The sequence below is a fragment of the Syngnathus leptorhynchus genome, chromosome 17 (genome assembly GCF_054491065.1).
Source record: "Syngnathus leptorhynchus isolate UIUO chromosome 17, UIUO_Slep, whole genome shotgun sequence".
Taxonomy (NCBI): Eukaryota; Metazoa; Chordata; class Actinopteri; order Syngnathiformes; family Syngnathidae; genus Syngnathus; species Syngnathus leptorhynchus.
Window position 1 is genome coordinate 1,103,814 of NC_141211.1, and position 120,754 is coordinate 1,224,567.

Genomic DNA, 120,754 nt, shown 5'->3' on the forward strand with positions numbered 1-120,754 from the left:
ACAGCAGGTGTCAGTAGAGAGCTAATGTCAACGAAGCGTCGATGATTCAGGAGGCTCTACTTTACCCATCGCTAGGTTGCAACGTGTTGCAGGTGAGAATCAAAGTCAGAAAATCAAAACAAAATATCCACCTTAAATATGTGTCTCAAGTGCGTTTAATTGGAAATATGCGTCACCGTTGAGTTGAACCTGTCACTTTTTGCGCTGTGCCGGTGTCAAAGAAATCCAATACAGTTTAGACAGGAAATGTGGAGATTTCATTTTCAAAATAAAAGAACGGCAACCGAACATTATCAATTGGATTTAAATAAACATAGCCAGCACTATCAAATGAAATAATTTTTCCCCGTGAGTGTTTTAATAACTAGTCCCGCCTAAAATAGGTCTATCCAGATCATCTCCTCATTCAGAAGGAATATAAATCAACCGGAATAATTGGATGTATGTATTTTAATGTTGTAATGTATATGAAGACTTGGGTTTAAATGCGTTGCCGAGGTTTGCAAGCAACAAACGTCTTTCATTGTCATTATTTTTAAAGAATGCTTTTAATATTGCACCATCGCAGGGTGCAGCACGATGAATGATCTGATTGGGGAATGTTCCGATCCCAATTTTGCTTCAAGGGCATGGACGGATGGATGCAGTGCTTACGATCAAGGCCGACGTGCAGCCTTTGATGCTTTTTAAGTCTTGTTGGTCCTCTACTCATTGCTCCTTCTTCTTCGTGGCGTGGCGAAGTGGCGAGGCGAAGTGGTGCAGCGCAACGCAACGCGGCGCAGCGCAGCGCAGCGCAAGCACACCGAGCGAGAATAGCGATTTGTGACCACTTCGGCCTATTTCGCTACTGCACCTTCCTTCTTCGTTCGACTGACTCTCCCGAGAGCTGCTGTCAAGCGGGCGGGCGTGCTGCATCGGCATCGATGGGCCCAAATCATTTTTGATATGCGGAGATGACACAATCCAGAAGAAGCCGTGTTTGTTTTGTGCAGCAATGAAGCCAGGGGGTGCATAGTCGCCACAGAGCAGAGACCCTGGGCTCCGGCCAAACATTTCTGCATTTGAGCACATATTCCATGCTACGGATTTGCATTTGCTGCATCGCTGATCGACCGTGTTCTCTGGTCTCCATTTTTTTTCTTCCCCCTGCAAAGTGCATGGTGGATGGAAGATGCAGCTGCTTTGAGGACACCCCCCTCCGGATATCAATTCCTGCCATGACAGGCAGAGGTCTGCTCTCAACCGCGGCTCGGCCGGTTGAAGAAGAGGCAGATTGATTGGGGACGGCGGATGTTATTCTGCCTGTGGAGCCTACAAAAGCGCTCACTCAAAACACGCCGCGATTGTCACTCAGGGAAAGGGGAGGAAAAAACATGTCCTCTCGATCTGCATTACCGTCTGGCAACGACAGGAGTACTGGAGACCATGTAAGTACAGCTGCAGCCTAAAGCTTGTTTTGGGGGGCATCAGGGGGAGAAATGCCTTCTCAAAATCATCTTCATTGGCATTGGTGCTATTTTTATGTTACGGGTTGGATACGTAGCGTGATGTTTGTTCGTGATTGCGTTGGGACTCAAAAAAATAACTGGGTTTATTTTTGTGTAAAAAAAACCAACAAAAAACCAAAACGGGCCAACCCCGAATGCCTCTACATGCATGTATAGCTCGGTGCAGGAAAGCAGCCCTCTGCATGCAATAAGCAATATGCGCAGAAAGCCATAAAAGCAGCTGTCACATCTTATTATAAGGCTGTATGGAGATTGTGATGTCACAATACCCCCTCGCCGCTGCCGCTGCTTCCTCTGTGTGCGTGCATGCATGCATGCATTCATGCATTCTTTCTCCGGCCGGCAATCAGGTGGGTGGGACGGCTGCACAGGCCAAAACAAATGGATAGTGCATACCTGCCTGGCTGGCTGGCTGACGCGAGGGCCGGATTACTGCATGGAATGATGTGCCTGCCTGCCGTCAGTGCAGGCTTGCGCAGGCTGCTTAGCGCCCAACCCTACAGCCACTGGCTGCCAGACACCGACCGCCATGTATGCATCCACTACATTGCAAAGTAGATAAATTTTATGCATGTGGCATATATCTATCTATCTATCTATCTATCTATCTATCTATCTATCTATCTATCTATCTATCTATCTATCTATCTATCTATCTATACATCTAGCACAGATTAATGTTGGTTGTGACCCCCCCCGCGCCCCCACCTCCTTGATTGTTAGCAGTTTGTTTAGCACACACCGGTGGTTAAGCCAGAGAGGCGGTGTGTGTGTGTGTGTGTGTGTGTGTGTGTGTGTGTGTGTGTGTGTGTGTGTGTGTGTGTGTGTGTGTGTGTGTGTGTGTGTGTGTGTGTGTGTGTGTGTGTGTGTGAGAGGGTTTACAAGATGCATGCATGATTGATTATGAATTCACAGCCACCCTATCCGTTAGAATAATCTTGATCTGCTTTCCACAATGAAGTGATTATGGTAGATGAGTGATTTGAACAGCCGAGATGTTGCCACAGTTGAGGAAGGGTTGACGTGTGGATTCACGTGCTCGGGCCTCTTGTTGTGAAGAAGAAGTAGAAAAAAAAAAAAGCCCCCGCTGCTTGTCACTGCCTATGGTTATTCCAAATGGGCTGTGGATGAGTCGTGAGAGGAGGAAAGGCTGAGAGTTTGTGTGCGTGTAGATGGCATGCTGGGTGGATGGAAGTGCGATCGATGCCTTGGGGCCCGGAACTGGCCGGGGACTACTGTGTCAGCATCTGCTCCCTTTTTGAGTCTAACCTCCTTTTATTTGTTTGTCTTTGTGCACGTACGTACGTACGTACTAGCGTAGCTCACCCACTTCTCACTGTGACATGGTGCTTCCTTTGCCTTCTGTTTTTAGCTCTCACTACTAAGTGAATAAATTGAATACTTTATCACTTGCTATTGTAACCGTTGTGCTGGCAAATCAGGTCGTTTCTGTTCACACCCACAGCGGCGCAAGATAGCCTTTTCAAACTGCATCAAGTCCCTGCACAAACTGCTCTGTGTGACGTTGTTGGGCAAGTCATATTTATGTTAAAGCCTCCATTTTTTTTTTTTGCAGCATGTGTTGTTGGGGGCCAGCCGTGCGGACAAGGCGACGAGTCAGTCCAGCCGTTCGCTCGGTGCACGGTGCAGGAACTCTATCGCCTCCTGCTCTGATGAGCAGCCTCACATTGGAAACTATCGTTTACTCAAGACTATCGGCAAGGGAAATTTTGCCAAGGTCAAGCTGGCGCGCCACATCCTGACGGGCAGAGAGGTAAGCTATCAAACAAGGGGATAGGGAAGTGAAGGGAATCTGGCCAAGCGGGATGTTTCATTTCAATTGTCTTGTGTTAAGATCATTACAAATCTTTCTCTCTCCAAATCATTGTTTTCCAGGTCGCAATAAAAATCATAGACAAAACTCAGTTGAATCCAACCAGCCTACAAAAGGTAAGTTACTGCGCTGTCATGCAGAGAAGTGCTTTCAATTGTTTACAACTGTCCTCTGTTAAAAAAAAAACAACAACCCTCAAATAATGGTAAGTAACAGACTGGTCAATTGGACCACTTCACAATGACCTTTGGAAGTTTACGGCCTTTCAGCAACAGACAAATGTTGGGAGTGAAATGACCCTGTCACCTTAATTGATTTAAATCTGAATGCCCAGCTTTGCTATGTGAAGGGAAGGGGAAAAAGCATTTTCAACAATTTTCCCGCACTATCAAATTGGGAATTTATTTCAGCCCACGCGATTATCGGCAAAGACTGCAAATTCCCCTTTCTGTGATCATCTTTTTTCTTCCTTTCTTTTGGTTGTGCAATTGATCACAGCTAACAATTGTCACAGTTTCACAGTGGACGGGCCGTCGACAGCTTTTATGACTACTTGTTTTCCGGACAATCGCATTCGCTTCGAGCCGTATTTCTCAGGAATCGCTCTTGTATTTCTTTTTGTATCCTCTTCATTTATATTTCAGTACACAGAATCATCATCAAAGATGTTTGCTTTCGTTGGCCAATATATTGTCACTCGAGTTTTTCCAAAACGCTGGTCAACTTTTTCCTGCTGATCAGCATGTTGACGTTTGAGCCTAAACGGTGGACACTGTGCATGAAGGTCGAACGAAGCCAGTGCACTTTTTTTTTTGGCAGCAATCAAGGGCAACTGCAGCATAGCACTCAGAAGCGCAGTACAATGGAATGCTGCTTTTCGCTATGCTGCCCTGCCAATAATGGAAATCGCCATAAAATTACTGACCACTTTAAATACACAGAAATAAAAGTGTACATAGAAATAGTTCCTTTCTGTATAGTCTGGACAGACACATATAATCCAAAGATGGCACGTCAAAAGCTCTTGTGCTCTGCCATGTGTGGCCTAATATGACTGAATCAGTCAGTCAGGTAAGCGTAAAAAGCTCATGTTGAAGAGATGAAGCATCCAATCAAGCCATATTTGCCCTTAATGCCGCTTATGTGCACATATGGGCCAAAGTGTCTCAATCACTGAACCGTAAGTCTGTCCTTCCTTCACATACTGCCTGCATGAGTTGCATTGCTCCGGGGTAACAATTGCAGAGAATGTCAATAAATGAACCAAAAATTGAATCTTTTTTGATATTGTTACATGCCCAGAAATAGGCATTTTAAATCACTCCCCCCTCCAAAAAAAACCCCAACAAACAATTCCCATAATACAATCGAATAAATGAAAATAATTCTTTCTCTCAGTCTTTTTATTTTTGCCCAACAAAAGCAACGACCTTGGGTTGTTACGAAAGCTTTTGTAAATAAACGCAATTTCCGATCCGCTGCCCTTTTGATGGCAGACATCCATTAATCCTAGTCATTTGTTGTTGTTTTTTTTAGCTCAGATGCTTACATCATAGGGAAATAATTAAATGCTTGACCCGAGTCTTCCTACTTTGGTATCTAACCAGCTGTTGCGAGAGAGACCTCGGTGCCTGCCACATTTAGGTCATGACAGAGGATTTGTAATTTTTACAATTTGCCATTGATGATGGTGGCGGCGGCATTTCCTCACATGCCCAATGGCAACAGGGAATTCAATCTGTGATCAAATGTACAGGGGTGGACAAGAGAGGCCCAGATGGCAAAATCAGGCTCCAACATCACCAGAGAGATTTCAACTGCCCTTTCATTTGTCATAATTGTTGACAATCACACGTGGCTACCACGTATATGCCAAGATTCACATAAGCGCAGCTGGAGAAGCTGAGAAAGATGGTAGTCTTAATACCTGGGTTGCTATGGCAACAGTGACGTTGGCCTTTGCAAAGAGAGAAGATGGCGAGACATGGAGGAGGAGGAGGGAATAGAGGGAGAAACAAGATGCCATGAGGGCAAATGACAGAAAAATCCAGCACTCATTTAGAAGGAATTTTTCGATTGAGGCCTTTCTTTTCTCCATTTCTTATTGAAATATTTTCTTTGATTCTATTTTTTCTTTCTTTCTATTGAATGATTTTTGGGGAAAAAAAATTTGGGGTGCACATTGGCAACTAAACACAAGCACCTTAAAGTTTGTGTCAGACCTGATGAGTTCATCTCGTATTGAACTATTGACATCAAACCTAAATGTTTTTTTGTCATGAAACAAATGACTACAATGGCTTGTATTATATCGATGTGTCTTTCCAGCTCTTTCGAGAGGTACGAATAATGAAAGGCTTGAATCACCCCAACATAGGTAAGTCATCAAGACTCCAGTTTGTATCCACAAGGTGACCCGTATGTCCGCATTCTGATTTCTGTCTCTGTTTTGGGCCACAGTGCAGCTGTTCGAGGTGATTGAGACAGATAAGACCCTTTACCTGATCATGGAGTATGCCAGTGGAGGTGGGTAAAATGTGTCACCAAGAAATTGGAATTAGCCTTTAGCCACATTTCCAGCGTTTTGGTCATAGTGAGAAAACAAGAAGGGGATGTTTTGTTCCCCCGCCAACTCCACTGCACTACTGAGAAGAACAAAAGCACTCAAATAGGAAATGCTAATGTGAGCCAGTGGCACATTCCATTTCGCCACCGACCAATCCTGGCTGCTATCTGACAAAAACAAAAAAAATATATACTCTTTTCTTTTCTTTTTACTATTCCCAATCACAGGTGAAGTGTTTGACTACCTCGTGTCTCATGGAAGAATGAAGGAGGTTGAAGCCAGGGCCAAATTTCGACAGGTATAAAAAAACAACAACAACATTCTTTGATGCAACAAACTTGATATGTTTTCATCGAATTAAAATGGAATGAATAATCATTGTAAAACCACTTTATGTTTGCAGATTGTTTCCGCTGTCCACTATTGCCACACGAAGAATATTGTCCACCGAGATTTGAAGGTAAGAAAGCTGAGAAGATGTTTTTGGTCTTTTTGGATTAAGGCTAGTTCAAGACCTAATCTCAGACTAGTCTTAATCTTTGTGTGTGAAAATGGCCCCATAGCGTCTTAATCACACAGTATGGAGAATTTCAAAGTGGGCGAATGCTGGCATGTGTTGGAATAGATTACGGAGCACACGCACGAGTCACGTGAAGCTATCTGCGTTGTTGGACAACATGGAGTCGCTCCTCCCCCTTTCCCATCTGTTACATACATCCTTCTTTTTTTCCCTTCCATTCTAGGTGGCGTTTTGTCTTCCAAGCTAATCTCATTTGACTTTCTCCTTCATCCTATGATTTCCTTCATCATGTCATTCTCTCCACTCCTCTTCCATGCTTAGCTTCTCTTCCTCTGCATCTATGTACACAGGCGGAGAATCTCCTGCTGGATGCGGACGCCAATATCAAGATTGCAGATTTTGGATTCAGCAATGAGTTCACACTCGGCAACAAGCTGGACACCTTCTGTGGCTCGCCACCCTATGCTGCCCCTGAACTTTTCCAGGGAAAGAAATATGATGGACCAGAAGTGGATGTCTGGAGTCTCGGAGTCATCCTGTACACGCTTGTCAGCGGCTCGCTGCCTTTTGATGGGCAGAACTTGAAGGCAAGTGGGTGGGAAGTGGCACCAAAACTTGCATGATGGCATCTAGGTTCTTCCAAAAATTCTAAATTTTAGACTTGAGGCACTATCATATATAATAATATGAATCATAGTATTAATAAGAATATTAACGATTATTATAAAAGCATAGATTTTGATCTAATCTTCAACAGCAAAGTAGGTTAGACGCCTATTTGTGTGATGTCCCGCCGTTGATGCCCCCACTTTAGCAGGTCATATTTATCGTGGGACTGAATGATTTAGTGTTGTCGTAGCAACATCTACGATCCATAAAACATGTCCATCGCTATATTGTCAGAAGGCCAGAAATTTACCAAACAGTCACCTTGGTGGTCCTGACCCTTCAGTAAGAATGAAATCAAATCACATTCTGATTTTCTATCTAAATATTTCATTTTGTGACTAAACTGAAGACATTTCAGCTTGCTGTGAGCATAGCGCGCTAGAAGACATTTTACTGGATAGTAAATCAACACGCTGTCCCCTTTGAATGATGTTCGGTCTGGGGGGAAAAAAAGTGCCAAAAGCTCCCTCCAATGTTTTCCCATGAGTTCTGGTTGCACTAGCAACCAGACACCATGTCTGTTGACTCCTTTGCACGTCAGATTGACCATAAAAGAGGTGACCAGCATTGCAACTGGAGTGAACAATTTCTCTTTTCTTTCACTGCCATTCTTTCTCTGATCAAATCCAAATCAAATAAAAGCTTCCTTGTTTGTAGTCTTGTTGGCCATCTTAGTATGACAGCAACACATCTTAAATAATCCCTAAAGCTGCTTGCAACTGGCTCTCATCTCACCAGGCAATGAATCACTTTGCAGCGTGAGGAAGCGGATGGATGGAAGCACTCCCCCCTCCCCCAAAAAAAAATTCTTTTCAACTTCCAAACTACTGTATCTTTTTCATGCAACTAATCTATTTGTCTTCTTAAGGATGAAAGAAGGCTATAGAATTGCAATGACATACTGGGCCGTAGCATCTGTATGGTGTAACCCAACAGGAGCTGAGGGAGCGTGTGCTGAGGGGAAAGTACCGCGTGCCGTTTTACATGTCCACAGACTGTGAAGGGATCCTTCGGCGATTCTTGGTGCTCAATCCCGCCAAACGCTGCACCCTTGATGTGAGTAGTTTGCCTCAATTCAAACACAACAGACTCGTATATCTATCTTTATCTATTTTTTTTCTTCTCGTGTCTCCCCAGCAAGTGATGAAGGACAAGTGGATCAATTCAGGGTATGAGGGCGAGGACTTAAAGCCCCACATAGAACCAGTTGAAGACTACAGCGATCCCGCCCGCATCGGTGCGCTTTCATATGATATGGCTTGTACGCTGACTGAAGACGGTCAACGTGATGATTGACATGGGCGTTTACCGTTTGTGTGCTTCAGAGGTGATGGTCGGCATGGGCTTCACTCCCGATGAAATCAAGGACTCTCTGCTCAATCAGAAATACAATGAGGTCACCGCTACCTACTTACTGCTGGGCCGCAAAGGCGATGTGAGTTATATACAGACACGCGCATCTATTTTTATTGATCATATATGTATGATATGGTTTGATTGTTGCCTGTTGCCCTTGATACCTGCCAAGCGGGGTTGTCATGATTCCTAGTTATTCATCTCGTACTGGTTCTTAATGCCGCCTCTCAATAAGTCCTCTTGTTAAATGCCGGCCACTTTCAACACAAAGGATTTGTGTCGAGAAATCTCTCGACATTGGCCATGACCTATTGACTTCTTTGTATTTGGAAATGTGAAATTGCCGCATTTTAGGAGGGCAGCGAGGCCCGCACAGCCAGTAGCCTGTCGTTGGCCAGGGTGCGACCCAGCCCCATCACCAATGGAACCAACAAACACTCTTCAACAGCTACCGGCTCCTCTTCCTCTTCCACCTCGTCCTCCTCACACAGTAAGACACAGCGCAGTGCCTCCACTTACCACAGGCAGCGACGACACAGCGACTTCTGTGAGTATCTACTTTTGCTCGGGACTTCAGGTGGGCCGACCGACCCAAAGCCTTCCTGTGCCAAGCTCCGTTTGGAAGCCGCTCTTCCCGCAGAATACTCCTTATATGAATCCCTTGTCTGTCTTTGCACTGCTGTCCTCCACAACAAAGGCGGACCGTCCATGCCCGTCATGCACCCCAAACGGAGCCCGACCAGCACGGGCGAGAGGGAGCTGCGGGAGGGACGGATGCCTTCGCGTAAGGCCAGTTGCAGCGTGATGGGGAGCCATAGCCTCCCTCCTTCTAGTCCCATGGTTAGCAGCGCTAATAACCCCAACAAGTCGGAGATACCGGACCGCCGTAAAGACATGACCGCCACCACGGTGAGTGTTTGGTTTGATTCCCTTTTCCGTGTGACCAAAAAAAAAAAGTGCTCCTCACCTTCCTTTTCCCAATGAAGAACAACATCCCTGGAAGCGCAATGACACGCCGCAATACATACGTGTGCACGGATCGCTCGGGTGCTGACAGGCACTCTCTCCTGCAGAATGGCAAAGACAACAGGTACTCACTCATTTAGTTGTCGGCTGCTGATTTTTTTGATTCACGATAACTCCCATTTTCATAGAGGTGCATACGGAAATGCTGGCATATGCTGATACCTTCTCTCACGCGCTTCTACGCAGATTCACCGTGATTCACGAAAGCAATAATAATCATTGTAAATGTATAAGAAAAGTAGAATGAAAATAAGAAAAAGGAAAAAAAGTTCAGTCTGGCCTAAGCATTTCAAGTGCTCAACACGTCCATCAAAAGGCATGGCAGACCACGCAAAGACAACTTAAGTGCTTGCGGAATGATGAATTGTTTCCTTGGTGGGAAAAAAACTTCAGCCAGTGACTTGTGGATTTGATGTTCCTTCCACTCTTCAAACTGGAATGCACTGGATCATTTGTTGTTGTTGTTGTGGTCCTTGAACGCAGCTCTTTGGGCCAGCGCATGCCCACGGCCTCTCCTTCCACACTCAGCATATCCGGAGCCGGAGCGGCGTCTTCCTCTTCTTCAGACCGATGCCGCTTGACTCGAGGCTCCACAATCCGCAGCACCTTTCACGGGGGACAGCTGCGAGACCGCGGGCCTCCCATTTATTCGGCCCCGCCCACTTCGCCCACGCTGTCCCACCATGATGCCAGCCCTTTGCCCCATGCTCGCACCAGGGCCACCTCCAACCTCTTCACCAAACTGACCTCCAAAATCACTCGCAGGTAACTAACTAACCATCTCAAAGAAAATAGCCATTTCTTCCATTCAATCATATGAGCTCTGTGGCCCCAGATGATCCCAGTGTCGCCCTCTTCCTCTCGTCGTCATAATCACACATGACGAATGTCATCAAAGCGCAGCTTTATCCTTACCACTCAATTCCTGTGCCACACTCTCCTCTACCACTTGCGATTCAATGATCTTCCCAGTAATAATCCCCCCCTCTCCTTCCGCCGCCCTTTTTTCTCCATTGTTTCTTCTTCTGCTTTCCTACTGTCATGGCATCAGGGTCAACCTTGACCCGTCCAAGCGCCAGGGCTCAAACAAATCAGTGTCGGGTTGCACTCTTCCACAAGGATCAAAAACCGTTAGTAAGTTCCCGTTGTGTCTTGCTTATTTCTTGTGTGCCTGCGCCGCTCCATCGTCTGCAACGGAGCGTTCGTCCTCAGTCCGTGACTCTGCATGTTCTTTATTTCATGCTTTTTATAAAGTCGGTTTTAAGCATGACTTAGCATTTAGCAAGGAAGTCTTGATTTCCTTTGATTTTGTTGTTTGAATCGTTGTTGCGACATCCACGTATACTCTGGTTGCATTGAACACACGGACCCAAAAAAGTCAATGACTACACTGCTAGCCAAACTGTGAATTTACAAGTTTAAACCCTGCAATAAATATGAACTAGAAAACAGCAAGAAATAGCGTCATCTGCTGGGCTACGGCCGTGAATGCATTGCACGTGTTTTTTGGGGGACGGCTGAAGTCGGTTCATCGACGGTAACGGCAGGCTTTCCTTCCAGCTGCCGCACTTTGAACGACCCGTCGCTTACGTTACGTGCTCAGTGTTGCCAGAGAGTTTTCCTGATCAATTTGTGCTGGTTCATGCCTTGATTCCACGTGTTCCTGGAATGTGCATGAAGAGCAATGGACGCATGCTTTAAATTGACGTGAGAAAGGTTGGCGCATGGCCCGCTGGCGCTTGATCTGAAGGTGCTGGTCTCATCTCTGTTCTGGAACGAGCTCTTACGGCGTATATCTGTCTCGCAGGGTCACAAATGAATCTGAGGGAATCAGGAGATTTGCGCTCACAAGGTGAGTGTTCTACCTTTGATTCCCTGTCGTGGAGTTTGAGCGCGCTAAAAGCGGACGTCTCCTTTTGCAGTTGCCATCTACCTGGGTATCAAAAAGCGTCCGAGCCCAGGACCGTCGGACGTGGCCGGGATCTAAGAGCGGGTGGGCGGCGGGACCCTGCGGAGGTTGTGCTGGCTCTGCGTGAGGCAGCACTGGGCTGCGGCTGCCAGGTGCACCATGCCGGCCCCTTTCTGCTCTCCTGCACCCACGGCGTGGCAGGGGGCCGTGTGGCTTTTGAGGCCGAGGTGTGCCATCTTTCCGCCGGCGCCTCCGGGACTTCAAACGGGGTGCGCTACACACGACTCTGGGGGGCACCGCTTGCTTTTCGGGACGTCGCCACCCAAATATCCAAGGATCTGGAACTCTGAACGGAGTGTGTCAGTGTGTGTGCGAGTGTTTGAAAGAGTGCGGCAAATGGGAAGCCAGTTGGGGCAAAATGAGAGGGGTCTCTTCCCGCCACGTAAACACGCACGCACACTTGACCCTTACAAAGACACACGCGCAGCAAGGCGAGCGCCCCCTCTCTCAAGCCACTCTCCCCCCCCATCCAATCACCCTGCAAAAGCTCAGCTCTCCTCGCTGAGAAATTTCACCCACTGGACCTAGATTTGACTGAATCTAGTTCAATATTTTTTTCTACTACTCTAGCCATAATTCTAATATTATTTTAGGATAGTTGTTTTGAATTCAATCGTGCAGAAATACATTGTCTTTCACTGACTGACAAGCTCATCCACTTTTTAATATTGATATGGGTTCATCTTTCCGTATTCCATCACTTCTGGAGATGGGCCAGGCAAGCTAGTCGAGTTGTGTTGCTTTGATGAGTCCACGTTGCTGCGCTGGATTAAGGTCAATGATGAGAGCAGGGTTTGACAGTCACAAGCTGGCCTGACTGACACCAATGAGTGGGCCACACTAGCCGACCGACGGGTGTTTTGGGCTGAACTAGCCGACCGACGGACGGGTGTTTTCAGGTGGCAGATGAGCAGAAAAGTGCTTTGGCAACATTGAGGGTGCAGACAATGAATGGAGGTTTTTACTGAAAAGGTTTTCACATCCTTATGCCCAATCATTTTCATATCCTGGCCAAAGTTGGGACTCAATTTCCTTTTTTTTTTTTTTCTTAAGGTGGAAATGGTACTCGAGGGGATAAACGACTGTACAAAGTTGTTTTAAGGGATATTTAATTACATTTTCTATTAAGCTTGTCTTGAAAAAAAAAAAGATATTTAATATAATTACATTTCAATAGATTGGTACATTTAAGTCTTAATTACAAGCCAAAAGGAAAGGAGACCAAATTCAAATGAATACAGATGATTAAATATTAAGTAAGTCATAACTTTAAATCTATTATTATTGATTTAATTTTTTTTTCAGAAACAACAGTAATAGCCACAATTGTTCTGGACAAAAGTGAAGCATGTAAATCTATCTTGTAAACCTATTTACAATGACATTATTTCATGTTATTTGTTTTTTTTTTAAATAGATTTTTCTCAGTGTTACATTTAAAACATGCAAACAGCAATGCACCTATTTAACGCATTTAATTTGGCCAGGGTATGAATAATCAAATGGCAGGTTTTCTTTGTAACGATCCCTTCACTTCTTGTGACACATGGTACTTGCCAGAATGTGTAGCCCTTATTCACTTCAGTATGATTTCATGGGGCAGCTGAGGATGCGTCCATTATGAGTGATCATGAGGGTAGTAACCTGTTGTGCTATCACAACAACTCTGCAAAGTGGATGAGCCAAGTAGCAAAAGCCATCACATGAAAACACTCTCCACCACCACCACCACCTTCTTCTTCTTCACTACATATATCAACTTGTCTGTCCATTCTCGACGACTGCGGGCTGTTACGTACAAAAGGGGGGGTATCCGAGAAAGGCCATTTTGTTTTCCCGTCTTCTCGTTAGTCCAGTTGCCTTTAAAGTGAACTACCCCAGCGCCTTCACACACACTATATAGTATTTCATGTAGAAAAGACAGAAAGAGCCACGACTGCTTTCTATTCTCCCTGTTTTTAGTGAATACCGTACTGTGATATTGACGTAGGCTGCAGAGATCATGTTGTTTGGCTGCTGATTTACTGTTAATACTATTTCTCAAATGTGGCTTTTCTCATGGTGACCCCAAACTAACATCCATCCATGCATCCATCCATCCATCCATCCATCCATCCCTCATGTCCATCTGATTTTCATACCTACTATGAAACAGGGATGCCAACCTCAACAACGTTCAGTCATCTGCTTTTCCCTCAACTGTCTTTGTGCTGGGAGTCATTATACAATCACGTAACAGACCAATGTATGACAGCTTTTCATCGCTGATTGGTGTGTGTGTGGGTGTGTGTGTGTGTGTGTGTGTGTGCGCTCTTTCAGTCGGCGTGGAGGGAGAGTGGACCTCCTCTTTAAGGCGAAAAGCAATGTGGACACTGTCCCTGTCCTCTGCCTGGGCGTTAACTCGTTGTGGTATATCTTTGCATTAGGTAATATAGACCTCAATGCACTTTGCTTTGACTTGAATCAGCTCCTTCCAGTGGAGTACCCACAATTAGCCACTGGAGGGCGCCAATGTCTTAAATGTGAAACACTTCAATTTGTGGATATTTGCACAGGTACTTCATTTATTTTTTAGAATATCATTAAAACAGGATTTATATCAGTCAGTTGATGACTGTATATACAATTTATGAAAATAGTATATATCTTAGAGCTCAAGGTTTATTTCTAGCTAGAGCAAGAGAACGTCAATCTAATTTCAAGCTGTTTCTGTCAGTGACAATGGGGAAGAAAAAAAAACAACCCACTTGCAATCCCGGATGACTTCAGTGTTTGGATTCAAAGGGAGACATGGAGTGGTAGCTTTGCCAAAATGCAGACTGAACCCAAATCTATACAGTATCAAGAAAGGTGTGCTGGACGTGGCTGCAAGCTTTCTTTCTTTCTTTCCCCCTCTGGCGCGTGGACAGACAGCTTTTGGGTAAAACAGTGGCTTCGTATTGTTAACTACAATCAGGGCAGCCAAAAAAGAAAAAGAAGCTAGGTCTGTTTGTAGAAATGTACCCACGGGGCCTACTAAAAGAGAGTTCATTTGAAATCCCTATTTGGATTGGGAAGCGTAAAACATCCTTGATGTTATTTCTCCAAGCCCTGTGTTGCATTTAAGCCATAGAAAGACGACTGTGTTGTGTATCAGGTGAAGCATTGCAGTGGAACCAACTCCAAAAAATATATATATAAAAAGGCAAACAACTCAACATTAGTGGAAGATGGATCAACAATTAAGGTGCAATCTATCCAGCTTTTTTTTAAAAACCTTTCCAGTAAAGGTAGGGTATTTTGAATCAAGAACGGCTCAGTATTTAACATGCAGATTTTGGAAGGGAAAAACGATGTATGCAAAAGAGCTTCGATGATGAAAAATGTGGTTGCCTTTTCACTGCTTTGCTCTTTGAACTCCTCCCCCCAACAATAACAAAAAGCAACTGTAAACTGAGCTTGAGTGGTTGGTTGTGATATCTACAGGAGAACATGGAGCTGAAGGTTAATAAAATTCACTGATGTTGGCATTCCTTCTTTGACTTTGTCTTAGTTTGATGTCCAAAATGTCAGCAGTCTGAATAGTTAGGTCCAGAAGAACTTTTTTTTTTTTTTTCTTAAGGTTTTTTTTTTTTTTTTTTTTATCTGCAGATTGGATCCATCTGCTACCCAACTGGAACTAATACTCAAATAAATAACAACCTGAAATGGTTTAAAAACATCAAAATTATTTGTGACATAAAGAACACATTTTCCATGTATTTGTTAATGGGGGAATTTTTTTTTATTGAGCAGTGAACGGTTTCAATAATTCTCATTTGTTTATACCAAAAAGTAGGTATTGCCACGATTGCCAGGGGGAGCCTAGCTCAGCATGGATTGATTCTAGGATCTTACCAACCAACACAAGACAACGTGAAAAAAGATGGAAGGAGGTAAAGGTGAGCAGAGTCAAGAGTCTCTCCATGAGCTGCTGTGAAATGGTCATGAGAAAAAAAAAACAGGGTTGTTCCTCTTTACTTCTGGGCAGGGATCATGCTGTCAATGGCCTCTCCCTTCTCCAGCTTTTTCTCCATCTCCACCATCAGCTTGACACCATCAACCACCATCTGGACCTGATCCACTTCAGAAGATCCCAGACGGTCGGCGTTGGAGATGTCGAAGACACCACCGACGGACGCGGTGTCGACACCGCCTTTAGAGGAGAGGATCAGGGCAGATGTTTTGAAGAGCGAATAGGGGATTCGACCGCTCTGAGAAGATCCATCCGCGTTCATACCTGTGCCGCGCTTCTGCAGACGCAGCCTGGTGAGGATCTCGTCAAACTTGGCGTGTGTGCTCAGCTTAGGCAGCTTGACGTGGACGCCTCCACGCAGACCGGTTCCCAGGTTAGAGGGGCAGGTCAGGATGTAGCCCAAATGCTTGTTCCACATGAAACAATGGTTGTGCTTCTTGAAGATCTCCTCAATCTGTTAAAAAAAAAGAAATGAAAATGTTGCTTTTGATTTTTCTAGGCAGTCTTTTCCATTGTACCTTCTGAAGGCCAACACAGAAACGCTTGAAGACCTCCCTCATGTTGCCGCCCTTCTGCATAGAGATGACGCGAAGGTGATCCTCCTCATTCACCCACACCAAGAAAGTCTTGTTGTCATTGTGCCTTGAGACAGAAGTAAAGGGGAAAAAAAGACACATTACATCTATATAATCTCAATTAGATGACATACTATATTATTATGAGTCTTTTGAAATCGTGCCGCCGCCGCCGCTGCTGCTGCTGCTCCAAAAAAAAAAAAACGTTTCCTCGAAAAGGGGCATATTTGATATGGTTGCCACTCACCAGATGCCCCTGGCGTCGGGCCAGTCACGGGCCATACCAGCGCAAGTCAGAAGGGGGGAGACGGGCTTGTCAAACAGGAAGTGATCAGCAATCAGCTGCTCCTGGTCAGCATCAGTCATGGTATTCAGGGGGTAGTATTTGCCCTTGAACTCACCATCCAGGCTGGTCAGAGCTGGTCAGGAAATGACATTTATTTAGAATATAGGGATGGATGGCCATTTCGAAGCTAGATCAGCCTTTTTGTTTCCTGTCCAAATGTTGGAACGCCGCGGGTCGTACCCTCAACGGAAAGCTTCTCGATAATTCTGCGCTCGCCACGGCTGTTGTGGGGCGGCAGGGTGAATCCCTTGATGCTGCGGCCGGTACGGACGCGGCTGGACAGAACGTAGTTGGGGTCCAGGTCATCGCCACCCTATTGACAACGACAAAGTTTGGGGAACATTAGAGTCAAGTTTGAGTTGAGGTTATTGACACGAAATGACCTTCAGGTTCTCGAAGTTCAGGTCGGTCTTGTGGAGGTCGTTGGGGCCGTATCCACTATGACGGTCGGAGATGATGGGGTCCAGCAAATCTTTGAAAATCTCATAGGACTCCTCATCGCCGGCGACACAGCCGACAGTCATGATGAAGGGGTGACCTAAGGAACACATTGGTTGATTTGAAGATCAAATCTTTTCCATTTTGGTTTGTCTGCGTCATACCGGGGTTGTCAACACCAGTCTGGATGACATCATCCAGGGTGTAGCCACTAGGTGTCTGCTTGTCCCTCAGCTTGGCATACATATCCTTGGTGAGAACCTTGGCCATGTGGTTGTTGTGCTTGGACAAGTCAGGATACTCTTCTTCAACTTTGTAGTTGAGCTTGAAGTTGTTGTGGGTGTTTCCGAAAGGCATGGTTGCTTTTCTGACACTGGCAACAGAAGCAAACCCAAGATACGTCAGAAAGCTGATCTGATTGTCATCTGAAAAATGACATGATATGGAATCGCTCAAAAGAGACAGCTGCACTCGTTTTATGTGCCTCGGAGGAATCTCGCTTCCATGTCTTACACAGTTTCCAGTGTATCATATGTCCACTTAAAATAGAGTCTGTTGGGAGGGACGGGGAGCTATTTTTAGCTTGGTCACGTCCGCCGATAAGTGAGTTGCCCTTTAGAAAATTCACAACCTTGTTCTCATTATATTACTTCGCACAAAATCTTGACATGACAAAAACGTTTGTATCATGCTTTGGATCAAATTATATCCAAGTTAAGATTGCGATATATGACTGAAAATCTGCAGCCGTGCCTTTCTCAAGTCATTCACTGCCAACCCAGTTGGTATCTTTGACGTCTATAACCGTCAATGGCGCTGAACGAGTTCAGTTTTTGTCTATACTGACATATTTGATCCAAACGAATGCATGCAGTGACATTTGGTATTGAATCAACGACAACCAATTCATTCAATTGGATAATTACAAACGACTTTCCATGAGAATCAAGAAATGTATGTCAAACGGTCTTGATCGCAGTATTAAAAAAAAGAAAATGAACCAGTCCCAGAACCCTAAAACCATTGCATGTGTCCTTCACTCAAAAATCAAGCAATCCATGCAGCATCATAGCAAATATCTTATTGGCATCTGACATCCTCAGAATCCTCAAATCCTCCTTGCTGAATCTACCCAGTAAAATATCATATTTACCTGCACACTAGACAAGAATAGAGGTAACAGTCCTTGGGATCAGATCCTGTTCACTGCGGCCAAATTAGGGGTCACCCGGATTTGCGGGGCTTTGCTCTCTCTTTATATACAAGCCTTGCGCTTGCCATTTTAGTGCCTGCGCCGCTGTGATTGGCTGAGGCCTGTGCGCGAATACTGTGATACAAACTTTATGACGGGGCCACACCACAGGCAGCCAAGAAGGACGCCCACAGCTGTAGCCAAACACCCGCAACCGCCCATACTTAGCACCAATGGATGGCAGTGAAGGATTGATAGGAAAAAAGCTGAGCAAGGTTTTTGCAAAGCGGACAAGAGAAGGCGTCTGGGTGTCAGGTGTGAAAGTTGGGAACGCTCGGTGGCTGGACTTTTTCCATTCATCCACGTTAGCTGATGTAAATACGACTGGAGGAAATATTTAGTCATCAGATCAGTGGGATCTTTGTCTGCATGATGTCATAGAATACATTGTGAATGAGATTCCGTGTTAAAATGCTAATTTAGCAGCCCAAAAATTCACAATACTTTTTCATGGCACTGTATAGATAAGGTTAGGTGCCAAATCGACATTCCGTACAATTCCGGTCATCACGTAAAAATGAATACAAGCCATTAAAATCAGACTCCAACTATATTACTGTATTATAAAATAGCGCCAATCATATAAGATGCATTTTTCGTCTTCAGTTACAGGGTGCAAATAAGAGTGAGTGGTGCTGCCAATGACACCATATACCAGCGGCTGACATTTGACTCACTCACTAGCCCTCAGGTATGTACTGTGCATTCCGCAAATACCTGACCACATGCAATGTACCATCAAGACACCAAAATACCAATGGATCAATAGTATTGCAATCAAAGTACTTCATAGGAAGTGATCATGTGATTTGCCCCATTGCAGATTCGGCCTATTTCGAAGCATATCGAGCTTGTCGCTTGGAAAGGAATGCACGCCAACTGCACTGACCTAGGTCAGAATAGCTCAGTGTCAAGCTGCAGCTGCGGCCGTTGCATACCGACAGCAAATTTTTCGATATTGTTCAGGACTCAACTCTCTCAAGTGATATTTGACTGCACGGGAAAGTAACACTAGAGGCTTGGCAAGCGCAAACAATGACGTGCAAAGCCTCTATAAATAATCGGACTTGAATAGAACACGCTTCATTCCGCTGCATCAAATCAAACACCTGTTTGTTGGCTACTACTACACAAATGCAAAATCAATATGAAGAATGATCCATGGCTCCAATTTTACTCCACTTACTAAAAAAAAAGTGAGCACAAAGTCAAATTTGAAATGGAAACACTTTCTTTTTTCCATGGCGCTATCGTGGCAAAATCTGTCCGCTTGGTCTGTTTGAAACTAAAACCGGCAGGAGTCACATGTCCCGTCCATCTTGTGGACAAGGAATGCTATAATTATACCAGGCTAGTTTGCTTGGTTTCATCTACACCCTGATAGGCATGAACTCATCCCTGATTTAGTTTCATCCCATCAGTCCACTAGCCATCTTAACCTTCTCTTGACCTGACAAAATGTATTATTTGACATGGTCAGCTGAATCTTCAAATGCATACAAATGAATACTTGGCAGGTTTTACAAATCACAATTCCGAGCGGCAGGCTGCCGGCCGGTATCTTCTTTGGCACCAGAAAGCTGGTGAATATTTTCAAGTGTGAGGCCAGGAGAGACTGGGCCTTTGGCACAGGATGCTCAAAAGCTATTAGCACCAAGGGATGTTTGGAGAGCCCCAAACATATCTATCTAGGTTTTTTCCATTCTGCCTGCCAGTGGCCCAATATCTCTTTTTCCTAGTTGTGTTTAACTATTGTATACTTCAAGGTCATATTACAATGAATGGAATATAAATGTATTGTGCGGAGAAAGTGAGAAGACACTTTCTCGTGCACATGCGTAATAGAAATGCTCACGTAACGCCATAAAGGCTTGAAAGTTAGATCATGTTGCGACAATTCAACTGCCTCAATCGGAATGCAATACAATGTAATACTGAAGCTTCATATTTATTTATTATTCATAACATATTTAGTAGAAATATTTTTTATAGTTGAGAAATATTTGTTCAGGTGGTAAGGTAAGTGGTAAGTCACGAAGCGCTTAGATTGGGGTTATAGGAGTTATTTTATTAGTCTCGAGTTCCTTTAAAGCCATTCATGTATGTCTCCTGTTGTTCAACTGCTTGAAGTGGATTGCCTCCTAAATCATCAGGCAGCTGACAGTAGGCAATGTTATATAACACCCATTAAGCAAAGAGACGAGAACTTGGGAACACAGCTACTTGATGAGCGGACACAACATTTCTCCTAACGAGCTGTTTAACCTTTAATGTCTCCTCTGCGGATTCATCAAGTCATCCAGTCAACGTTCCTAGGAGAATTCCCTCACGTGATGAAAAAAAAATCCTCTGAAAGGTCACACCACATCTGAGGACTTGTTTTGTTGTGGTTGCATCACAAGCTGATGATGATGGCAACCAATATTTCAGTCTCTTCTGAATCCTGCAACACAACTCAACAAATGGCTGCTACTTTCATTGTGACTGACATGTGATCAGAAGCAGGGCGCTGTCCAAGATACTGGGACGAGCGGCCACCTCGTGGACAATGCAAAAAGTCATAGTGGAGCAAGAACTTGGTCGACACTATTCTGCAAATGTCATTCTTGCCACGCAAAATACACGGGCCGCAAATCAATCAATACGTCCGCTCCCAAAACGTTGTGAAATCTGTCTGCTTCATCGCCGCAACAAATAATTGAACATTTGACAGTATAAACATGTTAATCTTGGACCAAAAATAAGGCCAAAATACGTCAATCATAAACATTTCATGTAAGCTCTACAAGGAAATAAGATTTTTGTTTCAAACATATTTTGACTTTAAATGTATATTTGTGAACAGTTAAGAAATAGTCACAAAATATGACAGTGGTATTCTGTGCTATTGTGTGTGTGTGTGTGTGTGTGTGTGTGTGTGTGTGTGTGTGTGTGTGTGTGTGTGTGTGTGTGCGCATGTGCGCAGGATGATCCAATTTGGGGTATAAAAGGTAGCTGAAGGAAGGGCTGCCATGGGGGCTCAGGTGGATGCACCTGACACAGGTGAGTCTTGATTAGTTGACATGAGCGAAGCCGCGTTGGGGAACGCCAGCGCCGTCATCCAGTACCGCGACTCGCTGGGCAAAGCGGTGGCCAAGAACCTGCTGGTGCTTGCCATTGGACTGTCCATCAACTACATCAACGTGGGCCTCATCTACACCTTCTGCAAGCACCAGGTAAGACGCCATCTTGGACTTTCGGGGATGTTTAATATTCACCTGAATTTTTCCATCAATGTTCAGATCTTCTACTCGGACCCTCGCTATATCCTCTTCTTCCATCTGGCTGTGAATGACATGATCCAGATGACCATGGGCATCATCCTCTTCATGATCAGTTACATCCTTTACAGGATCAGCGTGTCGGCGTGCACCGTTTTACTCCTGCCGGCCGCCGTCACCAATGAGAACACGCCCCTCAACCTGGCGTGCATGGCGGCCGAGTGTTATATCGCCGTGTGTCTTCCGCTTCGGCACGCTCGCATCTGTACGGTGGGGAGAACTCTGGCCCTCATCGCCTTGATCTGGACCTGCAGCCTCATCTCCATCCTGCCGGACCTTTTCGTAACGCTGGCCACCGAGCCTCCGGGGTACTTCTCGTCTCGGGTCTTCTGCACACGAGAAAACGTCTTCCCCAATCCGTTGCTGGCTGAGAAGCAAACATTTGCGTACCTTACATACCTGTTGCTTGTATGGCCGGTCATTTTCTTCACATACGTGAAGATTTTCTTAGCGGCCCAATCGGCCAGCAAGGATGCCAAGAAGGCTCAGAAGACCATCGTGCTGCACGGTATTCAGGTTCTGCTGTGCATGACCACATATGTGATTCCGTCGCTTCGCCAAGCTTTGTTCCGCTGGTTCCCCAAGAACTACTCCGACTCTTTGTTCGGCGTCTTCATCATCTTTCAGGTCCTGCCTCGCGCCATCAGCCCCATCATATACGGGGTGAGGGACAAGTGCTTCAGGAAATACCTCCGAAACTATCTGCTCTGCAACTGCGGCCCTGATATAAAAAGCAACAACACCAACGCCACGACGTCGCAACAAATGAACTAACTACAACTGTGTGTGCTCTGCAAATTGTCCTTTCTGCATCAAGTAAAAAGTCTGAACAAAGTCAGTGGGTTGAAATTCTCCTTCAATAAAACAGCCACGCTCTGCTTAAGTCTTCCTTCTATTTCTGAAATGAAAGCCTAACGTTTGATGCACCCCTAAAATGATCCTTTTATGACATCACAGATTTTGTGATGGCCCTGCCATCGGCATCAAGTCAATCAAATGTATACAGGAAAACACGTTCAAAAATGGTCCGGGATTTTGTTGGACTGCCTCAAACATAATACGATACATTGCCACTGGAATTGCCACTCCGTTCCATTTCACTAGCAAAGTTGAAAGCAATGTAAACGACACGTATTTGCCCGGCAAAATGGTTGATAAAACACCATTTCTTTGACAACTTGCAGAAAAGACACAAAGGTGGATTGCCATAAAAAAAAAAGGAAAAAAAAACTTACTGTGCCTTTAAGAGTGTGGACAGCAGCTTGCATGGCCTTGTTTACGTTGCAACACACTGGGTGTGGTGTGCACGCACTCATACTGCAATAAATGTCCTAAAGAACTTCCTGCTTGAAACACAACACACATTGTTGCCTGAACCATGAGTGGCGCTGAGTGGAAAAAGAAATGTGAGGACGAGTGGAATCTGCAGGACCTGCCGGCACCACAAAGCCTGGACTGGAAGTCTGTGCACGAAGCCAAACCATTTGGGAGGAATCTGCTCAAGAATCCGTCTCCTTATGGTAACAATAACGCAAGCTTGTTTCCATGACTTTTGGGATGATTTGTTTGCAGGTACAACTTGACTGAGATAGTCATTGTCATTTGTCTTTATGTACAAACACTTTATTGAAATGTGATTTAGAATGTGGTTTAGCACTAAAATAATCCAAAATGTTTCTAGGGTATTTTCAAACCCAACAATGAGCACAGGGGAGAGGGTTTGCTTTTGGTTAGCATAATCAGCACTGATGATGTAACGCTTAATACAACATGCAAACAAATATGCACTCTAAACTCCCTTTACATGGGATTTTGGGTGTGACTGCAACCTGGCTTGCTAAATCAACAGGTGTGTGTGTGTGTGTGTGTGTGTGTGTGTGTGTGTGTGTGTGTGTGTGTGTGTGTGTGTGTGTGTGTGTGTGTGTGTGTGTGTGTGTGTGTGTGTTGTTTGGCCCTTTGTCCTCCCTCAATGCACAGGGTTGAGTAAAGATATGGCTCCACCTGAACCCGACCTGCCAGAATTTCCCATGCGCGGCCCTCCCATTTTTCAACCGGAAGGTAATGAGACGGATTGGCGGATGTCTGTCAAGTGTGTGATTTCATTAGAACATTTCAATTTGAAGGTGACTTCACTGGCTGGACCACAAACATAGAGGTTCTCCCTGAAGATACCAGTGGCATTCCAGCAGGGGTTGTGATCTGCGCTTTACCAAACTTCAGGTAATGGGAAGGGAAAAATGGAATCCATTTATATTTACATTTCGCATCCTTGTATGCCAAATATTCTCTTTCTTTCTCAGTTGGTTTACACTGGAGCAGACTCTGGACCTAAAGGCAGAAGGTCTATGGGATGAGCTGCTGGATGACTTTCAACCAGAAATAGTCATTCAAGACTGGTCTGACTTACTCATCATGGAAAATATATGGCTTCTTATCAGTGTGGTTGCTAGGCGCATTCAAATAAACGTTTCTGCAGATTGTACATGCATGTCACGTTTCTGTTTGGTGTACATCATTGTTTTGCAGCCCAAAATGAAATGAATCTATTATTATGATTGAACTAGGTATGAGGAGAGCCAACTGCATGAGTCAATCTACCAACTCCACGTGAAGTTATTGGGTGCGGACAAAAGCACGGTGATCTCCGAGCACTCTGTCAACCCCACTGAGGACTTGAGCAGCTACTCCCTCACGTGGAAGGAGGTAGGTTCCTTTTGCCTCCCTCCTCCCTCCACCCAATGTGCTGTTTTGGTTTGACGTCCATTGCATGCCTCCCTGTTGACCTGTAGGTGTCCCACGTGTTCTCTGGCTATGGCCCGGGAGTGAGGTACATTCACTTCTTGCACAGAGTGAAGAACCAATTTTTGAATGGCTTCTTCGCCACAAGGTTTACTGGCAGCTCAGTTATTGTCAAACCACTCAAAAGCAGCTCATAGACATGTTTTTCGAACAGGATGCTGGGATTTCCTCAGATGATAGATTATAGCAATACATTGGCTGCCTTGGGATGCTTCACAGAAGTGAAACGAGTTTATACAAATGGAATAAAATGTACAGACTTTTCTTCCAAAACTGAAACGATTGCGTTCATTCCTTTTTTGATTGTCCGTGTTTTCCATTGACAGCATACATTTGATTTCTATTCTATTCTATTCTATTCTATTCTATTCTATTCTATTCTATTCTATTGGGTGGTTGCCCCTTGGTGGGCCGCCATAATAGGCATGCAATTACGCACACCAAATTTGATGAAACAAAAATACACCCATTATAATGTATGCAATTTCTAAAACGTTTGCATTCAATGATTAAGCACTACGTATTATGTAAGTAGGTAATACACTTGGGACAAATCCTGGAGATTCAATGTAGCTCACCTTCAAACCAAAGCATATTTTCGGCGTTTCCACGGGCCATAACCCGCCAAAAATACAATCAGAAAGATTTATAAAAATAAAAAAGATTGAAAAGAAAGAATGTGAACCTACTTACAATGAATTTCATATGTACACGGTGATCTTGATCATTTTCGCATCAATTCAATGATTAATTGGAGTCGGGACAACTGGGAGGAGGAGACAGTGTGCGCGTCACGTGACCAAGCATCGCCAATGCAGCGTCCACCGGCAAAGTTTATTCGATCCGGGATAGTCGTCATCTTGCATACTTGCAACAATGTCACTTATCAACGGAGCTGGACCATCAAACCAGAAGGTAAGACACTTAATACATGATGTTTCTCTTACGCGTGTCCTGGAGAAGTGCGAATGAATTGGAGTCACAGCTGACTTGGGGCAACAGGTATGGTCGGTCGGTAGATAGGTAGGTAGGTAGGGTTGCACTGGTTCCCAGTCATCTATCTGCAGGGCACACAAACAAGTAAGTTCACACTCACATCGCAAGATATTCAAAACAAAATGACTATTTTCATTTGACACATCAACAAACTAAATAAAATGTCATTTACATTTGGCCATAAATTAAAATCCACATTTCTGATTGGAGATGCGGAGGCAAATTTTCTACTTGTTTGGGGACTAAAAATAGTATTTAAATAAAAAAAAAATTTTTTTAATTGCGCAAAACCTTTGTAACTCGAGGTTTCACTTGTATTTAGGCTATAGACTTAAAGTCCCATAAATTGAACCTTGCACAATAAAAAGCAGATTAAAAACGTATCTATCAGTAATTGAGTGATAATATTTACTTTGCAAATCAATTCACAGTGTGCACTCCTGAATTTCCTTTTCGTGGCCCTCAGTTAGGGGCTACTCCGCTCTGTTTTCTGTGGGGGAGAGAACACCGAAACATTAGGAGAACATGCAGCCTCCACACAAGGAGGCAGTAGCTGAGATTTGAAACCCAAACCTTACAATGACCAGGCACATCCCCTAACCAACAATCCCTCATACACAGAGATTTTGTTTTCCTTACCGTCTTCAGCTACATGAGAACAACAATCAAAACCTCCCGTTTATATATATGTCATGCTGTCTTCTTGCAGGTTTAGCCGATGTTGTGGCTGGTGCAGGAGAACATCATCCATCCATCCCGGTATAACTGCAGCCCATGTTTGAGACCGTAAGTAGCACAGGTTTGCAAATCAATTTTATTCTATTTCTATTTATCTTTTACACAACATCACGACTTGATTGATTATAATCTAAAAAAAATATGTACTGTGGCTCTGAGGATAAAAGCTAAAAGTTGACTGCTAAAGCTTGCTGCTACTTGCCTGAAATGCAAGCTCGCCCCCCCCCCCCCCCCCACTGTCGCAACCCAAGTAAACCAATGCTCCAGCATTGTGCACAGGCAATGATACGCGTGCCATTTCAGGTGGCACGGGACAAAGGGCTATACTATACCTCACGTTTCTCTCACATTTCCCCCTGGATCAATCAGTAAAACGGTGTTGTTATCTCCCCCACCGAAAACTTTTCATTCCCCATGATTTAGTCAAGATGTTTGAAAGGCCCAAATAGTATTTAAGATTGATGAGTTGTCTCTTTTTGACAGAATGAACTGTCAGTAGCCGTAAAAAATTGACTAGTTCATTACATGGTAAGGTCTGCTGATTGCCTTTTTGTTAATATTTTGTTATTCTTAACTAGGCTGAGAGCGGCAATGCCGGAAACGGCCATGAATAGTAAAGGGCACTAGTGCACAACGTGACTTTTGTGTTTCTCTAGGTAGGAAATAAGTTACCTTAGGATGGGTAATCATTATTTCCACCTGTGAATCTCAACCTCAACCACACCGGTCAAATTTTGGGTTTCCCACGCCATCATTAAAAAAAACAGCAACCGATTAAATGACATTGCAGCAAAAGTCAAATGCCCGTGCTGAATATTTCTTTTCCAAGCGCACTGCGTTGCACCTAAAGTGGAGAGAAGTGGTAACTTCTAAGGTTGCCAATGGCCAGACTGAGTATCTCATGTAATAGAAACCTTAGAAGCTGCTGTCTCCTGGCTGTCAGTAGCTTGTCAAAAAAGCCCTATGTGTCCACCTCATGTCCGGCAAGCTTCATTAAGCCTCTCTTATTCCATCTCCCTCCTTTCTGTCCTTTGGAGTTAGCGGCCAGGAAGACATTTTGGACTCTCCAATGTTTTGACTAGAGTGTTTGTTTGTCAAACCATTTCTGCTTTTCCACAGTGCATTATTAATGGTAAGCCAAAAATCTCCTCTGCATATTCTATATAACAGCAACGAGAAGCCATTTTATATATTGTGTACAAAATCTGATCTCTGAGTGTTTGCATTCTGAAGGAAGTTAACATTTAAAAGTTCATATTATGACATCAAAACAATATGATGAATATACTTTGTACTGTTTGTGCTATGCTTTAATTAAGCTAAGCCTGAGTTGCTGCTCTTTAGCTTGCCAAATTGAGGCACTGAGGAACGTGCAATAATGAATCGACGTATTTTCTCTCCATTACTAATGAAAGATCACTTCAGTTCACTGATGGGATGTGCATAAGGAAGTAGAGCTCAGCTAAAAGTAGTGTATATCATGTGCAGCGGAGGGAGGCATTGTCCCTGCCATGCTGTAAACTAAACCTTGTGATTAAACGGGCTTGTATTCCTCTCCCGATTGATAGCCGTTTTGACGTAGTGGACATACCACGTAACCGTGGCTTACGTTGCTTTTTCCTTCTTAAAAAACATGGACATGCACATACTTCCTGTTGCGGACCACCTTGACACGTATCCATTGACTAACATAACAAAACACCTATGTGGGAAACTGCAAGCTTGCTAAACATTGGCAGTGATTATGCGTCATGGAAAGTTCTGACATATAATGGATACAACCTGATCATTCTTTAACAAACCTTGGTTAACCATGTGCTTTATGCTAGCATGCTAACATTATTAAGGTCATCAACGGAGTCATTTCTGAGTAACTGTTGACCTCTTTGTCACATTTGTGTATAAGAGCTTAAGGTGGTTCTTAGTCTGAGGTGGTGGTAACCATAGCACTGCTTGGAAAGTGAAATGTGATGCAGCAGCTCTGTTAGCTGTGTTCCTGAATCACAACTGTATAATGATCAGGCAGAGCTCAGGCTGCATCAAAGATGCAGCAGCCAAGTATCCCTTTCAAGTCACAACGCACAATACGCAGTGCAATAGCTTCACCCGCGTGGGAGGTAGCAGGAACAGCCCAGCCCGTCACTCTCACCTACTGACAATCCACTGGCTGCTATACACCTATTCTTGTAGATCTTCAATCCATATCATGTTTTCCTTATTTGGAAATAGGTGCATGCATTGCTTTTGCCATAATGAGTTGAAAGCTCTTGTTTGGTCAGCAGCTTTCAAAGCTATAATGGCCATCAATAAATTAGGCTACCTACCACACACAAGGCCCCAAACACTCTGGTTGTTTATCGGGTGTGAAGGAGACTGGTGTCAGTTGTAAACATGTGCACAGCAACTGCTCGGAACATTTTGCATCATTGTACACAAAATATTGAACGAATTTCTTTCAAAATCAATGTTACTTGTTACGAAGTTCTGAACATTTTTGAAAAAAAACAAAACAAGTACAACATTGCATGTTCTTAATTGGGATGAATGAGCATTGGCAAAGAAAGACAATCGCAAGAGCTGCACGGCTTAACATTCTGGCTTTAGTTTCTCACAAGATGACTCAGACAGATCAGTTTACTTTTAGCTCATCTCCAAACCTTTGTGTTTGTGGCTATTGCATTGCAAACATTGCATATTATTAGTACAGATTCCGCTTGAATAAAATCTGGCAGCATTTCCTTCAATTCTTTTAAAGTTTTGCTTCCGATCTATTTTGAAACCCAAAAAAGATTCTGGGATTAAATTGTATTTCTTTCTGGTTTTTCAGACTTGTGACCCAGCTGAGCTATGGAAGGAATCCCTATCCACATTTCAACAGTCCCTGTTCTTCTCCTCGGGCTTGTTCTACTGTCCGACCCTTGCACCTCCTTCAGGCCGCAGGTTATGGAACGAGCATCTGGGCCTCAACAGTCACCTAATATCACAGGATCCGGCAAGCGGATTTGTGCGGGCCATGTGGTGTGTAAACCTGGGATTCTGTTGCCGGTGTGGTTGCCACTCAACCCTCCTCAAGGGGAGAGGGCAGGAAGAGCTATCATCTACTTCCTCTGTCTCATGTACATTTTCCTTGGAGTGTCCATCATTGCAGAACGCTTTATGGCATCAATTGAAGTCATTACCTCTCAGGTATGGCTCACATTCACAAAAAAATAATAATCGGATTTTATTGGTGGTCTTGAAATCAAACGTAATGTGTATTCATAAAAGTGATTTCACAGTTTCAAAGAGTCAACGTTGGGATTACAGACGCTTTGATGATTTTGACATCAATCTCTATTGCAGGTGAAAGAGATAACCATTACCAAACCCAATGGAGAGAAAACAGTAACTAGCGTGCGAATCTGGAACGAGACCGTCTCCAACCTCACACTCATGGCTCTTGGCTCTTCCGCTCCTGAAATTTTGCTTTCTGTCATTGAGGTATACAACCCAAAAGAAAAGCACCCTCATTTTCTCACAACTTAAAAAGGATAATGTAGACTCGCCTTGGCTTTGACGTCTATAACCGTCAATGGCACTGAATGAGTTCATGTACTTTTTCTTTTCTTTTTTTTACTCGACAGGTATGCGGGCATAACTTTGATGCAGGGGAGCTGGGCCCAGGCACCATCGTGGGAAGCGCCGCCTTCAATATGTTTGTGATTATCGGCATATGTGTGTGGGTGATCCCCGACGGGGAGTCTCGCAAGATCAAACACCTACGAGTGTTTTTTATTACATCCTTCTGGAGTATCTTTGCCTACATTTGGCTCTATCTCATCCTGGCTGTCATATCGCCTGGGATCGTAGAGGTGCGTTTGGACACATTTGATGGCCAATGCAAATGATTGAAAGCTGCCATTGTGTATTGCAAGGTATGGGAAGCCGCTGTGACCCTGCTTTACTTCCCGGTGTGTGTCTTACTGGCTTGGATCGCTGACCGGCGCTTGCTCTTCTACAAATATCTTCACAAACGTTACCGTGCTGACAAAAGACATGGGATCGTGGTGGAAATGGAAGGTGGCCCTGAGGTGATCATCGATGGAAAAAACTCCGATGCCAGAAACCCCTCGAGTGTGACGGTGTCGGTACAAACGCCGAGTGAGATGGACCAGAGCCAAGATGAGGTAGGGAAAACCTTTTTTTTCCCACATGGCAAGGTATGCGGTTAAAAACGGAATTCTTTTCTTTCATCGATAGGTGGTTCGTAAACTCAAAGACCTGCGGGAGAAACACCCTGAGAAAAACCTAGACCAGCTCATCGAAATGGCCAACTACTCCACGTTGGTCGGTCAGAAGAAGAGTCGAGCTTTTTACCGTGTCCAGGCGACTCGCTTGTTGATAGGTGCTGGAAACCTACTGAGGAGACATGCTTCTCAACACTCACGCCGTAGCGGACAAAGAGACGACAAACTTGCATGCTCTCACATTTGTTTTGAAAGTGCCCAGTATCAGTGTATTGAGAACTGTGGTACTCTGAGCCTTTGGGTGATCCTTGATGGCGCCACGTCCCACAATACTTTTTATGTGGACTACTGTACAGAAGATGGTTCTGCCAATGCTGGAACTGATTATGAATTTAATGACGGAACCTTGATATTTAAGCCAGGAGAGACACGGAAAGAAATTAAGGTGAGCAAAGAAAAAAAAATGGCGTGAAATATTATTCATGGGAATAATAATAATAATGTTTTGAACTTGTGATATACTGATTCCTTTGATTTAGCTGTGATAGGAATTTAATGGCAATTGTACCTTAATCATAAACAAAACATTTTTTTCCTAGGTAAAGATTTTGGACGATGACGTCTTTGAAGAGGACGAACATTTCTTTGTCCGTCTTCAAAATTTGAGGTTAGAGGAGGGTGGTGATGAAGGGACAGGAAGTTCGCCCAAGGGCAGACTAGTGGAGCCGCTGGTTGCCACTGTCACTATCTTGGATGATGACCATGCTGGCATCTTCACCTTTGGTCAGGGGGTTTTGCGGGTGAGTGAGAGCACAGGCACACTGACGGTGACAGTGGTGAGGAACTCAGGCTCCAGGGGTACCGTTTCTGTACCATATCACACAGAGGACGGCAGTGCCAAAGCTGGAGTGGACTACGAGCAGGCCAAGGGTGAGCTGGAATTTACCAATGAACAGACCAGGTGAGGAAAGAAAGCAGAGCTTTACGAAAGAAAAAAAAAATGCTGTTCTAAACATCATGTGATCAAATATTTGATATGTGCATGTTGCTAAAACAAAAATGCTAAAATGTTACTTTTAGTTGTTGAGATAATGATTATTCCACATTTCATTTGGCTTCCCATTCCTAATTTGTCGTACTAATTATGTTTTGTGTATATCTTTTATGCTTCCAGCAACACCTTGAAAATTCACATTCTAAATGTGGAAGAGTATGAAAAACGGGAACATTTCTTTATCGTGCTCCAAGAGCCTAAATGGCTAAAGCGAGGACTCTCTGGTAAGTAACTGATATGTGCTGTTTGTTTATTGGTGGAGCCACTTTACATTTGATACTTTTAGGCTGATGGAATATGATTGCTTGATTGATGTCAAATGATTTGTTGTCATACCAACATGGAAACATTCCTGATTTATTTTTTACAGCCTTACTGCTTAATCAGGGTAAGACACTTTTGTTTGTTGGTTGCTTTGAAGGGTGCAGTGTGAAGCATTCTAACTATCTTAGTTTTTGAGCTGCATGTGGGTATTTTGTAAATTACAGCAACCAGTAAAAGATTTGTGCGCGGCAAATATTGATGGCGGCACAGCGTATCCTAATCAAGGTCAATTTCTACTTGATCCTTGACAGGCCACCCCACACCTGAGGAGGAAGAGGCTAGGAGGATCTCTGAGATGGGTAAACCCATTCTTGGAGAGCACAGCAGGATGGAGATCATCATAGAAGAATCCTGTGACTTTAAGGTGTGTAGCTGGTTGACTACCTTACAACTAATCCACGGTGTATTGTATTTCTGACGACCACACCCAAAATGGACCTTTTGATTTATTGTGGGACACAATTTAATATTGAGCTTTTATTGATTTGAATGAATGATGGAGGTGACTTTCTTCCTCATCTCATTGACTCAACCATGTAGCTTGACTAACAATATGGCCCTTTTTCATCAGACTTCCAATGGCATGCTTGACCAGGTACGCTTTCAGCGGTGTGCTGTTGTTGTCGAGCATTTCTCATTTCAGTTTCTCAGAAAAAGCAGCATATTCTTGACATGATTGCATGACATAAATATCAATGGTATTGTGGCGATTTACAACAAAGGTTTGTAGGATTGGCGTGAGCCGGTTTTGGCACGCGGATCTTATGTTTGACACCCCGGAAATATTTGACATTGTCTCTGTGTGCTAAGCCTGTTCTGTTTGGCTTTATCTTTCAAAACTGCACCGAGCTGGAAAATATGATTTCGAGACACATGTGGTAGAGCTAATGCCGAACACTCTTTCGGGTAGTGTTGAAACTTCCTACATTATGCATGATGTTTGGATGGTTGTTACAGGCAGCTTTGTAATATAATCTCTGTGTAAAAGAGGAAGGTGTTTTATACTTGAGAATAATATTCATCTTCATTTGTGTAGCAGTAAATGATTGTTATTGATCGATTTTCTTTCTAAATGGTTTCATTTTGAGGAAGAAAATGCTTGTACTGAACAATCCTATTTCATGTGACAGAATACTGTGGATAAACTCCTGAAAGATACAAACCTCGCAGCTGTGATTGGATCGCGTTCATGGAGGGAGCAGTTCATTGAAGCTGTCACCGTCAGTGCAGGTCAGTGGCTAGCATTAAAAAGTCATCCGATGAGTCTGGTGTCCGTCCGTCTGTCCTAATCTGCTTTTGGAATGGACGCTTTTTGTCGTTGTTGTTTTTCCAACAGGTGATAGAGATGACGAGGGCGAAGATGAACCCATGCCCAACTGCTTTGACTATTTCATGCACCTATTGTGCATTTTTTGGAAGGTCCTCTTTGCTTTTGTCCCGCCGACTCAGTACTGGAACGGGTGGGCATGTTTTATAGTGTCAATATCTGTGGTGGGGATCCTAACAGCCATTATTGGAGACCTTGCCTCCCATTTTGGCTGCACAGTTGGCCTGAGAGACACGGTCACTGCAGTGGTATTTGTAGCCCTGGGCACTTCACTTCCTGGTAAATACAGCATAGAGCGCTTCTCATCGATTTCATTTATTGCAGCCATTTTTAATAGTGAACTTTGAATCCCCAGATACCTTTGCCAGCAAAGTGGCGGCAACCCAGGACCAATATGCAGACGCGTCGGTGGGAAATGTGACCGGAAGCAATGCAGTCAATGTCTTTTTAGGAATTGGTGTAGCTTGGTCTGTGGCTGCCATTTATTGGGAAGTCAAAGGTAAAGTTTTCCGCGTGGATGTCGGCTCACTGGCCTTCTCTGTCACACTTTTTACCATTTTTGCCTTCTTCGCAATGGGAGTGTTGATGATCCGCCGGAGGCCCTCTATTGGGGGTGAGCTGGGAGGCCCACGGATCCCCAAAATCCTGACATCACTCTTTCTCTTTGGACTCTGGTTCCTTTACATTTTCTTCTCTAGTTTGGAGGCCTACTGCCATATAAAAGGCTTCTGAGAAAGCGTCGATGGGAACGCTCATTGCACAAAGATGTACTACAGTATTCTTTTGGAAAGAACTGATTAAGAACTGATTTTTAGAAGACCTATCACCACCTCTGGCATGTTATTCAATAAATACGTATACTTGGGTATGCAAACCTGCGGATCTATTGCAGGAAGAATCAATTGTATTAGTACTGAGTATATTGTGTTAATTTCATGTTTCATGTATTTTGTCAAAATGGATTTTATGCTAGCTTGATGCTTTATGACTCATAAACTGCATTAGAAATTATTTTTTCCCCCCTTTATGCTTATCGGGTCTCTTGAATGAAATGGCTCACATTTTAAAATAGCTTCAAAATAACCACCCCTCTGCTTTTCAATTTGCTTGATTTCTGTATTTTGTTGTTGTCATTTACTACTGTATATGGATTTACCCTGTTTATGTGATACCAAATTATTATTTTTTGTAATCAACCGCAGTTTAGAATTGCTACTAAATTGTAATAATTTGCTACTAAAATGGGCTATAAATGTGTTTCTCGAAGCAATGTGGGCCATTTTCTGCGACTGCAAATGACTCCTATTGGATTACTAATAAATGTAGACATTTTTACTTCTTTTGAGCCACATTATGGCAAGGATAGCTTAGAATATAATGAATCTGTTGTGATTTGTAAACTGTAATTTCATGTTCCGTATTTGTAAATCATTGCATGTTCTATAACAACGAAACATCATACCGATTAAAAATGTCAGAAATAAACACAGGCACATATGCGCGCGCACACTCACAGGCGTCTAAGAGCAAGTCCCTCTCCCATCCGCAGGAGGGCAGTACTGCCATCTCCATTGAATGGGAGCGAGCCGTTTCCTGTTTCTTGTTTAAACGTTGGCCATCGAAAAAAACGTAAAACAAGCCTTTAATATGATCTCTTCGATCGTTTATTTGCAGGGATCTCCAAATTCCTGTTTTTGAAAGTGACATCAAACGTTATGTGATTTCTTGCTAATGTGCATATGGTCAGTTGGTTCAATGCCATTGTTACAAAAAGAGCACATCTTGTATTCAATATTAAAGCGTGATCTCAGTGATTCTTTGCAAAGAATTAAAAAAAAAGTGTTTCCTTCATTTTCAAATCCATAGTTCTTAAATCATTTACCGTAGTCTCATCAAATTCCTGCGAAAGTTCGCATGTTTGAAACGTGAAGTTGCGCTGTCCCATTGATTTGAATGCAACATTAATCTGGCACAAGGGGCAGGACAACATGGCTGCTGCTGCGGGTCGCTTCTACGGAGAAGGAGGCAGAGCAACAAAACGACAGAAAACTGAGGACGGAGGGATGACAACGGTAGACGTTTCTTCTTCTTGCACTATTTCATTGTCAACGCACTTGTTTATTTCACGACTTGTGGCTTTCGACACATGTATATCGTTACAAAACCTTCATGCGCTTCAGTAGCCAAGAAGCTAGCGGTTAAGCAAACACAAATGTGATCACACGATTGTTAGCCTTTTCCAACTAGTCTCTTTCCTGAGAGTTGTAGATCATTTAGTAGACGGGCCGTCAAAGTTAAAACATTGTTGCATCCCTAAAATTCCAAATCGAATTGTCCCCCCCCCCCCCCCCCTCTCCTCCTGTTAGCGTCGAAGTCAACTGTTAATAATTGCTAATGGTTTGTGCTAACCTCAATGCACTTTGCATTCCAAGACCCAATTTGAGCGCGTGTCATTCATTTTTGGTAGAGATGGGTTTATTTCCCACCTTGCTTTGCTCGTTGTTTATGAGCATCATTTCTCTCAGGAGAGCTACGATGATCCCCATAAACCTTTACCCTCCCCGGTGGTGCACATCAGGGGCTTGGTTGATGGTATTGTGGAGACTGATTTGGTGGAAGCCTTGCAAGAGTTTGGGACGGTCAGGTATTCATTCACTGGCACATTTTGGCCTTTAAGGTTGTTTCATTCATTATTTTCTTACCAAGATGGATTTTTACCTCCTCATCATAGTTCGGTGGTAATGATGCCCAAGAAGCGCCAGGCCTTGGTGGAGTATGAGGACATGAATGGATCCTCATCTGCTGTTACATATGCGGCAGAGAACCAGGTTTACATTGGAGGCCACCCTGCCTTCATCAACTATTCCACGAGCCAAAAGATCTCCCGGCCAGGAGACTCGGACGACACGCGGAGTGTGAACAACGTGTTGCTACTCACCATCATCAACCCTATCTACCCAATCACCACGGTAATCTGAATTTGAAATTTGGAGAGAAAGTATCTTTGTAATTGTATTTGATTGACTTCTACAGGATGTGTTGTACACCATATGTAACAACTGCGGGCCTGTCCAGCGGATCGTCATCTTCAGAAAGAATGGTGTTCAGGCTATGGTTGAATATCCTTTTTTGTTTTTATGGACAATATGTATTCAGCTGTTAAAAAAAAAAAAAAAAAAAAAAAATCATGATAAATGTCAAAGCTCAGTAATGACTATGAAAAGGTCACCTTAACTCAACAGTTGCCACGTTTGACTCTGTCCAAAGTGCCCAGAGGGCCAAAGCCTCGCTCAATGGAGCAGACATTTATTCTGGCTGCTGCACGCTGAAGATTGAATATGCCAAGGTATGAGGTATAAGACGGATCACGTCGTCATTTGTGCAAATATTTACTCTTGGGCTTTCTTTTGTAACTCATTCCACAGCCAGCACGTCTAAATGTCTTCAAGAATGACCAAGACACATGGGACTACACAAATCCTAACTTGAGTGGCCAAGGTAGGTTTGTAAGCATCCCTTCCCCCTTTCTACTTCCTCTTTATCTTTCATGTCACTAGACGTTAGCTTTCTTTACTATGGGAATATTGCCTTTGATCGCAATTGATTTCCTCCACTCGCTCGCCAAGCTTATTATTTTTCCAAGGCATTATTCCCCTGGTACAATCACAGTTGAATGCATTTTCTTGCTACACAGCAGCAGCAGCAGCAGGCACACGGTTAAGGGCATGAGGGGTAACCTGATTGGCAGCCAATTGTTTTATCCGATGCATGACGAAAGACCGGTGCACTCTAGTCCACAGCATCGTGCACAAGTGTCCCATTCACCTCTTAGCTCCCACAGTCCCTCGAGAGCATGAATGACACAGCTAGCTGCACAGCGGAACATTTCCGGTCCACTAGATAATGTAAGAATCAAACATATTGGAGATTTTAGTCAATGAAACAAAATGGACTCTGATCTTTAATCCTAGTTAGCCAACCAATGTCAAAGTATTGTGTTCACATGACCACATTGGCATGATACGCATTTTGAATGTGGTTGATTTTTAATTTGACTAAGTCATAAAGCGGCCACTACGGCCAGTGGTCTTGATTGAAGCAGTCATAAACATTCAAATCAATACTGTTGCGTTGCTCTCGTAAAGAGTGATTGATAGAGCAAGTGTACTCTTAGCGTTCCGTACAGATTGATCCCTTTTTGAATTATTCAGTACTTAAGTGAGATTTGGAAAACATCTTGTGTGAAATAAAATTACAGCAGGCTGAAGTTAAGTTTTTGTTCAAAGTGCACTCATGTACACTATAGTAAATCTGAAAATGAAGCACATGACTACTTTTTTTTTTTTCCTTAGAATTCTTTTCCTGGGATGTTTGGTATCACTTTAACATATGAGACACACTGTTCAAATATGTGTTTCAACAGGAATTGAAGGCATTTTCTTTGCAATAACATAATCTATGTGCCCACACTAGTCTAAACACCGTGTTCTGGCAGATTTTTTTAATTTATTTTTTTATCAGAATATATTATTGCAAAGAAAATATTGATCTCGAGATCCCCTTTAAGGTAGCACTTCCAAGTGTTGTTTCAATTTACTCCCTACATTTCTAAAACTGGCTACAATCAAGCAAGTTTGGCTGGGGTGGGGGGGAATCAATCAAATGAACTTGACTATTGTAACATTTGTGCTGCCTTTGGAGGTATTCCTCATGTCCTGGCCATGCAAAGCCATATAGACTGACCTCATTTCCCAAGCAGACACATGCTGCCAAAGCCACAACAACCTCGACAGCGACAATACATCGCCACCCGAAGCCATAAGTCATTGGGATACATTGGACACAGTGGGACAACAAACACTGGAACACAACCTCAAGGCAGTACTTCATCACTTCTATCTCCACTACAAGGGAATGATTCATTTTATTTCGGGGGTGATGGACAATCAGAAATACTCAAACACCACCTATAGCCAACACAGCGCCATCTTGTCGATAAGAGTCTACCACCACCACCGCCATCTGGTTTTCCAGTACAGCACATCTTCAGAACCTTGAGGAGCAACCACTTTTGACACAGTACATTGATTGGTTGTTGCCGGACGCACTTCCTAGCCCCGGCCAGGAGGGGCCCTTGGGCTAGTCCTTCTGTAACACTACGACAGGGATCCACAAAGGAGTTTTCAAACACATCAAGGGAACAGATGACACAAAAGAGGCCCCGGTCCGGCCCGGCCGGCGTCTTGTCGAAACAATAACGCAGCACGCCTCCCCACCCTCCTGTGCGAGCGAACACACGACAGACACTACGACCCACGACTGCATACAATGCGGAACGGCCATCACAGCACATCATCATGCAGATATACGAGCAACAAGCACTAGACGTCTCTTCCCTTTTTCTACGAGTGACCGACCGCCATTAAACCAAATCAAAGTCAGTGGCCATTTTTACACCAGAAGAAATATCCAATGAAGACACAAGCATGAAACATTCAGCAAGCATAAGAACACAGATGTAAACAGATTACAAATCCTCTTCCAAAGCGCAGCATTTTTGGACTGGTATTCTGTTTTTCACCCTTTACTTTCCCACCTGTTTCCCTTCTGTGCTGTTCTGTTTCATTTTCCCCCTTTTTTTTTTTTTTTTTTTTTTTCTTCCTTTTTTTTTTTTTTCTCTCTCTCCCCTCCTGCAATGGCCCACAGTGATGCCTTTAACACCTCCCGTGTGATGCAGGTTTGGCTCAGTGTGTCTGTGGACAGACAGCCCACTCTCAAATGATGCACTAATCCTGCTTTGTGGTCACCACGGTAAGATGGAGATGCTTGTCATAGCAACTTTAAAAAAAAAAAAAACAAGCATGGATGTGTGGATGTACTTATCTTTGGTGGTGGGGATGCAAAGAAGGAAGACGTGAAGAAGAAAAAAAAAGGAAATTGGAAAGGAGTTGAGCTTGGAGGGTAAGCGTCCTTTGCTGAAGACTACCCCCTACCTACCCACTGTGTCCAATACTTCATGTATGGTGCTGTAAGTACTGCTCAGTGACAAGTTGATGTAATTGTTAAAAGCTGACTTCTACTGTGGACCAATGTTCAAATTTGCGCTTGTTTAGTCAAGTTGCTGTACCCAGAAAAAAAGCTGGTAGCAGCTCAGATATATTTTAATGAATGTATGATGCAGCTCGAGGGGATTGGATAATGTGGTCAAATAACACTGGTCAACAATTTTTATTGAGTCATTTTTTAGAAACGGAGATGCGAGTAAATGTTTCTAGATTTTTTTTCTCAAGCACATCAGGTTTTCATAATAATAATATGTGGTATATTTAGTACTGTGATATTTAAACATTGTTGGGTGGCATTTTTCCCTCCTAGCTAATCTATACAACACATGGTAAAATCTGTATGACGCGCGAGCTTTTAGAAGTCAAAAATGAAAATATCTCACAGACCTGATGTGCCACAGTAAATGTAAAGACGTTTTTTGGAATCACAATCACGTTTAGAGACATTAAAATTAGCTGTTGACGAGTGTAATTGTGACAGAAGTTTTTTTTTTTTTTTTTTAATGAGCTCAAGAAAATCCTTTTCATGTCAGAGAGCAAATGAATGACTGTGCTATATTGTGGTTCATAACATGGTGATCACAGTTCTTGTCATTACGACTGCTGCATACCAAAATGTTGTTTTGTGGTCACATGGACTGTTTTGTTATGCAAACTGTTGCACACTTTGTAATGATCCATGTGTATCAAATGTGGGTTTCCCGCCCCCCCCGGTTGTTATTTTTTATTTGACATGTATATGTGTACCTGCACAGATGCTGACGGTGAAGGCAATTGGAACAATTCACAAGGTGTGTTTGTGTTTGTACTAGGGTAGCAGTAACAAAACAAATCTCCATTATGTCATAGTTGGCTTCCGAAATCATACCGTCGCTCAACAATTAAGATGCAAGCTCCTTCTATTGCATGCCTGTCGCCTTGTCCCATAACACACAGTCACCAATGTCATTTTTCCAGCACCGTATGTTGTCGACAAGCTCTTTGAATTGCTCTTTTTGACTGTACCCTACATAGACCCAAATGCAAATCCAAACAAACGCCAAAGGCAGCCTGCTCTTCTTGGGGACCACCCACCTGATTATGGTATCAATCATTTCATTGCAATTTAAGGAATGGTGCACGGGGTCATTTGTTTGTTCTTCTCTTCTTACCATTAAGGTGGCCCTCAGGGAAGCTATCACGGTTACAGCGACGACAGCTACGGGCCTCCCTCCCACCGCATGGGACCCGGTATGGGCGGACGTGGCCGTGGTAACCAGCGCTATGGCGCCGGATACGGGCCACCGCCCCCCGAGTACGGCCCTCACGCAGACTCGCCCGTACTTATGGTATACGGTCTTGAGCCGTCAAAGATTAATGCTGATAAGGTCTTTAACATCTTCTGCCTCTATGGGAATGTGGAGAGGGTGAGGAATGCTCCAAAATTGCCTTTAAGAAAACTTGGCAAGTTGTCACCTGCATATCCCTTTTTCTTGCAGGTTAAGTTCATGAAGAGCAAACCTGGAGCTGCAATGGTGGAGATGGGTGACTGCTATTCTGTGGACAGGGCTATCTCCCATCTTAACAACAACTTCCTTTTTGGACAAAAACTCAATGTCTGGTAAGGCTGATAGAAAAACAAGTGAGGCATTATTATGATCCAGGTACTAATCGATGGCTTTTGCTCGGTAGTGTGTCCAAGCAGCAGGCCATCGTGCCGGGACAGAGCTACCAGTTGGAAGACAACAGCAGTAGCTTCAAAGACTTCCATGGTTCTCGCAACAACCGCTTCACCTCACCAGAGCAGGCAGCCAAGAACCGAATCCAACACCCCACCAATGTCCTCCATTTTTTTAACGCACAGCCTGACATCTCTGAAGAGATCTTCAACCAGGTCAGAAAAGCCACAAGGCTAAAAAATGTCTAGCCTTATTAAATGGCAGGTTTTTGTGATGAGGAAAACCCCCGAAAAAACCTTGAAATCATTTCAAAACTGTCATTTTCACTGAGCTATGTCTTTCTCTTCAAGATCTGCGATGAATTAGGAGTTAAGAGCCCTTCAAGTGTGAAACTTTTCAGTGGGAAGAGTGAGTAAAGTATCAAATGTTTTTGTGTTCAGGAATGGAATTTTGCAGCGCTAGCTCACCCATAATGAGATTAAAATACTTTTCATGACTCACCATATTTGAGTTCAGAACCAATGTTTAGTGTTCACAAGAGGTTGCGCTATTGAACGCAAAACCAAAATGCTGTTTGTTTGAAAAATAACGGTGCTGGCGATGCAAGGATTCCACTCGACTGCAACATTGTCTCATATCCACCCAAAGGTTTGACTGAAAAGATGCCCAACACAAAGCATAAACAGTGTTCCTTTATGCTAATGGGTCAGAAATGATCAACCGACAAATCATTTGTCTTGTGTGTCATGACAGGTGAGCGAAGTTCATCAGGTTTGCTTGAGTGGGAATCCGTTAATGATGCCATGGAAGCCCTGGCAATGATGAACCATCACCAGATGAAAAACCCCAGTAAGTCCATCATTGATTATCTTGAGCTTGTCAAAGAATGTGTCCAATGCTTTTCCCCTTTTCTTTTTCTAGGTGGGCCTTACCCTTACACTTTGAAGTTATGTTTCTCAACCACCCACCATGCCAGCAGCTAAATACAAGCGCTTCCAACAATGTCACATTTTATTTCTTTTCATCAACTCTAATGTAGTTCTGTTCTTATGTCCTATTAAAATATTCACTCATTAATGACATAAATAGGAATGTTGTGTTTTATGATATTTTTGTGATGACAGGATTAAGCCCCCAATCTGAACTATTTAGATGTCAACCCAGCCTTTTGTTTTGAAATGGAAGGGATGGCGGCTCGGTGGTGCACTGGGTAGCACGTCCGCCTCACAGTTAGGAGGGTACGGGTTCGATTCCACCTCCGGCCCTCCCTGTGTGGAGTTTGCATGTTCTCCCCGAGCCCGCGTGGGTTTTCTCCGGGCACTACGGTTTCCTCCCACATCCCAAAAACATGCTTGATAGGCCGATTGAGCACTCCAAATTGTCCCTAGGTATGAGTGCGAGTGCGAATGGTTGTTCGTCTCTGTGTGCCCTGCGATTGGTTGGCAACCAGTTCAGGGTGTCCCCCGCCTACTGCCCGATGACGGCTGGGATAGGCTCCAGCACGCCCGCGACCCCCGTGGGGACTAAGCGGTTCAGAAAATGGATGGATGGGATTTTACTGTGCAAGGTCAACAACCATATCATGTATTTATTGGCAAGTTGCAGCTTTGTGATTAAAAAAATAATAATAATCTAGACATGACTGTTGTTTGGTTGGGATCCTCTTGTGCAAATGATGATCACTTCACATTTAGTTAATAGGTACTGTGAACATTTTAAGAATAAATAAAGTATCTGGAAACAGTGAGCTGTGAGTGCAGACAAGTCTGACCAATTTTGACGATACAGTACATGTACTCAATATCTGAAATGGGATTTTATTTCTTCAATATTTGAATTGTTCTTGAATTTTTTTTGATAGAAAAATTGAGTGCATGACGATATTAAAATTTGAATTGTACTGTGAGGAAACTGCTTGTGATTGAATTTCTGCCCCTTCTCTCCTTTTATGTGAAATGGCCACACATTTCGAGTCATTCGAATTTGGGTGTACGTCAATTTGGAGGAGCTGAAAAGCCTACAAGTCCCATGATGCCCCGGGCCGCAAAGTACGTAGGTGTTTCCGGTGTCCTGTGAGATTTTACTTCCCTCTGCGCGGATCGACGCGAGCAAATCAAGAAAGAAGACGTTGCAAACGACTAAATGTGCTCGAATACGCTCGTCTATTTCGCTACTTTTCGCTGGATCATTTAAAAGTGTGCGCTATGTGGTGAGCTGTGGTTGAAGAAGGGAGAATCGTCGGAAACGTTGATCGCAAGGTTTAGGCCTAGCAAAGAAAGTTTGGTCGAGGGCCTGTAAACAACATGTCCTCCACATCGCAGCCCTCCTCGAGACGGCAATGGTGCTACCTCTGCGATCTCCCCAAGATGCCCTGGGCCATGCTGTGGGAGTTTAGCGAAGCCGTATGCCGGGGATGCGTCAACTACGACGGCGCGGATCGAATCGAACTCCTCATTGAAACTGCCAGACAGCTGAAGAGCACGCATGGAGTTTTGGAGGGCAGGTCTCCTGGCCCACAGCAGGGCAAGCCCAGCTCGACCGGATCCATGGAAGCCGGGCGTCCGCATGGAGAGCGTCTCGACAGGGGTAGGGGTGAGTACGGTGCATCTTCTCGCCTCCCTAATGGTCTGCACAGAGCGGAGGATGTGGCGTTATCAGAAAGCAGCCGACAGAGCCCGAACACTCGCAGGGCGATGGCCAGCGCTGTTCCGAGTCTCCACGGGACGATATCCCATGCGTTGATTGCTCAGGGCTTAGTCGCATCCCCACATGGGCTCCTAGCGCCAATCTCAGGCTCCAGAACGGGGGCCGCTCCTATTGCGGTCTCAGCTGGCCCCATCATGAGCGATGCTGCAAGGAGACAGGCTGTGGCTCTGGGCGTGGGAGCCAGCACGTCTGGTTTGGTCAGCATCGACCCAGCGGCGTGGAGGAACAGCGAAGTCATGGCTGAACTCAACGAGGTAGCGCGCAGCAAGGTGGAAGGCTGGCCCAACAAACCAAAGGTGGTTCGGGATGTTCTCCTGGCTTTAAGCACCTGTGTGCCCTTTACTGTGCGCTTCAGGAAAGACCACAATCTGATGGGACGGGTTCTGGCTTTTGACGCCAGCGCCAATCCAGAGTTCGAGCTCAAGGTTTTTGCCGAGTACCCCGTTGGCTCTGGGCTGATCTTTTCCGGAGTTCCGGACCTTGTCAGGCAGATGTTCCGCGACTCTGCCAAGGATGCCGGTAAAGCGGTCAACTCTGGCTTGCGCTACGTGGAATACGAAAAGCGACAAGGCAGCGGAGACTGGAGGGGACTGTCGGAGCTTTTAAACGACGGAGTCCGCATGTTTAAGGAGCCGCCCATCCCCGAGGTTCTTCCGCAGCCCGACGCCGGCCTGCCCATGGCGGTGGCCGCGCGCTCTGTCCCGGCCAAGGGCGCGACTCGCCGCCGCAAGGCCTCTCCGGGCTCTGAGAACGGCGAGAGCGAAGGGAGACCCGATCACCCGTCCAGAGAGGTGTGGTCCAGAGGCGCTTACCCGGGCATGGAGCCTCTTTCGGGAATGGCCGCCCCTCCGGACGGCCCCCCTCGTTTACACAGCCAGCCTTCGCCCATGTCTGCGCTCATGGGTGTCGCCGACAGCCTGAGTTCCGGCCAGGTGGCCAGAGACAGCCCCGGCATGTCCTCGGCCCACTCCTCCGGGGCCGGACGCACTGCCACCAGCAGCCCCTCTGGCGCCTCCACCTCAGTTTCTCAGGCTTCTGTGGGCCTGAGCAGCAGCACTGGCGGCGGCGAGTCAACCACCGGTGGAAGCCAGGGCGCCCTGCTCTGCTGCACCCTCTGCCGAGAGCGCCTGGAGGACACCCATTTTGTCCAGTGTCCCTCGGTACCGCACCACAAGTTTTGCTTTCCGTGCACCAGAGGCTTCATCCGCAGCCAGGGCCAAGGAGGAGAGGTGTACTGCCCGAGCGGAGAGCGCTGTCCCCTGGCCGGGTCCACCGTGCCCTGGGCCTTCATGCAGGGCGAGATCTCCACTATTCTGGCTGGGGACGGAGACGTGACAGTAAAGAAGGAGAATGACCCGTGACGTCGCCTCGCCGTCCTCTGAGCGATGGTACGACCACGTTTTTTTTTTTTCTATCTGTCCTTCCATGCTTTGTGTCTGTCATCACATGAACGTTCCTCCTGTCCTACTTTGTTTGTGTAGTGGCTGTTGACCATGATTCCAAAGCACTTCCCTACCACATCCAGCAGAGCAGAGCAGTGCAGAGCAGAGTCTGCCCTCCTCTCTGCAGTTCAACATGTGCCTCTCAGGACCCAAGAGCTCCCGCGTGCGTCTTTGAGGATGAGACTGTTGGTTTAAAGGACACAAGACTTCATCAAGCCATTTTCAAAGTCTACAATAGAAAGCACACCCCTTTTTTTATCCAATCAAATAAGACCCTCCCTGTTTGTGTATAATATTGGCAAATAAAGATGGATCACATTGATACTGTTCCTTTGACCGATATAAGCTCCACACACACACACACACACACACACACACACACAAAAAAGATGTTCTCAAAAGATTTTTTTTTTTCAAGCCAACGATTGGATTAATGTAATCTCATTCTGTTTCATGTATTTCCTTTCAATATGGCTGTAATTTCTATTTTTGATACAATTCAAATTTCATTCGTTTATGCTTTGTCTATAGTAAGAAGACCAAAGATGGCATCATACTCAAGTGTCATTTTTTATTCTAGTGGTTGTATGTTGTATGTACTTAGAACCATGCCGCCACTCACCTTTTTTATTTTAGTGGTTGTATGTTGTATGTACTTAGAACCATGCCACCACTCGCTCATTTCTCTCACAGAGTCAAGCTTTATTTACGTTCTCCAAAATTGACAATTCGCACCACCATTTTCAACGGTTAACAACATACTTGTGATCTCAGTGGATGAATTGGACAGGAAATTGCAAATTACAGTAGTTGAATTGCTGCCTGGGTGTCGTTTACTGTTTATTTCTGTTTCAAAAGTGCAACATGCTCAGATAAACGTTTTTCTTTTTTTTTTTTTTTTTTTACAAACTTTATTCAATAAATACCAAACAAAACCCACAACATTGTACACTCATTTACTGAAATTATATTACGGTGTGAACAGTATTTGTCTCGTGATTTTTTTTTTACTACTCCATGAAACCATATACGTACCTTTGATATAAGACACACTAGAGTTCTATAGTGCTTAGTGCTCTGGACTGTCATCCCTTTTACCTGAGTTCAAATCCCAGTGGGTGCCCAAATGTTTTATCATGGAAAAATTTTCAACACAGTTGCTCGTCTGCTGCCCCATAAAACTATACACCTTCCTAAAGTTTAGGGTGGGGGCCAGGGTTAGCGCTAGTATTGGGGCTAGGTTCACACCTAGTTTTGGGGCTAGGTTCACACCTAGATTTGGGGCTAGGTGTGAACCCGTCCTCACCTCTTTCTGATTGGCTGTTTAATCTGTGACGTCACTCGGACATGCCATTAGGTACACCTCCATTTTTAGGTGTTCCAAATAACAGGCCAATTCATTAGGGAAAAATCATGGTCAAAACTTAAATGAAGGTGAAAAGTGCCACACCCGCCCTCACCCCCACTTTCTGATTGGCTGTTTGATCTGTGACGTCACTCGGACACTCCATTAGGTACGCCGCCATTTTCAGGTGTACCTAATCACAGGCCACTTTATTAGGGAAAAATCATGGTCAGAACTTAAATGGTGAAAAGTGCCACACCCGCCCTCACCCCCACTTTCTGATTGGCTGTTTGATCTGTGACGTCACTCGGACACTCCATTAGGTACGCCGCCATTTTCAGGTGTACCTAAGCACAGGCCATTTTATTAGGGAAAAATCATGGTCAAAACTTAAATGAAGGTGAAAAGTGCCACACCCGCCCTCACCCCCACTTTCTGATTGGCTGTTGGATGTGTGACGTCACTCGGACACCCCATTAGGTACGCGGCCATTTTTAGGTATACCTAATCAAAGGCCACTTTATTAGGGAAAAATCATGGTCAAAACTTAAATGAAGGTGAAAAGTGCCACACCCGCCCTCACCCCCACTTTCTGATTGGCTGGTTGATCTGTGACGTCACTCGGACACCCCATTAGGTACGCGGCCATTTTTAGGTATACCTAATCAAAGGCCACTTTATTAGGGAAAAATCATGGTCAAAACTTAAATGAAGGTGAAAAGTGCCACACCCGCCCTCACCCCCACTTTCTGATTGGCTGGTTGATCTGTGACGTCACTCGGACACTCCATTAGGTACGCCGCCATTTTCAGGTGTACCTAATCACAGGCCACTTTATTAGGGAAAAATCATGGTCAAAACTTAAATGGTGAAAAGTGCCACACCCGCCCTCACCCCCACTTTCTGATTGGCTTTGATCTGTGACGTCACTCGGACACGCCATTAGGTACACCACAATTTTCAGGTGTACCTAATCAAAGGCCACTTTATTAGGGAAAAATCATGGTCAAAACTTAAATGAAGGTGAAAAGTGCCACACCCGCCCTCACCCCCACTTTCTGATTGGCTGTTTGATCTGTGACGTCACTCGGACACGCCATTAGGTACACCACAATTTTCAGGTGTACCTAAGCACAGGCCATTTTATTAGGGAAAAATCATGGTCAAAACTTAAATGAAGGTGAAAAGTACCACACCCGCCCTCACCCCCACTTTCTGATTGGCTGTTTGATCTGTGACGTCACTCGGACACTCCATTAGGTACGCCGCCATTTTCAGGTGTACCTAAGCACAGGCCATTTTATTAGGGAAAAATCATGGTCAAAACTTAAATGAAGGTGAAAAGTGCCACACCCGCCCTCACCCCCACTTTCTGATTGGCTGTTTGATCTGTGACGTCACTTAGTCACTCCATTAGGTAGGCCGCCATTTTTAGGTGTACCTCATCACAGGCCACTTTATTAGGGAAAAATCATGGTCAAAACTTAAATGAAGGTGAAAAGTGCCACACCCGCCCTCACCCCCACTTTCTGATTGGCTATTTGATCTGTGACGTCAGTCGGACACGCCATTAGGTACACCACAATTTTCAGGAAAAAGCTTAAGTGAAAGTGAACCACCAACTCATATAACAATGTAAAACACATTGTCATAAAGACCAAATGTCTGGTTTGTTTTAATTGGCAAATATAAAAACAAACAATGAAACAACAGACAAGTTTTTAACATAAATGTTTATTTAGAAATACTAATAATAATATCAAAAGTAAATTTCATACCAGCAATCTAATGTGAAATTGCACTAGATATATTGGATAACAATATTTAGGCGTACATATGCATGCACATCCGCCTTGCATTTTAAAAAGTTCTCTTAGGATTCCAACTCGGGCCCTCTTTGTGTGAAGTTGGCATGTTCTCCCGATGCATGGGTTTTCTCCGGGCACATGCATGGTAGGCTGATGGAGCACTCCAAATTGCCCATAAGTGCAAATGCAAATGGTTGTTTAATCTCTGCGTGCTCTGCGATTGGCTGTCAACGGGTTGACGGTGTCTCTCGCCTAGTGCTGGATGACTGCTGGGATAGGCTCCAGTATGCCCAAGCCCATTATAACCAATAACACATTCACTCAAAACAAACACTGTACTGAATTGATTTATTTATCGCAAGACTGTATTATTTAAGTATAAATGTGTAAACACCAAGCAGATCAAATCTGAAATGACACTGTTACAAATTTGGCTCTTGATACACAGGATATTGTACTCATAGTTTTCTTTTGTGTGTGCTCAGTGATGATGAAACAGTGGTGGCCGCTGGATCCGACGCTCAGATGGGACATCTGCCGTTTCCCAGCGCTTCCTTAGCTCCCTTCAGGGTCTCGCGCTTCACACATTTCCAGTAGCCAGAGAAGCCATTCTGTGGATGCACCTGTATATGTTTATCACATAAAACAAAGCAAGAACTCTTGGAAAATGCCACGTCGACTAGCAAAGAGGATAAGGGTATTAGTCTTCGGACTCTGATATTCCATGTATCATTTATTTCGCGTGGTAGTGATTTTTAGTAAGGCACAGTGATGGCAACCTACCTTGAGCCCACGCAGCACTCTGTCCTTCATCACTCCAATGAATTCTTTGTGGCTCAAGCAGTTGTCGCCGTCCATGTCAAAGAGCTTAAACACGGTGTCCAACACGTTCTCAGACAGGTCGTGGCCTGTGGCTATCCTCACAGCCCGCTTGAACTGGGCTGTTTTCAGAAGATGGAAAAAAAAAAAAAAAAAAAAACAATCAACAATGGCCATCATCTCCCCTTGCTGTGTATTCTAGCTGGACAAGTGATCTTTACCCATTCCCACAGGACGGTTGGCTTCACTGATCATCTTCATGGAAAAAGCAAAATCCTCCAGGTTGTTTGTGAATAGGCAGAAGGCTTTGAACTCCTCAAATGTGATGCTCTGCAGAGGGCAATGTTGCAATTGGCCGCCAATGAGAGACACATTTGGCTGCGAGCGTACCTGGCCAGCAGGGATCCTCTTCCTCATGTTTTCCCAGTAGAGCTCATTGTCTTCCTCGTTGGTATAATGGAGCAGCCACTCTGCAAAGTCCTCGCGCCGCATGGTATCCATTCCTTTGGAGAACTGCAGGAACTCCATCTCCTGAACCTCAGCCTGTAGGTCCTCCATGAACCTAAGAGATGGACAAAGCGTTCCCGATGGCTAACAGAACTCTGACAGTGTATCAAGGGAAGTGATTGGGTGTCCCATTACTTTTGAAATTGTTGATACTGCAACTTGTTTTGCCCGTTCTTTCCAAAAAAGTACGCCTGCAGCGTCGTGTTCACTTGGTCGCTGTCCTCAATTGCTATCTGCAAGAGTCCAGCATTTTAGTAGGTACATCAACAATTTTGAGGGGGGGGGGGGGGAAATAATAATAACATCACCTCTGTGTCATCCTTTGAAATGCTCTTTTTACTTTTTCCAATGATTTTCTTAAGCTGAAAAACAAAACAAAATGATGACTCCCTTTCACAAACGAAATTAAAATCATACAAGCTGCCGAAGAGGAAAAAATAGAAAACATGCACCAATCCTGGAAAGCAGTCTGCAAAAAATAAAGGCTTACAGAGGAAGTCAGGTGAAGAATTCACATGCTTGGTCAGGCAGGACACGGAAATATTGAAAGGATTGCACTAAAGAGAACTGCTGAGTCATGCTACAGAGATGCAAATGGGCCTGGAACACTTGCGGTCCCCTCACCTTCCAACTGCGGCAGCGTTACAAATGCAAACAGTGTGACATTTAAGCCCACAAAAAAATTCACTTGTGAGGAAGACAGTAGTAAAATAAACATTGTAGTACAACTGCCATTTTGTTTTACCTTCATAAACTCCTTTTTGTCCACATGCTCGTTGCCATCCACGTCGAGCATTTTGAACGCGATGTGAAATCCCGTGCGTGGCTCTGCAAACACAAAGCAGCATATTGATGTCTAATCAAAGTCATCGTGTATCATTGAAAATATCTTCAGGAAATGTTGACATTGTGATTAGCATAAAATGACAGTTCAGGCAGTGTTTTAGTCATTGACTTACTTGTCAGAATAGTCAGCAAGAACAGGTATTCTGTGTAGGATATCAAACCTGCAGAATGACAACATATCACAACCATAAATACAATCAAATAGTATATCTACAAATATGAATGACAGCTTCCAGCAGCAACAATTCGGGCCATTCATCTTACCGTTGTCTCCCCAAAGTCTGAACAAAGTATTGCCAGGCCAAGCTTTGGAAGCAGCGACTGTCATCCGTTCCACTTCCTACAAAGATGTCAGACACTTTTCATCCCTGAACTTATTTAGCTACCCAATGGGGGGGAAACTACACTTACCTTTTTGGTTAGGACTCTCTTCTGGAGCTTTCCTACAGCACGGGAAACATTTAAAAAAAAAAAAAGAAAGAAAGAAAATAAGTTGTTGAGCTGGACAAATGAAATTAGACGATGGTTATTGTTTTGTAAACTGTAACATAAACAAACAAAAAGCTTACGATCAACATTCTCCAGCATCACGGAGTAGAGGAAGTCTCTTGGTGTCATGTAGGGTTCTTCCTGATAGACAATTGAGGCAAACTGGATGAAACGCCTCTTTCTGGCTGACATTTGGGGGGCTGCGGTCTCCTGAAATCAGATCTTCAAGTGTTATTGGAACTAACTTGTATGTTCTGTGTCTAACAAGCTTTGACGCGCACACCAAACACGATCGATCCTGTTACCACAACAAGGGAGGGTCGTTACTCTGGAACGCAAAAGGTTTAACAATGGCGTTACGCCTTTTAATGCGGACTTTGACGCTGTCACAACCGATGCACAATACAAGTATGTCATTTAAAATAGGTCATGCACAACAACTTGCCTGTGTGTCCATGACACTCACCTTTTGCTCTTCGGCGTGAACGACGACGAGAGGAATCCTTTTGTTGACGTTATATTGGTAACCTATGAATCCACTTGCGACAATTGTGCCACAGACGACAGCTCGGCGCCATGTTAAAGCTCTCAAAGAACGCGACGACCCCCTGACAGCGTTCCTCAACAAGAAAGTAACTTTTCCAACGAAAGCCATTTTGTCAAAGGGTTGGGCGAGCTTCCGTAGTTGGTCTTTTACCAGGCCCCGCCCACAAGTACTTCCAGACTGGGTCACGTGACTGACTAACAGCAGTCAACATAGTCAAATAAAGTATGGAAATGTTATTTAAAAAAAATAAAATAAAAAAAACATACACACACTAAATTATACATACAGCAAGACCAATGAATGTCACTGTAAGAAGCTGGAATAAAGAAAGAGATCTGTTTAAATATGGTCAATGTTAAGAAATAAGGAAGTCATGAATATTAAAAAAGGATTCTTTTTAAATGGCAATGCATTTTTCATTTTTACATAGCTTGGAAATGTAGTATGTGCAGGCCGGAGGGGGCTCAGCCCAAAGGAAATTAACAAATGAAAAGATTTAAGAACACTTGGTCACCATTAGATTCAGATTCATCAGATACATAAATGAAATCTCCTTCAAGAGGGTTTACACTGTACATGAAAGTATTTGTAACACCATCATCACTATCTGTAAAAACCTTCAGAGGGGAAAGAAGACAATAGCAAAGTGAAGGGATGGACTGATTTTATACATCACCATATTTCATATTTCCACAGACAGATATAATTTAGATGGAATTCAATTCAAGAAACAAATCATAATGTTAATGTACATTCTTGAAGCATACATCAAGTTGTGCAGGACTTGTGCCATAATGTATACATGTCTGATCATTTCTTTTTTTTAAGTAGCCCACCACCCTGCCTGTCCCCCCTTGCTGGCACTACAGTGCCAACAAAAGTTCCACAAGCCTTTTTTTTTTTTATTCTTTAAACTCTCATACGCTTCACCCATTCACTATTTTTTTAAAGTATATATTGGAGGAAATTCTACCTTTTAATGACTGTTTAAAAAAAGATGCAAGTGCAGCATCGATAAGTTCGTGCTCTACTCTTTTATTGTACATAGAGAGACAAATAGGGGCACAAACTTTGAAATAAAAACCCCTTTAAATTGATTTCGGATTGAGGTCTGCAGTGGAATTTGAATTATTGGAGTGTTTTACCGGTGGACTTCAAATTGATCATTTACAAATGGATGCGAAATTAGTTCAACTCGCAAGAAGAGAAATGTGTTGTGTCTGAAAAATTCCACGACTCCAATTTTGTTTTCAAACTGCTCAGCTAACTGATCATATCTTACAAATAATAAAAATAATAAATAAAAATAATAAAGAGTCAAGGGTGAGCAGAAATATCTTCACCAGAAAATATTTTAGTTCTACAGTGACGTTTTGAGTAGGAAATATTTGAATGTGTCATGTGAGTAGAACTGCAGATCATACAGTACACAATGTGTTCACATATTCAATGTCATGTTAGCATCAGCAAGTTCGGAGGTTTATTCATGTCTTAGCAGCAGGTTTGAATGGAAAGTAACAAAGACATACACACTTTAAGACAATCAATGAAGGAAACAAAGTTTGCTTTTTTTTTTTTTTTCAGTCACAGTTTGTGCTGTCTCTTCAGGTGTGTTGCTCAAAACATGATGGAAAGGAGGGGGGGGGGGGGGGGGGAGAAGTCCCCAGCGTGCTTCATAAAAGTGATGGAGAGCAAACATGGATTGGAGCAACTACATCCACATTGTAATATTGTCGCTCCCACATGAATGATAAAACGGTGTATTGCAATGACAATTCAATAATCACCAGTCTTCTTTAGTGCTCTTTCATCAAATCGTATGACATGGCACTTATGTTAAATGAGTGACAGGAAAATAACATTCACATCGTAAAATACGCAAAATCATCTTTTCTCATTTGAATAAGCCTTCAAGGCTGCAGAAGGACACTGCACACTTTGTCACTAGTGTTCCTCATGTGGGTGCTTGTCCCAATACTACGCAATTGGAAAAGGAAGACTCTTTTCATATATATATATATATATATATATATATATATATATATATATATATATATATATATATATTATTTATATATATTTATATATTTATATATTATTTTTTTTCCAAGGGGCAATAATGATAAAATGTAATGCTTCATCTCAACATTTCCACAGCTTTAGTGAATGCACCTTGTGTCAAAATGCCAATCCTATTCTTCCCGCACATGTGAAAGAATGAAGACATGGGCAACAAACAGTATCTGACAGAACCCTGTGCTTGCCATCAAGAATTTCTTGATTTACACGTGTTGCTAATACATACATTAAACACACCTCTCACAAACACACGGACAACTCAATCGACTAGATGGTCCTATTTGGGCTGTGGGCCAATATAGCAAACATAAGAATATAAAAATACAAGCATATTTGGAGTATTTCCTGTTGCTTTTCCCTGGTAAACGTGGCTCATACGACTAGATATCGGTGTACTTACGTGTATATACGCTATGTAATTCATTAGAGACTTCTAATTTGCATACTTTCCTTTAAATGTAATGTTTTTATTTGAGTGGATTAATATAAATGTTTTGCTTTTACCCATTTCACTTTAGTGTACTGTTTTATTAGCGCACAGGGTTTATTGGTATACACACAAAGATATATATACAATTCATGACTTCAAATAGATTTGCAATTGAGCTCGCTGTTGACAAGCTGCTCTTCAAAATAAAACGGTACAGCTTCTCCCTCACTTTCGGCTTTTTACAATTCTTCAGACTCAATGGTACATTCTGTGTGTGTGTGTGCAGGGGGGGGGGGGGGATACTGTAAATGATAAGAAAGAATAGAGAGTTTCTCATCATTCAAGGAGGAGTCATTTGGAAGTGTGGATGGAAGACAAACCTACTTTGTGATTGCAAAAATGTTTCCTCACATGAAATTATTGCAATTTTTCTCCAAATGAACATAAAAAAGTCAAACAAGTGCACTAAGAGACTATTAGATTTCATGCAGTGTTCAGATTTTGTGTACAAAGGCATTATGTCAAATAGTGTCACCGTGAGCATTTCATAGACGGCTCCCTTTCTTTTTTTGTTCTTGGATGGAAAAAATGATTCGTATTTAACGACATCCCCAAAAAAAGATAGGTGGCTAACACCAGCATTCCGTTATAATAACATGATCTATGATTACCACGTGGTGGGTGGGGTAACACGTCTTCAAGATATCGTACTGTATGTTTTGAAGGATCTAAGGTGCAAGACTGGGGGGGGGGGGGGGGGGGGGGACGGACCATGAGAAATCATATCAAATCATCACATTTGCAACTAACTTCATTTGCTTTGATCTCTCACTACAAGAGCAAAGAACTTAAAAAAGTATATTGCTTCAAAGGTTCTGAATCATTGTGAACAATTCTTTTTCAGGTGGGTCTTGACTGACAGACAGACAGACAGACAGACAGACAGACAGACCGACCGACAGAATCAGTCACTGAAACATGAATCCAATAGATGAAACAATGGCAACCCCCCACCACTAGGTGGCGCAGAGCAGACACTGATGCACTGCTTTGGGAGATGGATGAGTTAGGATGATAACCTTGTCCACGGGAGGGCGGTGCGGTAACCTCATTGTGTTCCAACTCTGCAAACATGCTTCCTTCCCATTCATACAAGCAACCAGCAATGAATTGTATTGTCAGCAAGACTCTTTCTTCATTTGCTCTTTCCAGATGTGCTGGAGCCCCCCGCCCCACCCTCCAGCTTGTCAGCGATTTCAGACGTGTCTAACTTGTCGGAGCCGTCCCCTTTCTCTGACCTCTCCTTTTCGGATCGCTCCTCGCCCACGAGCTCCGATCTCTCGGACCTGGCGTCGGCGTCGCCTTCGGACCTCTCCTTCCTCTCCGAACGGTCATGGTCCATGCCCGACGTGCCGGGTTTGTCCCACTTGGCCATGGCCTCGTGCTCAGCTATACAGGTGGTGATGTTGGAAGTCCAAGCCTTCAGATCCTCCTGCGGGGAAAGCGGGCAAGCAAACAAGCCACATGAGTGCTTTACTTTCTCTCATATGACCTTTTTGGGGGCTTACTCATTCAATCAAATGAACAAAATATGCATTGAGCTGGAGATTTGCAGATTATAAAGCTTATTAGAAGTATTCATGTAAATATGATTATAAATATGGTTAGAAATATTAACAGGTTATATGATTCATCAATATTTCAACTCAAAAATCCATCACACCATTATTTTAGATTTAGTTGACCTCGAAAGTGGCACGTTAAAATCTCGAAAAAAAAAAAATCAAAATTTTGCCTCCCCATATAAGTCGCTTTTGACACGGGTTGAGAACTGCTCTTACCTCATCTTTTGCATGGAATACTAATAAATTATTTCCATCGTTGACTCTGAGAGAAAAGTTAAAAGAGAGGCAGTCAGTTTCTAATGCTTTGTAAAGAGTTCAAGTTAAAGGAGCAATAAATCATCTTTTTGGAGCTTTTAGTCATGTTAAAATGAAAATTCCTCACCAAAACATTCCTTGCTCTCTAAGCAGCAGCCCCGCCCGACTTTGTGATGTCACAAAGTGAGGAGCCACTCCGGTACTGACTAAACTCCTCCCCACTTACTTTCTCAAGGTAGCTGTCCATCATTATTATGCCTATGGTTGATGGTGGAAAGCTTCAAATAGATGATAGAGCTCCTTTAACAGATCTCAAGACACAATCATCATCTTACTGAAGAATGAAGACATTCTTCTTTTTCTTGTATCCCAAAGAAGGATCAAAAGAGCAGTTGGAAAGGTCAACCGACGACTCTCCGTTATATGTTGTGTTGTGATTCCTGGCGTCCTTGTAGAAGGTCAACTTGCCCTCTTTCAGCACGCAATAGACATTCACCCAGGATTTGCTGAGAAAGAAAGAAAAAAGCAAACGCTAAAATGCTTTTACATTCATTTGACCATGAAGATGACTTTCCTACCTGGTGGGGCTTCTCTGCTGAGCTTCAAGATCAGAGCTGGTGGCCTTTTTGCGATAGAGGAATCCTTCATTGTGTGCTGTGTGTGACGGCGGCTGGGGCGTCGTCGGGGCGCCGGTGGCCGGGGCCGATCGAGAGCGTCGACTTTCTTCGGGTTCTTTCGGGCGGGGCCTCCTCCTGGGTTTGGGTCGGTCTCGAGCGCGAGGGCGACCGTCAAAGCGTGTGACCGGAGCGGAGAGGCTGCTCGGAGGACGATAAGGTTCTCCTCTGGCCTGATGAAGCACATTGAAGAAAATGACACATATGGAACTTGCACCGAGCATTCCGCTTCATTGCAACTTACGTGGACTGCTTCTCGCTCCTGGACTTGTTCTACAATTTCTGCCATTGTAGATCTCTTTTCCCTGTAGTGATAGAGGACGACATGTGTCAGCCATGAAGAGGGGATTTTTTTTATTTTAATATTGTTGGAACCAAAACAAATGTCTTGTTTTTTTTCCACAAAAAGCAAACAAGCTATTTTTTTTACATCTACAGATTAAAATTCAAAAAATGTAAAAAATATTATAAATAAATCAAATGAAATAAATCAATCAATCAAATGTAAAGGGAGTTGGAGTACTGTGCTAAAATCGTGACTTCTGCTGCTATAATGACTGTCACGCTGACAGTTGAACTGAGCTGGAATGTTAACCAGACACCCAAGTGAGGTCACACAGTGCCCAGGGCATTTTCAAAATTAGATTTATGTACAGTAAGTCTTTTTTTTTTTTTTTTTTTTTAAGTCATGCCTTACATTTGGCACGGTGCAAATCTGCCCAGGGGTGGGTTGGATTAAGCTTTGGTGTTTTTCCAGACATCTATCTCCAACGACTGCGTGTAGTTTGCCATAGCTTGACAAATCCGTCAGGTTTGACCAGTGGAGCGACTTACCCCGAGCGTTTGTCAGAGCCATCTTTAACAGAACCCTCCAGGTCACTGGAGTCTTGTCGCTGCAGCCTCTGCTTGCCGCTCCCCTCCTGCTCGCTAGACGACTGCCTCTCCAAGCGTCTCCGATAGCGTTCCTGGCGCACGATCATGGGAAGCTCATTCAGCCGGGCTTGGATCTCCTGCTCGCTGGACGTTTGTCTCCCCAGTTTGTATTCCCTCTCTCGTCTCAGGTGGTCCATCTGAGGGTCTGAGCGGCTGCCCCGGGGATCCCTCTGGAGACGGCCGTGGAGGAGGTCCAGTCCCGATTCCGGGCCCACGGTGTCCGCCATGGGGATATCGCCGTACTGTTCCCGCTGGACTCGACTGGCCTCTAGGAGGGGGTTGACGGCCTTGTGGATGTGATTGATCCCGGGTTGCATGAAGTCAGCTTTCAAGTGTTGCCAGGCGTAAGCCATCTTGGGGTCCATGATGCCACCGCTAGGCGCCAGGTATCCCGAACTTCCCAGACTTCCGCTGCTGTAATGATTTTGTGCCAGATAGCCCGAGCTACCCATTCCTCCTCCACTGGTGTGATAATTCTGAGCGATAAATCCTGAACTCCCTAAATGTGGCTGCGGGGCCAAATATCCTGAACTCCCTAAACTGGGATGTTGTCCCAAGTATCCTGAAGTCCCCATATTTTGAGGTTGCGTCAAGTAACCGGAGCTTCCCATATTTTGTTGCGTCAAGTAACCGGAACTTCCCATATTGGGCTGCTGGAGGAAGCCAGGACTTCCCATGGCTCCACTGCTTTGCTCTTGAGCCAGGTTCCCCGAACTTCCCAAGCGGCCACCGCCCGGATGGCTTTGCACGGCATAGCCGCCGGAGCCGCCCACGCAAGCTGCAGACAGTCCGAAGTAGCCAGAGTTCTCGGCGCTATCGCTTGTTTGGTTGTTTATCACAGGGTGAGTGGAAGTGTCTTGTCCTCCACACTTGGAAGTCAGCACTGAAAAAGCAGAGTCACTCCCACCTCCGATGGCTTGATGGTTCATCCCCAGATATATTTTTCCACTACCTTGCGGCTCCAAACTGTGATAGCCCGATCCGTTTATGACCGGCTTGTAGCTGACGAGCGACGAGGACAACCTCGGGGTCGGGGCGGCCGCTTCGGCGCTGGTCTGTAAGGGTGTGACTTCTATTTGGGCGTGGACCGTCTGCCTCATGAACGACGGAGTCGAACCGAACGAGGAACCGCCGCCGGGAGTCAGGCAAGATAGCGGGAACATCCTTCGACTGGACAGCGGCGTCTTTTTGTCTTCCTCTTTTTTCTTCTCAGCCTGAAAAATGACGTGGTCATTTGTTTTTTTTCTGGTGGAATCAAACTAATTGAACAACTTACTGCGGAAAGCTGGCGGAGAGAGCTGAAACGTTCTTTCCAGGTCACAGCAGCTTTGCGGAAGGCTTCGTGACGAAGGATGAGCTGCTCCACCTCGTCGCTTTGGGCCGGGGTCTGTCCCCCTTCTGGCTGCTTGGAGGTGATTGGAGGCTCCTTTGCCTTCAGCCAGGCTTCTGCCCTTACCGTCTCCTGGGCAAACTGGAATCTCTCATGTTCTGAAGAAGATGAGACAGCACAATTGCCATCACGGTTCATTGATCTAACATACGTAGTGTTGTATGGAGACGTAAGCTACTGACTGCGTTGCAAGCGTTCCTGGTGTTTGTCCCACTTTTCAACAAGATCCTTCTGCTTGGCCAGAAGGGCATCCAACTTCTCTTTAATCTGCAAAACGTATGATTAGATCACTTTAGTGCTTGCTTGCTCGTGTGCTTATGTTTTGTTCCATGGCCTGACCTCCTCCGACGCAGGGTTGCCAGCAGCTATGAGGATCTTGCCGAGATCCGCGCACTGCTGGATGGTTTTGCTGCGGCCGTCCATTTTCACTTTCTGCTCGTGGTGTTGTTTCATCATGACCTCCAATGCGGTCAAATCCCTGAAAGGGAGAACATGATGTAGAATGACACGTGTGACCTACGAACAGCGGATGAGATCTTACCTAGGCTCGTCCCATCCAATTTGGCCCATGATGCCTTCCATCCACATGAGATTTTCGCGCACCACTGAGAAGAACTGCACCTTGTCTGTCACGGAGGTGACTTGGACACGACTGGCCTCGCACGAGCTTAACAGTTCCTTCCAAGCTTCCATCACTTTGTGCTCTTTGACCATAATGGCTTCGGCCTTTTCGCCAGCGTAAATAGTACGCAGCTGTGCGGCGTTCTCCTGTAGTTGTCGTACCTGAACCGAGATTAAAAAAAAGCTAAGTCCACTAAAAGCAGAATCATAAATTATATGAATGATGGTTTTGTAGAAGAGGTGGTAGCACTTGCCTGTGTAACTAAGAGTTGAAGGGCATGCTCAAAAGAGTGCATAAGTCTCTGCAGGGTGGCTGGATTGGTAATGTTGGCTTGGCATGCCCTCACCTCTGGCAGCTGCTTCATCTTCCCTGCAATCTGTGCCAAAACCTACAACGCCAGACAGAAGCGCTTTCAAAATATCAGCCAGACAAAAAACAACAACAACCACCACCACACACCTCTTTGCAGTCAGTGAAGAACTTATGGAGCTGGTGGGATGCCGCCAGCATCTGTCTACGGGTCTCCATCAACTCCAGGAGGTCGGCCCAGGATTCGTTCAGTCCATCCTTCCATTCGGCGATGGTCGCCGCATCCGAATGACCGCAGTCGATCATTTCGTTCACCATTTTGTTAACCTGCTCCATCCGATGCTGACCGAGGCTGTTTGTTTCCGAGGCAAATTTGGTAAACTTTTCTTCAAGTGCCTGGGGGGAAATAAATAGATAGGTAGGTCAATCAATAAATCAATGAATATAAATCAAGAAATGCTTGGAAGCGTATTGACTATTCCCCGTCTCTCACCGTAACATGCTCCAGGTCTTGGCCAAGATCGGTGGAACTTGCTACAGCCTCACGCTCGGTGATCCATTTCTCTAATTCCTCCACGTCCTTGTTGAGCTGATAAAGCCAGTACTGCTGCTCCAGCTTGACCTTTCGGTGCTCCACCATGTCTTTCAAAGACACATACAGTCTGTCTATGTGGGACTGCTGCTTGGTGATTTGCTCACTGAGGAAAGACGACAAATTCAGTCCGTCCGTCCGATGGGTGAAGAGAAAGTCAAAGGATGAGTCATGTCACACCTCTCTGGGTGTCCGAGCTCCAGCAGCTGCTGGCATTGCTGGGAGAGCATGCCCACAGTCTCTGCGTACGTTTCCACCGTCTGCTCTAGAGCCAGGTGAGTCTTCAACAATTGCAGGGTACTGGCCTCATCCTAAAAAAGCAGCAGAAAAGCGTCTGAAGTCTACTCAAGCGGCGGCTTTACAAATCATTTGACAGACTCCCGGCATTGTCCGTACTGTGCCTTTTTGGTCATTGGCCTGCTGGAGTTTTTGACCTGACAACCAGGACTCCACTTTGGCTGCCTCACTGTAGTATTGTTGAGCCTGTAGCGCAGCATCCAGAATGACACATCTCCTTTCCAGCTCCAACTGCAACACCTCCCAAAGCTGCCGCACGTGGCCGGCCCCTTCGCGCACAAACTCCACTTCGGGAGTGCGGAGCGATGCGATGATTCCCGCTCGGTCCAGAACCTCCTCGACGCGAGCTCGCCGCCCTGTCAGCTCCCTCTGGAGAGTCTGGAGAAGAAAAAAAAAAAACATCTCAGGTAAACCTCAAGAGCGGTTTGTATCAAAATGTGTCTTTGTGATCCTCACCTGGTTCTTTTTGACATGCTGCTGCACACTCTGAAGATTATTTCCATATTCCTTACATGATGCCAGTGGAAGCCGCTCTTGAATCCAAAGCTATCAAATCATAAAAAGGGAGATAAGCAATATTTCCAAATGAGAAGATTCGAAGCCGAGCGACCGAGCGACCGACTGACCATCTCGTCTTCCAGGTCTTGAGCCACTTGGTGCATCTCTTTGGAAGCCAGCAGGATGCGGCGTCTCTCCTTCAGGGGCTCAATGAGGCGAACAATGCGGGTCTCCACCATGCCTGACTGCTCAGCGCCCTCCTTGTCACCCGCCATCAGACCTCGCTGGGGAAGGCAAACGCCCTGCAAGCTACCCAGTTCCTCAACATCTTTGTAAATGTCACCAAACTGAGACTCCATAGCCTATACCAAAAGGAAGCCGTACAAAGGTTAGGGCTTGTATTCAAATATCGTATTGGAGTCTCAGGGGAGCATGGTCACTCTGCCCCAAGTGGTCGGAATTGCCATTTCACAACTATGCTAAATAATATAGCAATGGCAGCCATGAAACACAATTTAAAAACCAAAAAGTGACTTTTGTTACGATGCCACAATATGAATTTGATGTTTTGTTCTCGGGAGTTCCTTATTGTTGTACTCGCCTGGAATTTCTGGAGCTGCTCATTGAATGTGGGCAGATGATGCGCCTGCTCCAGTTGGGGGGGCTGGCGCTCCAAGTGGGAGAGCTGGTTGTCCAGGTCCGAGTAGCTTTTCACCGCTGGCTCCGGTTTGTTGTTTTCAAAGAGCTGGCGAGCCTTGGCTTTAGTTGTGCTCTCCAAGTCAGACCAGCACTCCCTGATCTCTTCCAGCTTCTGCTGCACGACTGTGCGCAACTCGGGCTTCTCCTGGATCAGCCCCTGGCCCTCCTAAGGAAAACAGCAATCATTGTTCAAAAAGTGGATTCAAATCATGGAGTGAATATGCATTATGTGGATGATTGTCATTTCTTGGCTGAGTGAGTCGGAGTTTCACTCCATTAATGTCAGCCGTGGCTTCAAGGGATGCTTCTTATAGGATGAGCCACTGCCACACTCACTACAACATATGGAGAAGATGAACACTGGAAAAATCAGTCAAAACATAGCACGAGAGCTGGTGAACCATTGTCACATGCAATTCTTTGGCCTGGCCTGGGAGAAAGAATTAAAAAAAAAAAGACGCAGTAGCTACATCCATTTGCTTCTGCGGCCAAAAATACTAAGATGGAATAACACAGCGACCCCCTGCTCGCAGAGATGCAGGGAATGGAGCAAACTTTGGCCTCGGGCTGACCTACAAATCGTGCATGGTAAGTCTAATACACCTCCTACATGACCAATTTGGAATCAAAAGATGCATCATGATCAATGTGGCTGGTGTTTTCTTGCTAGCACAAGCTTATCAAGTTATTGACCGGAAACTAAAGAGTGAGAGATGAACATTTTGCACTTTAGGAAACTTTGCAATGGGAATGGAGACTAAACTGCATGGGTTTATTTGCAAATAGTGCTTTATGATTTTGCAGGTTCAAATTGATACATCAACTCTTTTTAGGCAGCATTATTTTCCTCAATATCAAAATAAGAGTTGAGATCATTCTGAGATTGCCAGCTCCCTCTAAAAGCGCCATCAATAAAACAAGCTTGATTACATTACAGTACAAAAATACTTTCTATTCGTACAGTATACATTCTGAAGAACATATACAACAATTTGCAACAACACTGAGAAAAATGTTTGCGTTATTCAGGAGCCTTCCAAACTCAAACCATTTTTTTTTATTTTTTTAAATGAAATTTAAAATTCCTTTGACATATACTACATGCAGCTCATCTGATACATTACCAAACAGTAGTAGGGCTTGTCTTCAAGGACCATGGATATAATTAGTTACATCACTATCTCATGAATATTTCATCATGGAGACAACAGTAAATTCTTGTATAAAGATCATTACAGTCAATGGAAGCAAGTTAACCATTTAACTAAACACAACGTCGGCACGTTGTGGGTGAAACAAAAATGCATTTGTATTTCACAATATCATCTGAGATTGGATCTGATTTTGGCATTATTTTATGATTCTAATACAGACAAAGAACTCAAGTGTATTATGAAGCCTTTTCATTCTAAAGTGTCAAAGAAGCTAAAACCTCTGAAGTGCAAAAGAGAACATCATCCACCGGGAATGCAATTCCTGAATGAAAGTAGCAAAATATTTTGCAACACGTCCAGTGCTAACTTGGCTAATTTACATGTCAATAGCCCACTTTAGCAGAGGACACGTAGCTTGGTAGCAAAGTAGGTAGCGGCGTTTTGGTCTTAAACAAATCCCGCCTTTCTATATGAGCGAGGAAAAAAAATGAAGATTATCTCTATTGATCAGTGCTGCCGTGAACGTCGTGTCCCCAAAATCAACTGTGAGCTGAAGGGGCTGATGCAATTTTTTTGGAACAATGCTGCACGAGAGGCCAAAGCTATCGTGTCACCTGTGAATGTGAAAAGCAAACATTCCTAACCTTGAGAATGTTATTCAGGATGCCCGCCCGCCCGCCGCCTTTGCCCACTAATAAGGCGATGATCAATGAGTCTCCCAATTTGGGCTAGCTTCAAATTAGACGTGCATTCTTATTCTGGTGGCAGGCAGGCAGGCAGGCAGGCAGGCAGGCACGCATGCAGGCATGACACTTCCACCTCACCATGTGACCTCTCTCTCCATCCCGCATCATGCCTCGCTCGCATGTACTCACCTGCTCTATCTTGGCCAGCCATTCCTTGTTCCGGGCCAGTTCTGCCATGAAGGCCTGGTGCTTGAGCCACTTCCTGTGTAGCTTTTGAGCCTCATCTCGCGCCGTGTCTCGGGCCATAAGCATCTTCTCTTCACCCTCTGTCCCAGTCGCTCAGCTAGGGGAGACAAAAATAGCCACCATCAGGAGGCCAACGCTCGAGCCGGCCCTTTCCCTCAGGACGTCCTGCTTGCTTCTTCTACGCACGAGCCACCCTGCTCTCCACCGGTTCTGCAGGGGCCTGGATACCTGTGCTCTTACCACCCACCCCCACCAGACACTCTTTTTCTGGAGGGGGAAGAAAAAAAAAAAAAAAAAATCAAGATAAGCACCTCAGCAGTGGTAGCAATGGAAGCACTCCAGCCCTTGGTTTGGATGGCCCAGGGTCCTCATGCCCTACTACTTCATCCGTCTTGCGGTCCTGATGCTGCAGTGCCTGCTAGCCAGCCAGGAAAGGCAAAAACAACCAGCAAAAAACAAGGAAATGAGCCAATAGCAACGCCGCTGAGGAGTGTCACACACATCCACGGTGTCTCGCCGGCGGCCGCTCGTCTTCTAGCCTCAAAATGTCAATTAAAATCCAAGGAATGAGTGAAGATGTAGCCACGGAGAAATCTCCCCAGCCGGCGCAAACCTGATCATCCGGCACTTGCTAGTCCTGCTCAATCTATAGTCCTGTCTAGTGAAGCAGTAGACGGGAGGAGGATGAGGAGGAGGAAGAGTTGGAGTGGGAGGAGCAGGGAGAAGAGGATGCAGAGGCAGTGCAGAGGAGAGGAGGCAGGAGAACAGAAGCTATCTGCTCTTGAAATGCATCACTGCTAGCGCGCCAATGATGCATGCTGACAACATTCTGGCTTCACTTTGCCGTCCTCCCGCTACGCCGGCAGCTCCGGCGCCGTTGGCGCATGCTGCTGCAGTCCTACCTCTCGGCAAACCATGCTCTGTGTGGGTGCATACGTGTGTGTGTGTGTGCATGTGTGTGTGCAATCACAATCAGCACTGCAGTGCCAGAGCAGCAAGAGAGAGAGAAGGAGGGAGGGAGGGAGGGCGATAGGGAGAGGCAGGCAGGAAGAGGGAATATAAAAGGGGGAAAATGAGGGAAGAGGTAAAAGATGTTGGGAGGTAGTGATGTGCTGATGAAAGACAGAATGGAGGAAAGAGCCTACGTCACCCTTCAGTGTCACCAGAGACATTTCTCTGCACTAGAAAATGACTGCACTCGGGAGGAGGGGTCATTGGAAAGCAGTCAATGAGAGGGAGCTTGCGTGCACACATGGCCAGCTGACTGATTTGGATCACTGCTCACTCTGCTTGCTGCTGCTGCTTGAAGACAGTCTGCCTCTTACAAATCCAAAACAAAACAAAAAGCAGTGTGTGCTGTCATTTCAGGCCAGGGCGTGAAAACGCCTCACTTTCACAATAAATACATTGATTTTAATTCATCCAGGTCATTTTTTTTAATAAATGTATATTTTTTTCTCACGTTGCACTGTTTATTCATTCACTATTTAATTAATTTGATCAAATGAAGAGAGAATTATTTTAGAACTATGTCCATGTGTTTATGGGTCATAAATCGGTGAGTTGCACCACAAACTTTCTTTATTGTGGAAGTGACAGAGCCGGCCAGGAGCAGATGTGGGTGATGACCTGATGAGGAACAAAAGTCAGACAATGAGCGCTCACAGCTTTGGGGCCTGGCTGTGAGGGGCATTGACAGGGCGCTGACCGTGGTGCTGAAGTTGGAGGAGGACCACTGACCAGTGGACTGAAGGAGCAGAAACGTACACCCCAGCGTAACGTCACGTAAGTCTGACGTAGAACTTGAGGTATTTTGCAGATGGTAAATAGCAAAGACGTTTTGTAGCCCACTTCCACCATCTAGTGGGGAAAGGTGCAGATTACACCAAGTGGTGCTGAACTGGCATCAAATAGCCTACTTTTTTCCAAAATCAACATTTTTTCTTCTTATTTTAAAGTTTTTGCTCAAAGTATGTCAATCATTAAAAAAACTATGCATTTGCACAGTCAGGGGGCGCCATTTGAAATATTGTGGGAACTAGCCTACAGACAGTTAACTAACCTTGACCGCATGTTCCGACACTGCCAATGGGCCCTTTAATGATAACCCAGTGTAATGACTGACTTCTCGACGGAAAGAATGTCCAACGGACATACGTCTCTACCTTTGACAACAAAGCTTCCAAAGTGCAAAAGGAGTAGAAAGAACCCATGGCGTGTGCGCCACCAAATCAAATAATCACTGCCCTTGCATTTGCACTTTTCCTCCAGTAAATAAAGCCGGAATGATTCATAAGGTGATTCAGGAAGCATGGCTACATTCCTTTGCAGAGGAAACAGTTAAACGTGTCATGACATCAGATCTGCATGAGATAAATCAACAAGAGAGCTTTACAATAATGTTTGACTTACAGCTAGATTAGAGAGTGCACGGCTGTCACTGACCCAAATATTAGCTTTTTTTTGGAACACCTTACAATTATGAGCTTATTGACAAAAACGTCAAATTAGTCTCATCAGTCATTTGTTTAAACAGAGACCATAAAGATCCTCAAAACACGGAGACAAAAGATGAAAAATGTACATTATTATACATATCATTATTCTTCTAGCGTATAGCTAATGACTGCAAAATAAGCATTCAAATCAAAAGTGCGCAATTGCAAAAGTTACACAAATACCACCAGATGACAGTATTGCTTTGCAAAGACATATGTTGACAGACATTTTATAGAGGTGAGAAAATTCCTCGCAATGGGCAAAAACACGCATTAACATACCAGCGCAAAGCCAAGGTTAGGCGAACCCAGACCTTAGTCGCTTATTAGCCCTAACTACCCCCTTTGGTAATAGACATCCACGTTTGGCACACAGCCCTCTAATAACAAACCAGTCATTATTGGGGCTTGAGCGGGAGATTTACAAATTCAGTGGCAATGGGCAGGTAGCACTTCCTTGAAAATGGTTATCCCATCACTGCTGTGCTGAGTTGTGTGATCAAATCTCGTGATTTATTCCTGGCGGCTGATAATTACTGCTGTCTTGTCACCTGTCAGAAAGGAACCGGAGTCCGACTCGCTCGGCGCGCTCTTTACGACGCCGCGCTCAATCTCAAATATTTGTAAAAGCCATAAATCCATAGCATGTGATAAAAGCTGAACATTTCAAAAGGTTTTGGAGATTTAAGCTATGGCAAAAATCAGCAGGGTCATTTGTAGGTAAGTATGTAGGTGGATGTTGTTGTTTTTTTTTTTTACACACACTCTCCACCTTCACAAAGGCATTATCAGAAGACAAGAACTGTGCTTAAATAATTGGTAGTCAATTAAAAAAATCCAAAATATTGAAGAGTAACAGGTTCTGGAAGCCTCAGCCATCAGCAATTACAGGTTCCAATGTGGCCTCGTTTTCTTTGAAGTGGAGGCTCGGCTCGCCTCATTGTCCTGAGGTGCTGGCCAAGCCTGATTTATGAGGATGGTTTCCAGGTAAGATAGTCCAAATTACATGCCCTTTTAAACCTGAGGGAACTCATTGCTCTCGAGACGTCTAATTGCAAGACAAATCCAACCTGTGTTAGATAAGAAGCTTCCCACAGAGAAAAGGGGAAAGAAATGTGTTTCAAAGATAGGCTGGCACTTATGTCGGACAATGGCTTTCTTGCTTTTGATACAAAGTTGCAAAAGGTTTCAAGCCGATAAAGACGACTCAGCAAAAAGGTTCCTGGATTCATTTCCAATTGTATGTTTTGTTTATGCTGAGACGCAAGTGTTGAAACTTGTAAGGGATGTTGAGGGAGAGTCAGAGGAGGAGGTGGCGACAATGCCATTTGGCTGGAGGCTACTCATAAACCCGGAGAGGGAGAGAGTGCACCATTCCTCACAGGTGACTGTACCATGTGACTTCAGGAGCATTAAAAAGCCAGCCAGCCCGTTCCGTGGAAGAACCAGAGGAGTCACAGGGCTGTCTGCACAGCAGCAGCAGCAGCAGCAGCAGCAAACACAGACAGCCCAGAGATTTCTTTTCCATATCTCCAACGGGTGTCCACAATGAGCTGCAGCAGCATCGCAGAGTCAGAGTTTTCCGAGGAGGACCGAGCGAGTCCCAAGACGCCGTTTGCAGACAGCGAGAGCTCGAGCAGCAGCAGCCCGAGTGACCCAGAGGAAGGCCCGAGCAAAAAGCGCTCGAGGCCGGTCCGCTCCAAAGCTCGACGGGTGGCGGCCAACGTCCGTGAGAGAAAACGCATCATGGACTACAACCAGGCCTTCAATGCTCTTCGTGTGGCTTTGAATCACGACCTGAGCGGCAAACGACTCTCAAAGATCGCCACGCTGCAAAGGGCCATCAACCGCATCTCTGCTCTCTCCGTATTCCTGAGCACAAACCCTCCGAGCAAGCCTTATGCCCATCGGGAGTGCCAGCGGTCACCGGCGGTGGCCATGACGGCATCTCAACTCGATGGCATCCCTCATCTGGAGCGTCAGAGCTACGTTCCGTGGCACGCGTCCATCTCCCAGCAGATGCAGCCCCGAGAGGGCCTTTACGTGGATAACGTTGCGTCCTCGTGTCCCCCTTCACCCCACTACCCTTGTTATCCGCCGGAGGGTCAGCTCTACGGCGGCCATTGTGGCGGCCATCCTCTGCCCGGAATGTGGGGCTCCTGCACCCAAGCGTGCATTGACACTTTTGTGGAGCCGTCTCCAGCGTTGGGACGTCCCTGGCAGATGAACTATTTGCAGGAGTTTGAGCACAAGCTCTCTGCGGGATCAGACACATTGCTGTGAACATTGTTGGACAGATGAATGATTTTAGGGGGAGAGGTTCATTATTTGCTTTTGTTGGTTTGATTCTGCTGATTTAATCAACTCCCTATTCAAATTCAGTCCATGCAAATATAATTAACGGCGTATTTTACAGACGATAACGCGCCCTTAAAATCCTTTTCTTAAAAATCAACAGTGCGCATAAATTCATAAGCAGGTGCACGGATGTCAAATTGAACTTTGAAAAATATGGAGAATACATTCACATATGCAGATTGAAAAGAATGTTTCACTCTCCATTTATTTCTCATTGAGTGTTGAAGATCCGCACAAGTGTATGTTATAAAATATTTATTGACTCTTTTGGCCTAAAAGCTGTGACTGTCTATATATTGTTTTTATATTTTTAAAGTCATTTTAAAAAGTTCCAAATTAAATGCTCATACTATATGACTCCTGTGTTCATTTATATGATTGGGCTATCTTTTCTTTATGCACAACTCAAATAGAACTTTCCATGTGTGCAAGGAATGGGTGTGTATTTGTGTGTGTGCGTGTGTGTGTGTTTGATTATAGCCTAAGGTCAGCAGCCTTGACTATTCCGTGTCTACGATGACAGAGGTCCTTCACTCATTTGAAAAATGTCCTTGCAAGTCCATTCTTGTCATTTTTCTTGGCAAAAGTCAACAAAAGAAGAGCAGCACAGGTCATGTTTTTAGACTCAGGAAATTCCGGTTCCACTTACAAATTGAAGAAATGAAAAGAGCATCATCCCCCTCCCAGTTGGACTTTGTTTTGTCAGTCCAAAAAGTATTTTCCCTGCCAAGTAACATGCCATGACGATATAAGGAGGAAGTTCAGCGACAGATTTATGTGGGTTCAGGAAGGAAGAGCGAGCCCCATCATCAGTGTGGTGAAATCCCCTGTACTGGCCCCAAGGTAGGAATAAAGTTTTGCTTCAAGTTCTCCCAACAACTGAAAGAAGAACAGCGACAAGCTTGAAGGTGGAAGGAGATAAACGATGAGGAGCAGAAACATCAAAAAGGAAAGTGACTTGAGTTTTTGACTGTTGTTCTACAGACGTGAATCAATGGGAAAAGTTGACTCACCAGTGCGAGAGCATGTGGGGCAGCTTTCAATGACAGCATGTCTTGTTCTACTCCCTTTTTGGCACATCACACTGGCTGCACTGCCTCTTTCTGATCTTGTCTGGGTCTGGAGATCTTTCATCAAAGATGAACACAAAAGGATTAGCATATTAGTGCGTTCTGTTTGACGCACCAGCATAACTTTATTGGAATTGTTTTTTGACTACAATTCGGCGTTTGTTTTCACCAAGTTGCTCTACATTTGCAGTTGGCACCAAATGATCTCCACCGACAGCAGGCGTTTGCTTTATTGTCACTTAAGTGGAATCTTTTGTAGTTGAGCCTTGCCAGCGTAATGCAAACAGTAACAGGGGGAGCAAACTGAGGAGCAACTTTTTCATTTTCACAGGTTACTCCTGGGGAATTGTACGGAATAACTATATATATATATATATATATATATATATATATATATATATATATATATATATATATATATTTTCTTTCATGTGGACTTGTGAGTCAACCTAGAAGTTACCTCAGCTCTCCAACAAATGAATGGTGTGCCAATGATGCATCTTTTTCTCAGACAGACAGATCCGCCTCCTCAACACCTCTGGCTGTCAAAGTGATGGATAAGAAAACAAGCAAAGATGCGAGAAATGATGCAAAGACACAAGCGTGTGTTTGTGTGATCATGGGATGAGTCAGCCCCAAGATGCATGTTGAGATTGTATGCACTCGCTCACACACACACACACAAACACCATCACCACTATCTGCCTCTTATGAAGATAAAGAGAGAAATAAAAAGAGTTAGTGTTTTTATTTTTGTCCCGAGCAGTCTCAGTAATGTGAGATTTTGTATCAGTTAGATATTCCGTTTCTTTTATTGTTGCACACTTATCATGGAAAATCCTCACCCTGTAAATGTTCAAATGTTATCGCTGCCATTTTCCAACTAATGAAACAAGTAGTAGCTTGCTTTTTTTTTTTTTTTTATTGGGCTGACTGACTTCACAGAGCAGCAGGCAGGCAGTATCATGAGCAAACACTAGATGGAAACACTGGACCACAACAAGAAAGAGATTTTTTCAGCTTTATATAATGCCAAGAAAAAAAAACTGCCTTGTACTGGCACCAATACAGTATATACAACCATTTTTTCATTCTGCCACTATTTTACCATTACTCGGCTTTAAAACCTTAAGCGGGACACTGAGGCTCCATCAAGTCACTTACTTAAGAGAGGGTGCCTAAATAATGACAATCAATTGTTCCCATATAGCAGGCCCCATCTCAGGAATATAAAAGGACACCTTGGCTACTTGCACTGCGCTGTCTTTAATTATTCTGGGCAAAAAGCAAAAGTCTTTGTGGTTTAAGTCCAAGCAATCATTTGCATTTTTTTTCTTTCTTTTTGCTCACAAATTACACAAGTAATGAATAAACGTCCTCCAAATCATTGGAATATTGAACCGACGCTGCTGTTTTCAATCACAACCTCAATTTTTTATGGATGCTTTTATCTGACAGGCTTACTTGGTTTCACTCTACAGTAGTTTCCTTTTCATTGAGATGTTCTTTTTGCTTGTAATGCCACTGAAATTTGGTAATTGAGACAGATAGGGTAATTATTGAAATGGGAACGACGTGATAAATGTGACCCAGCAGTCTAAAAAAGATGGATCAGTACAATGACCGTGTTTTTACTTTTTGTGTGTGAGATGGTAACATCAAAGAGCAAACATCATTGACAAGCCATGCTCCAAATGGATGAAAACATCATTAGAATGTCATTATGACATGGCAGGTGAGGCACTGACATTAGTCAGATTTCTAATTAATGAGCAAAACAGGCTCACTTATTTGCCATTAAATAAGCAGACTGGCATTCAAAAGAGCTAAACTACTTTTTTTTTTTTTCTTCCCCATGCCTGAAGCACATCTTTAATCACTGGCATTGGCCTTCCAAAATTGATTAGATCCCTTGTCGATTGGTAGCCAGTTTGGGGAATTTCCAGAGCTTAGATTTCATTTAGAGCAAAAAGTTTAGTTCACGATTGATGATGCATTTAAATGCATTTTGAAGTGCATACATTAAGAAAAAAAAACAAACCTAAAAAGGTAAGAACAGTTTTAATTCAAAGAAAACTTTCTTGAACCATTTTAAAGAGGCATTTAATGAATATCTTTGATGTCTATAGCTGTCAATGGGAGTGAATGAGTTAGGCTTTTGTTTAGGATGATCCAACACCTCTTGAGCAAAAAAATCTGCTTCTATGATGCAACAATAGAGGCCGGCTCATGACGGCAACACGCGCACATTCCTTAAAAGATGAATAGAATATCCCGAAGCTACTCCATTATTTCCACTTAACATGCAGTCCAAAAAAGGAGAGTTCACACGTGCTTACGGCCCGGACCAGCACACAAGTCTTTCACTTAATGGGGCACTCCAGGGGAGGATCACAAGCCACTAAGGTCCTTATTGTAGAATAACTGACCCTTTTTTTTGCCAGAAATTTAAAGCCGATGGGCCATTGGGCTACCTTTGCGTCTTCAGAATAGCAATGAGGCTCAAATACAAAGGTAACTCTTTATGAGGCAAGAGATCATGTTTGTGCTCGAGTTATCCAAGAAAAAAAAAAAAAAAAAAAAAAAGCTTTGCCATGTGTGGAGCAACAAAGCGGGAGCTCATTGTTTAATGGGCTGAAAGTGACGCCTCCCTCTGTCGTTGTGTGGGAGAACAAAGACAATACAGTAGCTTTTTTAAAAAAATTTTTTTTTTTTTGGCCGTCTTCTCGGACATCCCAGATGGTAGAATGAGCGTTTGATTTGAAAGTGAAAATGTGCAGCCCTGACCACGCTTCATCTGCTTGCTACAGATTGGGGAAAGGAACGCCAGTTCCTCGCAAGAAAATGAAAGGAAGTGTCGGTTATCAAATCACGCTGCATCCCAAAAACTTCATTTGCACAAAGACATCACTCACCAATTGAACGCATTCACTGCCATTGACGGCTATGGACGACAAATACCCATTTGACATCAATACCAATGATTTCAAATCTCACAAATCCATGTGGGCAACAACATCCAAATAGGCTGCTCCTTTGCTAATATTTGAGTGAGGCTCCGAGTGTCAATGTTGTGTTTTGCCCTTGGTGAACAGTCAAATGCAAATGAAGTGCAAATGTTGTAATACAGTGAAATCAGTCACACGGGAAAGCGCAGCAGATAAGAAGTCTTTTCATTCTGACGACTGAGTGTGAAGATGACCTTTGAGAGAAGCACGAGGACCGAGGGATGGTGGGGTGGCTGCATCATTAGAACCTTGACTGACAAGTCCTGTTCTGTTTTGCATGGGCACACTGTGAACAAAAGCAAAAAAGTGTCAGTGAAGCGATCTGGAGGAGGGATTTTCTGCTAATGGTGCCTGCAGCAAAATTAATCTCCTTTGAAATTTGAATTCCTCAATTTGTGTACTGGCTCATCAGAGTCACGCTAAGGCTTTGATGTAATCATTGCAAAAGCGTTTTGTAGCCCCCAGTTTGCTCATCATGCTCGGAAAACACCAAGGAGTAAGCAAACGCCTTTTTTTTTCTTCTTCTTCTTCTTCACCGGTGCCTGGCTGACTAATTGAAATGTCTATGCTATGCTGTAGCCCAAGAACATGGCTGATTTAGCGACAGTCATAAAATTCAACCCCACTCATAAAAATAGACTGAGGGGGAAAAAATAAGCCCTTTGTTGCTGTTTGTCTCTCCACTAAGTAATTATTTTTCCTGTCTTCCCTTAGCGTTTCTTCTTCTTTAAAGTGAAGAAGCACGCAAATACAGATGGCCACAGGGAAAATTCATTTCTTTTCCCAACAGGTCATCAAACTGACTCAAGTAACCAAAGTAAGAATGCAAGATTATTCTTCTGGTCCTGCAGCTACTTTCAAAGGTGAGGTCAACAAAAAGAGATTCAATAATCACTTCCTTTTGTATTCCACATTGTGTGTATATATATATATATATATATATATATATATATATATATATATATATATATATATATATATATATATATATATATATATATATATATATATATTCCACATTGTATGAAAAGAGCAGTCAAGCACGGCACCTGAATGCCAACAGCAAATCCTCGGTCGGAACCAGTCAGAGCCGTTGGTGTTTGCTCTTCCTTGTTGGCGAAAAGGTTGTGTGCTTTCAAAAACCCCCAAAAAACAATTTGCAATGGATGCACACCAGTGAAGAACTCAAATTGTTTTGAAGAAATGAAATATGGGAAAACAGTACCAACACACATTTCGTTTGGATCTTAGACGTCTATTTGCACTGAATGGGTTAAGAAGCTGAAAGAGAAAATTCTCGGCAAGACGGGAACGGAGAGTTCAGGAGGCAAAAAAGGAGAGTTGCTGTGAGGTAGGTAATCCCCAGTAGAAGTAGCAGCGTGGTTAGAAGACATAGGAGGGTCAACAACAACCTCACAAGGAGTCAAAGAAGTGAGCTCATCTTTGAAGCTGTCAGGTGTGGAAGCAGGAAGCGGAAAGTAGGCCAGGCTCAACATCCAAAAACACAAACAGGAAGGAAAAATAGCATTTCATGTGTTGATGGTGACTCCATGCGATCAAAACGGTTCTTCGACATGCGCCAGGTTTTAATGACTTGCTTTGGGGTGATTATTACAATGAGCGCAGCCTTTCACTAATGGCGTGCTTGACAGAAGCTATTAAAAATTACAATTTGCAATGTTCTATAAATGAGGCACCTCACTGGTGTTTACACAATCTTTTGTTGGTTTCTCAAGCACGGAAACAAATTTGGGATGATTCCATCCATTATATGGCTGAATGCAAATTGGAATGACCATGCATGAAATAATAGGTGTGAAAAGGAAACACGCTTGAAAGCTCAGGTCTTGCACTGTTAGCAATCGATGGATTAAAAGAGCAGGAAATGAGCTAATGGATGTTGGGATAAGATGCTAAAAGGGAACCTGCCCAGGATAACATTGCACAAGATAAGAAAGAGCTGCATGAATAGAGAGAGGGCATTGTACTGACAAGACTTTTTTTTTTTTTTTTTTTTTCAAACTCATTGACTGCCAGCCAACCAGTTTAGATCTTAGACGTCTATAGGCGTCACAGGTAGTGAATAGGGGCTGAAAGAGAAAAAGATGCTCAAATGCACTTAGCAGGCAAGTGATACAAATATCAAAGAAGAGAAGATATGGTCGGTCCAGTCACCTTGGGCAATGGTAGAAATCCCGGAAGGGGGCCAACAAGATGCTGAATAGCAGTTTTGAAGATAGACGGATATGTTTAGCACTTCAGGCTCTCTCTCCCCTTTCACTTGCAGGCTGTGCAATTATTCAAGAGGTTTTTTTTTCTTTTTGCTTCAGACCTGTATCCTTACATCTTTGTGAAATAAAAGCAACCCAAGAGTTTTATGTCGTTGGTTATCAACCTTGTGAATCTTGTGACAAAGGGATGCTCTCTGCTGAAAAATGGTGATTTCTATATGGCAGCAGTTGCCATGCAGCCTTGCACCTGCTCATCAGAAAGTCATCTCGCAAGCTTTGACTCCAAGAAAGTATGTCGGCACTGAGTAATGGGCAACCGCTTTAGCAACCTAATTCATCCTTAGCAACTGCAATCTTCACAGACTCTTGTCTCATCACCATGAGACACTGAATGGCCGACCAAAATACCACTTGAAACTGATGAGAAAATAAAGTGGAGAGAGGAGACAAGAACGTATGCAAATGGCATGAAAGAAAATGTCAGTGATTTTCTCTGTCCATCAGCAGGCTAATGTGTGTGGTTGCACTTGGATTATCAAGAACATAACCTAAAAAGAAAAAGCACAAAACGTCCTATAAAATCATGACACAGAAGCATCAAAAGGCTTGAAGTCAGTGAACAAAGGAAGCGCGTCAGCATAGAGGGCATCAAAGGAGAAAGTCAAACTTGAGCTGTCTTTCCTTTCTGTTTTTTTTTTTTTTTTTTTCCTCAACACTTATTCAAAAAGAAGGACAAGCGTGAAGCATGAACAAGGGCAATTCGCAGGCGAGAGTGGAGCAGTGTGGCGTTTCAGTGCCGTGCTGGCCGGCCGGAGTTGATGCAATGTTGCCCATGTTGAGCTATGTGGATGACAAGAGTTGCCTCTCTTAAGCTCGTACCGTTTTAGATTTAGAACTCACAATTTCCAGCTCGATTTCATTATATGATAAATATATAATCGATTTAGTATTACTACTGTGCACATCTCGGACACATTGCAGTGAAATCCAAAGTCAATCTTTAAAATGTGACAATGTATGGAAAGTGTGAAAAAGCTTCCTGACTACTTTCAAGGTGCCCTTAAAGTCCATATGTGTGGATGGATGCATGTAACATTAATACAACAGCGTGTGAAGAGAATGTCCTTGGGGGGGGCGGGTGGAACAAGAAAACCAACAACAAATACATCATTCACTTTTTAACATCCATCAATAAGACAGCCAGAAGACTTCACACTGACTTGAGGGTAAAATTCCCCTTCGAGCATCCCCCCCCTCCCACTTTCTTCAGATGTGTTCTGTTCCCGCCCGCCTGGAACAAATTAACACTTGAAAACTAAATCCATGCACGGCTAGTTAGAGACACCACGCCAGGCCAGGCTAGGCCAGGCTATATTGCTTTTTAAAGGCTTAGTTTGAAGGTCAATCAGCCGTGATCACACGCTTTGCTCGTCACTCTTTGATTTGATCTGCTGGCGCATAAGAGGCGCTGTCCGTAGTGCTGAAATAGAAAGACGCCAACTGGGTCACACACGGTTGACCCGAGCGTCAGCTGTGTGTGACTCATATTGAGTGCGCTCTTTGTGCGTCACCCAAACTACCATTCAGGATTTATTATTAATTTTTTTTTTAGAGGCAGCAATTCAGCAATTGATGTTTGTCTTCATTTACTTCCACCAAGTCAATTGTCTTTCCAATATTTAAGTAGGCTTGAGGTATTTATTCCCCCCCCTCTTGCACAGTGAAGATGCCGCGATGGGCGTACATCATCAATGCAAATCAAACTGGCTCCCTCCAGACACGCACGGACGGACGGACAGACGGACGAGCGGTACAGTGCATTCTATCACCATGTAAACGTCTCAGAGCGCGTGAGAGCAAGCGGGTGAGAGAGACAGAGAGAGAGAGAGAAAGCCAGGAAGAGCAAGAGAGCGCGAGAGACAGAAAGCGAGCAAGAGAGGGAGATTATATAAAAGCAGCTTTGGGAACGCTGGCGAGCTGAGATGACCGGAGGGAGGCAGGATGGCCATAACCCTTGAAAGAAAGTGATCGCTGCTCTTGGTGGACACACGCTAGCGAAGGTAAGCTTCAAACATTCTCTCATGTAAATACGTAGTGGGCAAGTGGGAGATTGCAGACCTTGTCTTATTTAATATGTGACGTGTTCGGGCTCCCGTCATTCCTACGGCTTGAACAAAGCAGGGAAGGATGAAGATGATACGTGATGGAATGCATTCAAATGTGGAATTGAAGCTGCTAACTTGTTCAGCAAACTGTTGCTCGTGTTCTCTGGAGCACCGCACCGCACCCCTAGACGTTTTTTTTGCTGGGTGCAGTGTGAGGCAGGAAGAGAACTCAGAGCTCTTTTGAAAGTGACCATCATTTATCAAAAGCACGGACAGTGCATCTCTACTGCAAATTATGTTTGGAGATATTACGCAAATTATTGTTTGAATATACGGCGTCATTTTCCCGAGTCTTAGATGGTGTTGGTAAAATACATTGCTGCAAATAAATGGAACATCTGCACTGAAAGATAATCCAGATTAAAAATGCTGTGAAAGCTTGATGAAACAGCAGCGTCCAATAGAATTCCCTCTCACAAATAAACAAATCAATACAAAAATAACTTTCCAGACTGGGTTATGAATTGGAGACAAACATCAGAAGTGCAAAAACTCACCAGACTCCAAGGGAGATGCTGCCTGATGCTGCAAGACACAAACGAAAGAAACTTAAGACTGTGTGACAAATATTTGTCTGCATTTTGACACCATGCGCATGTGTCCAAGGGGCGCCCCGGACGGAGATATTAAATCCCTCTCCGCTGTGACGCAACCAGCACTGTTGGACTGTGTGCCAACGACGGACCGAGACTAAATGTCTGCGACGTTGCCAAAAGCTGCGGCTCCTGCCAAGATTATGAAGTAGGTTACTAGATGTGTCATTGTGGCAGCACCTAATCCATGAAATGGCCCTCCTTTTTTGATGAGAGACTGTAAGCGGAGCGGGCATGGCGGCGGTGCTGCTCTCCAGACTGCACTGCCCCTTGAAGCAGGCTCAGATGTTACTGCTGTGCCTGGGAGTCGCCTATCTCATGGCAGGCAGCCTTCTGCTCATGCACCGCTCCAACGTTGGAGTGGGCCAGCCAAGGAGCCTCCTGGCGCTTCCTCCCTTGCTGTCGCTGGTGGCACCACCGACCAGCCTCCAGACGGCAGGCTCGGGCCTGAGGATACGCTCCAGATGGGCTACGGTACACTTTGCATCTGGCGCCGCTATCAAGGTGGGACGCCGCTGGCCTTCTCCGAGCCCGGGAGTCCAACACCTGCATCGCCACTGGTTTCACGCTATATTACCGGAGAGCTCGGAGAATGCGGCACCTGTCCGAAAGAAGCCCGGCCATAAAGGTACCCGCATCCATCCGGCCATCCAGCCATCATGTCCATCCACCTATCTGTCCATCTGTCCATCTGTCCATCTGTCCATCCGTCCATCCGTCCATCCATCCATCCATCCATCACCAGAAAGCGCACCTTTGTTGTATTGTCCAACCTTCCACTGGTTTACCGTCGAAAATGCGCCCTGGAAGAGAAGACGCATGGCATTTAAATATCATCAGACTGCTGAATAATGTATGAAGGTGAAAACCTACACATTTATTGTATATACTTGTGTCTGACTGTGAAGATAGCCCGAGGCTGCGGTAAGACAAGGAGCACACGTCATACCTTCACAGCAGATTTCATTGTTCATTCATGAGCAGATAATCATGACCTGAGAACATTTAGAAACACTTTACAGATGCAGAGGCTTTCCATCTTTTAGAATGGAATCCTCGCTGGATTTAAAACATATATACATTTGTAATTAGCCCTCACAAGAACTGCTATGGTCCATGCATTATGTATATCTCTTATGGAATTTTATACACACATATGTTTTTCCATTTCTAGATTTCTTTCCTTGCCCATCAGTGCTTTGACGACAAATACAGTGGAAATGACCGCCAATGAAAACGTTCCTCTCCTGGCTCATTCTTAAAAAGCATCACACATGAGCTCCTAAAGCATTTTTATTTTCAAGAGAATACACAATGATCTAGTCACTAAGGAGTAATACAGATGAAAAATGTTGAGCGCTGGGAAGAGATCAGTTTTAATAAGTGCCATCTGGCAGAGGTTCTTATCAAACAAGTATAAGTCCAACACAGATCCATTGTAGTTTGGAGGGGAACTTGCCAGAGGGAGAACAAAGCAAGCCACTCTTAGAAGGTACCCATCTTTTACTACAACTTTAAACAATATGTCTTCATTTATCATTGGCAGGTGCCAGTTAGGAAAAAAAATAATCATCAATGGTCTTAAGAAACAAGGAAAAATCTAATAAAAATAATACAAATGAAGAGTAAAAATGATCATTAAAAGTCAAAGAAGAATAAAAGAGGAATGCGTCATTGGTTGCCTTGAAAAGCACTATAGAGTGCATCTTTAGTATAAAGAGGAATATTAAGTGGATACGTAGTTGGCCCGACTCTCATGCTGGGATCACAAAGTTTGTCAAGTCTCTGCTGGTTACCTGGCAACCTCACTGCAACAAGAAGAATGCTGCAAGGCTAAAACTTTCAGTCATCCCCACATGAACCCCCATGAGACATTTGATTTTAAATATTTCACAAACTAGAGATGAAAAGATCATTCATGCATTTCAATAACAATCCTGGAGGAGTGATTCCATGCCATTCGAATGTGTCATTCTTCAACTAACAATCTGCCACAACTGGTTTTATGAGAAGACACTCATGCATAAAAATAAGTGCATTGGCATTTCATGCACACAATGGCAGGCTCAGAGTAAATCATTTGTCACATATGTGAGTCATCCAGCTTCACGCTGGATGGAATTAGAGTGCATATGTAGAGGTATTATTTTCCATTTGTTGATACATGTTGTTTGTCTGGCCAAATGCCAAAATTCATTTTACCAGAGCAATGTTTCACTATTCACGGCATCAATTTTGAAGAAGGGCCTAGATTATGCGTTTCAAGTAATTGCGTTATTCCTCTCCTTTTTTTTTTTCTTTTTTTTTTGACACTAGTAGCCACCAAAGGTATCGATCCAATTTTTTTTCCTTGCAAATTAGATAAGCGGTCAACAGCAGCAGAGACGGACGCCCGGGAATGCCACGTGTGTCCTTTTCCTTGTCATATCCAGCTCTGCCATCTGTATTAGAATTTAAGAAGGCAGCACAGTGTCAGAGCCAAGCACAGTGATTTTCATTCAGTCCGAGAGTTTGGGCCGCTTCCCTCCATTAAGCCCAGCTGCAAGTGCCTTTGGCTGCTTCTTCATTTTGATTAAAGCGCCTGCTGTGTGTGTTAGTGAGCTAGCACTCTAACCTAGGCTGATGCATCAACATGCAAGATGCTTCCTCCACCAGTATCTTTTTTTAATGCTCCAATGCAGCATCTGCTGGTGTTCCCGATTTTTGGTTTAGTTTCCTTGACCTTGCTGCCAAAGCTTAGCATACTATTGGTAGGCAGCTCTGAAGACTTGTCCCAGACGCTGCCACCCTTGCTTCACCATAAAGTCAACTCCAGATATTTGATGCTTTTACTGCACGATAAAATGAAACTGAATTCAAACAGTATCAACTGGATGGTGCCCAAGGTTAGCTCGTTTTGTCATTTCTCTTCCATCAAACTGACTTGGCAGAAAAGAATAGATATGCGGTACAGGTTGGAAGCAAAAAAAGAAATCCTTGACATTGAAGGTATATTGCAATACACTGATGCAATGCCAATAGCAGTCAGTTGAGTTGTTTCATGCACATGTATGAATGGGGATAGTTTGACGAACTCGTAAAAAAAATTATGCCTGGAATTCTCAATGGAGGAAAAACAAATTTGCAGATAAAGTACTGTGTCGAAGGGTGAAGAAAGAGTGGAGGACAAAGAGGAAATTACAAGAGGCCTAACTGGCTGAGAAGTGGCTTGCTTGGCAAGCTCATGGCTCATGTTGGCCGGCAGCACCAAGCAAGCTGCCGCCACCGCCGTCGTTTGCTTCCCACTGGGAAAGCACAAGCAGGAGGACACAGCATTCTCCAAAAATATTTTATTTCTACAACTAAACAAAGTTAAAGGAGTGCAGGACAAAAAGACGAGAATCAATGACATTTGCAATTTTGTGGAGACATTTGACGTGAATGCTGAAATATATGCTACACAACAAATTGAGGAATCATTAATCAGAGAAATTAATTAATGATTAATCAGAAATCAGAGACTAGTAAAAAAAAATGTGGCGGGCCGTATGTGGCCCCCGGGCCTTGGGTTTGACACCTGTGTTGTAGATAAACAACCAAATAAGTGCAGGTTGTTTTGGAATGGATTTGTTATTTCAGTCCAATGTGCCAAACAGTATTTCTTGGTGGAAAGTGGGCTTTTGACTGGCTGCTGATGGGGTCAAGAGCCTTAGGAGGCTACAAAGGATTGAATTCATATAGTGGTGCAAAGATTTCCATCAGTGCTCAGCTTCTTGTCCATACACCTTTCTGCCACCTGCCTACAGCCCACATTTATCTTCGGCAACACCTTTTCCATTCACTCGCGTTTTATGTCGGTAGTAAGGGGAGAAGAAAAAAAATATGGAAGTTCAAACCGTCGTAACCTTGAAATCTTAAAAGCAAAAACATCTTAGAAAACAGTCTCTCGGGAGAAATTCTGAAATCAATTTAAAAGTCAACACGGAATACATTCCAGGCACCCATAGAGCGAAAACAGCAGATACTACCTACTACATAATATATCATGGAAAATGATGATTGAGGGGATATAGAATGAAGAAAATGTCTGATCCATACAGGGACCTACATTGGTTGCTTCTCGCACAACATCAGCGAGCGTGCCCTTGGAGGAATTCTGCTTTATGACCTGCGGAAAATGACCAGCTCTCTGTGTCATGACACCTGCTCAGAAAGGTAATGCATTTTTTTTTTTCTTTCTTTCACCAATGAGTGGACAACAGAAGCCTTGCTGTTTGAGTAAATGCTTTGGCTCTCAGGCTCCTTGGTGAAAGCCTCCTGTGTGTTGAGCTAGCTAGCAGAGAGCCAGCTGGCTACATGACAGGAAAAGATGAGGCTGGCTGAAAGAAGCAAATAGAAGTTGCAAAGGTAAGAACAGGGGAGGTGCCTGTTTTACACCTTCAAGTGATGACATCGGTGAGTCGTGGCAACAGCGGCTCCACTTGATCAAAAAAGAAAACAATCGTGGAGCAAAATCAGAAAAGGAATCATTCTTTTTAAGGCCTGCAGATTTGCTGCTGACAACTCAAACAACCAATAGAAACCTTAGCCCCTCTTTCACCCCTAATCCACACCGACTGAAATCCTTGCTCGTTAACCCAGTCTGCCAATTACCGCGAGTGGCAAAAAATGAAAAAGTCAAGGCAATTTACGAGAAAGCGTCAAAAGCTAGTATGCAAAGGTCACTTTTGATGAGGTCCTCTGTCTTTGCCCAAGAACAGAGGATAAAGATGGAAAGTGGGGAGAAGAAGTCACAGCGGCCCACACATCACGGGTGACTGACTGACTGCAGCTCAATAAAAAAAAAAAAGAAAAAGAAAAATTGCTACATGTGGTAGAACCTTGACATTGTGTACTATAGATTAGATGTGAAGAGTTTTGACAAAGGATGCATTGAAATGATCACAAAAGTGAGCCTGAGTGTGTGTGTGTGTGTGTGTGTGTGTGTGTGTGTGTGTGTGTGTGTGTGTGTGTGTGTGTGTGTGCGCCGTTAGTGGGTACCAGTTTGCAGGATTGGAGTACGGCGCCGAATGTCATTGTGGCAACAAAATCAATAGCCCGCAGGTTGCCGAGGAGGATTGTAATCTGGCGTGTCGGGGTGAAAGGAGCTCTCCTTGTGGCGGAGTGGGGCGTCTCTCAATTTACAAAGTGCAGGAGCAGATGCCTGGTCACAGAAAATGTGAGTCAAGTCAACATACCAGATGAAGTGGGGGAAGAAAAAAAGATTTACATTTGCCCAAATTTGCCTGTCATGGATGTCCATTTGATATGCATTGATTGGTCAAGATGCATTCTCTGAGGGCCTGCTCAAAGTACGTCAGTGTCAAATTGCTGACAAAGCAGCTCAGCCTCAGCCTCTCAATCCATCTATTTCCTCAGGCCATCTTTAAATGGTTGAAAAATATGTTCTATCCCTTTTTATCCAACCACCGTGCCCGGATTTATACAAACATGCCTTGGGTGTTTTGGTGAGCTTTGGAAATAATTCACATTGATTCCCACCTGGCTGTATTCAGCACTCCGCCATAATGCTCTTAAATACAGTGATTAACACAGTTTTATTTTCAAAAGCAAATGGATTTCTGATAGAAGATTGAAACTTTTTTCTTGTTGCAAAAAGTGCTTGGTTATAATTTGGTCTTTTCATTTACTGAGTCAAGTGGAAGGACTTTGCACTCTATAATGAGCTAAAATTGGAAATCTCAGTCATAAATAATACTTTTTTTTTTTTGCTTGCTTGATTTTGCTCCAGTCAAGAACGCTCACCACCGAGGCTGCTTCAAATTGGTGAACGCCACTATCAACAACTTCCCTATCCACTCATTTCAAACCAATCTAACCACTCAGTCCTGCATCGAGACTTGCACCGACAAGGTTTGAATCCATTTTTTTCCACATTTCAAACATAACGATTGTAGAAAGCCTGGTATTGCCTATGGCGGACTTCCATCCTCGCAATTGAGTTGAAATGAAAATCTAATGTCCAATATTTGCCCCCCAAAGCTGCCTACATGATTAAAATAAACAAGTGGCACTCAGATGAAGATTTGTGCATCCGCTTTGTAGGAGCTCCCGCTTGCCGTGTTCAAGCATCCCCATTGTTTCTGTACTTGGACGTCGTCTCTCTTCAACTTGGAGCAGCAATTTGCTCAAAATCGATGCATGGAGAACTCTAGCCTGAGCGGCATTAGTAACTCCTCGGCAACAACGCTCACGATGCAGGACTACTATCAGGTCTATCATACACCTGTCCTTGGTGAGATATTTCGTAGGATTTAATTCTTGTCGTAAATGCACCTATCACTATTTATTTATTTAAAAAAAAAACGATTTGATTCATTAGTATTTAATTCTTGCACTTATCAGTTTCTGCTTGCTTATTATTTTGGGGCTACCTCAAATTAATTGGCCCTGCACTCTTTCCAAAATGCAGACTCCAGGTGCAAGGAAAGGATGTTTCTACCAAAGAAATCCAGCTCACTTGTGGCTCTCTCCAGTTTCCCTGGTGCCGGCAACACTTGGGTCCGACATCTGATTGAGCTGATGACGGGCTACTACACGGGCAGCTTCTATTTTGATGGCACCTTGTATAGCAGAGGTGGGAATGGCATCATTTCCAATGTCTAAACAGATGATCATTTGGGTTTGCTTCTGCTTCTGCCAGGTTTCAAAGGAGAGAAAGACTTCTGGCGGAGCGGTCGCAGCATTTGCGTAAAGACTCACGAGAGTGGAAAGAAAGAGATTGAAATGTTCGACTTGGCCATCCTGCTGATTCGAAATCCTTATCGGTCCCTGATGGCTGAATTCAACCGCAAATGTGCTGGACATTTAGGACATGCGTCAGATGAGCAATGGAAAAGCAAAGGTAACCGACGCTTCATATTGTGATTTCATTTTTTTTTTTTTTTTTTTTTTTTTTTTTTTTTTTAAATCGCAAAAAAATCATTTTGAAATAATAGTCCGGGAGTTGTATGAATCAGGTTCAATTTGTAATGATTCTAATCACGGACAATGCGAGTTAAACACAGACAGAGGGTGATCAAAAACAGCTGGACAAGTTGGCAAGTCAGCAAATTATAGCAGTTGTCTGCTCTAAGGGACAATGTGAAAATCCGTTTTAGTTTGACAGAGCCAACGTTGCACAGTTGCGATCCTGAATGAGTGTCCGGCCGTTCTCCTGAATTTTCCCAGCTTCGGTTGCTAGGCACCAGCTGAGAGCATCTGAGTTCCACACTATTTGTCCTGGTGGGACAGTCAATGAGCTACTCTGTTTAGGAAATGAGGAGCCGAGTTTCGTTCTGTTGAAGTTCCCAACACTAAAATGGTGGAAAAGTCCCTTTCCAAAGCAATGAACTGTATTTTCCTGGTTCCGACTATTTCGCAACACGTCTGGTCTAAAGTGTGCAGATAAAGAAAATGGTGGCAAGGTAAAAGCAATAACTAGCTCAAAGTGACTTATCTAGTTACGAGGCCTACCTCGGCCATATTTACAATTTGAGTCGCACGGCAGCTACGGCTGGCTGCTTGTTTTCCATCTCGGATACTACACAGGAAGTAGGCAAATTCCCAGGACGACTAAAATACCCCCCCACCCACCCCCTATCGATCGCTCTCACACAGTACTGTGAGCTTTGAAAATAAGCTCCTATTTTATCCTCTACGTGCCGAGACAAGGACACAAAAAAAAAAGGAATCATTGTCACTGAAAGAGATATTCATTTGAGCTGCCAGACACTGCAATATCACACACAAAGATGTTAGCGTCTCCAACCACATGTCAGTACGGAAATGATTATGGCGTCGAGCCCTCCAAGTGCAATTAAGCGCATCCATGAATTCATGAAATTGGTGTCCTGCATTCACAACATAAACAGTTTTGTTCTTTAAAAAAAAAAAAAAAAAAGTAATTAGCACTCGTGGGAAATTTATATTAACTGAAAGATTCATTTATAGTGAACAGATAAATATTATAAAGGGCAGTGTGCTGATCAAGAGTTTAAATCTTAATTTTGCTTCTAAAAGAAACGCATGAATTCATCATTTCTAAAACATATAGTATTTTGTCTTCATAAAGAATAAAGTCCCATGGGATTTATGCTTGCAGTTTAGCTCTTTAGGCAATGTAGAACTTTTCAGGACAAAACTTTGCTTGCCTTAGATGTGGAGCCTGTGGAAAATCAAATAAATAAAAGGAATTTGCATCAGAATGATGGGAAATATTATTACATCTACCAAACTCAACTGAACAGAGAGAATCTGCGTCTCAATCAAGTTCACCCAAATCACATAACACTAACTACACCACAATTTAGTCTAGTCTACTTTCGTTCAGCATTGGAACGGACATCATGTAAATCGGACTCGTGAAATCTGCTCAGATTAATCATAATTCTGACTCATGCAGGCAGCACATTCGGTGTACAAATAGACCAGTCTGCTATTTGTCTTTCATTCATTTAGTTTAGCCATTTCGAACACGTTTCCTTGCTCATTATGCAAATGTTCCCAAATAATCCTAAACAATTTTGAAAACATACATTTATGTATTACCATAACAAAGACAAATCACTTCACTTTCATTTGAAATCATTCCACTGTGTTTAATAGAAATGAAGCCATTTTACAAAGCAGCACAAGCTAATCAAGAAAAGAAAGAATAAAGAAATGCATTCTGTGCTAATCCTCCAATAAAAGCGCCCTGGTTCAACATTCCAACATACTGTCGGTGCTTCCAAATGACAAGAGCACAAAAGCTTTCGTAGCACACATGCATATGAAAAGCTTCCCACAATAAAATAACATCAAAGCGGCTATGAAAATCAAGCATCTGTCCAAGCGATCCCGTTCCGCTCTTTCTTGCAGAATGGCCAGAATTCGTCTCCAGTTACGCCCCCTGGTGGGCATCGCACGCATTGAGTTGGCTGAAGTTTGGTCGTCACCTCCACGTGGTCCATTACGAGGAGTTACAGAGGGATCTTCTCCCGCAGCTCCGGCTCATCATGACTTTCCTGAACGTCACCGCGACCGACGAGCGGCTTATCTGTGCTCAGAGTAACCAAGATGGCTACTTTAAGCGGGCCCGGCAGTTAACCTTTGACCCGTTTACACCTGACATGAGGCAAATGATCGACACCTTCATCCGTACTGTCGACGAGGTGCTACAGAGCAGGAACTTCAGCGGACTTCCCAGAGAATACTTACCCAGATGATGGCATGGAAAATAGAGAGCAAAACACACACACACACACACACACACACACACACACACACACACACACACACACACACACACACACACACACACACACACACACACACACACACACACACACACACACACACACACACACACACACACACACACACACACACACACACACACACACACACACACACACAATGGCCAATGTAAGTGGACCAAGTGGTTCTTTATCAGGCCAGATGTCCTTTGAGTGGAACCAAACGAGAGATTAGAGGAGAAAACAAATCATTGCGGCATCCTACGGTGAACGGCCAAGCCTCTAAGCTGGAACAGCAAATATGAGAAATGCTGAGAGGATTTCACAAGATGTGTGTGGCACCAGAAGCAAAGCGTCAAAAGAACGAGTGTGCAAATTGAAGATGGAAAGAGTTCCCTCATCTTCTCTGTCATATTTTCTTTCGACAGATCTACATATCTATATCCCTCTCAAATGTGTTACCTGCTGCTGTCAAATGCAGGTTTTAATTCAAAACATTTTCATTGCATTGTAAAAGTCCAGTTGGTGAAATTGAATGACTGAAGGTATTGATTATCTTCATTTCAGAAGCCCACATCAAAACAGACTGCGACTGATAAAAATAGCAAAAATATGTGAATATATTTTCTGTTTTTTTTTTTTAAAGAAAAAGCTCCAAGAGTGGCTTAGAACGATTACAGTCTGTATTTTTCTTTAATCCAAGCAAAAACATTGACAAGCTAATACACAAATCCTTTGGAGTGTGAGGAATACACACTCCATAAGCTCTTCAGCACCATGCCCACCTTTTGTCAAAAAAAATAAATAAAAATCAAATAAACAAGTGTCTTTAGAAATGGAGCGGTTATCTCTATGGATAGTGGCAGACAGAACCAAGTTGCATCTTTAAGCTTGGAGGCTTATTTGAATTCTGTTTTCTTCACAATAAGCTTTGTTGGCAAAGCCCGACCTAAAGCCTCCAAATCATCTGTCACCAAAACGTCAATGGATTGATATCTTCTGACATTTTTGTGCCGCCGCTTTGCTCTCCTCAAGTTAAGAATGCAAAGCATGTGCCATTTTCGTCAAGGTGAAAGCCACACCGGTGAAAGACAAGAGAAGAAGGAAGATAAGAGTGCTGCGTGATCATCAACTTAAGTGATCTTCCCCGAGCGAGCGAGCAGCAGATGTACGTATGTTGCCATCGCTTCACTGTCACCGGTGTAGGACAAAGACATTGGAACATTCATGATAAATCACTTCGACTTCAATCAGTATTGGTGAAAGAATTACAACTTTGCTTGTCCAGTTGACTACATTAAATCATGCAGAATGATTTAACACCGGGGGAATCGATGGGACTTTAATCATTTGTGTAATTTGGTTGCTTTCCTTCAGCACAAATAGGTAAACAAGGACCAAAAGTCAACACCGTCACATTGTGGTTCACTTTGATTGGCCGCAATAAACACAATTGAGCAAAGTCAGGGCATAGTCAGAATTTTTTCAATGGTGAAGATCATACACAGAAAGACAAAAAAAAAAAAAAAAAGATATCTTTCAAATCATCAAATGGAGTGGAATCAAATAATGCGCAAATGGAGCCATGCAGGCAGTCACATCTCAGGGGGAAAAGAAGTTAACTGAAAGAAGAGCCACAACATTCCTTCCAATCTCGGAAAAACGACACATCGTTGACGCCTGCGATGTGTGTCCAATTTTAGCCGAGAAAACTCCACTTCTACTTGAGGATGCTTGTTGCAGGATCTCTCTCTCTCTCTCTCTCACTCTCTTTCTCTCGTGCGCGCGCACTGTTCCCTTTTTTATAAACTCTGCCTGGTGAGCCTATTTATTTATTTAGAATTGCCTTGACCATGCTCTGTTGAAAAAAATAAATCACAAGTGGTTCACTAGTTATTCAGCACTTCAGGGTATACTTTTTTCTGACTGAAGTACGTCATTAAAGGACACCTTTTTACATTTACTTAAAGGCATATTATTCTGAAGTTAGTCCAATGTGTTTTTAATGAAGAATGACAGATTTATGTATTCAGCATACATAAGACTGGATGCATCCAAAACTCCATTTATTTGTGTTTATATCTAATTACAAATTCTTGTCAATTATTCTGTTGACAAACCACTTACAGGAAATGACACTGAAATATTTATGGAACGTGATTTCATCCTTTTTATGTAAATAACTCGAAGTAATTATCCAGCCTGCAATCATGATAATTACTTCATTATAATTATTTTCAAGTTTTGAGTGATTCACTGTCATTGACAGATTTATGTTGATTTTACAAAATCAAAACAAAGAAATATGTGGCCCATCATTAAAAAGATTATATTGATGAAAATAATTCAAAATGAACTACGCTGATTCATTTTTTTGAGTGACAGCGCCACTTTGTGGTGATTCCAGGTATATTTCTACATTCTATTACAATAAAACAGAATTTATATCAACCTATTCAACAGATGAGACCTTTTATTGTCATGCTCATGAATACGTTTTTTTTCTTTTTTGCTTTTATTGGAGTGTGCCGAAAACAAAACACAACATTACTGACATCATTGATATAAGAGTTGGCGGGGTACTCACCGAAACAGAGAGCATCCTTTTTTATTGACATTTGCAAAAACATTGCCGAGGTTACGTTGTATTTCTGGAAAGAAAAAGAATTTTTTTTTTCCAAATGTCAAATGCCTCTCTACAGACTGGTAAAAAATAATCATGGCCTTTGCACTTGGGTTAAAACTACACAAAAAGTTGAGTGGTAAAACCTCTGCTTGAGTAAATGAAATGAATTTGCCCTTTCCAGTTGAATTTCATTCCCCAAACAAATTGTACCAGACGAGCTAAAAGGTGACACGACAATGGAAAATGTCACATGTAAACAAGCGTCTCATTTCCCTCCTCCAGACAGGTGTCATCACAATGGACCAAATTCACATGAATCATTTCAAACAAACACATCAGGAACGCTGGAGCGTAGGTGCACTTCTGTCACCTGCTGCTAAATCTCCCTGGGTAACGGTCATGTCAGTCTAATGCCTACTGACAGACAGCATGGCGGCCAGTCAAGTTGGCAAATCCTGTTTTCTTAAGACATAAGAATTTCTCAAAGTGGGAGTCAGAAATTGTATTTTATTGTTGTTACTTTTGGTTAAAGCCCTAAAGGTTGCTGCAGTTACTTTTTTTTTTTCAAATTGTACTGCTGTCAAGGATGATGTATTATTATTACTATTATTTTTTGGCAAAGCCAACTTTTCCAATGTACCACTAGATGACACCAGAGCTCCTTTTGGTGAAGAAACAGGCCGCAGATGTCCCAATCCGATCACGAGCAGTTTTGGGAACGACCATACACTGCACCTGCCCTCTTGGTTTCATAACACTATGCTGAGATGATTAGACATGAACATTATTTTGAATGAAACACTGTCATAACCTGCAGGTCTCAAATCAGTCTTGGGGAAGTCAAGTCATGGAAAAGTCAAGTCCAATGTCTCAAGTGAAATCCCCTTTTTTCATGCAGTATCTGGTCTTGTATGCATATACGTATAACACCTCTCAAAAATAATGTAGGCTACTCTAATTAGACACCACTTCAATAATGAAAGTTTGCATCAATTTATTTATTTAAAAAAATCGATTTTAAATTGTCTGCTGCCAGTTTCTTTTTTTTACTGACATTCATACATTTTCAAAACTTTGAGCAAAATTTAAAGCATGTGAATTTTGAAGAATATATGGCTTTGCAATATTGATGAACACATCTTGTAAACAAGCCCTACAGTCAGCTTGAGCAGTAAGCTACTTCTAGCAATGTATTTAACACATTTTTGAGAATAAAATCGCACCTTCAATGCAATGCATCCACAAGAAGTGAAAACATACAGCGCACAGCTGGAAAATCGCCAGAAAGCGAGGGCATCATAGACACACAATAATATCAAAGTCAAAGACGGTTTATAATTTGGATGTCATCTCAAGCTTACCGCTTTCCTGTGTCCGACGTTTCCATAGATTGAAGGAAGTAAACCCTCCATGAAACCAAGTCTCTCGGCAAATCCTTCGCTCCGGGTAATAAAGATGGCGGATTGGAGAAACCGTTTGGCTGCACCCATTTTACCTTGATTGCTAGTGCCGCCCCAAAGACAAAAATGCAAAACGGATAAAACTGAATGGAGTCAAAATATACCCCAAACAGATGATAAAAGTATCTAGCAAACACCTGGAGGGATAGATTAAAATTTTCTACAATCCTAGAGACTCCATGTGCACAATAAAATGTATTTAAAAGCTAAAACAAAAATCGTTTTCATATGTCTAAGGTATAAATAACCTGTGTGGAGTGAAATAAATATCTTTCAGACAGTGTGAGCAATTAGTATTAGGTTTAAAATATAATGTATTAATACTACTAAAATAGTACTAAAATATTGAGTCAAATATATATGATGAATTAGAGGAATTATGGTAGTGTACTAAACAGTGTCCAGTCTATACTAAACAAACATACCAGCGTGGACATTTTACACAATTCATTTTCTGAACATGAAATGGATGTCTTCATTTACACAGCCCAAACCGATTCACACAACTAAATTAATTGTGTCATACAAAATTCACATCATTTCTCAATTTAGCATGGATAAGCAAAACATTCCTTTGACATGTGTGTGTGTGTGTGTGTGTGTGTGTGTGTGTGTGTGTGTGTGTGTGTGTGTGTGTGTGTGTGTGTGTGTGTGTGTGTGTGTGTGTGTGTGTGTGTGTGTGTGTGTGTGGTAGTGATGATTTGATGCACGATGCGAGTTATCTGAAGCTTAACGCTCGGCCACAAAAAGTACACTTGGAATGTTCTCACAAAAGCCATACAATGTTGAACAATAGCTTTAACAACAATTAGTCACAGCTAGGCAGAAAGTATGTAATCCAATTATAGTGGCTGTCACAACCTCCCAAACTCCCCCCCCCCCCTCCCCCATGTAGATATTTAATCTGATTTAAGGAATGATTTTGGTGATGTCACCACATTTGTGTAATTTGTTGTGCTTAAGGTGTAACTATTGCAATTGGATGCTTGCTCTATGCAGCATTGGTGGCCAGACTGGCTGTGATCCCGCATCATGGGGTTAATGGCTCTGCGTACTGGTTGAGGCGAGGGAGGGAGCGAGCGAGCGAGGGAGGAAGGGAGGAGCGCCGCAGGTTTTTCCAAAGCTTTTTCTGCGCTGGAACATTTGAATGCAGTGCAGTGTCTGTTGTTGGAAATGGGGAGGTGCCTGCCACTTTTCCCAGCAGCCCTTGGGCCGCTGACAGGGAGATGGATGATATCTGCAGCCTGGCCGCATTCCCTCCCTCCCTCCCTCATTGCACACACACACACACACACACACACACACACACACACACACACACACACACACACGCACACACACACACACACACACACACACACAGAGAAAATATGAGTTCTTGCCTTATACAGCTCCTGCTGCCTGTGGCAACAAAGCCAATATCTTACATATCACGGGGGAATGAAAGCCTCGCTGGTGGAAACAATAAGATTGTTTTGTGAGGAAATTGGCGGATTCCTCCTTTGTTTGTTTGTTTGTTTGTTTGTTTGTTTGTTTTAAAATGCCACATTACACGTGTACACACAGAAAGAGAGAAAAGCTTATATTTTGCCATCTGTTTATTTAGAGTACAAATCACATACTTGCAAGACAAAATACACATTTTGGAAAACCTACCTGACTCAGCACATAGTGAGAAAATACCGATATTCTTACGCAAATGTTCTTCCTATAATAATTTATTTGTCAAGTTGAGATTTTAAAAAGAACATTTGTGGCCGAAAAATGTCAAAGAAAATATTGTGTACGCACAGGTCACAATTAACCAGTCCAATCAAATCAAATCCATTTTGATTTATATGGAGCTTTCACAGTATAAAATCTGACAATGACAGTAGCAATTTAACAAGATTTGCTTTTCCTGTAGCTCCTTTGCTCCTTTTCAGGGACTTTTAGTGTGCATTTGTTAATTAAGGTTGAAAAAACCCTAACTGACTGTCATTAAATTTGTAAGGCGAGATGCTTTTTACTGCTAAGATCAGACGGATTCAGCCGTCCGCCACAAAATGGTGGCCAGTTAATGTACTCAGGCCAGGAAAGTGTAAGCATGCTCTTCCTTTTCTCGCGCCCACTCTCTGTGTCTTTGTCCTTACCTGCTACCCTGCTTTCCATTGCACTATTGATGTTTCTGCAGTTACCCCTCTATCCATCCATCCCTCCATCCAGCGGTTTTATCACCTTAGCAACAGTCGCTGCATACTGATGTGGAGCTTGGGGGGTTTGAGGCGCGGGTGGCGCTGGAAGGACTGTCTCCTCCACTTCACTTCAAACCTGCCCACTTTCACTTGCATCTTCCTCCTCCTCCTCATTCTGAAAGAAGGCAAAGATGTGACTTAGAAGAGGGGAGAAATGGCGCTGGAGGAGGAAGGCCACTGTCATCTATCACTGTTTTAAGTGACTGCTGTGGGACAGAGTTGGGCCAGAAGGTCGTTTGGTCTCTTCATGTACACAGTGGGCACCTGAGCTGCTTCCAAATGACTCGGGCCTAATTATCTCATGCAGACGTACAGCAGTCTGACTTTTATTCACTTATCGAAATCCGAGTACATGGACAAGCGGGTCAGAGAGCCACCCAGAGTTGCATCTTACCTGTGACCCACAAAGAAGGACAAGCCTTGTGTTCTATAGATGAAAAACATCACAATTTAGCAAATGTGTAAAAAAAAAAAAAAAAAAAAAAATCACATATAGAAGTTGCATTTCAGGAAATTCCGCAAAAATATAATGTAATATTGGGTACTGGGCATTGTGGTCACTATATACATGTTTGCCATCTAGTGGTGAATGGTGGTATTACAACTTATAATTAAAGACATTCGCAGTGTGACACCCACAGATTTGCATTGACAGATTTTTTTTTTCCTTTTTTAAAAGATTTTGTTTAGTTTTTTTAATGCTGGGCACGGAAAGAATTTTATGGCCATGACCTCCCAAACACATGAAAGGATCTTTCATGCACACTAGTCAATTGTATCATGTACGTGAGAATCTGTATGAAATAAACAAGGTCTATCTGCTGGCAAACGGGTTCCATTTTTTTCCCCATAGCAACAATGCCCGGCCGTTGTAGGTCACATTCGAGTCTCAGTCACAGGATAGCCAACCTAGAAGACAGAGGACAATTATCCCAGCCCGTTACGGTTCAATAAGTCCATCAAGCCGCAAGCCCGATACCGAGTTTCCCTGGCAACGCCTCTCAGGTAAATCACAGATGGGCTTGATGAGAGAAGAAGGGGAGGGAGAGAGGGAGGGGGGGGGGAATTGCACACCCAAGAAATCCACCTTGAGAGCATCCGTGCTGAGACGGGTGGCTCAGAAGGCACAGGGTCGTCTCTATTTAGGCTTAGTTGTCAATCACATCTTACTCGACTTCATCTCTCAACTGTCTTTTCACTTTAAACAGTGTTTACTGTAATCTAAGAAGAATCTAATGAAATTAATGGCCCGGAGGAAAAGGGAGGAACTTTGTCTTGGATGCATTTAGCCAATACAATTACATGGGGCTACCATTTATAATCTTGATTGAATTGCAAACAAAATTGGCTTAAGAGGCGGAGCTGGACGTAAAATGTTGTCGCACAGGTGCATCAGTGTGTGTGTGTGTGTGTGTGTGTGTGTGTGTGTTCAGGTGACTGTCTGGCCTCCTGCCGCAGTGTCTGGAAATTCAGACACTCCCGCCCCAAAAGCGCCCCCTCTTCTTTGTCGACTCAGCACTGCTATGAAGCATACCTGACGCCCCCCTCTTCTTCTTCCTCCTCCTCCTCCTCCTCATTCCACCCTGCTGCGATAAGAGATCCACTAAACACAAGCGGTTTCACCAAACAACAAAACCTGGAAAGAAAAAAAAAAAAAATAATCGATAAAAAAAAAAAGCAAAAGAAAAATCATCCTTCTCATTCCCAGACAGTTATCTCATGACATGTGTCAGCCCTCAATCGTATAAAACATGAATGTGTCCTTCTTAATTTGATCAGGGAGGTATTGTGTGACACCACCACCACCACCTCGGAACAATGCAGCCTAATCTCCACCCGTCAGCTCTACTGTTTGCTTTAGCAAGGGCTGGAATGAGTCCTCTTCCTTTGTCATATTTCTCTTACACCTTTTGCAGTTTTGTGTTTTTCATGAAAATGTAGTATTATTATTATTATTAAATAGCAAATTAAAAAAATGAATAATACAGCAAATTATCTTCGTACATAACCTTTAATGAATTGTAACATGAGCCGAGTTCCGTTTTTGACACACGAGGCCATCTTTTGTGACGATTGATAGTGAGTCAGTGAGCTGGTTTTTAAAAATTGAAAACGAATGTATGAGTGCAAAATGCAAACAAAACACCCAATGGCGATTAGAGGAAGTACGAAAAAGCAAACGCCGCACTTGCAAATGAGTTAACCTTTTGAGCTTTTTTTTGTTGTTGCTGTTCCTTCTTCTTCTTTCCACCCGGAGTCCGTTGCTTTCATGGCAAAGAAGAAAGCGTTTGACTTTCAACTAAGTTGTAATCCCCAGCGCATTGCATTTACAAACTAGCTGGGGGCTGATTTTTACAACGTGCTATTTCTTTATGGGATACTTGGCAGATTTCACCAAGCTTGGGCAAGTCGCCGCTGATGATTTCATCAGAGGCTGGCTCGGTGGCGCGTGGTGTCAGACAAACCCTAATAAAAGTGTCTGGCTCTTTTGTGGCCAGGCACCAGCTCCGACTCTCGCACTGTGCCTGCCTGGCTGTTTGGTATTCATGGGGCATGGTGTCCCTTCAGCTGTTGCTGGGGGGGGGTCTGTCTGATCATTTGGCATCGCCCGTGAAACCAAATGGGACGACGAGAAAAAGAAAAAAATATAATTAGGGAGTGCAAGATTGGAGACAAAGAGAAAGGGATTAAAGACAGAATTGAAAAAGTGTTTGGAGCTGCATTTTTAATGTGCATTAAAAAAAAGTCAGCCCGAGGAGTCGTCAAATGGGGTCAAGCTATAAATGATGAATGACTTCACACCTTTGAACAGCTGTGATGTTTTTTTGCCCCATTACGGCTCATTTAGAATAATGACGGGATGTCCATAAGAGGCCAATTCAATGTATTCATCTGTTAATATCCAAGCTCATTTTTGAGACAGGCTTTCCACGTTACTGCTCCAGTTTTAATGTGAATTTAGAGAAAGTTGCTTTTGACAAAATTCAGACTTTAAGCTTTCCTACGTATTAAATTGCCACTCACTATGAACATTTGACATGTGTTTTTTAATTGTACAAAAATAACCTTCCAACTTACATAGAGGTGCAAAATCTATGGCAGCAACTGGTTTTATGAGAAATATAAAAAAGGCTTCCTCTAAAAAAAACCACCAAAAAAAACCCAGTGCAACCGAAAGAAACTTCTTCTAATGCTTGAGAAAAACACACAGATTTATTATGATGACAAAAAAGAGCAGCAGATGTGCCAGAACGAAGACACGAGAGAAGCACAGCTATTGGCTAAGTCTCGGCATTTCTACGCTGTGCTGTCAGCGTGAGTCTGGGGTGTGGCGCTGTTCTTCCGTTCCTAATCTTCAATATATTTGACTTGAAAAAATAGGACTAATAAGGTGGATAGTCATTGGCTGACGACCAGTAAAGGGTGTGCCCCGCCTCTCGCTCAAAACTAAAAGACTTCAGCATGCCCTGGTGAGGATAAAGTGCTACAGAAAATGTGTTTTTTTTCCCCAAGTGTAAAACAATCCAGCAGACATGCACATTCCAGAGATCACGCTTTCCTTTTCTCGTACAAGATCATATTTCAATGTCGATTGTGCCCTCCGCCCGCGTCCCAAGAGCCTAACCCGTGATTTTTTATCAGGAGAGCTCACAAGTTAGGGTCTCAGGGAGCAGGTGAAGTACGACAGAGGAGCTGCAGTCACCCCCCCCCCCCAGCTTCTATTCATACGCTTTCCAAATACTGAGAGTGAAAATTAGCCTGATCTTGCCCAATGCAAATTTATTTTCCTTCCGGAGAGTAAAAAAAAAAAAAACTCAGCATAACTTGTGTGATTCTTCATAATGACAGACATGCAATTGCTTCCGCATGCAAAATATACCAAAAGACAAATCAGCATCAACAACAAAGAAAGACATAGACGGTGACAAAAAGGATTCTTCTAACTTCACCGAGCAGAGGTTGAGACAAACACACAAGCCTGGCTGTGTGCAGCTAGCCTTTGTGTTTGAAAAAGGGAAAGCCCTGCAGCCCTGCAGCCCTGCAGCCAGCCAAGCAGCCTTTTTGTCCTCCCCGGCCGATCATCAGTCTGCATTTCTCTCCGCTAGGACGGCATGACCTGGACCCGCTCACCTTGACTAATGACATTTCAAAATAATAATCAGAGATGCTCGGCTCTGTTCTGTTGTGAAGCAACAAAATGATAAAACGTGGAGTTTCAGAGCCTCCCACTGTGTCGCCATCGTGAGAAAGCATGGCACACAATCCATTGGCACCGCTCAGCGTCTAAACGGCAAGCAGAAAAATAAACATACACTACCAACCTATAAATAGATGCGAGAAAATGACAGTCAATATTAACCGATAAATAATAGAGACATAATATCATGTACATTTGACCCTCCCCGTTCCTACCCCATCCAGCTCCTCCCCCTCAGAGAAAAAAAAAAATCAAATAGATGTCTGGCTGTCTCCTCTCTGGGGAAGGCCAAGCAAAGTGCAAGCTTCCGGAAATGAAGGCTCTGCTCTCAACAACACGTTCCCTGGCACGCTCGCTCTTCTGCCTGCCTGCCTGCCTGCCTGCCTGCCTGCCTGCCTGCCAGCCAGCCAGCCAGCCAGCGACTTTGCCTTTTTTTCCATCCTCCTTTGTGCTGGAGATGAGGAAGGGATGCGGCGGCACAAGGAGTTAGACGAGGGCAGGGGGGGGGGGCTGAGGTGTCTGGGGCAAGTGGCCACCAGATGCAGGTCAGTGAGGTGGGAACCCCCCCCCCCCCCCTCCCTGCAGCATCACTCCGTCGCAGTTGTTGCATTATGAGCTCCATCTCAGCGCCGCCTTCACCAACAGCACCACTACCAACCGAGCAAGCAAGCAGCCAGCCAGCCAGTCAGCCAGCGGGCAGCGGGCAGAGGGCAGCGCTCCGCCTCTCTGCTCCAGACACTGGGGCGGGCAGCAGACATGTCATGACACTCATATGCACCCCACTTTCACATTTCCGTCTCTTCCGACCAGCATCCGACAAGACCAGCTCCCGTCGCAGAATTCAAAATAAAAAAAGCCCAAAACATTTTTCTCCAGCTGCTCCTGCCTGCCTTCCGCCGCATCCCGCTACCTTGCAATCCCCCCTCCTCCTCCTCCCCCATTTGACCTCCGCTCCCCAAAGCCTAACTCTCCATCATCCATCCCTCCATCCCTCCATCCATCCATCCACTGCCTTCTTGCCCCCCCTCCCATGATGACTCCAGGTCTGTACCTGTCTGCTTGTCTCTGCTGTCTGCAGCTGCTTGCCCAAAGTGAGCTACTGCAGCAGGAGTCTGCAGCGACAGCCCTTGCTCTTTCTCTCGCTCCCTCTCTCTCTCTTACACACAAACACACACACACACACACACACACACACACCCAGCCTTTGCTGGTGAACACGTTCCACCCTATGCTGATCAATTTCTTCTCTTTTCCAGCCGTGCTCAGACAAACACATACTGCAGCAAAACTGTCTGCTCGCAGAATGGCGGTGGCGGTCGGTGGAGGGGGGTCACACTTAGGGAATTGCACGGTCCGCTACCACCGAGCCTTATCTATCACGCAGATATTGCATATATAATTGAGCGCAAACTGTCATCTGAGAAGAAGACACAAGTCGCAGACACAACAAAAACACCCAAAGCAAAATGGAGTGCTGCAATCTCCATCAACAAATATCAATGAATGGATATTATGTTAAAAACGCTCCCATTTAAAACGACATCTGCCCTGGACAGCTTGTCCGAGTCTGTGACTTTAATTGCTTTCAATACCCTTGATAGATTTGGGCTATGACCCTGTGTGACACGGAGGGGGGCAGGGAACGCGATCTGCTGCAAATGTTATCGTTGATTGATTAGGCCTTTAAATAAGAATGGGAAAACAACAGCGCCTCCATGCTACTTTATACTCAAATTAGAAAATGGCCGACAAAATGGAGCCACGCTTGTGTGCAGAAAACAGAGAAAAACCTCGGGCCAAGTGCGGAAGAGGCGGACAAGGAAATCCTGCAGCCAATGTCAAAACCGTGGCCAGGTTGAAGTCTATAGGAGGGGGGGGGGGGGGGGGGTTCCCAGATTGCCTCGCCGATAGCGGCAATGGCGCAGAAAGGGAGGCGGGGGGGCGATGCGACTTGCTCTGCACTAAAGCCGGCGGGGGCCAGCAGGCGACCGTATAGGTGATCAATCAGCTCCATTACAGCAGTGACACTGCAGAGTCTGGAGCTTGGCTATGTCCCGCCCATCACACACACACACACACACACACACACACACACACACACACACACACACACACACACACACACACACACACACACACACACACACACACAAACATTAGCTGCTTCTTTTTCTCGTCTAGACTGGAAATAGAAAGTGGTGAAAATGGCTTGCAAGAGACAATAGCGTGTAGTGACAGATAAGCCATCCAGTTGCCGTTTCACACAGCAGACATTTTTAGATCCCTTTCAAAGGCGTCCAAAAATAGGACAGCTTGTTTTGTCATTCTTGCACCTACTATGAACCCATATTACACAAGCGTACTTGCACTGTTGGGTTTTATTTTTTCGCTTAACAATTAGTGCTTGGCGATTGCTCCGAGTATCTAGATGATTCTTTTTTTTAGACATCATGTCAGCACATTTAGAGGGGGGAAGGGACTAGGAGACAAAGTGTTGCGCAACGCCTTCGCAGCCAGCCGGCTCGGTTCACCAGCGGGACATTAATGACCATCATGTCTTGTCACACTAGCTGTCGGGCCAGTCAGCAAATCCTGCCCTTGTCCCTGCCCTTCTCCAATCAATGCCATTGATTTGTCCCAGGGGTCAAGGGGCAAGAGCGTATCAATAGGAGAAGAGTGGCTGATGCAGCATTCACAGAGGGGCCGACTCCAGACAGATCGATGAGCCATCGTCTGCCGTTGGCGTGTTATGTTTATTCATTTGCCATTTATGCCAGCGCGTCCAGAGAATTTGGGAAGAGGAGCTCGGACAATGCTACAGCTGACATCTTTCATTTATTATTGTATCGTGATTTTAATCAGGGAGTTTAGAGAAGAAGTCTAGCCGGTGATCCCGCTTTCCTCGTGTCATGCAATTTGTTACTAAGGTCTCTGCTCGTGTGTGACGTCAACAACTTTGAACCAATGGCTGTGAAAAGTGCGCTTAAAGACACAAGCCAAAAAAACAGCTGTCCGACTCAAAGGCTGCGGGCTAAATCTGGCACGTCACGTTATTTTATACGACTTGTAATATTTGAAAGTACACAAGTCGTTCCCCCTTGAAATTGTAATTATTTTGTTGATCATGCGGGAAAGTAACTTTCCACAGGGGACACATGAGTTTGCGGAATGGAGCAACAGCAAAGCATTTTCAGATTGGGAAAGTATGTTGTGTGGCTTTGTTCACCATCTGAACAACAGGCAGACCATTTTTCTGCATGGATGGTTTTTATAGTTAAGGAAAACAAATGAAATCACTAAAATTGAAAAAGTCAAATAGAAATAAAAGGGCTTTTAAAAAGATGAAAATAAATATTACAATTAGTGGCGTCTTTTTCGTTTGACAAACAATGCTAAAACAAACAAAAGAATCCACTAAAATGAAGCATTTAACAAAAAAAAACAACAACGTATTTTTTAAAGTTAATTTCACGAAAAGTCAAAGGAAAACTTTCACCATTATATCTGGCCACTTGAGGGCAACCACAACTAGCGTCGGCCATGAGTTTGACACAAACATTTTCTGGAGTTTTTTTTTTTTTGTGTCACCTTCTAAATGCATCCCGGCGTAGTCATTTCACGCTTTATTAAATGGATGTTTTAAATAACGCAAGAACCTTGAGGCTCTGGGTAGACGGACCTCTCCAAGGAGCTATTATGGCAGCCAATGGGAAGAAAAATGGCCATCTTGAAACATCTCTATCTAATCCCATCATTTACTTGTTCAACCATGCCAGAAATGAAGGCCCAGCTGGAAGCAGTGACTTATAGATGTGCTGCGAGGGCATTTGGACAAGAGAATGCTGAGACAGCATGATTCCAAGCACAGATAATTTGCTCCTCACATCTGGAGGGAAAACATGGCAGAAAGTTTCAAGTAAGTTTTGGATTCAGTTCATTTTGTCTGCTGGGTACAATGAAATAAGTCCATTATATATACTATATAATACTGTATGTGCGCTCCAATTAGCGTTCCTTGCTAAGAAAAACAGGAGCAACTACAGACAGAGGCTGTACGGACCATTAAAGCGGGCCTCGGGTTCCTCTTTGTGCTTTAAGCAGCAGGTGTCAGAAAAGTTAGAGCGGGCATAATTATCTCGCAGCAGCCAAGCGTTCGTAGCAACGTCTCTTTTTGATCCTTCAGTGTCGGTTCTTCCTATCTATCGTAAAGCAAAATTCACCAAGCGTTGGATTGTTCACACACTAATAAGGAGAGTCATCTGGATTTTAGAGCAGGTTTGTTCTATCCTTCTGATAGTCATCTCAAAATAGCTTCATAGCAGACAAAGGTTTTGTAAATGAGCTCATAAATATGATCTTAAGTGATGTGGCGATTTCAGTGAACTTTTAAAATAGGTATAGTTTTTTTATTTTAATTTTATATATATTTTTTGTGTTATTTTAAAATATAAATATATTTTACATGTTATTTTTTATAATATATATTTTTATATTTATAGTATAGTTTTACATTTGATCTTTTTTTTATTTTAAGCTTATATAAATGGTAATAAACTGCATATTTTGTTGAATGATATTTCAATAGTGCGTCAAAAGGCCTCCAATAGATTCTCCAGCCACATGAAGTGGAGCAAATAAACGTCTCTGGTCACTTTCTTAGTTTTTGTTTGTTTTTTCCAAGGCAATGTGTGATCATATAGGGAAAAGGTTGGAATCAAGTAGATAAAGGGCGAGCTCAGGTTGCCAGGGAACTACCAGGATCATATTCCCTCATATTCATATAATCCCTTTTGGCCTTTCAGTGCTGCAACTGGATCACCAGCAGGCATGTTAGTGTAACTTCATATATACTAATCACTGCTGCTTCCAAGGTAAGAGACCCGGGTCACACTTTCCTCTTGCTATCTCTTGCAAGTGTAGTAAATCATCTATTTGACATGATACAATAACCTACAACATTGTGAGTACCAAGTACAAAAATGATATAACCAGGTACCCTCGCTGTAGCGAAAGGAATACTTATTCACCATCAACAATAATAAACAAAATATACTAAAAAAAAAAGCATCAAGCTGTATGCATACGTGGGGTCGGTATGGTGTGAATACTCGGACTAACTACAATGCACTTAGTCGTCTAAAAATACTGGCCATCGACCACGGCTAAAGGTCAACTCTATCATTAAAGGAAAGCACTGAGATTTGTATAGTGCAGCGTTGGATACAGACTACTGCAGTATTATGTACATTGTGAAGTCATACGTGTACTCCAAGGAAAGCTAGAAGGTTGTACAGTTAACTCCCAGGGTATAATTCTAAACCATACAACCTACTACCTCAACCCGGATGCACACATTTTCTTCAATTTCGCCATCATGCTATAAATATGTGAAAGTTCATTTTATGTGCTGCAGGATTACAAATGGTTTAAAGACGACGTTCACACCACAATGACAGAGACCCACAGAGGCGAGCTTGTGCTGTCAGATTTGCCACAAGATCGGATCTACGGGTTTGCGCCACATGGTTATAAATATCAAAAAGACTTTTGTAGTGAGAATGGACTAACAACCCATTTAAAGTGAGGTCAACATGATCCCTGTTGGAATAATGAACGAGACAATAGCGGAAACCAACCTACCCTTCACGGATGTGTTCCTCAATCGGCCAGGGTTGTTTTGGAGTTCAAGTCCCTAAAAAGGAGGGGATAAAAACAAAATATTGTTACTACTCTAAATTAATGTGTATTTGCCACTTTTTGTTTAGTCATTATCATCAACATCAAAAAAAAAAAATCCAACTTGGGTACAAGTAAAAATGATAAAAACCAATTTCTGGGGCTAACTGACTTGGTTCGAATATGGTGCCAGCCAATGTGTTTCCCACAAATCCATTGTTCTAATATAGTGGTCTTCCAGGCCACAAAAGTGCTAGAATTGTCTCCAGTGTGAATGCGAGCGTGGTGAGAGGTTTATTCAACTTAGCCAAAACCGCAGCGAGCTGAAATGCCAGTGTAATCAAGCATGCCACGCTCAGCTACCATTAACTGTGCCAGTGCCAGAGAGCCACCCGCAATGGAATATTCCTACGGTCGCAGTGCGACAACACGACCAGAGAGCAGACAATGAAATTGCCACTGATTTATTATCGCAATTTTTCCCAATACAAAATAGCAGCAAGAATTTCTTTCGATTGCTCCGAGCCTTAAAGTGAGCTTCCGTGCGGGGAAAATACATGCTCAGCTCAGCGGGGTCGCGTCCGCCATTTTCTGAGGAACAACCCAGAACAGAGAAAAGAAAAGCTGCATAGAAACTTTTTATTTCCTAGCATCCCCCCCATGCACGCCTGCCTGCCTTTCGTGCTGCTGGCACAATTGTAACATCTTGGCTAGAGAGAGATGTCATCATTTCCTACCAGAGAGCCATGCGCCCGCCCTGAAGACATCCTTTGTCTGAATCCAAATATTAGCCCCTCTCCCCCTCCCAAAAAGTGCCACTTTCTTTTTCAGGAGTCATGACAACCCCAACATGGCACGCTGCCCATTACCCCCAGGAGCTATTCTATAAGCCGGCTGCTTACTTAACATTTCAGGTCAAATGCCATGTTTGTTTCACAACACAAAAAAGAAATCAAATTGCACCTCATTAGAAATATTTGGTAAACATACGTGAACTGTTTTGTATCAAATGCATTCATGTTTAGATGTATTTTACAACGTGAAGATTGTACATTTTATGGCAATCAGATCAAAATAGTACCAGTCACCTACTGAATGCTTCATTCAAAACCAGAAATGTGAAGAATGTACACAATTTAGTGGCATGAAAGAAACTGATAATATAAGTAGAAATGGAGAAAATATTTTAGCATCAGACCACTGGCGGAGCTAAGATTTTTTTCTGGGGGGGCCTTGGGCAGGGCAAGTATCTCTCTGATAAAAAGTCACTTATCTGGCCTGGCACCTGGAGGGTCCAAACATATTTTATGGTCGACCAGTGTTGTATATTTTGTGTCATGCTACTGTATCATGTTGGAACTAAGGGTGAGACGAGATCTCGTAGTACGAGGGATTAGCACGACATGAGATTTCCTGTCCTTGCACAGCATGAGATCAATTTTCTTTTGGCTCCCTTTTCTGGCTTGCAGACTTGCCCAGGGTGTAATATAGCACTTCTCATCCATTTGGAACTTTCTAGTCGCTGTTGTGACCAACAACGCTCGCAACATGGCTGCGGCAATGCAAGAAGTTGCTTTTGAGCCACACACAATATACGGCGCTGGTCAAGCTGCTCTTAAAGTTGTGTCGGGCGCGTTGTATTTTTTTTCATCGAAGCGCAACAGCAACAAAACCTTTAATGTCCATACACACAAATGCACACAAACAAATTGGACACAAAAAGAAAAAAGTTTCAAAAGGTTTTTTTGTTCTTGTTTTCTTGAACTGTTGAACTAAAATCTATGCTATGAGGCTAACCATGATCATGCCTGCAGTTCAGTGCAAACCCTGGCCAAAACAATTCAACTCAAGGACTCAACATAACCAATGGGGAAGGAATGACAGTCTGTTCCTGTTCCCTCTCAATTTAACACCACATTTTTGAGCATCTGTCATTTTTTGCTCACACTTTTTTGACAGACTAAATGATCCAGCAGAACTGAGTAGCAAGAATAAACAGTTGACACAAATCTATTATTATTATTATCCTCATTATTATTATATCAACAGAAAATGCCAATGTTATTATAAATCTTATTTGTTGTCACAAAATACATCACGAGTTCTCACTGATGCATATATCAAGGCAAAAAACAAAAACCCAGAGAGGGATCCAAAACATTCTCCTTGGGGGTGTGAGGTTTGGGGGTCATTTCATATCCTGAAAGGCAGCAGACCAGGGTTAAAGTTCAAATTAGAATGGGGGGAGCAGGGGTTAGGAGATCCCCCTTGGGATGGGATAAACCATTGCAAACCAGACAGGGGTGGAAAAAATTAGACAGATTTTCCAACCTGGTCAGACATAATGTGATAGATGTATCAGTGGGTGGGGGAAGGAGAGAGACAAAAACAAATCTGGTTGTATACACACATCCAGTTATCACTGCTTTCATAAAATCACCTTTTTAAAATCTACATAGAAAGAAAGCAAGGATCAGCAATCGCCGTTCCTCTATTATGCTGGCGAACCCAAAGTTAATTTGCGTTGTTATTCTCAAAAGGCAAACTAGTTGTTTTTGACCTCGCTCTTATCTCCCTTAATTAAATGTTGCCTCAAGCCATCACAGGAAACAAAAACAGTCAACATGTTCATCCCTGCACAACTTTTCATATTTTAATTGAAGATATGAAAATCAGCTCAAATGTTTGATGTGATTCAAATCTTTGGAAACCGTGCTTAGCAACAAAAAGCCAAACACAGTTTAGGAAAAAGTTATTTCTCACATTGTTGTTCACATGAAATCAGCGTACGTAATTTATACATGACATTTTCTTCTGTGCTGCACATCATTAGAGTGATGGCACTTTTCCAAGATTGCTGTTTGCTAACTAATATCCCGTGACAGTCAATTTAGGGTGTAATGTTGCTTTAAAGCCCAGAAAATAGACAATATTTCTTCCCGGGAGGGGCAAGGAATTTGTCGAAGCCACCTGTCTCCCGATCTTGCAGCCTAGCACCAGAGTAAAGTCTTCAATTTTTACAAAGAATGATTGGCTGCAGCTCACAAATCAGCAACCAATCAGAATGCGCGTGTGAGAGTCAGACGACCAAAGGGAAGCGGAGAAGAAGATGATGAGCTGAAACAACCCAACCTTACTCCACTCGATCCAAAAAGAGAAAAGGGACTCAATGTTATTCACAAATGTTTTTTTTTTTTCCTGCTTCTTGAAAATAATATTGCCTAATAATCAGTCATATGCAATCTAACAAATCAAAAGGACATGTGTCCGAAAGGCACTGAATTGATTGGCTGACTCGAGGCTCGAGCAAAAAAGTGATTGATAGCTAATGAATTTCAAACAGTGAAATTAAAAAAACAGAAATGTATCCCACACTTGAGTGCGTAAAGTAACCTCAAGCCATCATTGGGCTATTACAAAGCAAGAGCAATGGATCCTCTTAATTCACACAAACATTTCAAATTCAAGCAGAAATGAAAATGGATTCAACTGCAGTAAATTGCAACTTTATTTTGAAGACTTTGGGATAGTTTGTAGTTTTCTTTTTGTACTCGGGCAACTTAAGCAATGTGCAGCCGGCCCAAGGCAAACCTGGAGACCTCGTTGTAAAAAAGAAAAAGAAAAAAAAATATTATTTGGAAAGCTAGCTGGATTCAAGTAAACAAGAGATAACAAAATTTCGTAATAGGAAAGGAACACGGGAAATGAAGTGAATTAGCATAGGACTACGGGAAAACAAGAATAGCCAAGACTTTAATTAGGTTCTTGCAAAAGAATCAGGGAGCCATTGCACGAAAAGTCATAAGCAGGCATAAGAGAAGGAGGAGTACTTGATGATTGCATGAATGCTCATTTGTACCCTAACACCTTTGGAGGGTAAAAAGTGTGGCACGCAGATGGTGACTTGCAGGTAAATCAGCACGGGCCGCCCCATTAGCGTCTAAATGGCTTTCTAAGCACTCTGTGAATAGAACAGCCAACATGCTCGGAATAAATAAAGAAATCAATCATTCATTCATTCACCCTGCAGCATGCAAATTTGAATGTGAACTGGTGGCATGTTCAAGTTATAGCAGTGGCCTCACTCACCCGTGACCCTGAACAGGTTTAGTAAAAGAAGGATCTCCCAACATGGAAATCATTTTGCCAAGCCTTGAGCCAAAGTATGAAATAGATCCTTGTGCTAATCACCAGCTCATAATTGTGCTTGTGTTTACGTTCGAATCTAATGTGGCAATTTCAGAGGTTTGTTTGGAACCTAATATCATGTAATTGCTTTCATTATTCACAGGCTACAATCTAGGCCCTCGTCGGCCTTATAAATAAACGGATCTGCTTTTACGTATATATTCACCAATAAATGATCAAATCAATCGACGACTTTTTAATCATCAACAAAGAGTTCTGCGTGGTCTTTCTGCCAGCAATGATGGCAGACAGTGAAAAGAGGATGAGACAGAGTAGGGATTATATGGCTGCCTGGTGTTTCCAGCGGGAGTCCCCCCTGCTGGGCTACATGCTTGCAGCTCCCTTTGTCTGCTGTTAACCCTTTAAATGTGGCGGAAGAACCCATTGAGGAATGTGTCACACACCGCAGGGGTGCTTTTTGTGGCCAATAATGACCTCAAAGGTGTTACGCTGGATTGCCACCGTGTTATCTCGTCACGTTTTGTTTAAAAAAAAAAATGCTTCCCCACCAAAATAAAATGGAGTTCATTTTGTTTTCATTTACCAAGGCCTGAATAATGGCCACGTTTTCAGTCGGCGATAATAAAACAATAAAGCAGTGACATTACAACACTAATGTGGGCTATGCAGGTTAAAATTGCCATTAGGCTTCAATTTAATAGTGATGAGAGCTGGTGGAAGCGAGTCAAGACACCAACATGCCGCGCAAGAATAAAAAAAGATCAATATTTATTAGGAAAATGTTATGGGGAGAACTATATGAAGTTTTCCTTTCTTCCGTTACTGTGACTGGATTTCTTCTCATAAATGGACTTTTGCTGAATTGTGATATCGGTTATAGTTTTTGGAATTGACTATTTTTTGGTCTTACAATAGTTTGCTTTATTTAGCAGTATGGGTCCAAAAGTGCAATTGTCAAACAATCGTGTGGAAAAGGCAATACATCTCAACTTAGCTTAGCACATTGCCATTCCTAACCTTGAATCACGCTGGTACCATTTAAAAAGCCGCAACACGCCAAGTCAAAGCAAGCCTCTGAAAGAAAGTTCAATTATTCGGCCGTAACAGCACAAATGATTTATGATGTGGTCTTCTAAAACCAAAGCATCAAGCCAATGGCAAATTACCACTAGAAAATAAACCATGATGTGATTGGGTCAGCGAGTCCATAGCGCCAAAAAAAAAAAAAAGGTTTTATAAACAGCGCACGAACCAAAAGGGGAATGAAGTCCAGAAAGCCAATGAACGTCCATCCACTGTCAAAGTGCAGCTGTGTGCACCAGTCTTGATGAAGTTCTACAAAACGAGTGTCGAGTTAACACGAGCATCTCTGATAAGCCTCATGATCTTTGTACAATAAAAGCATGCAGATTAGATCTGGAGATGAGTGTGGTGTGTGAATGCTAAGTAAACCCCGATAACAGGTGAAAGGAAAACATCAGGGCCCTCAAAGCTATTCGGAGTTGGAAGCAAAACAGACCAGGCTTTTTTTTTTTTTAGGAAATGGAGCCAATTAAGGATAACGTGATGCTGGATAAACAGCGCAAATGCGACACCTGAGTGAATGCAAAGAGCACAATAAACCTTCGACTCCAACGCTGCATTCAAGTGCCACAAGGTCAAGTTGGATTTTTTTTTTTTCCTAAACATACTCCTGCTCCCTCCTTCAAGCAAAACATCCTTTTTCAATTTGAGAGCACTCGACTCCTGCTCAAATTGAATTCACGTCACCAGGTTGTTGTTTTTTTTTTTTTTTGGGGGTAAATTATAATTCCTTTTTATTAGCTGTTCAATGAGGTTTTTGATGAAATGAAACAAATGTGTTTTTCCCTAAATTGATACAATCATTTATAAAATGATCCAAATAAATAGGAGTAATCTGAAGCAGATGTCAATTCTTATATATATATTTTTTAATCCAACATCAAAAGACTAATCGACAGCATTTGAAATAGAGCACAGTGGATTTTCCCCTGTTGAAATCTGCACTCGGTTCATACATGGGAATTTCTGGACTGCTTGTCTCCACTGATCCGTCTCCCAGATTCCAGCGCTTTTTTTGATGCTAAAGATTTGACAGTTGATTTGGATGCTTTGAGAGGGAATCTCGCACGTGTCGGCAGACTTTTAAAGCCACATCTTCATCAATGATCTGATCTCATGGCAAATGCAAACAGACACAGTGATGAGACATTTGCCGCATGACTCTTGTGATGATGACGACTTAGAATGACTCAGATGAAGGCTTAGCAAAATATCCACATTCTTTTTTGAAATGATAATATATCAGAGTGCTGAGGAAATCAAATGCAGAGAAAGGGATGATCAAACACATCAGATCATAAGTTTTCAACTGAGAGTCAATATCTTTTCAATCACATTGCAAATTGTTTCCTTTGGGGCAAAAAAAACCCAAAAATAATATGAAAGAAAAAAAGAAAAAAAAAAAGCTCTATTGTCCCATTTTTTTCTCTTTGACAAGATGTGAAAAAAAACAAAACGATCAAATACGCCGTCGTGGGCTTTAGTTGGTCTAAATTCTTCTCATGCTGTTTAATCCAGTCACTTCAGCCCCCCCGAGCAGGTGAAGTCAGCCAGAGACTTTCCCACGGTCTAAGAGCAAATCCAGCACCCTGAGCCCTTCCTGAGGGCCGGCCATCTGTCCCTTCAACGTTCCTACACACGCCTGCCTCTCTGCTGAAAGAAAGCCCGAGACATCCATTCATTGCTCGTAGCCAAACATCAACAAACACCCAGGCGGGTTCTCGCGCTAATTATGCAGCATGTTGTTTTACACAATATTCTTCAAAAAGTGCCGGGTTGGAGAGAAATTTCACGACGAAGACGTCCCTGCATCTCAACAAAGGACTTCCCCATAGAAACCTTGACCTTTGATCCCTCGGATGATAAATCATCAAAGTTCCTCCGAGCAATTTTGCCCAAATGTATTCTTTGGATCTCAAGTCCATGCAAAAGTAAAAAGCTCTCATTTAATTTCTCCTCCCTGATAAGGTGCTCACTCCGGTCCGGCCTGCGGTCTTTTTTTTTTTCAAACGCGTGACATCGCCTCTGTGGGAGCATGAGAACGAAGCTTTCTCAATTGTGGGGTCCCCATAGCCGGCCCGTAACCATGGAAGCAGATGCTTGCCCTCCCGGCCGGCCCTCCTTACCTCCTGTCGATCGCAGGCTGCCAGTGAAAAGAGGCTATGCGTGTCTTTCTCCCGGCTCTGCCCGAACTTGCCCCGCTCCTCAAAAGGAGCCATTGAACAGGTCACCGGTCTAGACTTGTTTGCACGGTCCAGGGAGCAGCCTTGATGTAACCCTTGCTCTCTTTCTCTCTCTCTTTCTCTCTCTGCCTGCCACAGCAGCAGCAGCAGCAGCCGCCGCAGCAGCAGCAGCAGCAGCAGCAGCAGCCGCCCAGCGACTGCTCTGCGGCGGGGGGGGGGGGACATCGGAGACGAGGTGCGTTTGAAAAGGAACCCCGTACGATTTGGCCATTGTGCCTTTTCATTCATCGATCGAATGAATATCGAACCTTCTGTCCCCGCGTGTGTGTGAAACGGATAGCTTAGAGAGCAGTTTGCCCTCCCTCCTCGCAGGGGCCCTGACTTGCTTTGGATGTTTTCTCCAAAAATGGAAAAACTCTATTTATTTATTTATTTATTTATTTATTCATTCATTCATTTTTATAGTATCTAGATTTCTGTTGGTATTTGTAATTGTAAAGTGCATTTGCTGGTTTTCATTTCTATTAATGAATTGACTTAAGGTATTTGCTTTTTAAGACATCAAAAATATTCATTGATTCATATCAATTCAACTATTCAGTGAATGTGTACAATATAATTAGGATTGTGTGGAAATGACATTATAAAGACGACTTAGACCTTTCAATTTGGGAAACAAGAAATCTTTCAATTTTACTGCCTTGACCTTTATTGTAATTCGAAACAATTAAAAAGAAAAAAATATACAATCCATACTATTTAGGCAAACTACTTGAAATGTTGCGATGAAGCAACTGGGGAAATTAAACACACAAGTGGGATGAAGGTTTTGTAAAAGGTGCGATGATCAATGTCAACATATCAATATTGTTCAATCAAGCATAAAGCCGTGAATAACGTGACAATTTGATCAATACCATTTATAAATTAAAACTCATTTTGTAGTTAAATTGACACAAGATAGTATGGATTTAATTTTACTTCCAAAACCTGGGGAATTAATTCCATTACACTTTTTACTAGCAGTTCTAATAACATCAGTTTCATAATTTTTTTTTTTGTTATTGTATTTATTCCTATTGATATAAAAATGATCCCCCAAATTTCAATTGTATAAAAATAGAATTCTATCAAAAATGACTTGGCTTTATGCAATGCTATTTACAAGTCTGAGAAGCGGCCGGCGCTATCCACCGTCTTGCATGTGACAGGGGCCAATTAAGGGGGCACAATGCCAGCCAGCAGAAAAAGAGCAAATTCAAAGGAAAGCAAAAGAAGCTAATACTATTGTGTCGGGCTGCTCCTAGCTTTGTCGCTGAAAATCCGAAACAACCGACCAAATCCACCTCAAGTACAAAAGCAACATAACATTTTGGATCACAACAATAATCATCTTGACAACAATAAAAGTCACAACTGGAATTTTGCAATCACATTTAAACTGTTTGCAAATAATGACAATGCCTTAAGAACCACATTTGCAATGTGTACTTGATTTTAATCTTAAATTTGTTTTGTGAGTTTTTACGAAGAAATCCAAAATCATTTGGAAATGCAAGCTTTTTATCAGCCAATGGTGTAAAGTTGAAGAATCCATACCTATAAAGATTCACAACAGTGCAACACTAAAGTCGGTAATCCTGGGTTGCCATGACAACGCTAATGCCAGAGACAGTTGAATGACCCCGACGCTTCAGAAAAAATGCTGTCTGGGAAACTTAATAAATTAAATTGTGCTCTTTGCAGGCCTTGAGATAAGCTAATTGATTTAAAAAAAAAAAAAACATCCCATCTTCACGTATGGCCCATTTGTGGACAAAGAGAGAAAGAACAGATCTGCCAAATGTGACTGACATGCCTCTACCTCAGTCATCCTACCTGGAAACGCCAAATGGAGCTGGGCTATGTCTGCTCTCTCACACATCATTACAATCCAGCCAAGCAAACAAAATACAAGACAAATTGCCAGCAACGAGATGGATGTTCCAGTCACACTCCCGGCAAGCAAACTGTGACGACAAGGTGGAAGACGCGCAGACATTTGGAAATGACATTTCCAGGAATACATTACAAATTGCAAACTACTTCTTTTGGAATTCAAAGTGTACCAACATGTAAAAAAAAATATGTCTCTGAATAAGCATTGTATTGAGCAAAATCCCTCGTGGGTCAAGGTCACAGATTGGGAATGAAATTGAGAGATTAGGTTTAGAAATAATAATTACATGACCCAAATGAGAAATTAAACACAATCTTCAGCTTTTCCAAATTGCTGGTTAAGAAAAGAAAAGCGACGTGAAATGTAATTAGCATTAGAGGTTGAATTGCATTTCCAACAGACTTTTACATAAAAATAAAAATAAAGTATCTAGCTGAAATACTAAAAAAAAATACCCATGTAGTAAAATTGCTGTTGCTGAGATCAAACATGAAATGAATGCTAATGTCTATGAATTTGTTTTGGGTGTTTCCAAAAACAATGGAAGCAGAGTCAAACATTGTGCTTCGGAAGGTGAATTGCAACAAAGGCCTAACCCTCCACCATAAGCATTAGTCAAAGTGCTGTTTAATTAGGTGGAGAGCAGCAAATCCTCCCTATTCAGTGCAATGTCACAGTGAGCCCCGTCATAACAGAGAACTAGAGGAGTGTCCCCTCGCTCACTAATTCAGCTAAGGCCTGCCTGGCTGTGTTAACAACTCATTGTCTTTTCAATAGGTGCTAATGGCGAGACACGCTCAGGCCCTCCCAAAACACATTTTGCTTTTTATGGACGCTGACCTTTGGGAGGCACAATTGTCATATATTACCCAAAAAATTGATGGATATTCATTCTGTTTGGCAAAATGTACATTTATTCTATTTATTGTAACGAATCATTTTGTCTTTTTAGTCGACTAAATAAGCTTAGCCGCACGCCATAAGTGAGTTTAGAATGCGGGCGTTGGACTCTAATAACAAAACCGGCACATCCACTGAAGCAAATCTTGTTTGATGGATCCCCGCTGCTATCGGAACACAGCAGAGCCGTCTGGGAGGCCCTTTGTGTCAGAGACGCTCAAAGTAGGAAACGCGCTCTAGTTTGACTAGGAATATACAATAACAATTTCCACACAACAGAAAAGCAAATGATGCTCAATTGTAATCAACAAATAAAGAAATCATCGGATATATTGGAAATGTCCCAATCATGAGCAAATTCAAATGTATCATTTGGACTTTTATTTTCTAAATTTAAAGAAATATATTTATTCTGGGTCTAATGATCTATTTTGATGCATGAGGTGTAATCCAAACATTTTCAACCCATAAGATTATTTTGCTATTGCATTTTTTTTTTCTTGCACGAAAAATACAAGTGGCTAACATGGTTAGTGAAAATATGAGCATCTTCATTTCGGCGCGGTGCCTCTTCTAACCAGCTCAGGCTGGGTCCGAACACTAGCAGCATTCATGACCGGATCAAGTTGATGTGAGATTCTGTCTCTCCTTTGCCCTCTATTTCCATATGAATACGGGATATGCCAAAGAAAAAAACAGCAACGGAGATGGTTGCCCGTGGCAGCTGCCACAGGGTGAGAAAACACACGTTTGCCAGGAATGGCTCCGACTGACACCAAAACAATAGAAAAGTGACTCCTTTTGGATGTAACGCGAGTTCAGCCACAGTCAAGGTCACCGCTGCTGTCGCCCTGACAGCGTACAAATTGCATCGGCATATTTCAAATGCTTTTCTTCCACTTTTGTTGTTTCGGTGATCAATTCTAAAACGGTGCATTTCATTCATCCACGTGACCCCCTGCAAGGCCCACAAAAAAAAAGGCAACATTTTTATTGGAAATGAGTGAAAAGCAATACAATTCTGATTTTTAACCGACTGGCTGATATAATTGAATTAGAGTCATAAATGAGGTATTCAAAGTATTGCTTATTTTGTACAAATATAAATGCATTTTTAAGAGAGCTTTTCTGTTCCAAAATAGTGACACGGGAATGAAATTGATTAAACTGAAACATGAATGGCGTGATTGGACACAGTCAACATTACAAATTTTGAGCTCTACAACAGCAACTGTTAAATAAAGCTAAATTACAATTTTGCATTTGTTTCTATTTTTCTTTTTGCTTGTAAATTGCATCCCCGAAAAAATGTACGTCAAAACAAAAATGAATGAACGAATTAAAAAATTAAAAAGCATCCCTGCCTTCATATCCAAAGCCTATTGAACGGCAGTGGGTTTAGAAAAGAGATCAAGAAATTTAGAGACACTAAAATGAAATCATAAAATCAATAGTGCAATAAAATGTGGACGAGAAAAATATACAGCAATTTGTTCAGCCACTTCTTTGTGACTGGGCCACTTTGGCCTGAAGTTACTTAGATCCTGCTCATGCATGGCCTCCTGCTACACACAGTGACAATGTCACAAGCTTCTATTGTTCCATTCCAACCTTTGTTTGCCGGATCTGTTTGAATGACGACTTCAAACCAAGAGCAACCAGGCAAAAAGGGGGCGGAGTAAAAGAGACAGCTCATTTCAGCCACCGAGCACCAGGAGACCAAAGCTTGCTGCAGTCACATTAGGAGGACCGGTGCCTTCACAACAGCTGGCAGACATACTAAAACCTCAATTCTTATTCACTGCTTGGTTTGTTTTGTTTTGTTTTGTTTTTGTCCTCGACTGCAGTGATGCCTGGAATCAAATAAGTTGGCCTGCTTCTTTACTAAGGAGCAGTGGAAGAAATAAAAAGAAACTCCAGTTAGATCAGCATAAACTGGCTACATTTGAATTCATGTTCTAGAATATCAAATTATAGATATAGATATTAAAAAAAACAGGAGATCCGCATATGTACTGCCATGTGACATCTTCTCCATTCAGTATGTCTGTGGTCGTGTCTCAAAATGGAAGCCAGATGTGACTAATGAAAACATTCTAAGCCAGCTACACATTTGAAATCTCTGAAATGCATGTATGAAAATATGCCATATGCTCATCATCCAAAGAGCATCAGAAAGGAGGCCGCATCACGCTTTGGGGCGGTTTTGTGAATTATGTACCGCACGTCTGGGGGGGGGGGGGGTCTGATAAGGGCTTTGCACGGCTACTCACCAGTGCGTGTCTGCCTTCCCCATGCACCGACAGTCTCAACCAGCGTACCTAGTTGCTCCATTTTTTTACTTGCCCACAGGTGCACCAGGTTGGCGTAATGACAGAACCCGGTTGATGCCACCCTCTTGTGTCCAAATCAAAATATGCACTGAGAGGTCAATAACTAAATAAAAGCAAAACCTCGTTGAAATCGATTTTTTTGTTTATTTAGGCCACAACTAATAATTTAATATGATCCCCCCCAAAAATGTGACTCCTGTTTTGATCACCAATGACTGTATTTCCACCAGTAATGGGGGGGTACTACCCCGCAGCCCCCCCTCTAGCTCCACCACTGGTGTGCAGCTCCTCCTACATAACTGCAGCCTATCCTGGCTGGTTTTGGACAAGAGTCAGGGTTCACCCGGAGCCTGGACTGCTTGCCGGCCAATCACCAGCCAAACGTATTATGTAATGGAAAACACAACAGGTATCTCAAATAGGTTCCGTGTAACTCGGGCTTGGAGGAAAATGCCCACCCGCATTGGTGATGAGTGAGACGGGATGTGTGACCCCTGTATTATTTACATCACTGATGTGTTCATTGATTTTTGTGTAATAATGCAAATGTTCATTGCTAGAATTTTGCAAAGTGTTGAATACAATTTTGTACAATTTATTTCATAAAAGATAAACAAAATAAAATAATAAAATAAACAAAGGCATATTTATACAGTTTTTTTACAAATTGGTTCTGTGAGCTAAAGAAAGATGTATGCAATTGTTAGTTTGCACCATTGTATTAGCATTATGCAGCTCACAGTTGCAAACGATTGCACAAGGGTACTTATCACAATAATGTCATCTACCTGCAACATAAAGCTTTGAGGTATAAAAGAAAAAGAAAAAAAGACAAATTCTGGTTGAAGAGGAGAGAAAAAAAACAGTAGTGCACCCCTCCCTCAATATTCATTGCCCCCGTTTAATTTATTTTGGGTGCATAATCCTTTCACTTTCAACAGCAAATTTAACAGTCCCTAAGGTCTCAGCACCAGACTGGTCAATACAAAACCAGACACCTAATTACTGAGCAGCGCAGCGCAGATCATGCACAGCGCAGAGCAGGGCAACGCACTCACTCACTCACTCACTCACCCTCCTCCCTTCTTTGCTCGCTCTTCTTCTCGCAGCTGTGGGCTTCATATACACAAGAGCCGCAGTCGGGCAGTATTAGGTTTCCACTTCCCAGGTCTGGCTTTAAAAGCCTGTCCCATAATGGCCCTTCAGTCACACAAACAAGCATTGGGTTTCTCTCTGGCAAGAAATAACAACTGCATGGGAATACGCTCATTCTATGAAAGAACAGATAGATTTCTTTCTTTGTCTCTCTCCATCGCATGGACATCTTGGGTGATCGTGCCAAAAATAGGCCAATGTGTAGTAACACTGCCACAAACAAAGTGTGTGTTTGCAATTTGACATTGCTAATGCCTAGAATTAAGTGGAGCATCATTAAGACACCGCAATTAGCAAGTAATTGATGCCTTGTCGACAGGGTCATAAATTAGAGCCCAAAGTTGATGGCTGTTTAGCTAACAGAATACAGCTGACCTTTAGCACAGCATGATCTATGGCAACATCTATTTATTTATGATTTGAAAATGAGACGATTAGAAAATGCTGTTGACATAATATCGCTTTTTTCACCCGAAAAAGAAAAGAAAAACATTTCTGTAAATCACTAGAAGCCAGGACAAATGACAATATGGCAAAATTGCAACTACAATAGCAGCTCATTCCATTTACAATCAAGTTTGAAAAACTGTCTGGAGTTGAAATTTGCAAGTATTTGAATGAGAACCCCGTAAAGGGTTAAGATCACTTCCCTCAGACAATGGGAAGAGTTAGCCCCTCAGTGACCCGAGAGGAACGTCCTTTGTCCCAGTGCAAATGTTTGCCGTTGCCCATTGTGTCCGCATTACACGTCAAGCCCTCCTCAACCAGGGTTGCCCACACGGAGGAAATACATACGTCTCACATCCACCCTCATTTACTGATGCTCCACAGGCCACGCCCCCTTTACGAACCCATGAGCTTTTTGTCAGCTTCAACAAATTGCTTTTCATCTCTTGACCCAGCATAGGAAACTGCTTCAAAACAAAAGTATGTCATATATAAGTCATATAAGAATCATCAACTCCAGTCAGTAAATATTTTCTGAAATTTCTTGTGCAGCCATGTGATGTAAATAATCATTTCACAGGGTTAAAATTTGCAAAAATAATTTGATTTACATGGGCAAAATGTCTTCAATCCGATCAGTTTGGTTGAAAATCATGATAGCAATGATGAATTCCAAATTAACAAATCTGCAACTGAATTTTACAAGACAAAATAAAAATGAACTACTAGAGAAAAAAAGGGAAACTACTATAACCAAAGATTGTATCAAGTCGTCTACAGCGGCTCAAATTTGTCTGAATATTTGCTGATGTTGCAATTAAAAGATATGTGAAAATGTGTCAGTATTTCTCACTTGCTGCTTTCATCCTGAATGTCAGCTTAGTCATTCAGCAGCAGCAGTAGCAGCAGCAGGATCACAAGTAATAAATCACAGCTCCTAAGTGAGCTTTTCCTTTCACTGCTTGCAAACAACAACTGGGCTAATTTATAACCACACAAGCTATAATTGGCTGCAGAGGTCAAGCAGGTTATCTGACAACAACCAGCCATACAACAATACTAACAAGTCTTCACCTTGCACAGACAGAATTTTGATAATCAAAGGCCTTGATCCAAATCAACTCCAACTAATGGTGCAACATTTTGACAGTATGGTGAGACCTCATTCTCAGCTCACAAGCGTCATTAGATTGTGACCCACTTGCTGAAAATAGAGAGCCACATTCCACTGCACTTAATTTGTGTATATTTTTAAATCAGCAGAGGTTGTGGGCAGAAATGAAAAAGCCTTCCCTGGCTCCCCACAAAATGCCAACAATATGTTGCTTGAATTGCACAACACAAGACAAAATGATGTTTGATTAACTTGGGTTTTTTTTTTTTTTTTTTTTTAAATGGGAGTTTGGAAGGACACCGAAATCTTCTCCATAACAGATTTAGGCAAGGTAAGGCACTCGGGCCACATCTGGCCTGTTCCTGGTTTGTGACCAGCGCAGTCCAAATAAAATGTTGAGAGTATTTTTAGGGCACTGAGAGCAAAAACATTTGTACTAAATATGGATATTTTTAGCATCATCTATACATTTTGCAACGTTTTACAGCCCGTCAAGCAGCTATTGTTTAAAATGCCAACAATGGTCCTCATTTTTTCCCCTGCATGCTGAGGGAAAATGGCGCCACGACAATTTGCCCTGCGAGTCAAACAAGGAATTCCGTACGGTGTGAGTTAACGATTGCCAACAAAATGGGAGTTGAAAATTCAAAAATGGGAATAATGCAGTTGACGTTAATATGTGTTGATATCATTTGAATGACTGCTTAAAGTTTCAATATCTTTATTTGCTACTTATATTAACATTTATGTACAGTAGATTAAATAAATCCATGAATTTTCTACGGTTAACAAATCAGAATAGCTGAAAAACCGTGGCCCCTTTGGAAAGTATCGTTCCGTTTATGGATCAGGTTCAAAGCCGTCAAAATAACACTTCTATATGAAGTAATAACCTGATTGACGAAATCAGATCTACGAAAAATTTCTAAACTGAGAAAGAAGGTGCTTGTTTCACAATAGCTTAATAATAAATCCTAACATAAATCAAGAGCTACCAAAACAAATGCACTCATTCAACTCATTGCTTTGATGACCTAAGACTTGTGGAACACACAAAATCCAACCAAAAAGTTCACTACATTAGTTTGCGTTGGTTAGCTGACTGATTTCTTCCACATGAATAACCACAAGTCAATTGAATTTTTTTTTAAATCATGTCAAGTTAAAAGTAAAAGTTTAAGCCCCCCCCCCCCCCCCGCATTCCCTTCCCCCCAGTCAGCCTCAAGTCCATCTCTTCTCTCGTTCTACCTTGACCCCAAAAGCCTTCAAAACAAAACAAAACCTTCCCTTCAATTTATAAGCAAACCACATGAGACCATATGGTAAAAAAATAATTTCCCCCCAAATCAGAACTTACATTTTAAAAGTGATGAACAAACTTTGAAAAGTGCTATCAAAGAACAAGTAAGTAAAAAAGAAACACTTACCACACAGAGATGGCAATATCCCAAAGAGAGAACGTAACATTTCCCTTTTGTCCGATACACCGTCCATTTTTCTTTCCATACGGCACCCCCACCCCCTTGGAGAGGCAGAAAGAAGAGAGTGAGAGCCAAAGAGAGCGAGAGAGAGAGAGAGGTAGAACCAGATGGGGGCGGGGGTTGTAGACATTAGTTCTGCTGCAGTGAGAGATGGAGGGGACTCTCGCAGCTGTGCACCCCCATCACTATCTGCTCAAATGCAATCCTCTCCACCATGAGGGACTGTGGCACCGTGCAAAGAAAGAAAGACAGGGGGGGAAAAAAAAAAAAAAAAAAAAAAGCCAACGGAAACAAAGTGATCCTCTTACACACAGCTCAGGGAAACTGAGCGAGACAAACAAGAGAGAGGGAGTATCAGACAGACAGACAGAGAGAGAGAGAGAGAGAGAGAGAGAGAGAGAGAGAGAGAGAGAGAGAGAGAGAGAGAGAGAGAGAGAGAGAGAGAGAGAGAGAGAGAGAGAGAGAAGAGAAGCAACAAGCAGCGGGGAAGGAAACCACGTGAGCCAGTTAGAAGGCCCAAGCGGAACGGCAGGTTCACGTTTTTCGCCACAACTTCTATGAAGGCAAGGAAACGCTGGATAATACCTTCCAGCTTCTTTCAACCCCCAACCACTCCCTCTGGCTTTCTCCCACCGAAAATCCCTCCTTTTTTTTTTCCTATCTCTCTCGCTTTGGTAATAAGCCCGGCTTGCACCCCCCCCTCCTCCTCCTCCTCGTGGAGCTGGAATGCGAGGCAAGAGTTTCGAGAGGCCCAGTTAGCCGACCCTCAAAGTCAATGCACCTTGACCTCCGGGGTCAGACAGACAGCATGTGTGTGTGGGAGGGGAGTTTCGTCTCTGTGTACTTCAATTTCTGCAGGCGATCGATCACATAAGCATAGCTGCGCTGCACAAGCGTTTGACAGAGATACACTACGGTGCTTTGACGCCGGGCGGGAAGCAAGTCACAATGGACGCAACAATAGCTGCTTTCATCCTGAGCGGGCCAGTCATGGTGGCGAGCTGTTGGGCTTGGGGAAACCACTGAAATTAGTTCACA

General features: G+C 43.2%; 12 protein-coding genes and 1 long non-coding RNA gene across 34 annotated transcripts; 8 read left to right on the top strand and 5 right to left on the bottom strand.

Moving 5' to 3' along the window:
* Nucleotides 1-297: 297 nt before the first annotated feature.
* Nucleotides 298-14,951, top strand: mark4a (MAP/microtubule affinity-regulating kinase 4a). Of its 4 annotated transcripts, none has more exons than XM_085936071.1 (18): nt 530-1,427; nt 3,085-3,282; nt 3,405-3,458; nt 5,671-5,719; nt 5,803-5,868; nt 6,136-6,206; nt 6,312-6,368; nt 6,779-7,015; nt 8,034-8,153; nt 8,235-8,334; nt 8,423-8,532; nt 8,808-9,000; nt 9,151-9,362; nt 9,440-9,543; nt 9,963-10,244; nt 10,531-10,613; nt 11,287-11,331; nt 11,383-14,951. In XM_085936071.1, exons 1-18 carry the CDS (start codon nt 1,374-1,376, stop codon nt 11,736-11,738), a joined length of 2,391 nt encoding a protein of 796 aa, XP_085792197.1. In that variant the 5' UTR covers nt 530-1,373; the 3' UTR covers nt 11,739-14,951. The 4 variants fall into 4 exon arrangements, with proteins under 4 accessions (XP_085792195.1, XP_085792197.1, XP_085792199.1 ...); XM_085936073.1 differs by having other exon boundaries at nt 11,402-11,596; XM_085936069.1 differs by lacking the exon at nt 10,531-10,613 and adding an exon at nt 298-441 and having other exon boundaries at nt 1,155-1,427; nt 8,034-8,334; nt 11,402-14,951.
* Nucleotides 14,952-15,177: 226 nt separating this feature from the next.
* On the bottom strand, nt 15,178-18,051 carry ckma (creatine kinase, muscle a). Its single transcript, XM_085935813.1, has 8 exons — nt 17,955-18,051; nt 16,966-17,174; nt 16,747-16,901; nt 16,544-16,676; nt 16,265-16,436; nt 15,961-16,084; nt 15,707-15,896; nt 15,178-15,622 (listed from the first exon to the last, which is right to left on the bottom strand). The coding sequence occupies exons 2-8, from the start codon at nt 17,156-17,158 to the stop codon at nt 15,444-15,446; spliced, it is 1,146 nt and encodes a 381-aa protein (XP_085791939.1). The 5' UTR covers nt 17,159-17,174; nt 17,955-18,051; the 3' UTR covers nt 15,178-15,443.
* Nucleotides 18,052-18,708: 657 nt separating this feature from the next.
* On the top strand, nt 18,709-22,207 carry LOC147042864 (odorant receptor 131-2-like). The gene is made up of 3 exons (XM_085936092.1): nt 18,709-18,744; nt 21,019-21,268; nt 21,335-22,207. The coding sequence occupies exons 2-3, from the start codon at nt 21,116-21,118 to the stop codon at nt 22,145-22,147; spliced, it is 966 nt and encodes a 321-aa protein (XP_085792218.1). The 5' UTR covers nt 18,709-18,744; nt 21,019-21,115; the 3' UTR covers nt 22,148-22,207.
* A 451-nt stretch (nt 22,208-22,658) lies between these two features.
* nccrp1 (P1, F-box associated domain containing) lies at nt 22,659-24,564 on the top strand. The gene is made up of 6 exons (XM_085935772.1): nt 22,659-22,893; nt 23,351-23,431; nt 23,497-23,593; nt 23,674-23,769; nt 23,938-24,076; nt 24,163-24,564. The coding sequence occupies exons 1-6, from the start codon at nt 22,752-22,754 to the stop codon at nt 24,307-24,309; spliced, it is 702 nt and encodes a 233-aa protein (XP_085791898.1). The 5' UTR covers nt 22,659-22,751; the 3' UTR covers nt 24,310-24,564.
* A 4,189-nt stretch (nt 24,565-28,753) lies between these two features.
* Nucleotides 28,754-34,445, top strand: slc8a2a (solute carrier family 8 member 2a). 3 transcript variants are annotated; one of them, XM_085935389.1, is made up of 12 exons: nt 28,754-29,092; nt 29,249-29,386; nt 29,530-29,757; nt 29,821-30,072; nt 30,146-30,577; nt 30,732-31,093; nt 31,307-31,410; nt 31,557-31,574; nt 31,762-31,874; nt 32,641-32,740; nt 32,847-33,116; nt 33,193-34,445. In XM_085935389.1, the coding sequence occupies exons 1-12, from the start codon at nt 28,754-28,756 to the stop codon at nt 33,567-33,569; spliced, it is 2,733 nt and encodes a 910-aa protein (XP_085791515.1). In that variant the 3' UTR covers nt 33,570-34,445. The 3 variants fall into 3 exon arrangements, with proteins under 3 accessions (XP_085791515.1, XP_085791514.1, XP_085791516.1); XM_085935388.1 differs by lacking the exon at nt 31,557-31,574; XM_085935390.1 differs by lacking the exon at nt 31,557-31,574 and having other exon boundaries at nt 29,048-29,092; nt 32,641-32,744; nt 32,854-33,116.
* On the top strand, nt 34,437-42,307 carry hnrnpl (heterogeneous nuclear ribonucleoprotein L). Of its 3 annotated transcripts, none has more exons than XM_085935393.1 (15): nt 34,437-34,466; nt 34,814-34,909; nt 35,363-35,481; nt 35,569-35,806; nt 35,871-35,956; nt 36,087-36,183; nt 36,263-36,335; nt 39,658-39,693; nt 39,917-39,985; nt 40,061-40,308; nt 40,381-40,502; nt 40,574-40,775; nt 40,911-40,968; nt 41,314-41,409; nt 41,482-42,307. In XM_085935393.1, exons 2-15 carry the CDS (start codon nt 34,826-34,828, stop codon nt 41,541-41,543), a joined length of 1,590 nt encoding a protein of 529 aa, XP_085791519.1. In that variant the 5' UTR covers nt 34,437-34,466; nt 34,814-34,825; the 3' UTR covers nt 41,544-42,307. The 3 variants fall into 3 exon arrangements, with proteins under 3 accessions (XP_085791519.1, XP_085791520.1, XP_085791518.1); XM_085935392.1 differs by lacking the exon at nt 34,437-34,466 and adding an exon at nt 34,543-34,579; XM_085935394.1 differs by lacking the exons at nt 34,437-34,466; nt 39,658-39,693 and adding an exon at nt 34,534-34,579.
* A 273-nt stretch (nt 42,308-42,580) lies between these two features.
* LOC147042868 (interferon regulatory factor 2-binding protein 1-like) lies at nt 42,581-45,030 on the top strand. The gene is made up of 2 exons (XM_085935391.1): nt 42,581-44,654; nt 44,748-45,030. Exon 1 carries the CDS (start codon nt 42,864-42,866, stop codon nt 44,625-44,627), a length of 1,764 nt encoding a protein of 587 aa, XP_085791517.1. The 5' UTR covers nt 42,581-42,863; the 3' UTR covers nt 44,628-44,654; nt 44,748-45,030.
* A 3,165-nt stretch (nt 45,031-48,195) lies between these two features.
* micu2 (mitochondrial calcium uptake 2) lies at nt 48,196-51,205 on the bottom strand. Of its 2 annotated transcripts, none has more exons than XM_085936741.1 (12): nt 50,989-51,205; nt 50,603-50,732; nt 50,445-50,476; nt 50,298-50,373; nt 50,147-50,194; nt 49,933-50,015; nt 49,496-49,549; nt 49,323-49,420; nt 49,071-49,242; nt 48,902-49,010; nt 48,645-48,802; nt 48,196-48,472 (listed from the first exon to the last, which is right to left on the bottom strand). In XM_085936741.1, the coding sequence occupies exons 1-12, from the start codon at nt 51,175-51,177 to the stop codon at nt 48,383-48,385; spliced, it is 1,239 nt and encodes a 412-aa protein (XP_085792867.1). In that variant the 5' UTR covers nt 51,178-51,205; the 3' UTR covers nt 48,196-48,382. The 2 variants fall into 2 exon arrangements, with proteins under 2 accessions (XP_085792867.1, XP_085792866.1); XM_085936740.1 differs by having other exon boundaries at nt 48,196-48,484.
* A 3,283-nt stretch (nt 51,206-54,488) lies between these two features.
* On the bottom strand, nt 54,489-63,635 carry sptbn4a (spectrin, beta, non-erythrocytic 4a). The gene is made up of 19 exons (XM_085935857.1): nt 63,502-63,635; nt 61,375-61,638; nt 60,902-61,135; nt 60,732-60,821; nt 60,375-60,653; nt 60,159-60,289; nt 59,880-60,084; nt 59,537-59,782; nt 59,331-59,465; nt 58,997-59,238; nt 58,795-58,933; nt 58,638-58,722; nt 58,342-58,553; nt 56,967-58,279; nt 56,377-56,437; nt 56,037-56,305; nt 55,794-55,964; nt 55,420-55,465; nt 54,489-55,070 (listed from the first exon to the last, which is right to left on the bottom strand). Exons 1-19 carry the CDS (start codon nt 63,622-63,624, stop codon nt 54,774-54,776), a joined length of 4,542 nt encoding a protein of 1,513 aa, XP_085791983.1. The 5' UTR covers nt 63,625-63,635; the 3' UTR covers nt 54,489-54,773.
* Nucleotides 63,625-91,318, bottom strand: LOC147042871 (uncharacterized). Of its 14 annotated transcripts, none has more exons than XM_085935863.1 (9): nt 91,250-91,268; nt 90,726-90,867; nt 89,326-89,389; nt 82,501-82,663; nt 78,236-78,284; nt 77,386-77,413; nt 72,687-72,778; nt 69,428-69,541; nt 68,594-69,315 (listed from the first exon to the last, which is right to left on the bottom strand). In XM_085935863.1, exons 4-9 carry the CDS (start codon nt 82,534-82,536, stop codon nt 69,224-69,226), a joined length of 411 nt encoding a protein of 136 aa, XP_085791989.1. In that variant the 5' UTR covers nt 82,537-82,663; nt 89,326-89,389; nt 90,726-90,867; nt 91,250-91,268; the 3' UTR covers nt 68,594-69,223. The 14 variants fall into 14 exon arrangements, 6 of the variants coding, with proteins under 6 accessions (XP_085791986.1, XP_085791988.1, XP_085791989.1 ...); XR_015068684.1 differs by lacking the exon at nt 82,501-82,663 and adding an exon at nt 69,945-70,026 and having other exon boundaries at nt 68,599-69,293; nt 91,250-91,318; XR_015068681.1 differs by lacking the exons at nt 68,594-69,315; nt 82,501-82,663; nt 89,326-89,389 and adding exons at nt 63,625-63,655; nt 63,870-63,973 and having other exon boundaries at nt 91,250-91,318.
* bhlha9 (basic helix-loop-helix family, member a9) lies at nt 67,605-68,745 on the top strand. Its single transcript, XM_085935859.1, has one exon. The coding sequence runs from the start codon at nt 67,605-67,607 to the stop codon at nt 68,337-68,339; it is 735 nt and encodes a 244-aa protein (XP_085791985.1). The 3' UTR covers nt 68,340-68,745.
* On the top strand, nt 77,716-86,708 carry LOC147042873 (sialate:O-sulfotransferase 1-like). The gene is made up of 8 exons (XM_085935858.1): nt 77,716-78,109; nt 81,561-81,675; nt 82,494-82,678; nt 83,252-83,373; nt 83,566-83,755; nt 83,933-84,097; nt 84,164-84,364; nt 86,362-86,708. Exons 1-8 carry the CDS (start codon nt 77,716-77,718, stop codon nt 86,706-86,708), a joined length of 1,719 nt encoding a protein of 572 aa, XP_085791984.1.
* Nucleotides 91,319-92,193: 875 nt separating the features above from the next.
* LOC147042874 (uncharacterized) lies at nt 92,194-119,764 on the bottom strand. The gene is made up of 4 exons (XR_015068711.1): nt 119,663-119,764; nt 102,897-102,948; nt 94,593-94,694; nt 92,194-93,173 (listed from the first exon to the last, which is right to left on the bottom strand). It is a non-coding gene; the product is annotated as an uncharacterized LOC147042874 (long non-coding RNA).
* Nucleotides 119,765-120,754: the final 990 nt, after the last annotated feature.

Coding starts and splice junctions, on each gene's coding strand:
- mark4a (XM_085936071.1), top strand. CDS start 1,374: ATGTCCTCTCGATCTGCATTACCGTCTGGCAACGACAGGAGTACTGGA. Junction 6,207..6,311: donor CCAGGGCCAAATTTCGACAG/GTATAAAAAAAC, acceptor TTATGTTTGCAG/ATTGTTTCCGCTGTCCACTA. Junction 8,533..8,807: donor TGCTGGGCCGCAAAGGCGAT/GTGAGTTATATA, acceptor GCCGCATTTTAG/GAGGGCAGCGAGGCCCGCAC.
- ckma (XM_085935813.1), bottom strand. CDS start 17,158: ATGCCTTTCGGAAACACCCACAACAACTTCAAGCTCAACTACAAAGTT. Junction 16,437..16,543: donor CGAGAAGCTTTCCGTTGAGG/GTACGACCCGCG, acceptor TTTCCTGACCAG/CTCTGACCAGCCTGGATGGT. Junction 15,897..15,960: donor TCTGTGTTGGCCTTCAGAAG/GTACAATGGAAA, acceptor TTTTTTTAACAG/ATTGAGGAGATCTTCAAGAA.
- LOC147042864 (XM_085936092.1), top strand. CDS start 21,116: ATGAGCGAAGCCGCGTTGGGGAACGCCAGCGCCGTCATCCAGTACCGC. Junction 21,269..21,334: donor ACACCTTCTGCAAGCACCAG/GTAAGACGCCAT, acceptor ATCAATGTTCAG/ATCTTCTACTCGGACCCTCG.
- nccrp1 (XM_085935772.1), top strand. CDS start 22,752: ATGAGTGGCGCTGAGTGGAAAAAGAAATGTGAGGACGAGTGGAATCTG. Junction 23,594..23,673: donor TGCGCTTTACCAAACTTCAG/GTAATGGGAAGG, acceptor TTTCTTTCTCAG/TTGGTTTACACTGGAGCAGA. Junction 23,770..23,937: donor GAAATAGTCATTCAAGACTG/GTCTGACTTACT, acceptor TGATTGAACTAG/GTATGAGGAGAGCCAACTGC.
- slc8a2a (XM_085935389.1), top strand. CDS start 28,754: ATGGAAGGAATCCCTATCCACATTTCAACAGTCCCTGTTCTTCTCCTC. Junction 30,578..30,731: donor AGACACGGAAAGAAATTAAG/GTGAGCAAAGAA, acceptor TTTTTTTCCTAG/GTAAAGATTTTGGACGATGA. Junction 31,875..32,640: donor AAGAATCCTGTGACTTTAAG/GTGTGTAGCTGG, acceptor TTCATGTGACAG/AATACTGTGGATAAACTCCT.
- hnrnpl (XM_085935392.1), top strand. Junction 36,184..36,262: donor TGAAGATTGAATATGCCAAG/GTATGAGGTATA, acceptor CTCATTCCACAG/CCAGCACGTCTAAATGTCTT. Junction 40,309..40,380: donor TCTATGGGAATGTGGAGAGG/GTGAGGAATGCT, acceptor TTTTTCTTGCAG/GTTAAGTTCATGAAGAGCAA.
- LOC147042868 (XM_085935391.1), top strand. CDS start 42,864: ATGTCCTCCACATCGCAGCCCTCCTCGAGACGGCAATGGTGCTACCTC.
- micu2 (XM_085936740.1), bottom strand. CDS start 51,177: ATGGCTTTCGTTGGAAAAGTTACTTTCTTGTTGAGGAACGCTGTCAGG. Junction 50,733..50,988: donor TTCACGCCGAAGAGCAAAAG/GTGAGTGTCATG, acceptor ATCTGATTTCAG/GAGACCGCAGCCCCCCAAAT. Junction 49,243..49,322: donor CAGTATCAACAATTTCAAAA/GTAATGGGACAC, acceptor TCCATCTCTTAG/GTTCATGGAGGACCTACAGG.
- sptbn4a (XM_085935857.1), bottom strand. CDS start 63,624: ATGCTTATGGCCCGAGACACGGCGCGAGATGAGGCTCAAAAGCTACAC. Junction 55,466..55,793: donor AAGAATGTCTTCATTCTTCA/GTAAGATGATGA, acceptor CTTTTCTCTCAG/AGTCAACGATGGAAATAATT. Junction 55,071..55,419: donor TATTCCATGCAAAAGATGAG/GTAAGAGCAGTT, acceptor CTTTCCCCGCAG/GAGGATCTGAAGGCTTGGAC.
- bhlha9 (XM_085935859.1), top strand. CDS start 67,605: ATGAGCTGCAGCAGCATCGCAGAGTCAGAGTTTTCCGAGGAGGACCGA.
- LOC147042873 (XM_085935858.1), top strand. CDS start 77,716: ATGGCGGCGGTGCTGCTCTCCAGACTGCACTGCCCCTTGAAGCAGGCT. Junction 78,110..81,560: donor AAAGAAGCCCGGCCATAAAG/GTACCCGCATCC, acceptor TGATCCATACAG/GGACCTACATTGGTTGCTTC. Junction 84,098..84,163: donor TGGCACCTTGTATAGCAGAG/GTGGGAATGGCA, acceptor TGCTTCTGCCAG/GTTTCAAAGGAGAGAAAGAC.
- LOC147042871 (XM_085935860.1), bottom strand. CDS start 91,275: ATGAATTGTGTAAAATGTCCACGCTG. Junction 77,414..78,235: donor GGTTGGACAATACAACAAAG/GTGCGCTTTCTG, acceptor TGTGTCTTGCAG/CATCAGGCAGCATCTCCCTT. Junction 69,316..69,427: donor CCCCACATGCTCTCGCACTG/GTGAGTCAACTT, acceptor TCCACCTTCAAG/CTTGTCGCTGTTCTTCTTTC.